The sequence below is a fragment of the Lacerta agilis genome, chromosome 13 (genome assembly GCF_009819535.1).
Source record: "Lacerta agilis isolate rLacAgi1 chromosome 13, rLacAgi1.pri, whole genome shotgun sequence".
Classification (NCBI taxonomy): Eukaryota; Metazoa; Chordata; class Lepidosauria; order Squamata; family Lacertidae; genus Lacerta; species Lacerta agilis.
Window position 1 is genome coordinate 44531270 of NC_046324.1, and position 144179 is coordinate 44675448.

General features: G+C 45.5%; 1 protein-coding gene across 2 annotated transcripts; it reads left to right on the forward strand.

Annotated features, from left to right (window-relative positions):
• The first annotated feature begins 9241 nt into the window (after window positions 1-9241).
• Window positions 9242-100919, forward strand: LOC117056892 (glutamate receptor ionotropic, NMDA 2A-like). 2 transcript variants are annotated; one of them, XM_033167587.1, is made up of 13 exons: window positions 9242-9285; window positions 22615-23207; window positions 50259-50373; window positions 54981-55186; window positions 57733-57901; window positions 58049-58202; window positions 60842-60967; window positions 62499-62728; window positions 65323-65483; window positions 86126-86313; window positions 92057-92295; window positions 97270-98719; window positions 100428-100919. In XM_033167587.1, exons 1-13 carry the CDS (start codon window positions 9262-9264, stop codon window positions 100496-100498), a joined length of 3726 nt encoding a protein of 1241 aa, XP_033023478.1. In that variant the 5' UTR covers window positions 9242-9261; the 3' UTR covers window positions 100499-100919. The 2 variants fall into 2 exon arrangements, with proteins under 2 accessions (XP_033023478.1, XP_033023477.1); XM_033167586.1 differs by lacking the exon at window positions 100428-100919 and having other exon boundaries at window positions 97270-99094.
• The last annotated feature ends 43260 nt before the right edge of the window (window positions 100920-144179 follow it).

Genomic DNA, 144179 nt, shown 5'->3' on the forward strand with positions numbered 1-144179 from the left:
GTTTTAAATGTTTGATGTTTTATCGTGTTTTTAATATTCTGTTGGGAGCCGCCCAGAGTGGCTGGGGAAACCCAGGCAGATTGGTGGGGTATAAATTATTATTATTATTATTATTATTATTATTATTATTATTATTATCATTATTATCATCATCATTATTATTCTGGACTGCATGGGCTTCCGGGTCTGCCAATATAGAGCAGGCCCCTCTATATTGTTATGAGAGTCCTAAATTGAGGGGACTGGAGGGTTGCTTTCGGTCTGTAGGCATGAGATTCTGCACCCTTGGAAAATTGCCTAACCCAGACCAACTCCAGCCAGTGTGGTGTAGTGGTTAAGAGTGGTAGACTCGTAATCTGGTGAACCGGGTTCGTGTCTCCGCTCCTCCACATGCAGCTGCTGGGTGACCTTGGGCTAGTCACACTTCTCTGAAGTCTCTCAGCCCCACTCACCTCACAGAGTGTTTGTTGTGGGGGAGGAAGGGAAAGGAGAATGTGAGCCGCTTTGAGACTCCTTCGGGTAGTGATAAAGCAGGATATCAAATCCACACTCTTCTTCTTCTTCTTCTTCTTCTTCTTCTTCTTCTTCTTCTTCTTCTTCTCTTCTTCCATTGGTTGCTGTAGATCTTCAGGTTGACAGCAGAGGAGCGATCCATCTCCTGAAGAGTTCCATTGGCCTCTTTCCTTTCTCTTGACAAGATCCAAGGGGATTGCTTGTTTGCCTCTCTATGCTGTATTTATGAGTAAAACTTGGGGGCGGCCATCTGGCTGCTTCTGCGAGCGCTAAATCAACTTTTGAACAAAATGCAGGCATCTGGGCAGGGAGCGGGGTGGGGTGGGGGAATGCTGTGGGATGTAATCTAAATCCCCAGCATTTACATTCCCGATTCCCCCAGTGCCATTGGGATACTCTGCGGAATGCGGATCAGCCATTCGTTTAGCATAATTCAGTTGGGGCTATTGAGATAATGAATGTACATATTGCCACTGCTCATCGTAGCATCTGTCTCTGAGGAATAATGCTCTGCCCACAGCTGTTTCTGTGTTGGGTGCGAGGGACTTGGGAATAATGTGGGGCAGGACATGCATTTTTCAGATGGTGGTAACAGTGGCGGCGGCGGTGGCAGCAGCAACAACAACAATAGGAGAAGGAGAAGGGGCAGTGCAGCACACTGGTTAGAGCAGAGCTGGGGGACTCTTGTATATATTTTTATATTGACGAAAACAACATAAACACCCATTATATCTAGTTCAGCATTGCCTACGCCAAAGGTTCCCCAGTTTCTGACCACGCCCGTGATCTTCATTCATGTGACCAATGCTGTGTCTGCAAAAATATACCGTATATACCGACGTATAAGACAACTGGGCGTATAAGACGACCCCCAACTTTTCCAGTTAAAATATAGAGTTTGAGATATACTCGACCACAGATTCTCCACCCAGCGTATAAGACGACCCCCAACTTTTGAGATGACTTTCCTGGATTAAAAAGTAGTCTTATACGCCAGAATATACTGTAATTAAAACCCATATAGCATCAAGCACAATATGTAACAATTGCTATGGCAGTGATAGAAACCACCTAAGTGGTCCACCAAGACCCTCAGCAATTTTTGATTGGTCCATGAGGGAAGAAATAACTTTGGGAACCACTGGTCTATACTGACTGACGGAGGTTCTCCAGGTCTCAGACAGTAGTCAGTCCTAGACATAGGAGTCAACTCTTAGGAGCTGAGGTCGCTTCAGCCCCCCCCCCCGCCCAATATTTGAGGGGGCCATCTCCCAAAGTTGATGGGCACTGGCAACGGATTTACGTATAAGCTAAACAAGCTATAGCTTAGGGCCCCAATCTCTTGGGGGGCCCCCAAAAAATTAAAGGGAAAAAAAACCTGGATGTACATTTCCAAAATATAAGATGCCTGATTATCGTCTTCCAAAGCAACTACTCTATCCCCAACTTAAAAATGGAAAGCATAATGCTGGTGGTCAGCAAAAGAGGTTCAAAGACTCTCTCAAGGCAAATCTAAAAAAAAAATGTAGTATAAACACCAACAATTGGGAAACACTTGCCTGCGAGTGCTCCAATTGGAGAACAGCCTTTACCAAAGATGTCGTGGGCTTTGAAGACACTCGAACTCAGGACGCAAGGGAGAAACGTGCTAAGAGGAAGGCATGCTTGGCAAATCCACACCGTGATCAACTCCCGCCAGGAAACCCATGTCCCCACTGTGGAAGGACGTGTGGCTCCAGAATTGGCCTCCACAGTCACTTACAGCCAGTGTGGTGTAGTGGTTAAGAGTGGTAGACTCGTAATCTGGTGAACTGGGTTCGCGTCTCCGCTCCTCCACATGCAGCTGCTGGGTGACCTTGGGCTAGTCACACTTCTCTCAGCCCCACTCACCTCACAGAGTGTTTGTTGTGGGGGAGGAAGGGAAAGGAGAATGTTAGCCGCTTTGAGACTCCTTCGGATAGTGAAAAGCGGGATATCAAATCCAAACTCTTCTTCTTCTTCTTCTTCTTCTTCTTACAGACTCATTGTTAAAACTGTGTTTATAGAAGGCAATCTTACTTGGCTACGAGTGATCGCCAAAGAAGAAGAAAAGCCCTCACACCGAAATTTGTGGGTGCCTGGCTCCTTCACAGGGAGTTTTGCGGGTGCTCGGGCACCCAGGGCTCCAGGGAGTTGGCACCTATGATTGCAAACATAGTCCTTGCTCTCCCTGACAAAAACCCCACCCATTTACCATGGTGGGTGGTGGTACGTCTTATGAAGAGTTAGGGCTGGAGTCGGCTGGTAGTCTAGACAGTCGTGCCAAACAGGACGATTCCAGTGACAGAGTAATTGTGTAATAGCAACAAATAATACATCTTGGGCATGAGCCATTTCCGTGATCAATATCATCTAATCAGTGTCGTTTTCTCCTTAGTTGTGAAGAATAGGGAGCCCGAGGGCTCTTGTCTGCTAAGCAATTTGATTCGATTTGGCAATTTGATTCGCCTGGCCATTGATCTTTGTGACAAAATGGATGCCCTTTCGTCTCCCCATGGTTCCTTAATTAAACACCATCTCTTCCTGTCTTCACCCGGCGAGCAACAGGTTGGATTCAACCTAATCCAAATGGGAGGGGAAGAGGGCAGAACTGGAACCTGGGTCTTCCTTTTTGAGAGAGGCAAGTTGTTTAACCATGGGGGCAGCGAGTGGAGCTCGGTCGGCAGGAAAGAAGATTGACAGCCTCTGAATCACAGCCAGTATTTGCTGGTAGGGTGAAAGGCAGGGAGAAGAAGAAGAAGAAGAAGAGTTTGGATTTGATATCCCGCTTTATCACTACCTGAAGGAGTCTCAAAGCGGCTAACATTCTCCTTTCCCTTCCTCCCCCACAACAAACACTCTGTGAGGTGAGTGGGGCTGAGAGACTTCAGAGAAGTGTGACTAGCCCAAGGTCACCCAGCAGCTGCATGTGGAGGAGCGGAGACGCGAACCCGGTTCACCAGATAACGAGTCTACCGCTCTTAACCACTACACCACACTGGCCAACAGTAGGTGGCAGCAGAGTGAAGGATAGCCAGTGGGGGCTGTCTGAGAGCAGAATGAGGCCAGTGGGGCAGTGCCCCATTTGCCCATATGGACCAAACTCCGCTGCTTGCCATTTCAGAGGAGCAAAAACATGAAGCTTTCATTCCAGATTTAGAAGAGTCAGGATTAGGTGATGACCTGACAGGATGGGTGACACCTGGCTTGAGAGCAGTACATGTGAAAAGGATCTAGGAGTCTTGGTAGACCACAAACTTGACATGAGTCAACAGTGTGATGCAGCAGCTAAAAAAGCCAATGCAATTCTGGGCTGCATCAATAGGAGTATAGCGTCTAGATCAAGGGAAGTAATAGTACCACTGTATTCTGCTCTGGTCAGACCTCACCTGGAATACTGTGTCCAGTTCTGGGCACCACAGTTCAAGAAAGATACTGACAAGCTGGAATGTGTCCAGAAGAGGGCAACGAAAATGGTCAAAGGCCTGGAAACAATGCCTTATGAGGAACGGCTTAGGGAGCTGGGTATGTTTAGCCTGGAGAAGAGAAGGTTAAGGGGTGATATGATAGCCATGTTCAAATATATAAAAGGATGTCATATAGAGGAGGGTGAAAGGTTGTTTTCTGCTGCTCCAGAGAAGCGGACACGGGGCAATGGATTCAAAATACAAGAAAGAAGATTCCACCTAAACATTAGGAAGAACTTCCTGACAGTAAGAGCTGTTGGACAGTGGAATTTGCTGCCAAGGAGTGTGGTGGAGTCTCCTTCTTTGGAAGTCTTTAAGCGGAGGCTTGACAGCCATCTGTCAGGAATGCTTTGATGGTGTTTCCTGCTTGGCAGGGGGTTGGACTGGATGGCCCTTGTGGTCTCTTCCAACTCTAGCATTCTATGATTCTATGATTCTATGACTCTGTCCATTTTGGTTTCTCATTTTTCCCAGTCTTAAGATCACCTCTCCACACTTCCATATCAAATTTATCAATAAAAAAAAGATTATTGTGATAATTCAACAGGATTCTAGTGTGAATTGCTTCTCATATACCCAAATTTGTATGCCCTTTTGCTAACGGACATGTGTTTCCAAAGCAATCTCCCTTAATATAATGCACGCCTACATGTTGTCTTCACTGCCGCAAACATTTGTATGCCCACTTGACCCTAGTATATGCATTTGTGTACACGTGTCTTCGCTTGAGAACTGCACTGCAACATTTAAGGAAGTATGGATTCTGAAGGAGGGCTGTGATCCAGTCTTCATATTGTGCTGCAAAGGAGAATGAGGCAGTTTTGCTTTTAAATGTGAATTGAATAAAATTCCTTCCCTGGCCCTAGTCAGGGCACATGAGAAGTGCTCCTGCGTAAAAGCTAATTTTAATCTTGAGTAAAATTTAGCTCAATAAAACCTTATGGGGTTGTATCCAGTCCTGTGGCTTTTATCAAGTTATTTGTTCATTTCATACTGCTTGATTGTAAAAACAACAACAACTCAACATGGTTTAAGAAAAGAATAAACCAGTAAAAGACAATTAAAATACTAAAAAGTAATACCAGCAATAACGCCCCCCCAAACCCCCAGCATTCTAAAAAATCTGAGTAAACTCTGTTAAACTCAGAGGAGACCTATTGCAATTAAGTAACTCAAGTTAGTCGTGCCCATTCTTGGCAGTGGGTCTACTCTGAGCAGGGCTCTAACTCCTATTTTGTTTTTCGCATTCTTATCGTCATCTGCGAGGATATGCGAGTGTTTTGCATGTTTCTAACATCTCCATAACCTTTTAAAGGAGGTGATTTCTCCATTAACCCCCCCCTCCCCCCCGAACATATTCTGCACATTTGGTAAACTGAAAGTGGAGGAGCGAGGAGAGTTCAGAAAGAAGAAGTTTTATCCTTAATTGTTTGCTTCGTTAAAAGCCTTCCGATTTCAACCCAAATTCCATCTCCCAATACTGGTTTTTTTTTTCTTCTTCTTCTAAATTTATTGGGTTTAATGATAACCTTTCGGGAACAAAGAGCCTGGGGGATTTAATGTGCCACGTGACCTCGAATTACCTCTCCAATGCGGCAGGTAATTGAAAGAGGGGTCCGGGTGCAGCTTGCAACCATTAATAGCAAGGATTTCAGATGTTCCAACAACCGACACCGAGACTCTTTCAAAATGTCTTAGAGAGGTAATCACGCTTAGCCTTGCCACGGGGTGCCTTGCATCGATGTCCCCCAGGCATCAGCTACTGTCGCAAGCCCTCGCTTACAATGAGCGAGTTAGCAGTGCAGAAGGAATCCTTTAATGCTTCTGGGTTTATAAAATAACCATGGTTTCCATTCAAGAGTGGAAGGGTTGGACTCCCCCCCCCCCCCGCTTATCCTAAGCTGTACCCAGGGCCGGATTTAGGTTTGATGAGGCCCTAAGCTACTGAAGGTAATTTTGTTGTTGTTGTTCAGTCGTTCAGTCGTGTCCGACTCTTCGTGACCCCATGGACCAGAGCACGCCAGGCACACCTATCCTTCACTGCCTCTCGCAGTTTGGCCAAACTCATGTTAGTAGCTTCGAGAACACTGTCCAACCATCTCATCCTCTGTCATCCCCTTCCCCTTGTGCCCTCCATCTTTCCCAACATCAGGGTCTTTTCTAGGGAGTCTTCTCTTCTCATGAGGTGGCCAAAGTACTGGAGCCTCAACTTCAGGATCTGTCCTTCTAGTGAGCACTCAGGGCTGATTTCTTTAAGAATGGATAGGTTTGAGCTTCTTGCAGTCCATGGGACTCTTGAGAGTCTCCTCCAGCACCATAATTCAAAAGCATCAATTCTTCGGCGATCAGCCTTCTTTATGGTCCAGCTCTCGAGAACACTGTCCAACCATCTCATCCTCTGTCGTCCCCTTCTCCTTCAGCTGTCCTTTGCCAACAACAAATTGCCGCTGGTTTTTGTTGTTGTTGTTGTTGAATATATGCTATGTGGTAATTTATGGACCTAATAGGTACCTCAAGCCATTTGCACTTAACAAAATATGTATTTTATCAAAGTAATTGTTGAACTGAAATACAATTAAGAAGAAGTATATTAATAGTGAGATACAATTAAGAAGAAGTATATTGATAGTGAAATAATTATTAAGCTTTAACTTGAAATGATTTTTTATTCGTAACAAATTTAATAATGCAAACACATTGGCATCCGGCAATAACAAAAGTCCCTTTAGAAACACAATTTACAAAGACTCATTATTTTGGAGGGGCCCCCAAGAGAGTGGAGCCCTAAGCTATAGCTTGTTTCGCTTATACATAAATCCGGCACTGACTGCACCTGCAAGAACAGACGTTTGTGCGTAGTCAAGAGGTGGGGGGCATTTTTTTTTTCAAACCAAGGGCCACGTCCCCTTCCTGTGAAGCCTTCTGGGGGCCAAATGCTGGTGGCCGTTGTAGTGAGGCAAAAATGGGCAGAAGAGCAAATGTCAACTTCCAACTTTTTGTCTGGCTTCTTCCCTCTCACAAAGCCGACTCGGCCCTTGATTCAGGCTAGCAAGAGTTGAAAGGCACATTTCACCCAAGCAAACAGTACCCAAGGAAAACGCAAGGCAGGGTTGGTGAAGGGTGTCTGCTAATATTCTTCTTTTCTTTCCCCAAACTTCCATGTCAATTTCATTAGAGTTTTAGGCATGTGCTTAAAACCATCTCGTAGAGTTGCCTAGAAGAACACAACATTTGTGGTCCCAAAGCACACAAGCTGGTTTTTTAAAATTTATTAAAAAAATGGGGGCCAATCCCTTGTGTGTATTCTAAGTGTAAGGTTTTGCACTTAGGCAGGAAGAACCTGATGCACAGATGTAGGATGGGTGACACCTGGCTTGCCTGTACATGTGAAAAGGATCTAGGGCAGGGGTAGGCAACCTAAGGCCCATGGGCCAGATGCGGCCCAATCACCTTCTCAATCCGTCCCACACATGGTCCGGGAATCAGCATGTTTTACATGAGTAGAATGTGTGCTTTTATTTAAAATGCATTTCTGGGTTATTTGTGGGTCATGGGAATCTGTTCACCCCCCCCCCAAAAAAAATATATATATATATAGTCCAACCCACCACAGACGGAGGTTCTGGGCTCTCCTTCCTTGGAGGTTTTTAAGCAGAGGTTGGAGGGCCATCTGTCATGGATGCTCTGTCTGAGATTCCTGTATTGCAGGGAGTTGGAATGGATGACCCTTGGGGTCCCTTCAAACTCTACAATTCTGCGATTCCATGATTTGCAAAGCTATCACCTGTTATTTCTCTTTATTGAACTGTCTAAGGCTACAGTGGGGCAGGATTGTGATGCAACCCTATGCATGTGTCTTCAGAAGCACATTATCTGGAGTGCAACTGGGCTGACCCCCAGGCAAGTGTGTACAGGATTAGAGATGTGAAGGCCCGGAGAAAAACCCCTGGAAAAATTCAGAAAAAACCCGTTTTTTTCCTGAAGCCTTTTTTGTTTTTTCCCAAAAAATTGGAAAAATTGAAAAAATAATAGGTTATGGAATGTTTTATTTTAACATGATGAATAAAACATTTTAATATAAGGGGTTCAAATATTTTATAAATCATTTCTAAAAAAATATGTATGGTATATCAGATTATTATAATTTCTGTGAGATCAAGCAAGTCCTAGGTTACAAACTGAACTCTCCAATGCAAGAACAAGATACATTTCTTCCTTTAGGAGGTGCTGTTGTCGCCAGAAAACAAAAAAAGGTTTCAGTTTTGTTTTTGCATGCGTGTGGTATGCATTGGTTCTGTACAGGATTGCACCTTCGATGGATCTGATTTTGCTTCAAGGAGTCCCTTTGCTCCCTGTCTTTTTCTCTTTTAAAACATTAACCCGCCACCGTCGGATTTAGAGAGGGGAAATCTCTTTCTCCCTCACCTTGCCTCCAGTGCTGCTTGTCGAAAAGGATGAGGGCGAAAGCGGATTTTCTTCTTTTGTAGTGCGATGCTATTCTCAACGGGATTTTGCGCGGAAGGGAATGAAATTGGAGCGGAAGGGGGGCAATCGTGGTGAGGGGGGAGCCAAGGCAGAAAATGCTCATTTGTTAAATAAAAAGGTACAGGGACACATGAGTGAGTCAAATAGATGATGGGAGCTCATCTTTGTTCTGCCTCATTCTTTTTCCGTGTCTCTCCAGATTTTAATTATCTGGCCATCTGCATATTCCCTTTCTGTAACCTCAAAAAGCATTTGTCCTTAGCCTGGGAGAATCAGTGGCTTGGGGTTAGAATCATAGAATCATAGAGTTGGAAGAGACCACAAGGGCCATCCAGTCCAACCCCCTGCCAAGCAGGAAACAAGCAGGGTTGTTGGGAGCCTACTTGTGGAATTTCTGACTTGCTTCCCTGTGCTTCTGAAGACCCAGTAGCCAATGTTTGAAATGACATTGGTTGTTATTGTTGTTGTTGTTGTTGTTGTTGTTGTTGTTGTTGTTGTTGTTATTATTATTATTTTTAATACCCTGCCCATCTGACTGGGTTATTAAAAATACAATAAAACATCAAACATTAAAAACTTCCCTAAACAGGGCTGCCTTCAGATGTCTTCTAAAAGTCAGATAGTTGTTTATTTCTTTGACCTCTGATGGGAGGGCATTCCACAGGGCGGGCGCCACTACCAAGAAGGCCCTCTGCCTGGTTCCTTGTAACTTCACTTCTCGCAGGGAGGGAACTGCCAGAAGGCCCTCGGAGCTGGACCTCAGTGTCTGGGCTGAACAATGGGGGTGGAGACGCTCCTTCAGGTATACTGGGCCGAGGACTTTTAGGGCTTTCAAGGTCAGCACCAACACTTTGAATTGTGCTCGGAAACGTACTGGGAGCCAATGTAGGTCTTTCAAGATTGGTGTTATGTGGTCTCAGCGGCCACTCCCAGTCACCAGTCTAGCTGCTATTTGTAGTTTCAGATTGTATGTGCACGGTGATATATCAGGTGTCAAGAATGCTTCCGAGCCAAGGATTGCACACGGTAGATGGTTAACTCTTTTTGGTCAAAGATAACACAGTCACTTCTACAGGTCTGCATACCCACTCACACCAATTTAGCATCTAGGCAGCTATTTACAGGTCCATGTTGGAGCCACAGACTAGACTTCTGCAACCTTCCTGTTGCGTTGACTGGGAGCTCAGCTCCTTTCTGGAATTCAGAATCCTTGTACCCATTAACTGCCAGTTTGAGAGCCAGTGTGGTGTAGTGGTTAAGAGTGGTAGACTCGTTATCTGGGGAACCGGGTTCGAGTCTCCTCTCTTCCACATGCAGCTGCTGGGTGACCTTGGGCTAGTCACACTTCTCTGAAGTCTCTCGGCCCCACTCACCTCACAGAGTGTTTGTTGTGGGGGGAGGAAGGGAAAGGAGAATGTTAGCCGCTTTGAGACTCCTTAGGGTAGTGAAAAGCGGGATATCAAATCCAAACTCCTCTTCTTCTTCTTCTTCTTCTTCTTCTTCTTCTTCTTCTTCTTCTTCTTCTTCTTCTTCTCTCCCTTCCCTATGCACCTGGCTTCAGTAGGCACATCTTAGTGTTCAAGTAAATCTCCAAAATCTCCAAATCTCAAGTCTACGCTGCCCTGATGTAAAATGTGGTTTTCCTTTGGGTAAATCTACAAAACAAAAAAAATGAAACATATTTTCCAATGGGAAGTACTTTCTTTCCTTTCCTTTTAAAAGCGGTTCAAGTTAAGCCTCTCCTTATTCATTCACAGCTTGATCAGTTTAATTTGGAAAGAGCCGGTTTGCTAGAGAATGAGGAAGCTCTCTGCTATTTAAACCTATCAGGGAATAATTATCGCCCAAGTTGCACACTGATTTGCTATTTAGTGGGTGTGAAGAGCAGCCAACTTCACCACTGGCACAAAAGACGTAAACACACACACACACACACACACACACACACAGAGCGAAATGGTCCCGGCTAATTGTGCCTTCTTGCTTTTGCATCAAATCCCCCATTAAATGAGAAATATTGCGGAGAGTCCCTTTGCAAACACCCTTCCCAATTTGGCAATGACTCTCAGAGGCTGAAAAGTCCTAATGCACTTACTTAATCCCAGCCCGTTTCTTGCCTATTCAGTAATTATGTACACCATATTAATTCAAGGATGGGGAATTCTGGCCTTTTGTTCTTGCCTTATGGGCTCTCCTTAGCTGCGCCCCTCACTGGACCTGCTGCACACCTTCCTTGGTGGTTTTTGCCTGCTTAGAATGTCTCTCTGGATTCTGATAAGGCCTTTTGCTTTTCTGAATGCAGGGTACTGAATGGTCTGTTAGAGTAGGTAGAACCTACTAGCCGGCCAATAAATAAATACATTTCTTATTCTGCCCACTTTTGCCTCTGCTCATACCCACCACTAGCATGCGACCCCTGGAAGGTATCCCTAAAGGGTCGCAAAAGGTTCCCTACCCCTGCATTAAATGATATCTAAGAGGAGGTGTTGGTAGGGATGTGTTGTAATATGGTTGCATCAATGCTGTCCTATCTGTGGCTGGTCAATGGCAACTTGAATTCGTGTACGCCGGCTCCCTCGGCCAGTAAAGCGAGATGAGCGCCGCAACCCCAGAGTCGTCCGCGACTGGACCTATCAGTCAGGGGTACCTTTACCTTTACCTTATACCGCTTAACTACTCTTGTACAGTGTTCAAGAAATACAATACAGAAAAGGTCTGTGGGAATGTTCAGTGAGAGCCAGTGTGGTGTAGTGGTTAAGAACGTTAGACTCATAATCTGGTGAACCGGGTTCGCGTCCCCGCTCCTCCACATGCAGCTGCTGGGTGACCTTGGGCTAGTCACACTTCTTTAAAGTCTCTCAGCCCCACTCACCTCACAGAGTGTTTGTTGTGGGGGAGAAAAGGAAAGGAGATTGTTAGCCGCTTTGAGACTCCTTCGGGTAGTGATAAAGCGGGATATCAAATCCAAACTCTTCTTCTTCAGGGTGGCAGGAGAGGACATATTGTTTACTAATATCCTTCCTAACCTGTGCTAGCAAGTTCCTTTATGTAGCAGACTTACATTCCCCTTTTACATGCGCAGCAGATAGCTGGCTGCAGGCTTGGGCGAGCCTCTCACTATTATACAATTCAATCTGTCTCAGATTGAATTGTACATTCCTGGTAAGTTCCCTTGAATTCCTCTTAAAAAGAATAAAGACGTCAAAACCTTATTCAAAGTCAATAAAAGAAGTTTTTTTTTTTTATAAGAATTTATTGACATTTTTACTTATAACAACATACAACCTTAACCACACCTACATTTATACACATACAAAACAAATACAATTACACATCTAATACAAGAATTGCCATGATTTTTCTTCTTAATTAGACATCTCAAAAAAAAAATTTCTTTTTCCAATCTTGACAGTTGACTTCCCCTGCCTTTTCACCTTCGAGTTTATATCCATAATCTACTTTTTAACCTCTTCATTTAAAAAATTAAACTTAATTATATATATAAAGTAAAACATTCATCTTAATCTTCATCTTAATCTTAATCGTCTTAATCTATAAACTTAAACCACTTAAATTGACTTTATTTATACTACATCCTCATAAATCCTCACAAATCATCCTCATCAAATCTATCTCTTCTATCCTTTGAACTGCTGCTAATAACATACAAACTTGAAATATCTCTTTTCATGTTCAAACAAATAATAAAACAAACTATTGTTGACAGTGTTCACCCTCCGATTTCAAAATACCATAACAGATTGCTTTAAATTTTACTTAATACTTCACCCCACACCCCCTCTGTCCATTCTTCTTCTCCTGATGGCATCAGCACTGAACTTCCATGCAACTTCCCTCTCCAAACGTCCACAGATCCAGGCACAGTCCAAAGCTCTCCTTGCCACGAGCTCCGAGGTATCCATCTCTTCCTCTCTCAGCTTCTCCGGTTCTTTGTAACATTCCTTTTCTTCTTGTAAATACCTTAATTCTCTGTCCCTGGCCCCCGAGCTCACACCTCGGGGACTGGATATAGCAAATCTTGACATCGCCTTGGGGCTGCCACCCCCAAAAAGCGAATTTCTTCTCCGAAGTAGCTCACTCATTTCTTTCCATCTTTCCATCCACCCTCTCAGCTCTTTGACAAGATTTTCTTCCAAAGTGTCAAAAGTTTTGTAAGCCTCCTCTGTGGGCAGTTGGTTCCATTTCAGACCCCCACACAAGACTTTGACTTTTCTGCAAAGTAATTCCACATTCAAGGCAGTGAGCCTTTGTTCATCTGTTAGTCCAGAGTTCAATACCAGTTCAAGGACGAAACCCAACATACTGGCAGAGGAGGAGGAAGTGGGTATCATATTTCTTCTCCTGTCTCTTTGTTCGTCGCCATTTTCCTAAGCTGGAGCGCAAACACCGCAACTTTAAATGGAGATATTTTCCGCTAGTTAGCTTCCCAAGAAAAAAGTTTGCCAGTCTCATGTATCGATTTTAAATACTTTGTAACCAGTTCTGTGGCAGCAATCCCTCAAATTGGTTAATTTCTTAGGCTCGAAGGGAGGGAGGCAGGCTGCCTTTCTCCTTCCCCCCGGATCGCTCCAAAAACACGATTTCTGCCAAGATTATTTACTCACGACCACCGGGTTCCTTTAGCTCCATTCTTCACAGGTAGAACTTAGACGCTCACCGCGGGCTTTGCCGCCGCATTTGCATCCCGGTTGGGGCATATCCCCGTAAGCCCGGCTCCGTTGTCCCTTCACCCCCACTCCCCCTTTACAGGGGGGGCAGGGGAAGGGTTCGGAGCCTCCGCGGGCGCAGCCGGGGAGCCCAGGGTGCGGGACGCTCTTCCCGCACCCCAACCGGAGCCGCGCGCTGCGGTAGCGCGGCTCCTAACCCCCGGGATGGACAAGGCGCTTCGGACCCGAAGCAGCCTTCGACCACCCGGCGATGGCGTCGCCGCCGGAAGTCCCAAAGTCAATAAAAGAAGTTTACTCACATCAGTTCATAGTTGAATTCCTGATGGCAGACTGAGTTACAAATATGTACGTGTGGATCTACCCCCATTTAGGGGAATAATCCCAATGCTTCTGCTAGCTGAGAGCTAGCAGAGCACTCCTAGCTCAAAAGCTGGTCAAAGGAAGAAGGAAGTCAAAAAGAAGAAGTGTGCTGTGTGACTCGTCCTTTTGTTTACCTGGACAGGTTAGGTCACGCTCACCTTCTATCACATGCAAAAGGAAGGATGCTCCAGCCAGGAGGAACAGGAAGTTTTGACTGGCTGGACCAAACATTCCCTTGCATGTCTTCTCTAGCATTACAAGGAATGTTGTACTTGACTGCTTCTCATTAACCACATCCCACAAGGTCAACATTGGTTAAAAATATAAGCCAGTTGACCTATGTCTTGCTTGGGTTCTACAAGATGTGGACCCTTACATAACCCTACAGGTTGCTAGATTCCTAACAGCCATTATTTCGTATAAGAGACGAAATGGGATGTTAGCTGATTAATGAGATTATAAATATGTTTTCCAAAATGAAATTAGTCACTGATTTTAGTTTTATGCTTAAATTTTAACTTTAAAACTTCTCTGAGATTTGCTTTTATGGAAATGTTAATATTGGTCCTTGTGAGTTGTGTTTTTATTTGCGGCTTGTACGGTGCCGTTGTTTTATTTGATTCTCTTTTATTTGTTCTGTTTTGTATTGTAAGATGGGCGCAAATGCCGAATAAACATCTATCTATCTATCTATCTATCTATCTATCTATCTATCTATCTATCAGAGTTCAATTAAAACGCTGCTGACAGAGGCAGATTTAGGGCAACACGATTGGTTCCATTGCCCTGGGTGCCAAGCCTAGGGGGCACCACAACTATGACATAGTGAATGGAGCAGAGCAGAAGATGAGAGGCAGTGGGGGGGGGCATGCACCAAATTTGGGACTCACACAGGGCAGCGCTGAAATTTGAAAGAGCAAAGTCTGCCCTGCTGCTGGAATTTTTAAAAAGTATTCAGTAGGCACTATGAATTTAACAGGGTTGGGGGGTATCTCTGACCTCAACTGGAAGGGGAGCACATGAAATTTGGCCCACGTTATTCAATGCATAGCTCCTGGTGGATCCAAGCTGTGCATCTGAGACGTGGGAGACCACTGACAGTGACTTCCTCTAAGATCTCAGTGGTTGGACAGGAATATAAGGGATCTGGCAGTCACGGAGGCATCCTGGACCGAAGTTGTTAAGGACCTTGTAAATTAATACAACAAACGTGGCTGGTGCCGTATGAACAGCCAATGAAAGCTTTTGAGATCCAGAGTTACATGCTGGCAATAGTGTGCTCCCTTCAACAATGCAGCTGCTGTATTTTGCACCAGCTGGAGCCCAATTGTCTTCCACTGCTTGTTGAGAAAGTTCCTTCAGGCTGCCATGAGTCTCCAGGAGAAGACTCAGCTAAAGCATCTCAGGTGGCAGTATTAGGAAAGGCCTTTGTATCCTGGAGAGCTGCTTCGAGGCAAGGAACATGATACTGGGCTCCATAGACCTAGGAATAGGGAAGGCATTCAATCCAGTTTGCATTTAAAGGCAAAGGTACCCCATTCACACTTTCTGAAACAATACGAAAACAGAAGTGCCGCCAACCTCCAAAATGCACTCGTTTTTGAGTTTTGCAATGCAATGCTCCAGCCAAGTAATGTATACGAAAATACATATTATTGGTGTAAATTGTGCATCAAATTGAACGATGAATGAATGAATGAATGAATGATAGAATCCATAGTGTTGGAAGGGACCCTGGTAGCACCTGATTTCTCGCATCACCAGTGGATTGGACTAGATCAGTGATGGGAACCTTTTCCAGGCTGAAGATCACTTCCGGAGGCAGCAGGGCAGCGGTGGGTAGCGACAGAGGTAAAAGTGGGTGGAGCAACAAATGTGGCGTTTGTGGGATGTAATCCACTGGGAGCAGTCAAATACAACATTCCTTGTTTTCCTAGAGTGGACATGCAAGGGAGTGTTTGGTCCAGCCTGTCAAAACTTCCTGTTCCTCCTGGCCTGGAGCATCCTTCTTTGCATGTGACTAGTGTGTGGGCGTGACCTTTCCAGACCTGGTAAAAGGACAAGGCATGCTGCCTCTCTCCCTCTCTCTCTCCCTCTCTCTCTCTCTCTCTTTTCCATCTTCCTTTCGTCCTGCAAACTTTCCGGTCTGCTAACTGCCGTCACTAGGTGAACCCACATATGGGTAGACCTGTTTGTACATGCTTGTAACTTTAAGCCTTAAGCCTGCCTTCAGGTATCAAACTGTGCTCTGCCTGATTGTGTGTAAACTTTCTTTTTATCGCTTATGAATAGGACTGTGGCATCTTTATTCTTTTAGGAGGGATTCAAGGGGTCTTACCAGGAAAATATTAGAACACATTTCAATCTGGACAAGCCAGATTGAATTGCGTATCGTCTTAAGAAACTCACACGAGCTTGCAACTAGTTTTCTGCTGTGTAAAGGGGAATGCACTCTGCTAAGTAAAGAAACATGCTAACGCAAGTTAGGAGGGATATTAATAAACAATGTATCCTCTCCTTCCACCCTGAACATTTCCACAACGTTTACCTCTAGGAGGTGACATTCCAGCCATGCTGAAGTCACAAGGTTTCTACATGCACACTTCCATCCAAGGAAGCAAGAGGCATCATTTGAGGCTGAGGACACGTTCCAGTTAGGTGCAAACACTTAACAAGGGTGTGGAGGAAGACTAGTAAGGAATGTGGCCTGTGGAGAGTGCCAAGGGCCAGGTGAAGAAGCCCGGAGGGCCACATTCATTCCTTAGAGCAAGGTTTCTCAAACTTGGGTCTCCAGCTGTCATTGGACTGCAACTCCTGTCATGCCTAGCCAGCAAGACCTGAGATCAGGGATGGTGGGAATTGTAGTCCCAAAACAGCTGGAGACCCAAGTTTGGGAAACGCCATCTTAGAGCTACCCCATCCCTTGACTGGATGATTTTCCAACTCTGGGATTCCGTAAGGATGAAAGCTATCTCTCCAGTATGTTGGGCCCAGCTGGTTTCAGGCTTAGCTCATGAGAGAGAAGGAAAGAAAACTTTTTGGAAAAGTCCTAAGCATCTCGCCCCTCCTGGGATTGGTTAATTTTCTCGGCTCTCTCTGCAATTAGTCTGCCTAGCCTTTTTCTTCTCCCTTAAAAAAAGAGACAAGCACTGATTTGTGGTTTGGGGGAAATGATGCAGAAGGCAGTGGAATAATAATAAAAAAAGAAAACTCCGGTGGGAATTCGAAGTGCAATGCCATCTGCCTTCATTATGAGCAGTCAGAGGGAATTACACGCTATCTCCCAGTGGTGGAGAAATCTGATAAACAGATAAATTTCATGGTAAAGTTGGACCCTCTGGCAGATGTTAGTTGACCACTGAGAAGAAGGGAAAGGCAGAGATTGGAGCCACCTAGAAATGGCTTATTGGGTGAAGGAATATTGCATATTGGGGCCATGTTTTAGCAAGGGAGAGAATGCCTCAGGTTGACTCCCTCCAGCTTGTCAAGAGTTAAGATTCCTTTCCCCCCAACAACCACCATTTTTCATCCAATTATTACCGGGGCAGCAACCTTTAATCAATTGATTAACCAGCTCCGGTTGATTAATTGTTGGGGGCTAATAAGAGCAAATTTGAACCAATTGGGCTGCAAGCTTAAGGAGATGAGAAGTGATTTGGTCCCATTGTGCTACTGCCACAAGGAATTAGAGGAAAGAATGTGCTGAAATAAAGGTGGCCCAAGGGTGTTGAGTCTGATGGGGTAAACTAGCTAGCCGCTATTCTGGATGGGCTTTCTGATGGGTGATGGACAGGTCCTGTGTCTGCCTCCTGATGAGTGGGTGCTGGTGTTCCTACCAGTCAATCAGGAAAGAGAGAGAGGTATTTAAGTTAGATGCTAACGGTTAAAACCACATGTTTAATCATGGTGGCAGTCTCTGCTTGCATAATTGCAGGGGGTGGACTGGATGGCTCTTGAGATTCCTCCCAACTCAGGATTCCTTCCAACTGCCCCCACCTTTTGACAGCCCCAGATTGCTCCAGGGGAGATCTGGGGCTCCCTTGACTCACCTTGGAAAATCCTGAATCAGCTTGAATTGATGGATGATCTGGGATTTGCCCAGACTGGGTGCACAGCCGGTAAAGTTCTCAAATGAGTGGAGGGTTAGGACAGCGAAATTAGGGATGGAATTATTTTATTTCCAATAGCTGATGTTGTGAACCATCATGGTGAACCGTCATGGTGTTCGTCTTGCAGGTATTTCAGGTCAGCCTAGAAATGTCATAAACTTTACAAACTTGTGTTTCATGGCCCTATTGTCTGCCACCTTTTCTTCTATACCATTCTCCTGTGTGTATCTACCTTAGGTGCTGGGCTATTAATTTTCCTACCACAATAAATCTGCTCCTCCTTAAGACTCCTTTTTGCTTTTTGCTGTGAGAGATTCTGGCCCTTGCGTTGGGCTGGGGGTGGCCTATTCTTTCTCTTCTACTTTGTTGTCGAGCATGAAATTTGGGATTTTGCAGTTTCCGTCCTGTGAACAATCAGAACATTTTCAGAGCAGAAAACCCCGAAGGTGTGTGCCAATTAAAGCTAATGCACACCTGCTCAACGAGAGGAGAAAAAACCTAATTTATTTTTGGGTGAGCTGCTCTTACATTATGTTCCTTTGAGATGTCTGCTTTCATGAACTTCACACGCTAAAGCCAGAACGATTTGAGGCCTTGCGGGAACAAGTCCCAAAGAACTGCACAGCGCCTGTGCTCTTGTAAGCCTTGTAGTTAATGCAAATGATGGCAGTAGAGGGTGCATTTACACACCCAGTACTTGGGCTAATATATATCTGTGGTTGGCGATCAGCTATCCATGGGTTCTGCTTAAAAACATGCATAATCTCTGCTTGGGATCCTGCTTCTTTCCTCCCCTTTGGTTGATGTTCTGCATCTTGTAATGCTAGTCTTTTGTCAATAGGTGCCGCTAGAGTTCTGCACCTAGAATGCTGGCCTTAATACTTGTTCTTCATGATTGAGAAGGACCAACTGTTGTAGTTCTTAAGCAGGAGAGCAAATGTAATGAACCAACAATTTGGGAGGTGGGAAGGAGCCAGAAAAAAGAGTATTTGCATCAGCTGACCTTTCCACCAGAAAAGTAATGACAAAAAGTAGTAGGCTCTGTTACAATGAAAGACTCGTACGGAATGCAGATAATGGAAACGAAAACTTGTGAGGCTCTAGCCCGGGGTCAGCAAACTTTTTCAGCAGGGGGACAGTCCACTGTCCCTCAGACCTTGCAGAGAACCGGACTATATTTTGAAGAAAAAAATATGAACAAATTCCTATGCCCCACCAATAACGCAGAGATGCATTTTAAATAAAAGGACACATTCTATTCATGTAAAAGCATGCTGATTCCCGGACCATCTGTGGGCCGTGGGCCAGATTTAGAAGGCGATTGGGCCAGATCCGGCCCCCGGGTCTTAGTTTGCCTACCCATGTTCTAGCCATAGCTGGGCAATCAGAACCCGCATGTGGTTAAAACAGCATGAGGAGGACCACACTAGCTCTGCCCAAGTGTTCCTGTCCCCCCACTACAAGTTGGAGGGCTGGATATAAGCAGTGTGGAACTTTCTCTACTGGAGTGGGCTCCCTGCACAACCTTCGTCTTCCGCACGGAGAGAAGGCTTCCTGCAATAGAAGTCCTATCTTCTCAATATGCAGGAGGGGATGAAGCCATGAATGGGAATGTAGCCGAGAAGATGGTACCAATGGATTCCTTCCTTCCTCTCCCTTTCATAGAATGAGGCTCAAACAGCTGGGCTTGGGGCTGAATGATCAAAATATGGTTGACTTTAGCCATCTGGCAATGAGGTGGCAACAATTTCACTAGGGAGAACTGCCACCCGCTTGGTTGTGTTCTGGTTCGATGTTGGAGCCTACGAGGAAAGATGCAAAGTTGGAAGACCACAAAAAGCTCCAAGGGAGCTACATGATCCCAAAAAAGGTTGGGAGCAGGCCTTCTGTGCTGCTGTCTCTAGGCTCCACCCCCTTGAGAACCTAAAAGAGTCAACCCTCTGTCCTGAAGAGGGACACCCCTCATATATTCCTCATATGTACCACAGCCTCCCTCCTGGTGCACTCCTGAACTGGTGATGTGCAGAAGGAGGCATCTCCTTATTCAGATGAAGGGGGTCTTGTTTAGGTCTTGGTACTGGCCCTATGGGACGCGGGTGGCGCTGTGGGTTAAACCACAGAGCCTAGGGCTTGCCGATCAGAAGGTCAGCGGTTCGAATCCCCGTGACGGGGTGAGCTCCCGTTGCTCTGTTCCAGCTCCTGCCAACCTAGCAGTTCGAAAGCACATCAAAGCGCAAGTAGATAAATAGGTACCACTCTGGCGGGAAGGTAAACGGCGGTTCGCCAGAAGCGGCTTAGTCATGCTTGCCACATGACCCGGAAGCTGTACACCGGCTCCTTCGGCCAGTAAAGCGAGATGAGTGCTGCAACCCCAGAGTCATCCGTGACTGGACCTAATGGTCAGGGGTCCCTTTACCTTTACCTTTTACTGGCCCTATAGACCTTTGTGGCCTTGTAGACTGTATAGGGTCCTCTGGAGCTTCTTGTCCAACCACCTCAGGCCCACTGGTCTCCCTGCCTTCCACAGTCACCTCTGAGCCCCAGACCCAGCTCCTTATCTGGTGTCCCTGCATCCTCTGATTCAGTGTCCAGATCACTGACAGATAAATGGGTCGTGACACCTGTTCCCCACAAAAAAAGGACCCAACATCCCCTCACTGGTTTATATGAATCATCCTGTAAAACACTGCTTTCCCCCCAGCTGCCAAGCCTTTCACGATCTCGGATGAGTCACATAGGGGAGCCCACCCGATCAGAGATCACACAATATGTGGGAAGATGCCACGATGTCACACGGCCAATCAGACTGGGCTGCCTGATACCATCACCGAGTGCAAGCCTGGGAAATTGAGTGCAGGGACTCACATTCTCAAAGGGGAATGTGGTTTTTCATCGCTGCTGGATATTTTATGTGGGGGGCCAGGGGGGAAGGGAACTAGTTTTGACTCAAATGATGAATGAGAGAGTTTGGGTATGTTTAGCATGGATAAGAGGAGACTAAGAGGAGATTTGATAGCCAGCTTCAGATATCTTAAGGACCGTCACATGGAAGATGGAGCAAGCTTGTTTTCTCCTGCTCCAGAGGGGAGGGCCTGAACCAATGGCTTCAAGTTACAAGAAAGGCAGAAACTGCCTCAGCCCCTAGGAGTCGGCGGCTATGCCCAACACTCCTATACAGATCCTGTTTTTGCTGATAAAGAGTTAATTCCAACTCGCTCCGTGCAATTTACTGCTGGCTTGCTTCTGTCACATCCAGTATCATTTTAGTAGAGAGAGCCATGCTCATGGACAGAAATTCGTAAAGGAGTAAAACGGCTCAATCGGTGTGTAGTTTGACTCCGATTGATGTGTGTGTCATCAATGAAAGGCCTCCGTCCACCATCCGCTCCATGACATCGTTAGTTGTTATTCCTGCATTGCCGGAGGTGGGACTAGATGACCCTTTGAGTACCTTCTAGCTCTGCAGTTTTGTGAAGCCACTTAAAGGTAATGGCTGGTTTCTACAGAAGGTTCCAAATCTCTCAAGTCATCTTGCTTCCAAGAAAGCGAGAGCAAAAGCACGTAATGAGGCTATAGAACAAGGATCCGCAGTGCACACTGAAGGAAACCTTTACACCATGCAATATCCTTTCCCTCCCTTTGAGTAGTCAGATTTCAATTTGAGAGCGAACACGCAGGGCTAAACAGAGGGGCTGTGTTGTTCTGAGAAAGTTAATTGCGCTCAAGACTAAATTGGCACCTGGCGTCCGATAAACGATGAAGTGTTCATTTTATGGTGAATATTAGGGGGGGGGGACGTAGTCTGCGTTTGGAGAGCTGCTAATATAAACTTCTATTGTTGTGTTTGTGTGTGTGTGTATGTGAGAGTTACGCTTCCAAATGTCTGCATCTTCATAGAATCACAGAATTGTAGAGTTGAAAGACATCTCCAGAGTTATCTAATCCAAGCCCCTGAAGTGCAGGAATAACAGCTAATGTTAGGATATCACAGAACTTGGAAAAGCAAAGGAAAAACCCCAACTAAAATGATAAAAGCACAGAGAAACCACCCATGCAAGGAATATGTCTGGTTCTGGGGCCTTTTTAGTCCAGGAGAACAAGATTAAAAGGGGGTACAGTCAAACTTTGATTCTTGAACAACTCCGTTTTCGAACGTTTTGGTTCCTGAATGCTGAAAACCCGCACGTAAATGCTCCGGTTCTTCAACGCTTTTTGGAACCCGAATGTCTGACGCGGCTTCCGTTTTGAGTTTCCCTATTGACGCGGGTGGCGCTGTGGGTTAAACCACAGAGCCTAGGGCTTGCTGATCAGAAGGTTGGTGGTTTGAATCCCTGCAACGGGGTGAACTCCTGTTGCTCGATCCCAGTCCCTGCCCACCTAGCAGTTCGAAAGCACATCAAAGTGCAAGTAGATAAATAGGTACCGCTCTGGCGGGAAGGTAAACGGGGCTTCGGTGCACTTCTCTGGTTCGCCAGAAGCGGCTTAGTCATGCTGGCCACATGACCCAGAAGCTGTATGCCGGCTCCCTAGGCCAGTAAAGCGAGATGAGCGCCGCAACCCCAGAGTCAGACACAACTGGACCTAATGGTCAGGGGTCCCTTTATCTTTACCTATAGAATTGAGGCTTCTGCTTTCAGTTTTTGGTTTCCGAACGCTTTGGAAGTCGAACGGTCTTCTGGAATGGATTACGTTCGAAAACCTAGGTTCCACTGTACATGATATTCCGGCTAAACATTTAGAAGAACTTTCTGATGGTCAAATGGACTCCCTCGGAAGGTGGTGCACTCGCCTTCAATGGAGGCATTCAAACCCCTTTCACAGGTTCTTTAGTTACGATCCCTTTATTGCAAGGCTTTGGACTAGATGAACCTTGGGGGGGGGGGTCCCTTCAACCCTACAGTTCTGTGATTCTAAACCTTACCTACAGATCAGTCTAATATTAACAAACTTCTCCCTTCCTTCCCTCCTTTGTAGGATGTGATGTCCACGTTTTTCCAGTTTGGGGCTTCCATCCAACAGGAAGCCATCATCATGCTAAAATTCATGCAATACTACGACTGGCACGTCTTCTCCTTGGTAACCAGCACTTTCCCTGGCTACCGAGACTTCATCAGCTTTATCAAGTACACTGTGGAGAACAGTTTTGTGGGCTGGGACATGCAAAACATCATTACCCTCGACACGCCCATCGGTGATGCCAAGACAACAATTCAGCTAAAGAAGATCCACTCCTCTGTCATCTTGCTTTACTGCTCGAAGGACGAAGCTGTTTACATCCTGGAGGAGGCCCGTTCCTTAGGCTTGACCGGTTATGACTTCTTCTGGATTGTCCCCAGCTTGGTTAGTGGGAACATGGAAATTACTCCTAAAGAGTTCCCTGCGGGGCTGATTTCGGTGTCCTATGATGAGTGGGACTACCCGTTGGATGCCCGGGTACGCGATGGCCTTGGGGTTATTGCTACGGCTGCAGCAGCCATGTTGGAAAAGTATTCATTCATCCCCGAGACAAAGACGAGTTGCTACGGACAGCAGGAGAACAGCGACCGGCCATCTCACAGGCTGCACAAGTAAGGCTTCCTCTGCTCATTTGTTCTTTTAAAAATTGTAATACCTGCAGCTTTTGAGATCAGGGGGTGGGGGAGCTTATCGGTGTAGATCAAGGGTGAGGAATTGGTGGCCCTTCAGATGTTGTTGGACTGCAGCTGTCACCATTGGATTGTTGTAATGCGTTCTACGTGGGGCTGCCCTTGAAGAAAACTCAGAAACGTTCGTCGGTACAAAATGTGGCAGCCAGATTGCTGGCTGCGGTTCTCTTTGGATCTCATGTAACCCCTGTTTCAAAGTAATAATAATAATAATAATAATAATAATAATAATAATAATAATTTGTTATTTATACCCCGCCCATCCAGCTGGGTTTCCTGAGCTCCTCTGAGTGGCTCACAACAGATTAAAAACAGAATAGAACACCAAACATCGAAACCTTCCCTAAACAGGGCTGCCTTCAGAAGTCTTCTAAAAGTCATATTGTTGTTTATTTCCTTGACATCTGATGAGAGGCCGTTCCACAGGGAGGGCGCCACCACCAAGAAGGCCCTCTGCATGGTTCCCTGTAACCTCACTTCTCGCAGGGAGGGAACCGGCAGAAGGCCCTCGGAGGTGGACCTCAGTGTCCGGGCAGAATGATGGGGGTGGAGACGCTCCTTCAGGCCTATGCACTGGGCATAGGCCATTTAGGGCTTTAAAGGTCAACACCAACACTTTGAATTGTGCTCGGAAACACCTGCACTAGTTGCCATTTCACCTCAATTCAAGGTGCTCACATCAGTCTTTAAAGGCCTTTAAAGGCCTAAAGGACTTAGGCCCCAAATACCCAAAAGACCACCTCCTTCCCTACAGATCTTCTTGGATGTTAAGATTACCAAAGGTGGGGTGTCTCTTGGTAGTTCCTCTGCCCTCAGAACCTTTGAGTGGTGGCAGCCTGGGAGAGGGTCTTCTCTGTGGTGGCCCCTCATTTGCAGAACTCCCTCCCCACAGAGGTGTGCCTGGCACCCTCATTAGACAGCTTCCGGGGAATGCTGAAGACACCCCTCTTTACCTTGGCTCATGGCCCTCAAGGTGCATATTTTTAGGATCCACCTTATTTCTGTAATTTTTATGTTGCTTTAAACTGCTTTTAATATTGTGTTTTAATTGCTGTAGCCCAGCTTGAGACCTTAGGGTGAAGGGCGAGTAATAGATTGTATAATAATAATAATAATAATAATAATAATAATAATCCTTGACCATTGGCAGTGGAGGTTGGGGCTTATGGGAAGAAGAAGAAGAGTTTGGATTTGATATCCCGCTTTATCACTACCCAGAGGAGTCTCAAAGCGGCTAACATTCTCCTTTCCCTTCCTCCGCCACAACAAACACTCAAGTTTCGTTACCCAATGAGGCAGCTTGAGGAACGAGCTACCAACCCATTGTCTGTACAGCGCCACAACAGGAGATGGCCAAAGGGTGATATTGCAAGCCCTTGTTTGAAATGCTTGTAAACCTTTCTCTTGTGGAGCTGTGGGGATGCAGACTCTAACTTGGTTTGTCCTTCTCTTTGCATCATAGGAGACATAATTGAAATAAGTCTCTCACTTTATGAAATGTTGTTAGGGGAATTTAGAGTTTTTGGGTACAATTATTTTTAATGGCCAACTGCTCTGATAGTCAAGGATCTGTCGCTGCAGCTGAAGCACATAATGAGCACACTGAGAAAGGGAAACAGTGTATTCATGAAATGAGTAGCTGCTCGATGAGTCAAAGTTGCGTTAATTTAGGGCTGTTCCAAGTGACCTGTTTATGGAGCATTCATTGTGATTTGTTTGCGGTGAGATCAGAGGATGTTGGGTATTTATTGAGCATTCATTGTGATGTGTTTGGAGAGAACTTAAATGATGTGTCAAAGCAAGTGATATCATAGAATCATAGAATCCTAGAGTTGGAAGAGACCACAAGGGCCATCCAGTCCAACCCCCTGCCAAGCAGGAAACACCATCAAAGCATTCCTGACAGATGGCTGTCAAGCCTCTGCTTAAAGACCTCCAAAGAAGGAGACTCCACCACACTCCTTGGTAGCAAATTCCACTGCCAAACAGCTTTCACTGTCAGGAAGTTCTTCCTAATGTTTAGGTGGAATCTTCTTTCTTGTAGTTTCAATCCATTGCTCTGTGTCCGCTTCTCTGGAGCAGCAGAAAACAACCTTTCACCCCCCTGTATATGACATCCTTTTATATATTTGAACATATCCCGTGCTTTCCAGTGCATTTCCCCTTCACTTTCTTTACAGCAAAAAGTCCAGTCTTTTGGGAAGTAGATTTGTTGTGCAAGACTCTAATTGTGCAGCATTGACTGGGGTGTGATTGAATTCTACCCCCCAAATAACAATTGCCTAGAAATGCCCTTAGTCTCAGGTCACCACACCACATATTTAAAGCACATTTATACCACTTTAACAGTCATGACTCCACAACCCCAAGAATCATGGGAACTTTAGTTCACTCTCCAAAAAGTTATAATTCTCAGCACCCTTAATAAACTACATTTTCCAGGAAATCATGCAATTTAAATATATGATGTGGGTGTGACCTCTGCTAATGGTTGCGAGGTCCCCAAACCACCCCTCAAATAAAACACACTTCACACCAGAATATAAGTTTAAGGTTTTTGGCATTATTTTGGCCACAACTTTATTGAATACAAAATAAGTGAGTGGTTGCTTAGGCATTGGTTAACACTATCTGTCCCTCTGGGGACAGAACTGACATCCACCCGCCTGTGGAGTCAGTATAGGGGAAAACACTTTGGGGAGAGAATGAGCGCCCGTTCTCCCCTAATGCTCCCAGGGGCTCTTGCGTGGGCCCTGGCCCCCGACTGGGGGATACGGACAAGCATGGCAAGCCCCTGGATTCCTTTAACAGAATTCCCCTCGCAGCAGCAGCATTGAAGGGGCAACCACAGCCAACCTGCCCCTTCGCAGCATTGGAGGGGCAGCCACAGCCAACCCTGCCCCTCCACCAACCAATTCATAACCAATGCCTAACCGCCAACCGTACAAGTTGTGACTAATGGAGAGCCAGTTTGGTGTAGTGGTTAGGAGCGGCAGACTCGTAATCTGGGGAACCGGGTTCGTGTCTGCACTCCTCCACATGCAGCTGCTGGGTGACCTTGGGCTAGTCACACTTCTCTGAAGTCTCTCAGCCCCACTCACCTCACAGAGTGTTTGTTGTGGGGGAGGAAGGGAAAGGAGAATGTTAGCCGCTTTGAGACTCCTTCGGGTAGTAAAAAGCGGGATATCAAATCCAAACTCTTCTTCTTCTTCTTCTTCTAATTTGCTACGCAGTAGGCGAAAACCAGATGGCACCAGCCAATCAGCCAGTCATTTATAGGCTCTGGACTGTCCATCAACAAATTGCAACATATGAATCTCTCCAACAACACCCAGAGCCCCATAGTTGAGGCCATCCAGACTAACCTGCCCAACAACAGAGGGGTGGCTTGTTAGCCCCCACCGCAACACGTGCTCTCCATGAAGGAGAACACGCTATATCAAACCACTTAGATCCTTCCTCCCCCTCGCTTTTCCTGAATGGCACATATTTTTTTCATAAAGTTTCATTTCTTTTCAAACAAGAAGCCTTGCTTTCCTGCTCCTACTGAGAGTCAGATATCGATCATGCCCTTTTCCAGACTCTGTTATTATTTGCGTTGCTGAAAGGGAACAAGACCTTGAAAACAATTGTTCACATAAGTTGTGACAGTGTAAGGCAGGTCCACACAATTGTTGGGTTGACTGTTTGGAGAAGTTTGGCTTTTGCCTCAAAAACAGTGATTGCAGGGGGCGCCCCTGAAAAACCCCCACAATTGACCCTACCTCTTCTCGTGACTGCAAGGCGTGCTAAAATAAATAAATAAATAAATAAATAAATAAATAAATAAATAAATAATATATTTATACCCCACCCAGCTCTCACTGTCAGGAAGTTCTTCCTAATGTTTAGGTGGAATCTTCTTTCTTGTAGTTTGAATCCATTGCCCCGTGTCCGCTTCTCTGGGGCAGCAGAAAACAACCTTTCACCCTCCTCTATATGACATCCTTTTATATATTTGAACATGGCTATCATATCACCCCTTAACCTTCTCTTCTCCAGGCTAAACATACCCAGCTCCCTAAGCCGTTCCTCATAAGGCATTGTTTCCAGGCCTTTGGCCATTTGGGTTGCCTTCCTCTGGACACGTTCCAGCTTGTCAGTATCCTTCTTGAAGTGTGGTGCCCAGAACTGGACACAGTTTCCCCAGCCACTCTGGGCGATGCAATAGATTATTTAATAGTCTATTAAACATTAAAAGCTTCCCTAAACAGGGCTGCCTTCAGATGTCTTCTAAAAGTCTGGTAGTTGTTGTTCTCTTTGACATCTGGTGGGAGGGTGTTACAAAGGGCGGGTGCCACTACCAAGAAGGCCCTCTGCCTGGATCCCTGTAACCTCACTTCTCGCAGGGAGGGAACCGCCAGAAGGCCCTCAGAGCTGGACCTCAGTGTCCAGGCTGAACGATGGGGGTGGAGACGCTCCTTCAGGTATACTGTAAAATGGTATATTGGCTGTGATTCTCCCCTTGTTTGACTTCACCCCAGGAGGTCAACTCCATTGCATCTCAAGAGAGACAGAGGCCAACAGCAGCAACCAAATTTCTCCTGAGACCCCAGAGAAATAAATTATTAAAACCTGTATTCTCGTACATACACCACAACTTATAACAGTGCACATCTGTAAAACACATTATTTTTATGTGTCCCACAAGTTAAACCTTTGGAACGGGTCTTTGATATTCTGGAGAATTTGCAAATGAAATGAAGGTCCGCCATTCTCCCGCAAAGGTTTCTTTATGCTTTGTTCCTCTTGCCAGTCTTCATTTGTGAGTCAATTTCCCTCCACAAGGGCAATACATCATACTCTCTTGTACCAAGCATGCAAGTTCGCAATTTTTAAGTCCTTCTAGAATGTGGCCATCGCCGTACATGCAGCTATTAAGAGAAATCCAATTAGTAGTTTATCCACCAAGTCCTGATTCTCATTTAAATACAGATTCAGTTACACAAACTCTGGAGACTTTGTGAAATGCTGATGTGTAATTTTACTCATCTCATTAAACCCTTGTTCCCCAGAATTTACCACCTTGGGGCATGTCCACCACAAGTCCCTATAGCTGCCTCTGTCCCCACACCCTCGCCATCACATAAATGACATTGTGTTTATGCAAATATGAAAGCTGCCTATTCCAGAAGCTGCAGTGAGTGTAGAATCATATAATCATTGGAAGAGACCACAAGGGCCATCCAGTCCAACCCCCTGCCAAGCAGGAAACACCATCAAAGCATTCCTGACAGATGGCTGTCAAGCCTCCGCTTAAAGACCTCCAAAGAAGGAGAATCCACCACACTCCTTGGCATCAAATTCCACTGCCGAACAGCTCTCACTGTCAGGAAGTTCTTCCTAATGTTTAGGTGGAATCTTCTTTCTTGTCGTTTGAATCCATTGCCCTGTGTCCGCTTCTCTGGAGCAGCAGAAAACAACCTTTCCCCCTCCTCTACATGACATCCTTTTATATATTTGAACATGGCTATCATATCACACCTTAACCTTCTCTTCTCCAGGCTAAACATACCCAGCTCCCTAAGCCGTTCCTCATAAGGCATCGTTTCCAGGCCTTTGACCATTTTGGTTGCCCTCCTCTGGACACGTTCCAGCTTGTCAGTATCCTTCGTGGACTGTGGTGCCCAGAACTGGACACAGTATTCCAGGTGATGTCTGACCAGAGCGGAATACAGTGGTACTATTACTTCCCTTGATCTAGATGCTATACTCCTATTGATGCAGCCCATAGAATAGAAGGAAGCAGCTAAGATGCTCATGGGAAGAGGTTACTGGCAACATGTTGCTCTTTCGCTCAGAGAGCTCCTGATTTGTTGCCTGTCCGGGTTCAAAACTTATTTATTATTGTGTAAATTCTGTAAAATGTTATACCCAATTTCCCCCCCCCCACATTTATATCATAACGATAAATGCACTATATAACCACAGATAAGTTACATTTACATAGACTTTCAGCTCCTGTAGAAACATATCCATAAATATTCACCTAATCAAAAAAACCGCAATATCCTACTGCTCCCCAGTATAACATAGATCATCATATTGCTACAATACATTTTGTTCTTCCTATTATTAAACACCTTAATCTATGCTCCTGGATCATAACTTATTTTAAGATGTTCGGCTTCCCTCAAACAATGAATATCGGTTTGCTGAATCCTGTACTTTGCTGTTCTACAGGAGAAGAGCAAACTTAATTTCTCAATGCACTTGTTTTCTCATTGCCTATCCTGCTAGATGAGGGACGCAGGTGGCGCTGTGGTCTAAACCACAGAGCCTCGGGCTTGCCGATCAGAAAGTCGGCAGTTCGAATCCCCACGATGGGGTGAGCTCCCGTTGATCATTCCCAGCTACTGCCCACCTAGCAGTTTGAAAGCACGTCAAAGTGCAAGTAGATAAATAGGTACCACTCTGGCAGGAAGGTAAACGGAGTTTTCGTGCACTGCCCTGGTTCGCCAGAAGTGGCTTAGTCATGCTGGCCACATGACCCGGAAGCTGTCTTTGGACAAACGCCAGCTCCCTCGGCCTATAAAGCGAGATGAACACACAACCCCAGAGTCGTCCGCGACTGAACCTAACGGTCAGGGGTACCTTTACCTTTATCCTGCTAGATGAAGCCAGAGGGGCTGGCTTGTAAAAAAATTTATTTCCCTTTGAGAAATAAAATATTGCACTTTAAGATTTCATCACCACCTTCCCATCAGATAGGCTTCTCCTGTTGGATAAAGTTGGAATAAGGTGATTCCAGCTTGGAAGAAAAATGAATAACTCTCGCCATCTTTCCTAACGGCACTCATTCAAACACATCCAGTGGTTTCACAGGGGCCGAGTGAAGCTAGGAAACAGACTCTGCGGAGACCTCTCACCCTTTGCTAAAGCCATCTGGGTATGCTTCTGCTTCCACAGGCCTTGCATTACTGATCGCGCCCAAGATAGCTTTGATACGGACCACATTTCATTAATGACTCTAATCCCTTGCACCTTAAATAATTTGGTTGAGCAGGGACCGAGATCTTAATTAGAGCAACTCTCATTTCACGCATGGCTGCCTTTCGACGGGCTTACCTGCCGGAACCGGCTCGCAATGCCACTTGCAAATATTTGGCTTCCTGCTTTCTTAAAAAACAAACTATAATGCTTTAAAAGGTTGACGTTGCATATTCCGGAAACACCGGGACAGATCAGGGGGTCTGAGATGGGCACATGTGGAACCCTCCTGCCTCTCCCCCTCCCCCAATGCCAGTAGTTGGCAGAGCCAGAGGGAAAAGTAGGCATGGCCATTTCACACAGTAAAAGCCAGAGAGATCTATATATATGTGTGCGCACACATTTCTTTATCCAAGCAAGCAAGCAGCATTACAGAGCAGGGACGTGTTCCAGGCAAGCAAGAGCGCTCAGGAAAGGTGCGGAGGAGAGGGGAGACCCCTGAGGGCCATTTCGAGAGGTCTAGAGGGCCACATATACCCAGCCTCTGTTTTCAAGGCAATTCCATAAGGAGTAAACCAATAGTGACATTATGACACCCTGTTTGCATACATACTGGTGTTACACACAACTCAACCCAATCCCCAAGAGGTGAGAGACTCTGGGGATCTCAGCATCTACCGAGGGTTCGGTTCTTTGGAATGAAGGTGAGATATACTCGGAGTCAAGTGTGAATTTCATGCTTTTTATTCAGCTCATAGTAGCAAGGAATGAGTCTTTCCTCAAAATGTCTGCTATATATACATTATTTACACAATGGGCCCCACGTGATTGGCTAATTCTGGGCTACTCCTGTAGGCCAATCAGGTTGCGTATTCACTTCCTCCAGGAGCCTGATTGGCTGCTCTTGCAGGCCAATCAGGTCTCTGGTTCACTTCCACCTGGAGCTGGATTGGGTGGCTCCTGCGGGCCAATCAGACTGCTACATTCTGGATCCTATTGTTCTCGGACCAATCAGACTGCTGCATTCTGGATCCTATTGTTCTAGGATTCAGCTCAGTGCCTAACAGAAGGTGAGTGGCGATGTCTTCAGGATGTATGGTTTTATTGACACACATATATACAACCTGAGCATAGGGCAGAGGGGCTCACAGCATCAACCCCCGAACAGATCTTGCTTCTCCATTAGTCTCCCAGGAAGCCTTGAGCCCAGCCCAGGGCATGGCGTGGCCCTCTCTCCCCGGCTTCCAGCATCAGTCCATCTCTTTCTCACAACTCTCCTATTCAAAGGTCCCCTTAGCTTATTGTTCTACACCAGACTCTCCGTGCTCATGAAGCCCTGTCACCTCTCTAGCATCCAACACCTCCTCTTCCAAGTCTTTCCTCTCTTTTCCCTCTGACCACTCATCGTCGTCTCACCACCACTCCCTGGGCTCTGAGCCTTCTTCCCTTGGTCGTTCCCCAGCTGGTTCCTTCCACCATTCCTCTGTGTCCAACCAGACTATGATATTGGCTTCCTCCAGGTCTAAACAATCCCATGGAGAGACCAATCAGTAGCCAGACAGCAGGAGCAGACCAGAATGTGCAGGCCTAGTTTTGAGCACATCCAGAGCTGGGCCCCAAATCTTCTGCCCTTGGGTGTCATCTGGGGCAGCATGCAGAGTTTACAGTTACTAGGTAAAGGTAAAGGGACCCCTTACCATTAGGTCCAGATGTGTCCAACTCTGGGGTTGCTGTGCTCATCTCGCGTTACTGGCCGAGGGAGCCGACATACAGGTTCCGGGTCATGTGGCCAGCATGACAAAGCCACTTCTGACGAACCAGAGCAGCGCATGGAAATGCTGTTTACCTTCCCGCTGGAGTGGTACCTATTTATCTACTTGCATTTTGATATGATTTCGAACTGCTAGGTTGGCAGGAGCTGGGACTGAGCAATGGGAGCTCACCCCGTTGCGGGGATTCGAACCGCCGACCTTTTGATCAGCAAGCCCTAGGTTCTGTGGTTTAACCCACAGCGCCACCCACGTCCCTAGCAGTTACTAGAGGTGGCGGCTATTACAAGGTGGCTGTTGCTGATTATCTGTTAATGGAGATCTCCGATTACACTTAAAACAACAGCAGCAGCAAGAGCAGCAACAGTTCATCCATCAAAATGCTTGCATGCACTGCCATCGCAGGAAGCAGACTTAATTGCGTGTGGCTTCATTCCCCAGCATTGTGTTTTCAAGGCTGCCTTGCAAGTTATTATTATTATTATTTTGCACTGCAGACGTCAATACATATGTCAGGGACAAGGGGGGAATGGCATAATGAGAGATGGCATGCCAAAGGCTCCATTTGTGACTTTTTTTTTCAATATCTGGATGCACGTGAGTTAAAGGAGCAGTTCGTGTTACAGATTCATTTTCTCAGTGGCTAATAACCCCGATCGCTGTGTTCTACCTTCACTGTCGGAGGCAGTGCACTTGTGAATACTGGTTGCAGAAAACCTAGGGGAGGGGAGAGCAGCCGTGAGCATCCCCCTCTAGGGAGGAAGGCTGCAGCTCTGAGGTTTCTTATTTTAGAAAAAAAGGGCGAGTAAGAGGAAGCACAATAGGAGTTTACAAAAGTATACCTGGCATGGAGGGAATGGATAGAGGAATGTTTGCCTCCCAATCATAGAATCATAGAGTTGGAAGAGACCACAAGGGCCATTCAGTCCAACCCCCTGCCAAGCAGGAAACACCATCAAAGCATTCTTGACAGATGGCTGTCAAGCCTCCGCTTAAAGACCTCCAAAGAAGGAGACTCCACCACACTCCTTGGCAGCAAATTCCACTGTCAAACAGCTCTCACTGTCAGGAAGTTCTTCCTAATGTTTAGGTGGAATCTTCTTTCTTGTAGTTTGAATCCATTGCCCCGTGTCCGCTTCTCTGGAGCAGCAGAAAAAACCTTTCTCCCTCCTCTATATGACATCCTTTTATATATTTGAACATGGCTATCATATCACCCCTTAACCTTCTCTTCTCCAGGCTAAACATGCCCAGCTCCCTAAGCCGTTCCTCATAAGGCATCGTTTCCAGGCCTTTGACCATTTTGGTTGCCCTCCTCTGGACACGTTCCAGCTTGTCAGTATCCTTCTTGAACTGTGGTGCCCAGAACTGGACACAGTATTCCAGGTGAGGTCTGACCAGAGCGGAATACAGTGGTACTATTACTTCCCTTGATCTGGATGCTATACTCCTATTGATGCAGCCCAGAATTGCATTGGCTTTTTTAGCTGCTGCATCACACTGTTGACTCATGTCAAGTTTATGGTCTCCCAAGACTCCTAGATCCTTTTCACATGTACTGCTCACAAGCTAGGTGTCAGCCATCCTGTATTTGTGCCTTTCATTTTCATTCCTCCTTGTAGGTTTTCCACAGGCATGTGGTTGGCCACTGTGAGAACAGGATGCCGGATTAGATGGGCCACCGGCCTGATCCAGTAGCCTTCTCTTATGTTCTAAATTATATAGTTAAAGCTATGGTTTTCCCAGTAGTAATGTATGGAAGTGAGAGCTGGACCATAAATAAGACTGACCAAAGAAGAATGGATGCTTTTGAATTATGGTGCTGGAGGAGATTCTTGAGAGTCCCATGGACTGCAAAAAGATCAAACTTATCCATCCTTAAAGAAATCAGCCCTGAGTGCTCACTGGAAGGACAGATCCTGAAGTTGAGTCTCCAGTACTTTGGCCACCTCATGAGAAGAGAAGACTCCCTGGAAAAGACCCTGATGTTGGGAAAGATGGGGGGGCACAAGGAGAAGGGGACGACAGAGGATGAGATGGTTGGAAAGTGTTCTCGAAGCTACCAACATGAGTTTGGCCAAACTGCGGGAGGCAGTGGAGGATAGGGGTGCCTGGCGTGCTCTGGTCCATGGGGTCACGAAGAGTCAGACACAACTGAATGACTGAACAACATAAATGTTCTAAATTACTCTCTCTCTATTCCCCCCCCCCAATGCACAGGCCTATGTGCATGATAGGAAGGTCATAGCTCTGCGGTGGAGCATCTGCAGAAGGTCTGAAGTTCAGTCCCTGGCATCTCCAGTGTTGCTGGTTTTGTGGCCACTCAGAGTAGACAATATGGAGCAGAACGAAATGGAGCATAAAACGATGCGTTGTTTTTTCGTTTGTTCATTTATTTAATTTCTACGTTGCCCTTCATCTGAGGATCACAGCGTGGTTTGCAATATAAAACCACAAGAATGCATACCATAGTAACATGGTGTGGAGAAAGCAGACAGTTTTTCTCTAATAATACTAAAGCCCAGAGTCATTCAATGAAGCTGAATTTTGCATGATTCAGTTCATCCAAAAAGGGCATCATTCTTCTATGTGATTTAGCAGACAGCTCATATAAAAACTGCGGACAGTAGGAGCTATCTTAGGCCATGTTCACACCATATATTGAAAGTGCTATGGTACCACTTTAAACAGCCACAGCTTCCCTTAAAGAACTGTGGGAGCTGTAGTTTGTTAAGGGTACTGAGAGTTGTGAGGAATCCCCCTATTCCTCTCACAGAGTTGCAGTTCCAAGAGCACCATGCAAAGAGGGGTTGGCTGTGAAACTGCTCAGCCTCCTTATTCAGCTCTGATTTCATTTCATGTCTCCTGACCACACCACTGCCCAGTCATGACCAGTGCCCATGGGGACTGGTTGGGCGGAAGGCAGGGAGCCCCACAGTAGGTGGCGCCAGAGAGCCAACAGCAGGCAGAGCCAACTCAGTCTAGTTCTGTCTCCTCCCTCCTCCCTGCTGATTTCTACAAGGGCAACACTGAGGTTGAGGAAGTGGAGGAAGAAGCTGACAGCGAGGGCCCCCCCTTGGACTGGGTGTAAGTAAGATGGCAGACAAGCAGGGAAAGACTGAGGGCAAACTGTGGTTGGTGGAGCAGTGCCCCATTTGCCCGAATAGAGACGCCTCCACTGTTCCTCTCCAGCCCTGCACCACTTCCAGTGTGGTGTAGTGGTTAAAAGCGGTAGACTCGTAATCTGGGGAACCGGGTTCGTGTCTCCACTCCTCCACATGCAGCTGCTGGGTGACCTTGGGCTAGTCACACTTCTCTGAAGTCTCTCAGCCCCACTCACCTCACAGAGTGTTTGTTGTGGGGAAGGAAGGGAAAGGAGAATGTTAGCCGCTTGGAGACTCCTTCGGGTAGTGAAAAGCGGGATATCAAATCCAAACTCTTCTTCTTCTTCCTTCTTGACTGCTTTTACCGGGCTGGCATGTTTCTTGTCTCCTGGTTGCTTGATTGCCTGGGAGTCATTTTGGATTCACAGCTGTCCATGGAGGCGCAGGTTAATTCTGTGTCCAGGGCAGCTGTCTACCAGCTCCATCTGGTATGCAGGCTGAGACCCTACCTGCCTGCCGACTGTCTCACCAGAGCCGTGCATGCTCTAGTTATCTTCCGTTTGGACTACTGCAATGCGCTCTATGTGGGGCTACCTTTGAAGGTGACCCGGAAGCTACAACTAATCCAGAATGCAGCAGCTAGACTGGTGACTGGGAGCGGCCGCCGAGACCACATAACACCGGTCCTGAAAGAACTACATTGGCTCCCAGTACGTTTCTGAGCACAATTCAAAGTGCTGGTGCTGACCTTTAAAGCCCTAAACGGCCTTGACCCAGTATACCTGAAGGAGCGTCTCCACACACCCCTGCCTTGACACGACTCATTTTTTTTTCAAAACAAAGCAAGCCCAATTCTCTCTGTTCAAGTTCTTTCTCAACAGCCTGTTTCAACCTAAGTTGTGTTAGGGACAGACAGATGTGTTCAGGTGGATTCTCGGCCCAGTATCCCTGAAGGATCATCTCCACCTACATTGTTCGGCCCGGACACTGAGGTCCAGCTCCGAGGGCCTTCTGGCGGTTCCCTCGCTGCGAGAAGTGAAGTTACAGGGAACCAGGCAGAGGGCCTTCTCGGTAGTGGCGCCTGTCCTGTGGAACACCCTCCTACCAGATGTCAAGGAAATAAACAACTATCTGACTTTTAGAAGACATCTGAAGGCAGCCCTGTTTAGGGAAGTTTTTTTAATGTTTGATGTTTTATTGTGCTTTTAATATTTTGTTGGGAGCTGCCCAGAGTGGCTGGGGAAACACAGCCAGTTGGGCGGGGTATAAATTATGAGGATTATGATGATGATTATTATTAGGTGTATATGTGTAGAAAACACTCTGGAATATAGGAAGTTAAAAGTCACGTATTTGGGTCCTTCCACTTTTGCCTCTGTTCCCACCAGACCCCAGAAGGTTCTCCCTGAACCAGAACCAGAAAATATCTCCAACCCTTGTTTTAGCTCATCATAAGATGTAACTTGCAAACTGGGTCGAAAGTCTCAGACCATTTCTGGTCTCCCTGCTTCGGAGGAAAGTTTACACGTTGACGTGCACAGAGTGGGCTGTTTTGTTTGCTTTCAACATAGGCTCTTGATGGTCTGCGAACAGCCACTTTGCTTTCGATTCAGCGTTCCTGCTAATCATTTTTATTGTATTACCGTAACAGGCCACAAGGTGACTCCGTTGCTTTTCTGAATCACTGTTGAAATCGCATGCGCTTTTAATAATCCCATTCAGAGTTTATATGGAAAAGTTTCTTTTCAATGATTGGACCTGGTTCTCCGACATCCCTCTCCAGGGCAGGCTCCGGATCGTCTGGTGTCAAATCCAAATGTTAACACGGGGAACAAAGCAATAGGAAGTTCAGAGGGTTGTAGGAAGCTGCCTTTTATCGAGTCCGTTCAGCTAGATCAGTATTGTCAACTCTAAGCAGGGGGGAAATACCAGATGTTGCTACATTACATCTCCCACAATCCCTGACTGTTGGGCCATTCTGGCTGGGGCTGATGGGAGCTGGACTCCAACAACATCTGGAGGGCCGCACATTCTATGTCCCTGGCCTACACAGCGGGAATTCCTGGTTGCAGATGGCAGACAAGCAAAGTCTTACCTGGAGATGCCAAGGATTATATCTGGGGTTTTTTCTATAACAGGGAATGCTCTGCCACTGAGCTATGGCCCCAAACGCAGAGGCTGAAGCCGGGAGCTGCTGCAATTGAGGCAGTTCATTTTAGGGGTTGAATTTTTTTTTTTTTTTTTTGCAAATTTCTTCATTGAGGGGGTCTTATAAATATGTTTTTGGGTGTGTGGAATTCAAATCTGCTATTGTTTTTGTGATTGGACAGCATTTAGCTTGGTAAGTCTTAGACCCCCCTAGCGTCCCTATTTTCCAAGGACAGTCCCGGATTTACAGAAGCTATCCCAGTTTCTGATCTGATTCCAGAATGTCCCTATTTCCATCGGATAAATGTTGGAGGGTACGGTAGGATGTCCCTGTTTTCTTCGGAAAAAAATGTTGCAGGCTATGGAGTTATGCGACCCCTGAGCTAAGGAGGATGGATGGCGGCTAACAGATTGAGGTTGAATCCTGACAAGACAGAAGTACTGTTCTTGGGGGACAGGCGGTGGGCTGGTATGAAGGACTCCCTGGTCCTGAATGGGGTAACTGTGCCCCTGAAGGACCAGGTGCGCAGCCTGGGAGTCATTTTGGAATCACAGCTGTCCATGGAGGCACAGGTCAATTCTGTGTCCAGGGCGGCTGTCTACCAGCTCCATCTGGTATGCAGGCTGAGACCCTACCTGCCCGCAGACTGTCTCGGCAGAGTGGTGCATGCTCTAGTTATCTCCTGCTTGGACTACTGCAATGGGCTCTACGTGGGGCTACCCTTGAAGGTGACCCGGAAACTGCAGTTAATCCAGAATGCGGCAGCTAGACTGGTGACTGGGAGCAGCTACCGAGACCATATAACACCGGTCCTGAGAGAGCTACATTGGCTCCCAGTACGTTTCTGAGCACAATTCAAAGTGTTGGTGCTGACCTTTAAAGCCCTAAACGGCCTCGGTCCTGTATACCTGAAGGAGCGTCTCCACCCCCATCGTTCAGCCCAGACACTGAGATCCAACGCCAAGGGCCTTCTGGCGGTTCCCTCACTGCAAGAAGCAAAGCTACAGGGAACCAGGCAGAGGGCCTTCTCGGTAGTGGCGCCCACCCTGTGGAACGCCCTCCCTTCAGATTTCAAAGAGATAGACAACTATCTGACATTCAGAAAATACCTGAAGGCAGCCCTCTTTAGGGAAGTTTTTAACCTGTGATATTTTAATGTATTTTAATATCTGTTGGAGGCCGCCCAGAGTGGCTGGGGGGACCTAGCCAGATGGGCGGGGTACAAATAATAATAATAATAATAATAATAATAATAATAATAATAATAATATAGACGTTTCTATTTTCATTGGAGAAATGTTGGAGGGTATGAAGTCTACAGTTGACGAAGAAGCCCATAAACTGCGTTTGGGGAACAAAACATTCTGAAAAGGTCTGAGAATGCTAAATTATAAAAATAGAAATTGTAGAGTTCGAAGGGACCCTGAGGATCATCTAGTCCAACCCTGTGCAATGCAGGAATATGCAGTTGCCCCATGCAGGGATCGAACCTGCAACCTTGCCGTACTATCACCACTCTCTAATCAACTGAGCTATCCAGGTTATAAACAATCAAAATAGTATTAATATATAATACATAATATAACTGCAAGTACTTGGCAATCATTTCCATGCAATTTTACACACATTTTGCTTACCGAGCAAAACTAAATTACATTAATTTAACCAAAATATATTTATAATTCCCAATTTGTTTTACAACTTTATAGCACCCCTCATTTTGCGGACCTGAAAGTTGAAAAATTCAACATGTCCTACTACTACTACTACATACAAAGCTGATGCTTTACCATTGAGCTATGGCCCTTCCCTCCTTAAGCCATAGCACCATTTATAGCATCCGTCTGTCATGGAATGGTGGGGCGCAGTGGGATGGTGGGAGGAACCAGGTGGGGAACCTCCAAGGGAAGAAAGCTCAGAGCCAGGGGAGGGGTGGTGGGACAATGATGAGTCCTCAGAGGGAGAAGAGGAAACAGATTGGGAGTCGGAGATGTCGGAAACTGAAGAGGGAACAGGGCTTAGTGAGCGGGGGGAGTCTGTGGCAGAGAATCAGAGGCAGAAGCTGGAGGAGGAAAGGAAGGAGGCCAAGAGGCAGAGATGAGTCAGGCTGGTGAAGAATCATGGGTGTCTCCCCCTCCTGCTGTGACAAGCTTCCCTCCCCCCTTGTATCGCAGAACCAGAAGAGGCATGAAAAGGGCAGAGAGGAGGTTGGCTGCGTGCAGGCTCTGTCTCTGATTGCTTGGGGAAAGCCCTGGAGAGGAGGGGACTTAAATGGCTGTGGGGAGGCAAGACTTTCAGTCTCAACAGCTGATTTCATGGAGTAAGACCTGCAGGGAATGAGCTGCTCTGCTCATTAGGCCTGACACTCAGCCAAGTGAAGATTGTGTTTTTGCTAATAAAGAGTTAAACTCCAACTTTGAACAGTCTCATTGACTGCCAGCTCACTCTTTGACACTATCTAACAGTCTCACCCATCAGTCCAACTTGTCATCCCTCGTGGCATCTTGATTTCTACTCCACTGTTACATGTTTCCCACCGAGCTCTTTAAACCAGTCCATAATAATTTTGGCTGCCCGCCTCTCTCTGCTTCTTCAAATATCTGTTCAGACATTGGCCTGGTTCGTACATAAGGCTAAACCATGGTTCACTCTTATGTGCAAAGCACCATGCCTAGCACCTTAACTATGGTTTGTTTCCATCCAGCACAAAAATATGTGGAGTCATAGATGGTTGTTGGTTTATAAACCTTGGTTTGTTTAAATTATGGCAGGGCTTTATGTGTGAACTCAGAACTGTTCCTTAACCATGGTTTGTTGGACCACCTTGGACACCCACCAGAAGGCATGAGGCAAGAGCAGGAAGGAAACAAACCATGCTTTGGAAAAACAAGCACATATTATTTTGATCGTCTGTAGACAGCCATGGCTTAGCATTATGTGCAAATCAGGCCACAATGGATAAGCCAGGTTTTCATTGATGGACAAGAGAGCCCTCGCCTTCAAGCCCTGCTTACAACCTTCCAGAGTCATATTGCTAAGGCTGTCAGTGGCTACTATTAGCCACGATCTTCCTTCAAGACCAGAGGCAGGATGTCTTTGAGTACCAGTTGCTGAGATCATGAGCGAAAGAGTGCTGTTGTGCTTACATCCTCCTTGCTGGTTTCTTGGAAGCATCCGGCTGGCAGTTGTGAGAAGAGGATGCTGGATTAGATGGGAAGATGGAATGGTTGCTGGATTAAGAGAAGGACCGAGGCTCACCGGTAGAGCGTCTGCTTTGCATGCAGAAGGTCCCAGTTTCAATTCCCAGCATTTCCCAGGTAGGACTGGGAGAGACATTTATTTATTTATTTATTTGTTTAAAAATATTTTATTATTTTTGCATTAAACAACAAAAACACCATACACACACAAATACACAATAGAAAAACATGATAAACACATCAAATAAAAACAACAAAGAATAAAAGAAAAAACTTATACATACCTACATAAACCAAAACAATAAACAATCATTATTTAATTCTAGTTTCTATCTTCTTTGAGGGGGGACTTCCCCCGCTCCCTCAACTGCGTTCAATATCAATATACTTTAGTAACTTTGTGTCTTTTTTCTTAACATTAACCACTCTTCTTAATAGTCTTTAAGACATTAATTAATCAAATATAGTTCATTACTTAAACTACATATCCTAAAACATTCTTAAACATTTAGATCATTCATAACAATACTTCTTGTATACAGTTTTATCTAACATCAACTAGCTAAAGCCAATTCACCATGCTAATTCTGCTCAGATATCCAATTTTACACGATTTTTTAAATAGTCCTTAAATTTCTTCCAGTCCTGTTGCACCTTCTCCTCCCTCTGGTCTCGGAGTCTCGCGGTCAGTTCAGCGAGTTCCATAAAGTCCATTAGCTTCATCTGCCATTCTTCCACTGTCGGGATCTCTTCGCCTTTCCAGTTTCTTGCAAGTAGAATTCTAGCAGCTGTTGTGGCATACATAAAAAACACTCTATCCTGACTGGGTATCTCATGATTGGTCATGCTCAAAAGGCAGGCCTCTGGTTTCTTATTAAAACTAATTTTCATTACCTTCTTGAGTTCGTTATAAATCTTCTCCCAGAAAGCCTTAACCTTTGGGCATGTCCACCACATATGATAAAAGGTACCTTCCACAGTTTTACACTTCCAACACACATTACTTGTAACATGATATATCTTAGCTATCTTCACTGGTGTCAAATACCACCTATATATCATTTTCATAATATTTTCTCTTAATGCATTACAAGCAGTGAATTTGATACCTTCCTTCCACAACCACTCAGGACTGGGAGAGACATTTAACTGAAATCCTGGCGAGCCACTGCCAGTCAGTGCAGGCAGTACTGAGCTAGATGACCTAATAGTCTGACCCACCAAAGCATCTTTCAGTGTTCCTTTGGTTTTGATTTGATCTGGGAAAGCAATTCTTTCATTAAAATAAAATAAAATAAAATGCATAATCAATTATAGACTTATTCCTGGTGCCACTGAGGCTGCTACTCGTACAGCTGCGAAATAAAGTTACAGGGATATAGACCTTTCGTTAACTAGATGTTATATTCAAACTTTTTTTGCAGTTCTCGCCGTTTTATTATTCTGTTACATCTGATTATGGTCTTCCAGTCTATTTTATCTTTAAATCTATTGACAGAAAGAGGAACACAGTGACTGCTTTGAGATTTCAGCCTGTGACCATAGCATATTTAGAGGTGAGATTTGCTAGAATTCCTGCAAATTGTCATTGATGCATTTGTGGGCAGAGAGAGGGTTGGAATATATTGTTCCCTACGTATTGTAGCGTTGCCTGTATCATTCCTCTAGGGATAGGGCTCCCCCCCCCCCACCGCCTTTAAGAGGTTCTTGAGACAGTTTCTTTCTTTCTTTTCACAGTAGGGAGGGAATCTGTTACTTCTCGGTTGATAGAGATAAATATATCCCAGCTACGCTTTCTGTGCTTGCCTTAGCAGCTCACAAATCAAGCAAAACCGTTTCACACAGAATGGGGTGCAACACTCTGGAAATCCTCTGCGCTAAAATGTATCTTTCTGCTTGACTAGGGGGAAAACCCTAGGGCGAAATCCAGCTGGAGCCGAGCCATAGGCACCAACTCCTAGGGGGCTGAGGCGGTTTGGGGCCCCCGATGCTTTTTCTTTCTTTCTTTTTCAAAATTTTGTTTATTTGGTTTTTCATAATGTTAATGCATAACATATATAAACATTAAAAGATTTTTTTTTATAAAAAAACCCATAAAAAATACAACAAAAGGTTCCTCAAACCTTCGGACCTCTCTCCCTACCTCCCTGGGTTCCAATTCAGTCTTTCATTTCTGCATCTTTTGCCGTAATCTATCTAATAAGCATCCATAGTTTAAAAAATAAAATAAAAAATCCTTCCAGTAGCACTTAGAGACCAACTAAGTTTGTTCTTGGTATGAGCTTTCGTCTGCATGCACACTTCTTCAGATAGTTTCCAAAGTTTGTGTTACTTTACAAGTGTCATTGTATTCCTGCTAACGATTTCATCCGTTTACAGTGGTCTCTCAAATATGTTATGAAGTTATTCCATTCTTTCACAAAGAATTTTTCTGATTTCTGATCTTTCCTGTCATTCTTGCCATTTCGGCATAATCCATCAACTTGGTCTGCCGTTCTTCTCCGGTTGGTACTTTATCTTCTTTCCATCCATGGGCTATGTCAGGGAACTGTCCCCGGCTCAGTGCAGGGTGGTGGAAGGGCTCTCGGGATGCTACAGAGAGCCTCAGCCCCACCTGACCAGTAGTCCCAGCGGAGGAAGGAGCGAGGTATCCAGTGGGGAGGGGCTGGCAGCTCCGGATCTGGAGAGCAGAGGCTCTGGGGATGTTGGAGACACCTTGCAATCTCCTCGCCCTGTGGGCCAGGGGGGAGACACGCCATTTCCGGCGCCCCAAGTGCACAGAGGTGTGAAACGTAAGGAGGGGAGGCGGAGATTTCGGATACCGAAACTCTTATGTTGGGGTCACAGCCGTAAGGGGCCACTCCCGGATTCTGCAAGTGACTGATACAGACATGTACTTGTTGCTCTGCACTGTAAATAGTATGCACAATAAACCTGTAAAAAGACAGGTCGGAATCTTGCCTTGTTACTTGCGAGCAACCACCCCATGGACCTTACAGGCTAAGAGCATCCGTGCTGCTGTCGTAGCATACGTAAACAGTCTTTTCTTTTCTTTTGGTAGTTCTGCACCTATGATTCCTAACAAAAAAGCTTCTGGTTTTGTTGTTTTTTTAAAACAAAAGTTATCTTAAACTTTTTTTTCCAATTCATTATATATGATTTCCCAATGCTTTTTAAAAATAATTATCTTTATTGCATTTTTTAACATAATAATAATAATACAAAAAACCCATAAATTGAACATTGCATCCAGATACCCCAAAAGACAAAGAAAAAATACAAAGAAAAAGAAAGAAGAAAAATATAAAAAGAAAATAAAGAGGAAAGGGGGGGCACTCAGAAAAGAATTTGTCAAGTACACAAAATTGTTCAAAGGATACAAACACAATATTCCATACACCAGGTTCTCAGGAAGAAATGCATCTTCATTTCTTCTTTTCTTTCTTTCTTTACAGTCACTTTCTTTCTGCTCCGGAAAACTAGTTTGAACCCCTGCTATATTAGTTTGACTTCCCTCTATCTCTTTGTGGCTTCGACACTTCTCTTAAGTAACAAGTCTTTGGTATTCGTTTATTTAAATCCACCCACCCCCCCCAATTATATCTGTAACAGATATAATGTCTAATGATATCATTTCCCCAATGCTTTTTCTTAGAGGGACAGGTCCTCCCAATGCTCAGAGGGTGGGGCAGGGGAAACGTGGAGCTGGGCGTGAAATGGCTTTGGTACCTGGTGGCTCCTCCTCCTCCTCCTCCTCCTCCTCCTACCACATGGGGGAGGGATGGGGAACCAGCCCCCAGCCAGTGGTCCAACAGGAGGAGGAAGAAGATGCCATTACTGGAGCCAAGTGCAGTGTGGCTAAGTACCGGTAGTCAGAAACCCCTCCTGCTGCTGCCACCACTGGCTGGGGGGGGGGTGGCAGTTTCCCCAGTCTTTCCTTTCCACTGGATGGGAAGGGGTAGGATTGGGACCACCAGCCCCTGGGGCTGTGCTGCCACCAGGGGCGTAGCAAGGTAAATTGGTACCGGTTTTGATATGTGTGCATTTATGAATATTTATGCTATATTTGAGAATTTTTATAGCACTGCTGAAAATGCAACAGTGTAAGTTGCTCATCTTGGCTCAGTTGCGCCTCATGGCTGAGCCAAGGGCCAGAGTAAGTTCCTCCCAAGGGGCACACCGGGTGTGGGGTAGGGATGGGTGTGTGTGCCCATGCTAAATCCCAAACCATTCATCTCTTCCACGTGACCTGGCAACCTGGCACAGACCACTATTTTAAAGGCTTGTTTCCCTCCCCTGCCAGGCTTAGGCAGCGTGGAAATAGCAGAACGAGGTCTAGATCCATTTTAACTTTACACAGGCTTGGTTTATGTCAGCTTCTCGTGCATAGGATTGCTCCTTAAGCCTGCATTTTCATGATAACTAATGGCTCTCTCACCGTCTGACTGATCGCTTTGTGCTTCAGCAGTTTTGTTCTAAAGCGCCTCTGCCAACGACTAATTTCAATAAATAAATAAATATTGCGATCTCTCGTGGGCTGGTTGAAGCTCTCCGGGAAGAGAGAAACAATGTGCGTTTTCGAGGTGTGCTGAGAAAGCAGCTGGAAAGGGAGAGGTGTGTGGAGGCCAGGGAAAGAATTGTGTGTGGAAGGATGTGCTATCCGCCATCTTTTAAATCAGCCAGAAAACCCACCAGACTGAACCTGGTGCAGTGAGGAACAGTGTGTGGCGAGTATAGCTGTCAATAAGACCTAGGCTTTTCCCTCTAATCCCGCCCACTATCGCCAGGGACATTGACCGCATGAAATAATTACTGGCGGATGCCAACCCCTTGATTTCACGTGGAGTGGCCATCTATACATTACAGGCCCTGAAACTCAGGACCACTTTTTTGGCTAACGTGCCTTAGCCCTATGTATCTTCCTGACATGGACTCTGTCGTCATGCCCTGCTATTTCTCTCGATTTTATTTGTATTATCCAGCACGATTTTACCTCCAATGTTTTAACTGTATCTGTAGCATTCTTTGTATATTCGCACCAGGGCACTGCCTGGTCTATTACTATGTGCTATGGCCATATGGCTAATGCAATAAATAAATTGATTGATTGATTGAGTATAGCTGAATGCCAGTTGTTGGAGACTGCAGGAGGGGAGAGCAGACCCTCAAAGTTTCCCTATTTTCCAGGGACAGCCGCAAATTTACAGAAGCTGTCCCAGAATATCCCACTTTTCCTTAGGACATCCTGATTTTCACCAGAGAAATGTTGAAGGATATGGAGTTATGCGACTCCCGAACCAAGGAGATGAGTAACTGTACAATCTTTAAAAGGCATCTCAAGGCAGCCCTGTATAGGGAATTCTTAAATGTTTACTGTCTTGTTACGTTTTTATATATGTTGGAAGCCTCCCAGAGTGACTGGGACAATCCAGTCAGTTGGCTGGGGTATAAATAATAGAATTATTATGATGGAATAGGACATCCCTATTTTCATCCAATACTTTGGCCACCTCATGAGAAGAGAAGACTCCCTGGGAAAAGACCCTGATGTTGGGAAAGATTGAGAGCAGAAGGAGAAGGGGACAACAGAGGACGAGATGGTTGGACAGTGTTCTCGAAGCGACTGGCATGAGTTTGGCCAAACTGCGGGAGGCAGTGGAGGATAGGCGTGCCTGGCGTGCTCTGGTCCATGGGGTCACGAAGAGTCGGACACGACTAAACGACTAAACGACAACAACAAATTTTCATCAGATAAATGTTGGGAGAGTGCTCTCATGCTTGGGTCCTGTTCGTGGGTTTCCAGCAGATTCACAGGATCATAGAATTGTAGAGTTGGAAGGGACCCTAGGGGGTTGGCTGCTGTGAAATGTAAGGGTAAAAGGTAAAGGACTCTTGGGTGGTTAAGTCCAGTCAAAGGCGACTATGAGGTAGTGGCGCTAATCTCGCTTTTCAGGCCGTGGGAGCCGGTGTTTGTCCATAGACAGCTTTCCGAGTCATGTGGCCATCATGACTAAACCGCTTCTGGCTCAGCAGGATACCGTGACAGAAGCCAGAGCGCATGAAAACTTCATTTACCTTCCCGCTGCAGCTGTACCTATTTATCTACTTGCACTGTCATGCTTTCGAACTGCTAGGTTGGCAGGAGCTGGGACAGAGCAACGGGAGCTCACCCCGTCACGAGGATTCGAACCGCCAACCTTCTGATCAGCAAGCCCAAGCGGCTCAGTGGTTTAGACCACAGCGCCACCTGCTCCCCTGCTGCTGTGATAACAGGATGCTAGACTAGATGGGCCACTGGTCTGATCCAGCAGAGCTCTCCTTATGATGGATAGATTGAGTGCTGAATGAGAAGGTTGAGGAAGCTCCATCCAGCTGGGTGCCTACACATAAAAGCAGTCAGAGACTAGGATGATGTCAGCAGGTTCCAGGAGCCCACTTCATTGTGAGATTTTGGGGGGTGATGTGTGAGTTTTGTAGGGCACCTGGGTGAGAGCTGAGATGAAGAGCCAAGAGGCTGAGAGGGGACGTGCTCCTGCTTGCAGACTTCCCATAGAGGAATCTGGTGGACCAGTGTGAGAACAGGATGCTGGACTAGATGGGCCCTTGGCCTGATCCAGCAGGGATCTTCTTGGGTTCTCATAATCAAGAAGGCCTGGTGGGCCGAGGGGGAAAAAATCTGTTTGGTTTAAATGTTCAGAAACAGTATTCTTGAAATCTCCCACCAGTGTCGAAGACTTAGAACCAACACTACATTATTTGATAACATCTGTAAAGATTTATCCTGGGTACATTGTGCTGTTTCTGCCGATCAAAACCCAGCAAATCCATTTTCCCAGTTGCTACAGACCTAGGCAAAACATGATTGGAACAATCTATTACTAGCATAAAACCGAACATGGACTTAATAGCTTTCCAGGCTTGAGAAATTGCTCTCCTGCTCTTTGGTAATGGGCCAGGTTTTTTGTTTGTTTGTTTGTTTTCGCTGGCCTCATTCATACGTGCAAGTTGATGCTCCTGAGAACCAACGACTTATGCATATGCCTGAGCCAGCCCATAATGATAAAGGGATGCGCGTTATTTTAATGTCGCTGCATTTTGCCTGTTAGCAACTTCCAGCACCATTAACAAATGACACTTCCCAGGATTCCATTTTTGTGGTCGTGGGGGGAGCCATGATAATTTAAAGTAGCTTTCTTCCAAGCTAGCCCTGCCATAGCCTGCAAACAGGCTGTCCGGTGGGGGATTTGGTTGATATCTCAGCTCAGCCTGTGCTTGAACACATTTCCGATCTGCTGTGTAGTTGAACCAAAGCTTTGTTCACAGGAGGAAGCAGCTTTCCTGTGTCATATACCTTGCAGCATATTTCAATGTTATGAATGAGACCTCAAGAAATAATGAAATTAAAGATTGCCTTTAAAAAATATTAGAATAAACTAAAATTAACAGCCCTTTTTTCTTGCTGGTCCAGATCTGTGATCCATGAAACTAATTCCATGAGCCCTGGAAGGGAACTGGGGGAGAACTGCAGGGACGGCTGGTGTTCATTGGGACTGGACTTGTGTGGAAGGCTGGGAGGCCAACAGTAGGTGGCAGCAGAGCCGATCGCAGGCAGAGCTAACTTAGTTCTAGTTTCGGCCCCATCTTCCTGCCTCCCTGAGTTGTGCAAGGGCAACACTGAGACCCCAGAGGATGAAGCTGTCGGGCAGTGCTGCCTCCTGGAGGCTGTAAGGAAGAAGGCAAGCAGGTGGGGTCTGGCTAAGTGAAGTTGGTGGGGCCTTGCCTCATTGGCTAATGGGCCAGCCTCTCACTGTTTCCATATTATCTGAGAAATGTTGGAGGGTGTGCATTAGCCACCTGTACAACTTTCATAATTGTTCCTCCACCCGCTTTTGCCTCTGTCCATTCCCACCACTGACATTTGACACCCACACCCAGAACAGCACATGTAAAGACCTCCCGGAGCAGCAAAAAGATTTTCCAATCTTGTTGTCAAGAGACCTATGTGGAGCTGTAGTTAAAGGCAGTTCGGAAACAGCAACTGGTCCAAAATGCACACACTGGAAGAATGAAGGACAACATCAGAAAGGGAACCGAAGATATTGAATAGGGCTGTGGAAGGCAACGGGAATTGGACATTAAGACTCCTGATAGTCTGAAGCATGGGAAGTCATATAAAAAAATTAATAATTTGGCAGTGTATTTGGATTTATATGGATTATTTGGATCATATTTATATGTAAAATTGGAATATTTGATGTGATGATTATAATTGGAAATTTAATAAAAATGATTTGGCAAACAAACAAACAAACAAACTGGAGCATTGAGTGGAGCCACACAACTGGATCGAGCCATGTGGATCTTTAGGCATCTCCATTCATTGCGTATTCCTTTGCAAGTGTGATACAAGTCCCAGTGCTATTGGCCTGAACAATCAAGGATGAGGATGTGTTATGAATCACCACCTTCCCTATGAACCAGCCCTGGGCTCCATAGTCACGTTCAGAAGCCTGTCTCCGCATCCCATCACCAGTAGAGATATATTGTTTGGGTACCAGAGGCAGAGGCTTTTTGGTGGTGGGACGAAATTGTGCAAGAATCCATCTAGCATGCCCTCTCTCTTTCTCCCTCTGCTTGGCATTTGAAACTTCCTTGTCCAATGTTTAGTGGCCTGAAGCCTTCTGAAATTGTTTCTACTCTGCTGCGGTTACATTTATAGGTGTTGAATTGTTTTCTTTCGTATTTTGCTTCAAAATCTTTGAATGAGCGATGTCCTTGACATTTGTAAGCTGTGCTGGGGCTTATGGAAAAGCCAGCTAAAGATCTAAACAGGTAATAAATTCTCATCAGATCCCACTGGGTAAACAAGCGCAACTGCAGCATAAGCTAACGGATGCTTGGCTCAAATGAATAAAGCCCGTCTTTTTACTGTCACAACCATTTCTTCCTTTCTGCATCCCGGTATCACACTCCCGGTGGCACTTATCTGCAAAATCACAGATGCGGTTTTTTTAATCAGAATCATTATTGTGTGCTTTAGGTGCATTATTATCTGCAACAGGCTTCGTTTCCTATCACGGCCCCTTTTCGAAAGCACAGGCATCTCACTCTGTGGGACAGAATGCAGATTGAAATCCCGGATGTGCGCCGCATGGACTGTTAAATTAATTGTGCATCGTCTTACACATCTGCTCACTGCTGTACTTTCCTTGCAGGTCCAGCGATAAATGATATTTTCAATCTGGCCACAATTTGGCCCACTCCTTTTCTGAAGGTCCCACAGATATTGTGAAAGGGCGGGGGGACAGACGATCTTCTCTCTGTCCGAAACACTCCTCTGCCCTGGCAAACGCAGGGACTTTGCAGCAGCCCAGCAGAAGCGGTGGATGCTCTCCAGACCATTCAGACTTGCTCATCTCTCACAGTCTAACTTATTTCGTGGAGGGATAAGAAATGGCCCGCGTTTTGCAGAACTGGACACATCTGCATAATGGTTTGGCTGCCACTTCAAAGGAAAAGCCTCTTGGTCCCTTTAGCCCTGCGGGCTTTGGCTGCAAAACCACACTTAACAGAGGAATTAAGCGCCGCCGACCTTAATGGGACTAATTCCCAAGCGCCTACATGGCGGATTTGGCTTCAGACCCCCAAAAAGAGGGGCTTTAGAGCAAAGAGGGGATTTATGGTGCATGTTCCGTCGGAGCTAATCCAATGACTGAATTAGCTTGCTCATTAACCGTTGGGCAGCTCATTAATTTCCCTTTGAACGTTTCCTTTCTCTCTAGGTTTATGATGAATGTGACCTGGGAAGGCAAGGATTTATCCTTCACCGAAGATGGCTACCAGGCGCACCCCAGACTGGTGGTCATTGTGCTAAATCAAACCCGGGCGTGGGAGAAGGTAAGGCCGTGGGGCTCGCGAAAGAGAAGCAGAAACAATTCCACGGTTCCGTTTCTTAAAAATAGCTTTTGAATTTCATGCACGGAGCACAGAGCATGCACTATATTCGCTTTGCGCCTTGCCGTTGCCTTCTGCGAATTGGCGTCTTTCCCCGCCCTTGATATTATCCAATGCATAGGAATGTCAGAGAAGCCCTGATGGACCAGGCCAATGGCCCACCCGACAGTCGAGGGTAGAACATAGCCTTCGTGGCTCGCGTATTCATAAAACTACAGAAAGAAGGTATTTCTTGGTGCAACCGGCTACGTGGCTAGGGAGGGAATCCTGGCGGACCATAACCCCCCACCTCCAGTTAAAAATGGACCATGTAATAATAATAATAATAATTTTTTATTTATTCCCCGCCCTTCCCCGCCAAACCGGGCTCAGGGCAGCTAAAACCAATAAAATCACAATGAAAACATAAAACAATTCATTAAAATACAATTTAAAATTTAATTTAGACTGTAGCCTCATTTTTAAGTAGCCCACCAATCACACCAAAAGAATGAAGCATCAGGGTTAAACTGAAACCAACCCAAAGGCCAGCTGGAACAGCTCTATCTTGCAGACCCTGCAGAAAGATGCCAAATCCCTGGTCTCTTGTGACAGACTTTTCCACCAAGTCGGGGCCAGTACTGAGAAGGCCCTGGCCCTAGTTGAAGCCAACCTAGCATACTTGTGGCTCGGGACCTCCAAAAAGTTATTATTTGAGGACCTTAAGGTCCTACCTGGGACATACCAGGAGAGGCGGTCCCTTAGGTAGCAGGGAGGAAAGACCCCTGTCTGACACCCTGGAGGTACAAAGCTGAGCCTACCGTTAGGCAGATGCTAAGAGGGAGGCACGGAGAAGACAGAAAACATCTGAAGGCAGCCCTGTATTGGGAAGTTTTTAATGTTTGATGTTTCAGTATATGCTGTAATCTGCCCAGAGTGGCTGGGGAAACCCAGCCAGATGGGTGGGGGTGGGGAATAATAATAATAATAATAATAATAATAATAATAATAATAATAATAATAATAATAGGGTTTGCAGTGGAGAATTGTCCATTTGGGTCAATGGAGCACCACAGTGATCAGCCAGCACTCACCTCATTGCCTTCTTATTTACAACCAGTTCAATGGGTGGCAGATAGGGCTGGAGACAGCAGAAGAACAATTGCACATGTTACCTTTGTAATGTCAGCTGTGTTTCTGCACACATTTGCATGCCGTCCAGACAAGCAAGAGGCATTTTCAGAGTTACAACATACACTCCATGCAAACTGCAGAATGTGACGACAACCTACATTTCTATGCATATAGGAGGACATGTTAACATGTAGCTGGTCCCTTAGTCTTTCTCTCTCTCAAAAAAGAGAGAGAGAGAGAGAAGAAAGGGAGCACTGGGATTTGATTTGAGGATGGCTCCAAATGACACGGAAAGGCTTGGATTTTAACTCAATTTAGCTCTCAATTAATTCACTGTTGCAGCGCGGCAGTCCCATCTGTAAAAAGCTGGCGTCCTTATTAATCTCATCTGTAACTAAACGTGGAGAGAGAGAAAGAGAGAGATGAAACAGTGTTGCTGGTCACATTCAATCATTTCTGTATACCATTTACTGTATAATTCTTTGCCTGAGTCACATGCTCTCAAAAACCTTTTACCGTGCTGCTCAAGGGCCATTTTAACTTTGAGAGAATGGCAAGATTCTCCATATGGCCAGCAATTAAAGCCGGCGTGCATTAATTCATGGTAATCATGATTCTTGGTGCATAATAGCAGTTATGTTTAAGAATGCTGGAGAGAGAGAAAGGAAAGAAACGGATGATCGTCAAGGGCACACAGTTGCTTACAATGCCCATTAGACGAGCACAGGGAAATGTGCAGCTAGTTGAACAAAGATTGCACCAAAGTAACAAGAGGAAGCAAAGGATCTGGACTGATTTGTTGGGCCGGCCCTGACAATAGGCATCAGGGGGGCTGGGGCTGATACCCCCTGCAGTCAGCTCGGCAGCTAGAAAAGGTGAAGAAAATGGCAAATGGATTGAGAGCTCGAAGAATGAACTTCCTTGAAAGGCAAGCCGAAATTGGGAGTAGCTTTCAGATGTTGTTGGACTACATATCCCATCACCCCCTGATCACTAGCCATGCTGATGGGAGCTGGAGTTCAATAACATCTGGAGAGCACTGTGTCGTCTACCCTGGGGCCAAACGTTTGGGCATGTCTTAGTTTGGGCATGGGGTGGTGGTAGAGACAAGATAGGGGTTTATAAATATTAGGCATGGTGGAGAAGTGGTCTGAGACCATTTCTTTGTTAGGTTAGATCTCCAGTGAGAATGCATAAGGGAATGGGGCAAAACACCATCTTCCCCTCAAGGCACTACAGTTCCCAGAGTTCCCTGGGAAGAGCGATTGATAGTTAAACAGTTCTGGGAATTAAAGCTCCTTGAGGGGAACAGAGAGTCTCCTACCAACTCTCAGCACCCCTAACAAACTTCAGCTCCCAGAATTCTTCAGGGGAAGCCACGACTTGTTTAAAGTGGTATCATTGCGTTTTAAGTGTATTGTGTGAATCGCTACCATCTATGGCAGTGTAGAATTGGTTACTTGTGGTGGCTATTGTCCTTATAGAATCATAGAATCATAGAGTTGGAAGAGACCACAAGGGCCATCCAGTCCAACCCCCTGCCAAGCAGGAAACATCATCAAAGCATTCCTGACAGATGGCTGTCAAGCCTCCGCTTAAAGACCTCCAAAGAAGGAGACTCCACCACACTCCTTGGCAGCAAATTCCACTGTCAAACAGCTCTCACTGTCAGGAAGTTCTTCCTAATGTTTAGGTGGAATCTTCTTTCTTGTAGTTTGAATCCATTGCCCCGTGTCTGCTTCTCTGGAGCAGCAGAAAACAACCTTTCTCCCTCCTCTAGATGACATCCTTTTATATATTTGAACATGGCTATCATATCACCCCTTAACCTTCTCTTCTCCAGGCTAAACATACCCAGCTCCCTAAGCTGTTCCTCATAAGGCATTGTTTCCAGGCCTTTGACCATTTTGGTTGCCCTCTTCTTGCCTTGTCTTCCATGAACTGTGTTGGCGCTACTTGAGAGAATCAGCAACTAGACCAGGGTAACCCAGTGAGATTTGAACCCTTGTCTCCCAGGTCCTAGTCCAACACTTTAACCACAGCACTACCACTGGTTCTGCACCCTCCCCCCAATATAACAGAGTACCTCCTTTAAGATCACTCAGTTGGTCCCTGAAGCCAACTATCAGGTTTCCCCTCATACATGGCCACTGGCCTGCCTCATCCCCAGCCCGTTGTGTTAACCTGATTAACAATATACTGTTGCCTTCCTCAAAACTGTTCTGCTTCTGGTAATTGTTCCTTGCATTTCAAAATAGCAGGGGAAATGGACACCCCCTCAAAAAAGCATCCATCATCTTTCTCAGCCAAGACTTTAAATGCTCTTTTGAGAATTAGTGCCCACGCTCCCAGAGTGGAAGGATCTATGAATATCTTTTATTGTGCAATAAAGGACAATATTCATTCCCAAGGACTGATTAGCAGCTTTGCATTGTGTGGCATCCTTGAGGAGTCTCATTCCTTTTTAGTTTTATATCCAGCCTCCCTCTGTTCCTTCAGATGACCGGCCAGCAAAAACCTGCTTTAATAGGTTGCCTTTTTTCCTCTTTCCTGCAATTAATTCTGGTGGTTCAGTGGGGATTTTGTGGGGCAGCCTGGGCAAAGAGGGGACAGGGAGCCTTTGACAGCCCTCTGTATCTCATCAGGAGTATATATGAGGCCTTCCATTACAGAGTATTTAGCCCAGTATTGTCTGCTTTGACCGCTGGGAATTCTCCAGGGTCTCAGGATATTTCTCATCCCCCCTGCTACCCAATTCTTTTAAAACTGGGATTCTGGGAATAGAATCTTTGGCCTTCTGCGTTCAAAGCAGCTGACCTACCACCCAGCTTCAGGTGTTCTTGGAGAAGATATGAGGCAGTTGCACAGTAGGGACAAGGGCCGTAGCTCAGGGGTAGAACATCTGCTTTGCATGCAGAAGGTCCTAGGTTTGATCCTCAGCATCTCCAGGTAAGGCTGGCTAAATTTCAAGAATCAAATTGCCATTTTATGTTATATTATATTATTTTATGTTATTTTAAACCATTCATTCCAGTACAAGGGAAACACAATGCAAACGTGGGCAGAGAGAGGTAATTGATTACGTGTTGTTTGCAGAACGAAAGCAACAGTGGGTATGCATTGAGTCTCCTTCTTTGGAGGTCTTTAAGCAGAGGCTTGACAGCCATCTGTCAGGAATGCTTTGATGCTGTTTCCTGCTTGGCAGGGGGTTGGACTGGATGGCCCTTGTGGTCTCTTCCAACTCTAGGATTCTATGATTCAATGCAGGCTGCTTAAAATAAAAATAAAAAATCTGCAGACCGTCGAGGAAACAGGGCAAGCTGTCCTCAAGAATGGGGGGAGGGGAGAAATGAGGAACCGATATAAGCTGAAATGGGCAGCTTTGCTCATGCTGAGATCAACCGCCTCTGAGCTGTGTTGACGTCTCCCCATTGCAGGTGGGGAAATGGGAGAACAAAACGCTTCTGCATAAGCATTCAGTGTGGCCCAGGTTCAATTCCTTCAACGACAGCGAGCCGGACAACAACCACCTGAGCATTGTCACCCTGGAGGAAGCCCCCTTTGTCATCGTGGAGGACATGGACCCTTTGACGGAGACGTGCGTGAAGAACACGGTGCCCTGCCGGAAGTTTGTCATCATTAAGTAAGTCCGTGATTTCCCCACCCCCGATCGTCAAAGTGCTTTCCCCAGAGAAGTCCTTTTGCCAAAAGACCTGAGACATTCCTTTTAAGTATGATAGATAAAGAGATACCAATTAAGTTAAAGGAGGTCTTGTACAGAATAGCGGCGGCCCGATTAGTAGTGGCAAAAAGATGGAAGGACCAGGAAGTACCCAAAGTTATTGATTGGCAAGTTAAATTACAAGAATTAGCTGAGTTGGCTCTACTAACAAATAACCTAAGAGGAGGTACAAAGCAGAAATTTGCTGGGAAGTGGGAGATCTATAAAAGATATGTGTTAAAATATAATAAAAGCTTTGTCACCATGCCAGCATTTGAGGGATAAAGGGAACGGTAATAAGCTGTAGAAAAGAATGAGGAGTAAAGAATTACTTAAGAATGTATTGGAAAGTGTGTATTCAAGACTATGCTGTGTTGTAAACATTCAAATAAATCGAAGTTGAAGCAAAGGGATTCGGCAGGGAATCGGATCTGAGGAATCAGAAATAGAATATATATATATATATATATATATATATATATATATATATATATATATATATATATATATATATATTCTTTTTTTCTTTTTCTTTTTCTCTTTTGTTTTTCCTTCCCCCCCCCCCTTTTTTCTGGCTTATAGTTGAGGTATAGAGGAACCGGTCTTGAAAGATCAAAACATGATACAAATGATTCAAAGAATTTGATAAGTAACTTTATTTGAGCCTGTAAGGGCTTTGGTGTACGGTTGGATAAGTTGTGTATTTCTATTTGGAATTTGTTAATTTACCTTTTTACTTGTATTTGTTGTTATATTGTGTATCGAAATAACGCAATAAAAAAGGGAAAACAAAGAAAAGAGAAGTCTCTCCCCCCCCCCCGGACCTGTGTTGAAAAGCCAAAGGGTGAAGGGTTTAATTGCGAAGGATCTTAGCTTTCTGATGTCCAATTCCACAGCCAAGCTGCGTCTGGCCTCCAGTGGCCGCTGAATCCAAGCCCTGCCCCCCCTCGAAAGTCACCTGTTTTCAGAGGCGGCACCACATAAGTGGAATATCCTTCCTAGGAAGGTGTGGGAGACACTGAACGCTGAGTATTTTAGGAGAGGCCAAACCAGATGGGTCGCAGCAATGCTGTTGCTGCCATGTTGGGTTCTAGCTTAGCCTGACCAGATGAAAGGAGCGTTCCACAGGTGTCTGGACTAAGATGCATTCTTCCGATGGAGGTGCTCATTCCCTTTTTTTAAAATAAAAATTTATTGGATTTTCCAAATTAAACCAATTACAAATGCACACATCCCATACAAAACAACACAATACACCAACACACAAAAACAACACAATTACTTAAAAATCCTTCACTTCTTCCAAATCTTACTTGGGACCTCCTCTCGCCCTCCCTTGTGCGTTCATTTCGAATCTTCTTTAGTAACTTTGTAACATTGTAAAATCTAAATCCTTATAACTAATCTTAATCTTACAATTATAATCAACAAATCTTATATCATGAAACTTCTTCTTATCAAATAGTACATTGGAGGTGCTCATTCCATCCATTTCCACGAGTGTTGCAATGTGGCTGGAGAAAGCCATGTGATATGTTAAAACAAGGCGTATGTGTCTGGCCAACCACATGCCCCACCTTCCTATATCTGTGCCTCTGTTGAGAGAGCTCTGAATGGAGCAAGGACACTTTGTTCACTTCCTAGTTTATTCCTAGATTTCTCCCATATTGCAAAAAGCACAGCTTTTCAATAGCTTCCCAGCCTTTCAGTGTAATAGCCACTGCTTTTCATTTCGTAGTAACACCAAAGTATACTGCTCTGTGAATTGCCATTTTGGGATTCATAATGTGCATTATTAAGTTTAAATCAAATGGGTTCTATGTGGTGAGTTGTGAGTCAGAGGTAGGTCTTGGATCTGGGCCAGCTGAAGACCACTGTTTTAGGAAACTCAGGAAGGTATCTGTTTATAATACCCATATAATAATATCATATATTGATACATAGAGGGTTGTATTCAGTTATTAAGTTTAATCAAATGGGTTCTATGTGGTGAGTTGTGAGTCAGAGGTAGGTCTTTGATCTGGGCCAGCTGAAGACCACTGTTTTAGGAAACTCAGGAACGTATCTGTTTATAATACCCATATAATAATACATAGAGGGTAGTATTCAGTTAGGTTTTGCTCAGAATAATTAATGGACATGACTAGTTATTGTGTTATTTGGTTATCGTGACAGAAAATGTAAGAAGAGCTTTGCTGGATCAAATTGCAGGTGTTTCTAGTCCAGCATCCTCTTCCACACCCAGGTGATGACTTCCTGAACGCCCAAAGCAGCACATGGCGTCAACAGGCATTTCCTGTTATTTCCCTGTGCAATTAATATTGAGATACACTGCCCCTCAACGTGGAGTTTTTGCACAGACATCCTGACTAGAAATACTCATGGACAGACCTGCCCTCCTAACCCAAATATTTGCCTGCCCCTTTGGGTTTCTAAGTCAGCTAGCTTTTGTTTGCTTGCCTCATCAGCAACATCACCAAGGAAGGAAAGAACGTGAAGAAATGTTGCAAGGGCTTCTGCATCGACATCTTGAAGAAGCTCTCCAAAGCCATCAAGTTCACCTATGACCTCTACCTGGTGACCAATGGCAAGCACGGGAAGAAGATCAACAACGAGTGGAACGGAATGATTGGGGAAGTAAGTTATGTTAGGTAAAAGAGCTCTTAAGTCAAAAGTTGGCCACACACAAAGATTCTGATTCTCCCTTGGATGGGACGGACCTCCCTTGGTGGACTGACTTTGTCCGTCTTTTCTCTTTCTCTATTTCTTCTCTTTGGGCACCAGGTGGTCAAAAAGCAAGCCGTGATGGCCGTGGGATCCCTCACCATCAACGGCGAGCGTTCGGAGGTGGTCGATTTTTCTGTGCCCTTTGTGGAAACGGGAATCAGCGTCATGGTGTCTCGGAGTAACGGCACGGTGTCTCCATCTGCTTTTTTAGGTAAGCCCACCTCCCGTTTCCCCGTTTCTACAGACTGATCCAGCTTTATCTCCCCCCCACCCTTCCCATATACTTTGACAGCTTTCATTCTCTCCCCCCCCATAAAAACCACCCCCCAAAACCTACACGGTACGCCTAGCAGTTCCATGACACATTTCTGTCACTCTTTTAAAAATTGCACATTTAAAAGTTTGGAGAACAGACTGGTCTGCTTAATATAGTGCTGAAGACGGGGACCTACTTTCAGCCAGGGAGCTAGAGAGTTCTTCTGCCACATTTGACGTGCTCTCGGTGCAGTTCTTTGGATGAGAGGTGGTCACAAGCACCAGCGCCATCCTGCTCTGCGAAATCCCCCAGGGGCAGCGTGAAGATTGAGAGATTAAATGGTGAGGACGGCAGATCTGCAGTCCTGAATGGAATACGGATGTGTCTTCAGATGCTGCAGCAGAAGCACTGGACTTGCTATTAGAGCATGTTTATTTCTTTTGTTCATTTCTTTATTTTTTATCATGCTCACACCCCACCTTCTTTCCTCCAAGGAGTTCAAGGTGGTGCAAGCCGTTCTCCCCCTTTTGCTGCAGGTTCCTCTGCCTCCCTCTCTGCATTGCACTTGCCTTGGTTTCCACGAAGTCAGATTTTTGTTAGCTTTTACCTTAGCATATTTGGTGCTATCGCGTTATGGTTTGCTAGGGTTGTTGCCCTTTTTAAGTTTCAGTAATACGAAGCATTAAAATAAAACCATAAAAGCCGGAGGTACGCACATCTTGGAAACCAGGCCTTATGAGGAACGGTTGAAGGAGCTGGGTATGTTTAGCCTGGAAAAGAGGAGACTGAGAGGGGATATGATGGATGTCAGGGATCGCCCGGTTCCTCGCGAGGAGAGGGCGAGGGGAGGTCCTACTCGGGAGGAGAGCCGGGGCAAAGGTATTCCTTGTGAGGAGCGAAGGGAAAGAGATCCTCCTCTCGAGGAGGAGGGGGACAGGAGGACTACTCGAGAGGAAGGGCTGGTTGGAGGTCTTGCTCAGGAGGAGGGCAGGGAAAGAAGTCCTCCTCAGGAGGAGGACTGGGAGAGCAGCTCTTCGCAAGTGGAGGGCTCTCTACGTTACAGGGAACCCCAGCTGCTTCTGTCGATGGTCTCCTCCTCCTCCTCTAGCCAAGGGAGGAGGAGCTGCAGAGGCTTGGAGACTCTGGGCAAAGACCCAGCCCTGCCAGCCAGAGAGGATCTGTGGGAGAACTGCTGCTTCCGGCGCCAGCACAGCATTGGGGGGTTCAGGAGGCACTGCAGACGTCGTTTTAGGGTGCCAAGACTTTGGTGTTGGGCGGGAAACCGGAGAGGGGCACTTCCGGATTCTGCAAGTGACTGAGCGGTCATGTTTTGAACTAGCTCTACAATGTAAAATAGTAATGCACAATAAATAGTCCTAGCAACTGAAGGCTCTGTCGTTACTCATGAGCAACACAGGAAAACCCTGACAATAGCCACCTTCAAATATCTGAAGGGGTGTCATATGGAAGGTGGAGCCCAGATCTCCTGTCCCTTCCCTTCTGTTGTTGTTTTAACTTTGAAAACTTTTTTTAAATTTTTTTTTACACTTTGCTTGCAGTCTGGCTCTCCTTCTGAAAACTGGCATGCATTGGCATCTACAGATATACATTAGCTCAGTGGTTCCCAAAATGGGTGGCACCACCCACAGGAGGAGGTGGGGTTAACTAGCAGGGTGCTAAGAGGCAAGGGGGTGTTGGAAACGTAAATGACTATTAGCTTTTGAAAATCTGATATCACCGGATCAAGTTAATCAGTTCTGTTGAATCAATTACACTAAATAGTTTTAAATGGCTTTTGAATAAATGTGCAATTGATTGCTATTTCATCGTGTTATTATCTTCCTTAGTGGCTTGTGTAAATCACTATTCTGATTAATGCTTTTTTTTTTAGGGTAGGGGACACAGGGGATGAATTTATGGAACTAAGGGGGGCCCCCAAAAGTTTGGGATCTGCATTAGCTCATACAAATTTTCTGCAAATCTGCCTCACCACGGTGCACTTGCCCTCCAAGTCTTTCGATGGCACCGGATGCTTGCAAACTTTCACTCCCCTGCAAAGAGTTGCTAAACCTTTGCTGCCCACCCCTAACTGAAATAGAACCTTGATCTGGACGTGTCCTAATTACGGAGGCAAAATCCCAGGAGAGAAATGGCACGGGAAGCGAGATTGTCATCTCCCCCCGCCCTCCCTCTCTAATCAAGTTAACCTAGCCCGACATCTCTCCATGTGCTAGCATGCGTCGAACTGCAGCACAGATCATGGTGACCCTGAGCAAAGTTGCAGGGGGGGGGCAGGACTTTGTTTCTATTATACCTCTCCTCCGCCCCCTCGGGCTTTCTTCCCAGGCCAGATCGCTGCATGGGACTCGCCTCCCGACACTCGCAGCTCGAGATGCATTGCGAGGGGGGTCTCTCTCTCTCTCCAGCCTGCATTGCGACTCCGGAGAGGCGTAGCAGCGTTGTCAGATTACCTGCTGCTATTTTGGTTCTTAAAACACACACAAAACCTCCGGCGAGCAACCGCGTCAACGCTTCCTCTCCTCTCTCCCCGCAGAAGGCTGCTTGTTGCAACTCACGCTCTCCTCTTTCCGCAGAGCCCTTCAGCGCTTCGGTCTGGGTGATGATGTTTGTGATGTTGCTTATTGTGTCGGCCATCGCCGTCTTTGTGTTTGAGTACTTCAGCCCCGTGGGCTACAACCGGAACTTGGCACAAGGGAAAGGTACGACTCCGTGTTCAGGGGGACGACTCGCCAGAAGCTTCCTTCTGTCTCCTCTCTTGCCTCTTTCACCCCCTTTGCACCTCCTTAACCCCGTTTTGGCTTCCCGGGAAACAATTAGACAGCACACAGTGGGAGTGGTCAGAGAGTCTCTTTTAATATGTGGCCTACAATGGACTAGTTCTTTGTGGGTGACTCTCGCAGTCCTTGGCTGAGATGGGCACCTTATTTCGCACAGACAGGGGCATAGGAAGGGGGACAGAGGGGGCGCTCCGCCCCGTGTTCCACTCTGGGAGGGGGTGACAAAATTGCCCTGCCTCCCCCCAGCTGTAAAGCGGCCGAGGGCGCATGCTCATGCAGTGTCCACACATGATCCCAGTTGGACTACTGCAATGTGCTCTATGTGGGGCTACCTTTGAAGGTGACCCGGAAACTGTAATTAATCCAGTTGGTGACTGGGAGTGGCCGTCGGGACCACATAACACCGGTCCTGAGAGCTCTACATTGGCTCCCAGTACGTTTCCGAGCACAATTCAAAGTGTTGGTGCTGACCTTTAAAGCCCTAAATGGCCTCGGTCCTGTATACCTGAAGGAGCGTCTCCACCCCCATCGTTCTGCCCGGACACTGAGATCCAGCGCCGAGGGCCTTCTGTTGGTTCCCTCACTGCGAGAAACAAAGTTACAGGGAACCAGGCAGAGGGCCTTCTCGGTAGTGGCGCCCGCCCTGTGGAACGCCCTCCCATCAGAAGTCAAGGGAATAAACAACTACCTGACATTCAGAAAATACCTGAAGGCAGCCCTGTTTAGGGAAGTTTTTAAACTGTGATATTTTAAATGTATTTTAATGTTTGGTGGAAGCCGCCCAGTGTGGCTGGGGAGACCCAGCCAGATGGGCGGGGTACAAATAATAAATTATTATTATTATTATTATTATTATTATTATTATTATTATTATTATTATGTGGCAGCCTGTAGGATCGCCATGCGTGAGTGGCATCCCATAGGGATGCAGCACATGTGCAGTCCATATGGGATGCCGCTCGCGTGGCAGCCCGTATGGATGCCGTGCAATCGGCAGCCCATACAGCCACCGTGGACGAGCGGAAGCCCGTACAGAGTGTGCATGTGCAGCATTCCGTACGGACTGCGCTTGTGTGGCTTTCCGTACAGAGTGTGCACGCACGGGTTGCGCCACCCCAGGTGCCGGAAAGGGGTTCCTCCGCCACTGTGCACAGAGAGGGGGGCCCTGAGATCAGCCAGCACAGTCTATTCCCTGAAAGTTCTGAAAATAGGGACACTTGGAGGGTCTGGTTTGGTGAGAATGTGGCCTAAATCATACTCAGAACAGACCCAGTGAAGCCAGTTGACTAAAAATAGTTGTAACTATACTGAATCCCTTCGATTTTTTTGACTCTGAGTAGGACTTGGTCAGCTGCAACTTGCCACAACAACAGCAGCATTATGGTGATGACCTCAGTAACCCTTTCCTTGCAATGGATGCTTTATCCTAACGTCGGGTCTTTGTGACTTGCAGATCCGCACGGACCATCCTTCACAATCGGGAAAGCCGTGTGGCTGCTGTGGGGCCTGGTGTTTAACAACTCCGTGCCGGTTCAGAATCCAAAAGGGACCACCAGCAAGATCATGGTGTCCGTCTGGGCTTTCTTTGCTGTCATATTCCTGGCAAGCTACACAGCCAACTTGGCTGCATTCATGATCCAGGAGGAATTTGTGGACCAGGTGACCGGCCTCAGTGATAAGAAGGTGAATTTCATCTCTTGTTTCTCTCCCCAGTCCCCAGGCTTGTTGCATTAGCGGCGAGAAATGGGATGGATAGGAGAGGGAAGAAATTGGGTTCAGTTCTCATTTAAAGGCATACCTACCTAATCCACGCGTTATGAAACAATATGCAAACAGAATTGCAGCCATCCTTTGAAATTTTGCATTTCCCTGGATTTTGCAAAGCTGTTCTGTTCTGCAGCCCAAATCATGCGGTTTTTAAAAAGTGTGTGTAAAAACGCATGTGTTAGTGAAAACAGGAAACGAAAATTATTAGTGGGAATTGCTTTGCAGGGATATGTATGCTGAGCAAAATTTCAGGCAAAAATGTGTGAATTAGGAGAAAGCCACCCTAAAATGCTGGTGAATTTTCATGAAACATTTTTATTTTTTTTAATGCACACTGGTGTGGAAATACTGCTTTGTTCTTTTGCAATCTGAATTTTAATACATATGTTTTAATTCTTTTACACTATAATTACTTTTTAATGATTATCTTTTACAAGTTTTTAGCCTTCTATATTTTATCTGTGCTGGTTTTAATTGGTGTAAGACACCTTGAGTCCCAGTCTGCGGAAGGTGCAGGCTATGAATGTGGAGAACTGAATTTAGGATTGAGAAACTGAGAATCTGACAGATTTAACATGGAGTACATGATTAGAGATCTGATTCTCACACTGAATCTGCCCCAACCGCATTGGCTCCCAATTTATTTTCTGGAGTCATTTCAAAGTACTTGTTTTGACCTATAAAGCCTTACTTGTCTCAGGACCTCAGAGACTGCCTCTCCTCACACGAGCCAAACCAGCCTCTGCTGTCTTCATTAGAGGCTCTCTCCATGGACGGTGTGAAGGATGGAGACTCAAGAACACACCTTTTCAGGGGTGGCCCACTGTTTGTGGAAAGCTGTTCCCAACACCAACACTGTCAGTTTTCGGGTGTTCCAGACCTTTGGTAGCCAAGTCTGTCTCTAATGTGATACACCACTTTTAGTGGGGTAGGACAGGACTGTGTGGTTAGATAAACATTTTAGGAATCTTGTGCATTGCTCCTATTTGGGGACTCCCCTGGCTTTCTTTCCTGGCCCACGTGGCACCAGTCTGGATAGTTGGCCTTGGTGAAGATTTGACACTTTTTAAATTTGAGTTTCTACTGAAATGAGGCTGCACTTTAATATTGTATTTTAATATTGTTTTTAATTTGTATTTTAATCAATTGTTTTTATACCTGGTGTTTGTCGCTCTGAGCCCGGTCTTGGCTGGGGAGGGCGAGGTATAAATAAAATTTATTTTATTTTATTTTATTTTATTTTATTTTATTTTATTTTAATTATATTTTGCCTTTCAATTGATTCCATCCATTTGGATTTTTTCTGCTTAAGTTGCTTTGAGACTTTGTATGAAAGTGATTGACGCATGTATTAAAACCACCATCCTCTCCAGAATTGTAGTCAATACACTGTCTGGGAGCAAGTGTTGAGGACACCGCCCTCCCTCCCTCTGCCTGAGGGAAAGTTGTTCCCATTCAAAAGTTGTCAACATGCCAAGCTAGATGGAGCAGTCCTTTGACATATGCATTTTCCCATTTCCTTCTGCAAATGAGTTTCTGAGCACAAACAATCCCCAAAGTGTTAGGTGGACCAGTGGTCTGATTCTGTAGAAGGCAGCTTCTACTGAGGAGGCCACAGCTCACTGAGAGAACATGTGCTTAACATGTAGAAGATTCCAGGTCAATTCCCTGGCATCTGTAGCTGGGCTGTGAAATGGCATTCTTCACCAGAGATCCTAGACTGGAGTAGTCTTTAGCTCAGTCATCATGCATGCAGAAGGCACCAGGTTCAACCACTGAGCCTCTTGGGCTTGCCGATCAGAAGGTCGGCTGTTCGAATCCCTGTGATGGGGTGAGCTGCCCAGCTCCTGCCAACCTAGCAGTTCGAAAGCATGCCAGTGCAAGTAGATAAATAGGTACCGCTGTGGTGGGAAGGTAAACAGCGTTTCTGTGCGCTGCGAATCAGTACAGATCAAGAGTAGTCAATGTGGTGCCTTTCAGATGTTGTTGAACTCGAACTCCCATCGTCCCCAGCCAGTGTGGCCAGTGCTCAGGGAAAGTGGGACTCGCAGTCCAGCAATGTACGGAGAGCACCATGTCCCAGCTTCAGTAATCAGTGGCATCTCCAGACAGGACTGGGAAAGACCTCTGCTTCTGAGAGCTGTTGCCATTCAGTGTAGACCAATGTTCTTCCAGGTTGGGTCCCCAGATGTGGATGGACTCCAACTCCTGTAATCCTTAGACCTTTCGGCTAAGCTGGCTGTGGATGTTGGGAACTGGAGTCCATCCACATATTGGGACTTAATAACACTGGTTTAGACAATACTGAGCTAAATGGACCAATGACCTCACTTGACCTAAGGCAAACGTACTGTGCACCTATGAGAGGGGCTCATACGTGGGCTAAATGGGCCAATGGCCTTTGTTAACTTCATTAATTCATCAAGTCCATGGTGAGACAAAAACCCCTTCTTCCATGTGTTCGAAGACGGCTTTCTTAGTTTGTCTTTCTCCTTCCTCCTCCTTTCCAGTTTCAACAACCATACGCCTATTCACCTCCTTTTCGGTTCGGGACTGTCCCAAATGGGAGCACGGAGAGAAATATCAGGAACAACTATAAGGAGATGCACGCTTACATGGTGAAATACAACCAGAAAGGAGTGGAGGATGCCTTGGTCAGTTTGAAAACTGGGTAAGTGTCGTTTTATTTTGATTTAGAACCATGCATGCTCCACTTTTCTGATGTCCAAAATGGTCAACCCGAAAGAGTGAAAAATGGACAGGTATTCGTTTTATTGAATGTCCCGGGTCTGCTTCAAACATTCCCAGATTCAGGATATTGGGTAGCAGGATTGGGGAATGCTTGATGGGAGAGTAGCTTGATGTTCGGACCCCAGGTATTTGCTCTGTATCTGGCCCACACGTTTCTCCTCATGCCACACAGCCCTTCCTCACATTACACCTCTACTGGGCCTGCTTCTCTCCTTCCTTGAATGTTTCTGCCTGCCTGGAAATGTGTCCTTGAAATCTGATTGTGCCTCTTGCTTTCCTGACTGGAGAATAGGGAAGGTTGTGTTTGACAGCGTACAACTAGCCTACTACACAAAGGCAAGATTTCAAGCAAGATTGTATTTTAGTATTGTGTTGGAAGCCGCCCAGAGTGGCTGGGGAGGCCCAGCCAGATGGGCGGGGTATAAATAAATTATTATTGTTGTTATTATTATTATTATTATTATTATTATTATTATTCATCGAATCATAGAGTTGGAAGGGATCCCAAGGGTCATCTAGTCCAACTCCCTTCAATGCAGGAAGATTTACATTCATTACTTCTCCCACTTTAGCCTCTGGTCACGCCCGCCACTGGCACGGCCCTTGGAGGGTTGCCCAGAAGGGAATTTCGCCCTCAAGGTCCTTATCTCCGAGTTAAGCCATCCTGATGATTCTCCTCAGCAAATGTTCCACTTCCTTTCTTAGATCTGCTTTGACGGAGATACATCTGAAATGAGCATATGGAAATACAATGAAATCTCTATTGCTGCGGCTTTCGGCTACACACTGGCATTTGGCCTTTCTGCCCAGTGCTTAGCATTCTGACATAACTGATTAAATTCTTTTAGGTCCAGGCCACTTTTCTGATGTCGAGGAGGTTCACAAGGACTGTGACCAGCATAAGAGATAGATCTGGCAAAAGAGGGGGCAGAAATTCAGTCCCAGCCAGGTTGACGGGAGGGGACTTGTGGTCTCAACTCTTCCTCTGATGCAGCCAGTCAAGGCTGTGGATGGAGTCAGTTCTGGGGGAAGAAGAGCCCAGTGGTCTCAACTCTTCCTCTGATGCAGCCAGTCAAGCCTGTGGATGGAGTCAGTTCTGGGGGAAGAGGAGCCCAGTGGTCTTAGCAAGGCTGACAGAAGGGGCCTTGCTCTCTCACCTCTCCCTCTGTTGCAGTCAGGTGAAATCTAACAGTAGAACAGCACCACTATACCCTCCAATGGCCCTGAAAGCCCCAGGATCATCATGAAAACTCTTAAGCCATCACGGCTTCTCCCTTTTCCACGCAGAGTCCCGAATTCCTGGGGGGCCTTCCCTTCCATTCAGTGTTTCAACGTGTTACTGGAAATTCAGACCCGTGCATCCCTCCAACAGATCTATGCCTCCTGGTCCCTTTTCCCGCTCCACTCAATATGGCGCCACTTCCTGTTTTTACGGAAACGGGGCCTGGGTCGCTTGAATGCCCCTAAAATGGTTTTCCACCGTTTCCCCACTTCTAGGTCGGTTGGTCTCCCATAAAGAAAGCAGTGAGTGGGGGAGTGAAAGGGCGCAGGGCCTGTCCGCAAAGCCGTGGCCATGACTGCGAGGGGTGCTTGAGGGGTCATGGGTGCTGAAGAGCAGCCATTACAGTTTCTTGGCTCTGGCTTGCTTTGTTTGGGTGCTGAGTCTGTGTCGCTGCCGCAGCCTCTGAGGAGGCGGCACATGGGTGTGGGTGTGTGGTAGTGGTGGACACAACACAGATGTAGAAGATGTCCCTATTTTCATCTGAGGAATGATGTGTTGATTAGTTCAGATATCAAGGTTCATTATTATTCCACAAAATGTATACCTCTTTAAAGGTTACTGTAAATCTCATGACTTAGTTTTGCACATGTGAGGGAGTACAACAGGTGTTGTTAATTGAGCTGTAAATGTAGTATATAAGGAGTGTTGTGTACTCCTCTCTGTGTTAGAAAACGTCCCGCCTAGGGCAAGTTGTGAGACTGACCCCCCCAGGTAGGGACGAAGCCTGGGTGCACTCCTGGCTACTCAAGTCCAGTGGCACATTGATATGCGATTGTTCCCCAGTCTGAAGAACAACACACACAAGCCATTAAGGCTAAACTATTTTATTGTAGATAAGATGCAGAGTGTGTCTCTGCTTGCCAGCTCCGTAAGTCAGAGCTGTGCATAACGCATCTAGCATCTCTTGAGCCAGAACTGAAAGTGAAAGTAAAGATATACAGTAACATCACATGGTTGAGAAAGCAGACAAAACACCTGTCTTTCTCATGGGAAAATCACAAGTCATACCGGCCTCGCTGCTGCTTTTGCAGCTCGGTCTGTACCAATATCCTAACACTCTGTACCCTGGTGGGTGGGTCACTGGTTAGGTCATGGTTTGTGGGATTTTGCAATCTTAGTGTAACTTCTTTTTTCTATAATTAAAAACCATTTTAAATACGTGTAGTTCCCTCAGCATATCTTCTGCGCAGCAGTTGCTCCGCTGAATTTTCATAACATGGTGGAGAGCATGTGACACTCAGGATCAGGCTAGAAAGAGGTTCTAGTGAACCTTCAGTGTGACGTTCCAGGGCAACCAGGACCACTTTTTGGAAAATCCACTTGGTTCCAGCTGTGGCAGCTGCTTTTACCTCCCATCCTCTTGACAGCGCGAGCCATTCATTGCCGTTGACGGATCTCCTCGGCTGCGGCTTCCTTTTCTTAAGTGATTTCTCAACGTGGACATCCCAAGGTGTCTGTGTCGGTTTCCTTGACAGACACCTTCTGCAGCAGATGGTGCAAATCGCCTGTCATGTACGGTCTTTTCATGATCAATACACAACAACTGCTACATACTCCTAAGGGGATGAGCTTTGGTCTCAGGGAACTTAAGGAAGGATTGTGAGGTGAGAGAAAAGCTCTCCATCAGGGCCTTTAGCGTTCGGGCACAGCTGCCTGGCATTCATCAGAACTTCTGCTGTTTTTAGTTTTGTTTTTTAAAAGCCAATTCTACAGTTCTTAGTATTGGACAAATGCCTCCATTGTAGAGTTTTCAACTCTTGTCCCATGCTTATTTTTTTAGGCAAGCCTGTTCAGATGTTGTTGTTGTTGTTGTTGTTCAGTCATTTAGTCGTGTCCGACTCTTCGTGACCCCATGGACCAGAGCACGCCTGTTCAGATATATAGCTTTATTGGGTTGACCCCAACTAAGTCCTACACACAGTAGATCCATTACAGTTAACGGAGCCAAGTTAGTCAGGTCTCTTAATTTTTGTTGGGTCTACTTAGAGTAGGACTGACAATGGATCTTACCCACTATGCATATTTAAAGAATCGTAGAATGGTAGAGTTGGAAGGGAATCCGAGGTTCCGACCCCCTGCAATGCAGGATTCATTTTTAAAATGGATTGTTTTTAAATCTTTATTTTGTTAATTTCAGTGTGTCTGTTTTTTTAAGTCTGTTTTCATTTTTTGGGGTAATATTTTATGTAAAACGCTCAGATTTTTTTTTTTAAATGGCATGTCTAGAACTTGCTAAATAAAAATAAATAAACAGAAATAGAATTTGTAAGTACCACAGCACTATAACAAACAAACAAACAAACAAACAAACAAACATGGGACCATAAGTAGAGTCCCACTAGGAAAGGTTGAGAGATTCACCTGATCTGCACCATTGCAGACCAGTGCACAGATCTGATGCTGGTCCATTTTCGAATCCACTAATAGGGAGGAACACAATAAGACAAACGATCTTGGCTGCTGGATCAAACCAAAGGCCCATCTAGTCCAGCCAGCCAGATGCCTACAGAAATCATCTTTTTCACAGTTCACTTTTTATTATTATAATTCCTTAAAGGAGATTAATGTTGACATTTCTTCTTTTCTTGCGTCGACTATTACCATATCAAAGAATTGCCTCACGATGACTGGTCCATGATAAAAACAATGTCAGACCTTTATTAGGCGTATGTGGTCTTTGTCGACTTTCTATTCATTGCTCACAATAGTTTGGGATTCAGCCCAATCCCTGGTGCTGAATAACGTATCGGGGCATTGAGCCAATGAGCAGGAAGAAATATTATGAGTTTGGCAAGATAATCCATGACCCATCGATGTTGTGGGCTTCCGTGGGTCAATGCCATTTTTGGTCCCGGCATTTTGAATTACTGGGCTAGGCTTGAGGATGACAAAACACGCCAATACTAAGAAGAGCCCCGCAGGTTTAGGCCAAAGGCCCACCTGGTCCTGCAGAACGTTCTCATAGTGGCTGTCAAGATGCCCATGAGAAGACCACAAGCAGAACCTGAGAACCACAGCACACTTTCCACCTGTGATTCCCAGCTAAAAGCTAAACGTAAAGGGACTCCTGACCGTTATGTCCAGTCGTGGACAACTCTGGGGTTGCGGTGCTCATTTCGCTTTACTGGCCGAGGGAGCCGGCATATAGCTTCCAGGTCATGTGGCCAGCATGACTAAGCCGCTTCTGGCGAAACCAGAGCAGCACACGGAAACACTGTTTACCTTCCCAATGGAGTGGTACCTATTTATCTACTTGCACTTTGACGTGCTTTTGAACTGCTAGGTTGGCAGGAGAAGGGACTGAGCAACGGGAGCTCACCCCGTCACGGGGATTCGAACCGCCAACCTTCTGATCAGCAAGTCCTAGGATCTGTGGTTTAGACCACAGCGCCACCCGCGTCCGATTCCAGCTACCAGTATATAAAAGCCATACTACCTCCCACAATGTAGGTTGGATGTAGCAATCCTGGCTAGTAGCCATTGATAGCCTAATCCTCCATCAAGTTGTCTAATCCACTTTGGTTTCTTTATATATATATATATGTATAATTTTTATTTTCTATTTAATTATATACAATGTTGGACTTTCGGAGGAAGAGAGGGGAACTAGCCCCGTTGTATATCGGGGAGAGTTGTGTGGAGAGAGTCTCTTCCTTTGAATTCCTGGGAGTTTACCTCACTTGGAAAAACAATATAACTCAGGTTGTTAGGAAGGCCCAACAGAGACTCCATTTCCTCAGGGTCTTGTGAAAGAACAATGTTAAACAACAACTGATGCCCTCCTTCTACCGGTCCACAATAGAAAGTGTCCTCTCATATTGTATCACAGTGTGGTACATTGGCTTGACAGCCACGGACAGAAAGTCTTTATAGAGGGTGGTGAACACAGTAAATGATATCATGGGCTGTCCCCTGAGCCCGCTAGATGACATCGCAAGGGATCGTTGCCTTAGGAGAGCGAGAAAATTTTCAGGGACGATTCACACCCCGGGCAGCACCTCTTTAATCTTCTACCCTCAGGCAGGAGATATAGAAGTCTAATCAGTTGTACCAACAGGCTAAAAAACAGTTTCTATCCGTGGGCTGTTAGGCTGCTGAACGTAAAATAATATAGCGCAACTGACTTTTGGGGTTGGTGTGTTGTGCGACAAGCACACAGAGTGCAATGAGATTGAGTGTTTGGGGAGGAGGGAGGCTTGGTTAATTTCATTGTACACAGGTTGTACATTGACAATAAAGGTATTATTATTATAATTATTTATCACATCATCATTATTTACTTTATGCCTATCGATTTCCTTCCCTCCCTCCTCATGGCTTTCAAAATTAACCTTTATATCATTGCATTATGTACGTTTTCCAATTCTAATTGCACTCATTATAAAATGACTCAGAATTTAAATAAACGTAGAAAGGTAGAAAAATTTCTCTTTGCAAGTCTTCAGACAACCCTGCTGGTGATGTTAATTGCTTACAATAATCTTTCAGATATCGTATAAATTTACTCCAGTCCTTTTGGAATACTTGTTCTCGCTGGTTTCGGATTTTCCCTGTCTCCTTCGCCAGTTCTGCAAAGTCCATCATCTTCATCTGCCACTCTTCTTCCATCGGTACTTCTTGTTGTTTCCATTTTTGGGCTAAAATAATCATGGATCACTGCCTTGTCGTGGCGAAGGGGCTTGAATTACTCGGGGAAGCTATGGACAGGTCAAGAAGGACAGGTCATAGTGGAGAGTTTGGACCAAACGTGATCCACCTGGAGAAGGAACTGGCAAGCCACTCCAGTATCCCTGCCAAGAAAACTCCATGGACAAAGACAACAGGCATATAAAAGATATGACGCTGGAAGATGAGCCCCTCAGGTCGGAAGGCGTCCAACATGCTACTGGGGAAGAGCGGAGGACAAGTACAAGTAGATCCAGAGCTGATGAAGCGGCTGGGCCAAAGCCGAAAGGACGTTCAGTTGCTGATATGCCTGGAAGTGAAAGGAAAGTCCAATGCTGTAAAGAAAAGTATTGCATAGGAACCTGGAATGTAAGAACCATGAACCTTGGTAAGCTGGATGTGGTCAAAAATGAGATGGCAAGAATAAACATTGACATCCTAGGCATCAGTGAACTAAAATGGACGGGAATGGGCGAATTCAGTTCAGATAACTATCATATCTACTACTGCGGGCAGGAATCCCGTAAAAGAAATGGAGTGGCCCTCATAGTCAACAAAAGAGTGGCGAAAGCTGTACTGGGATGCAATTTCAAAAATGATAGAATGATCTCGATACGAATCCAAGGCAGACCTTTTAACATCACAGTAATCCAAGTTTATGCACCAACTACCAGTGCTGAAGAAACTGAAATTGATCAGTTCTATGAAGACTTACAACACCTTATAGAAATGACACCAAAGAAGGATGTTCTTCTCATTATAGGGGATTGGAATGCTAAAGTAGGGAGTCAAGAGATAAAAGGAACAACTGGCAAGTTTGGCCTTGGAGTTCAAAATGAAGCAGGGCAAAGGCTAATAGAGTTCTGTCAAGAGAACAAGCTGGTCATCACAAACACTCTTTTCCAACAACACAAGAGACGACTCTACACATGGACATCACCAGATGGGCAACATCGAAATCAGATTGATTATATTCTCTGCAGCCAAAGATGGAGAAGCTCTATACACTCAGCAAAAACAAGACCTGGAGCTGACTGTGGCTCAGATCACCAGCTTCTTATAGCAAAATTCCAGCTTAAACTGAAGAAAGTAGGAAAAACCACTGGGCCAGTAAGACTCAATCTAAATCAAATCCCTTATGAATACACAGTTGAAGTGAAGAACAGGTTTAAGGATTTAGATTTGGTGGATAGAGTGCCTGAAGAACTGTGGATGGAGGCTCGTAACATTATACAGGAGACAGCAACGAAAACCATCCCAATGAAAAAGAAATGCAAGAAAGCAAAGTGGCTGTCCAATGAGGCCTTACAAATAGCGGGGGAGAGAAGGCAAGCAAAATGCGAGGGAGATCGTGAAAGACACAGAAAATTGAATGCAGATTTCCAAAGAATAGCAAGGAGAGACAAAAGGGCCTTTCTAAACGAGCAATGCAAAGAAATAGAGGAAAATAACAGAATGGGGAAAACCAGAGATTTGTTCAAGAAAATTGGAGATATGAAAGGAACATTTCGTACAAAGATTACCACAATTAAGGACAAAAGTGGAAAGGACCTAACAGAAGCAGAAGACATCAAGAAGAGGTGGCAAGAATACACAGAGGAATTATACCAGAAAGATATGGAGGTCTCATACACCCCAGGTAATGTGGTTGCTGACCTTGAGCCAGACATCCTGGAGAGTGAAGTCAAATGGGCCTTAGAAAGCCTGGCTAACAACAAGGCCAGTGGAAGTGATGATATTCCAGCTGAACTATTTAAAATTTTAAAAGATGATGCTGTTAAGGTGCTACACTCAATATGCCAGCAAGTTTGGAAAACTCAGCAGTGGCCAGAGGATTGGAGAAGATCAGTCTACATCCCAATCCCAAAGAAGGGCAGTGCCAAAGAATGCTCCAACTACCGCACAATTGCACTCATTTCACACGCTAGCAAGGTTATGCTTAAAATTCTACAAGGCAGGCTTAAGCAGTATGTGGACCGAGAACTCCCAGAAGTGCAAGCTGGATTTCGAAGGGGCAGAGGAACCAGAGACCAAATTGCAAACATGCGCTGGATTATGGAGAAAGCTAGAGAGTTCCAGAAAAACATCTACTTCTGCTTCATTGACTACACAAAAGCATTTGACTGTGTCGACCACAACAAGCTATGGCAAGTTCTTAAAGAAATGGGAGTGCCGGATCACCTCATTTGTCTCCTGAGAAATCTCTATGTGGGACAAGAAGCTACAGTTAGAACTGGATATGGAACAACTGATTGGTTCAAAATTGGGAAAGGAGTACGACAAGGCTGTATATTGTCTCCCTGCTTATTTAACTTATATGCAGAATTCATCATGCGAAAGGCTGGACTGGATGAATCCCAAACCGGAATTAAGATTGCCGGAAAAAATATCAACAACCTCAGATATGCTGATGACACTACCTTGATGGCAGAAAGTGAGGAGGAATTAAAGAACCTTTTAATGAGGGTGAAAGAGGAGAGCGCAAAATATGGTCTGAAGCTCAACATCAAAAAAACTAAGATCATGGCCACTGGTCCCATCACCTCCTGGCAAATAGAAGGGGAAGAAATGGAGGCAGTGAGAGATTTCACTTTTTTGGGTTCCACGATCACTGCAGATGGTGACAGCAGTCACGAAATTAGAAGACGCCTGCTTCTTGGGAGAAAAGCAATGACAAACCTAGACAGCATCTTAAAAAGCAAAGACATCACCTTGCCGACAAAGGTCCGTATAGTTAAAGCTATGGTTTTCCCAGTAGTAATGTACGGAAGTGAGAGCTGGACCATAAAGAAGGCTGATCGCCGAAGAATTGATGCTTTTGAATTATGGTGCTGGAGGAGACTCTTAAGAGTCCCATGGACTGCAAGAAGATCAAACCTATCCATTCTCAAAGAAATCAGCCCCGAGTGCTCACTAGAAGGACAGATCCTGAAGTTGAGGCTCCAGTACTTTGGCCACCTCATGAGAAGAGAAGACTCCCTGGAAAAGACCCTGATGTTGGGAAAGATGGAGGGCACAAGGAGAAGGGGACGACAGAGGATGAGATGGTTGGACAGTGTTCTTGAAGCTACTAACATGAGTTTGGCCAAACTGCGAGAGGCAGTGAAGGATAGGCGTGCCTGGCGTGCTCTGGTCCATGGGGTCACGAAGAGTCGGACACGACTGAACGACTGAACAACAACAACAACAATCCTTGCCGCAGTTGCTCCATACACAAACAGTCTTTGATCTTCCCTTGGTATCTCTTAACCCACTATGCCCAATAAAATGGCTTCTGGTTTTTTTTTTAACAAAGTTATTTTTAAACATTTTCTTTAACTCATTATATATCATTTCCCAGAAAGCCTTTACCTCTTTCTGGTAGAAGATACCTTCCCTTTCTTTACATTTCAAACACTCATTGCTTCTTGTCTTGCACATTTTAGCCAACAGGTTTTCCACACCTATCAGCTGATCACCCATTCCCACCACCCTTCTGAGTAATACCCCTCCCCACTCCCTCACGATATTTAAGGATCTGGTGACTTCTGTTTCAGTGTATCTGAAGAAGTGTGCATGCACACGAAAGCTCATACCAAGAACAAACACAGTTGGTCTCTAAGGTGCTACTGAAAAGAATTTTCTATTTTGTTTCGACTATGGCAGACCAACACGGCTACCCACCTGTAACTGGAACATTTTAGCCAGTTTAGCTGGTGTTAAATACCATCTATACATCATTTTCATAACATTTGCTTTAAGTGAACTGCATGCAGTAAAATTAATACCTTCCTTCCACAACCTTTCTCAGGATTCTAACTGAATATTGTAAGCCATCCAAGCTGGTGGCCATCACTACCTCTCCAGCAGCAAATTTCATAGTTCAACGACGAGCTCTGCGAAAAATTGTTTCCTTTTTGTCTGTCCCGAATCTTCCAATATTCAGCATCGTTAGGTGGTCCTGGGTGTTGCCCTTCCCAAAATTGCCACATTCCCTTAAGAAGATGAAAAAGCGTGTGTGTTTCAGCTGATGCTCCCAGATGCCCTGCAAGGCGAGTTAAATATGGACACGGTGTTTAATAGATTAGATTATTATAGCAAATTTCTTCAGGGGTTGCAAGGATCAGGCATCTCAGAGCCTGCGGACACAGATCCAATCTATACTCAATCAGATTTGCTGCCTGTGGAAAGAATAATGCAATGAAGGCTATTGCAAGGTGTCACTCTGAACTTCGCCCTGACTGATGTTTCTTATCAATGTCATAATGAGCCCCTGGAAAGGAAGGGAGGGAGGGATGAAGATGCCTCCCCTCCCTGAAGACTGAACCAATTTCTCCTTCATCCCCAGGTACCTCTAACGGGGAGACAGTACCGGGTACCACTGGGAGAGTGCCAGAAGGTCACATTTGGTTCCTGTTTCTGAGGTTCCTCACCCCTATGATAAAAGAATGGAATAGGGGCTGGAAGGAATCCTCCCTCCCTTAAATCAAAGAATCGTAGAGTTGGAAGTGACCCCAAGGCTTCATCCAGCCCAAACCCCTGCAATCCAGCCTTCACTAGTATCCTGACAGGTCTCTATCCAATCTCTATTTTTGAACCTTAAGTTGCAGTTAACTCTTTATTAGTAAGAACATGATCTGCACAGACTTAGTGGAGTGTCAGGCCTAATGACCACAGTAGGTCTTGTCCCATGGATCAGTTGACGAGACTGAAAGTCCCTGCCTCCCCACAGCTAGCCCTCCTCTCCAGGGCTTTCCCCAGCACTTGGAGACTGGGCATGCATGAAGCCAATCACTCCTCCACCCTCTTCATACCTCTTCTGGTTCTAGAAAACTCTTCACCAGCCGGACTCACCTCTGCCTCTCTTGACCTCCCTCCTTTCCTGCTTCAGCTTCTGCCTCTGATTCTGGGCTTCTCTCTGCCACAGACTCTCCCTGCTCACTAAGCCTGGTTACCTCTTCAGCTTCCGACACCTCTTTCTCCCATTCATCTTCTTCTCCCTCTGAGCACCCCCTTTGACCCACCACCACTCCCTGGGCTCTGATCTTTCTTTCCACATGGGTTCTTTCAGTGAACTGTCTCAGGGTCAGCGCAGGGTGGTGGAAGGGCTCTCGGGATGCTACAGAGAGCCTCAGCCCCTCCTGACCAGTAGCACCTCCTCTTTCAGCAGAGGCAGCAGCGATGTCTCCATTGGGGAGGGGCAGGCCACCCAGGGGCTGGAGAGACGAGGCTCTGGAGATGCTGGAGAGACCCTGCACTCCCCTCGCTCAGGGGCCGAGGAGGGAGACATGCTATTTCCGTCGCCCCAAGTGCGCAGAAGGGTGAAACTAAAAGAGGGGAGGCGGGGATTTCGTATACCAAAACTCTTTTTGGGGGGTCAGAACAGGAAAGGGCCACTCCCAGATTCTGCAGACTTTTGATACAGACATGAACTTTTTAGCTCTGCACTGTACATAGTATGCACAATAAAACTACTAAAGGAACGGTCGGAGTTTTGCCTGGTTTCTCATGAGCAACTACCCAAGGACCTTACAGGTTCCTTCCGCCATTCCTCTGCATCCAACCTGTCCAGGACACATCCCTGGTTCTTTGCTGGCCACTTTTCAATTCGGCAAAGGTGCCATTTAACCTGAAGACAGGTTCTCCCGTCACAGCGAGGCATAGAATAGGGAGCTGTGCGTAGAGAAATGAGGGGATGTGTTTTGCCAAATGAATTGCAACGGGAAAGCGTCCCTTTTCTTGGCTTCTTGATGAAAAGGGAGGGGGAGGAAGGCGAATCCCACTAAGAGATAACAAATCACTCTTCCAAACATCCGCAGTTCAGGCTCCTGCTATGTAAGTTCGGCTCCCAACTGCTTTCTTCTCTGGCAAATGAGGAAGGAAAGCGTCTTTGCCAGGCAGAAAGGAGGCACGAGGCAGCGGCTGAAAGCCTTTGCAGAGTCTGTGGGATCTGGCAATTGCAGTGGGGAGCTTTTGATGGTGCTTGTAGCCTTTTCTCTCTCTCTCCCCCCACGCTCTGTTGTTGCCTCGCATGTCGCTGCGCGAGAATGTGAAGTTTTGACAGATGAGGCTGGCGAGGGGAGATTAGAAACAGTGTGGGAATGCTTTGTCTCCCCTGAAGTTTGGATTCCCCCACCCTGCACTGTTCCCTCCTTCTTAAGCATGTGAGGAGAAGGTGCTCTCGTACTGATGGTGATTTCAGTCTGAGGCTGTTAATTTGAGGAGGAGGAAGAAAGAATGGCAAACTATGTGGGGTGTCAGACTAGGATCTGGAAGAGACCAGGGTTCAAATCACCAGTGAAGAAACTCACTAGGTGACCTTGGGAGCCACTCACTGCCTCTTGGCCTAGCCTACCTCAAAGGCTTGTTGTAGGTTTTAGTTGAGAAGGACGGAAACCATGTAAGTCACCTTCAGCTCCATGCCTATGCCAGTTGGGACCTTGGATTTACTCTGTGGGCAACGGGGAATGATGGGAAGTTTATACAAGATTTGACCGGAAAGTTTGATGAATGGTCACAGAAATCGCACAGCGAGAAATATTCGAACATAGTCAGCATCGGAAACCCACGAAATGCTCACAATTGTGTATGGAGATGAAGCTGTAACTCAAAAGACAGTGTATGAGTGGCTTAAGGCGTTTCTGTGAAGGGTGGCAAACCATTGAAGGTGACCCTTGTTCTGGCAGACTGTCGATGAGAAGAGGAGGAGGAGGAGGAGGAGGAGGAGGAGGAGGAGGAGGAGGAGGAAGAGGAATTTGGATTTGATATCCTGCTTTATCACTACCCGAAGGAGTCTCAAACATTCTCCTTTCCCTTCCTCCCCCACAACAAATACTCTGTGAGGTGAGTGGGGCTGAGAGACTTCAGAGAAGTGTGACTAGCCCAAGGACACCCAGCAGCTGCATGTGGAGGAGCGGGGACGCAAACCCGGTTCACCAGATTATGAGTCTATCGCTCTTAACCACTACACCACACTGGCTCTCAGAACCAGAATGGCGGCAAATGTCAACAGAATTCATGAGTTATTGATGTGGGATTGGCCTCCGTCCGTCCAAATGATGGTGGAAGAATTGCATACTCCACATGAAATCATTACTGAGTTGTCCAACCCTCCATATTTTCCTGATCTGGCCCCATCAGATTTCTTTCTTTTTCCAAAACATCTGGACTGAAAGGGGACAGATTCTCCAACATTTCACACCTCCAAGCTGCTGTGACAAGGGAACTGAAAGCAGTACGAAAAGAAGTTTCCAACAGTTCTACAAACATTGTCAATGGTGCATTATATCAGAGGGGGCCTACTTTGAAGGCCTGTAAGGTTGTATGTTCAAATATTTCTTGCTGTCCGATTTCTGTCACCATTCACTGAACTTTCCAGTCACACCTTGTAAAAAAAAAAAAAAAACTGGTGGTGTGGAAGGAAACAAGTCCCCCCTCCCTTTCATAATTTTAGAATTTTGCAATGCAGTTTTGGTTTAAGAAGGCAAGAGAGAGATAGAGAAAGGAAGGAAGGAAGGAAGGAAGGAAGGAAGGAAGGAAGGAAGGAAGGTAGGTTGGTTGGTTTCATGGAGGAAATGCGTATGGAGATACATATTTTTGAAGAAAATGCAGTTGAAGGTAAACAAAAATATTACATATTTTGGGGAAGAATACATATAAAATGCTTATAAAGTATGCACAGTTTAAATGCAAAATTTTCAATTTTTCAAAAAAATCCACAAAAAAAGATTATGGAATGGATGTACAATTGAGTCTGTGCAGAACTGATGTGAAAATGAAGCTGCCTGACTCCTCCATTGCTAGACTGATCTCGATGGGTGGTTCTTATGGAGAAGAGGTACTGGTTGCTCCATTTTTTTACTGCACCAACAGAAAAGTGCTAACAGCTGCTATTTAGATTAGGACTGGTGGGAAGAGCAAAATTTGGCAACCATTTGTCAGTGGTAATAACGGGATGCAATCTTCAGGGGACAATGTTGCTGTCGGGGAGATTCTGTCCGTGCTGCAGTGCTGTGTACGCTCAGAGGATTTTGGTGAGGGGTCATGGAGAGGCTCCGGGTGGAGCCAGTGGACTCTGCAGCTCAGGAAGATAATGTTTGCTTTGCATGATGAAAGGCCCAAACTCAATACCTGGCATCTCCAGGTAGAGCCAGAAGAAACTCCCTTTCTGAAAAACCAGGGAGCTGCTGCCAGTCAGTGTTGGAAGTATTTAGCTGGGTGGACCAATGGCCCACGGGCCTTAGTTTGCCTACCCATGTGCTATGCTCTCCATCTGATGAAAAACCAGGTCACTTCTGTCCTTCATCATTCATGACAGATCCTGAAAGCAACTCTTTCTCCTGCCTATGTGCTTCGAATGCATTTGAGGAATCGTACTAGCTTCTCATTTGTATTCGTTATGCAAACTAAGCATAGGTGTGCGATCGTGCATGCTTCATTTACATAGTAGATAGAAGATATAAATAGATAGATAGATGATAGATACTTTATTGTCATTGTACATAGTATAACGAAATTGAATGCCACCCCGCATTTACAGCCATATATACGCATTTATACATTCACAGCCACACATACACATACAAAGCATCCATCACGACTCCCCAAGATCATATCATTTGGCTACAGCATTTAAAATAGTTATAGCTCTTGGATAAAAACTGCTTTTTAGTCTATTCGTTCTTGAATTAATTGTTCTGTATCTCTTGCCCGAAGGCAACCGTGCAAACAGACTATATCCAGGATGAGATGAATCCTGTAAAATGTTGTTTGCTTTTTTGAGACAACGGGAGCTATATAGTTCGTCCAAAGATGGGAGAGGATGACCGATAATCTTTCGGGCTGTGGTTATGACTTTCTGGAGCATTTTCCTGTCGGTGCCTGTGCAACTGGCAAACCAAGCACAGATACAGTATGTAAGAATGCTCTCTGTGCTGCCTCGACAGAAGGACACCGGCAGTCTCTCACTGAGATCGTTCTTCTTTAAAAGCCTGAGGAAATAAAGTCTCTGCTGGGCCTTCTTTACCAGAGCATTGGTATTAGCGCTCCAGGTCATACCCTGCTCGATAGTAGAATCATAGAATTGTAGAGTTGGAAGTGACCCTGAGGATCATCTAGTCCAACCCCCTGCAATGCAGGAATATGCAGCTGTCCCATTTGGGGATCGAACCTGCAACCTTGGCATTATCAGCACCATGCTCTAACCAACTGAGCTAACACCTAGAAACTTGAATACAGCCACCCTCTCCACCCGATTCCCACCAATATACAAGGGCTAAATGTCCGCCTCCCCCCGACCCCCCCGCCAGTCCACTGCCAGTTCCTTGGTCTTAGCGATATTAAGGACCAGATTATTTTCTCCGCACCAACCACAGAGCCGCTCCACCTCGGAAGGAAGGAAGCTGCCTTCTGATGATTCACACCAATGATCCATGCAGCTCAGTATTGTCTACAATGACGGACAACAGCTCAGGATTTTTAACTGGGCTCCTTCCCTGCCTCCAGCCGTCCGTGCCAGCAATTGAAAGTGTGACCCCTCCGACTGTGCTGCAACCCCCCCTGCACTTCCTGCAGGTTGCAGAATTCTTGGTGCAGAACTTTGGGTTGCTCTTATAGCAACAGCAGCAGCAACACACAACAGCTGTTGTCGTCCCTGCTGATTTTATCAAGCAAGGCTATTCCCATAGTGTGTGTGCACGCGCAGAAGCAGTTGCTTTATTTGGAATAAACGGGAAAGGGGCTGTAGATCAATGGTAGAGCATCTGTCTTGCAGGTCCCAGGTTCAATACTGAGCTAGATGCACCAGCGATCTGACTCTGTATAGGGCAGTTTCCCATGTGTTGTCCACAGCTATGAGGCACCACCTATGTATTTAGGGTAGCTCAGCGGAAGAACGCATACTTTGCATGCAGAAGATGCCAGGTTCAATCCCTGGCATCTCCAAGTAGGGCTGAGATAGACCCTTGCCTGGAATCCTAGTGAGCCCTTGCCAGACAGTGCAGACATTACTGAACAGTATTGGCCACGTTTCTGACTCTGTATAAAGCAGCGACCTACTGTCCCAGGGGCGTAGCAAGGGGGGGGCAAGGGGGCGGGCGCCCCGGTTTCCATAATGGAGGGGGTGACAAATTACCAAGGAACATTTTTTTTGAAAAAAAAAATCGATTTTTTTTTTTTAAATACCTGCTCCGAAGGTCTTATCTTACTATACTAGGGATTATATAGCTATATATGAAATTTCATGCATATCGGTTAATATCTTGACCCTGAAATAAAGGCTGAAATTTCAGTTCAGAGAACACTTTACTGTTCCCAACCCTAACCCTGTGGAAAGCCATCTAATTAGACTTTAATTTGATTTTGAGATGTTTTTAGGAGGTAATTTAATTATTGTTTGATTTTATACCAATGTTATAAAATCTTTGGCTGGGGAGGATGGGATATGAGTTATAAAAGACTTTGGCTGGGGAGGATGGGATATGAATAAAAGTTTTTTTTAATTATTACTTGTTATTATTCCTTTGTAAGAAAATATGAAATAATGTAAAACCATTTTTGTGGGGGGGGCAATGGGGGGGTTGACAAGAAATTTCCCACACCAGGTACCACCTGACCTTTCCATGCCTTGGGGGGGGGACATTTTTTTTTTTACCCCCGGGTACCAATTTACCTTGTTACGCCCCTGTACTGTCCTATGTAGCAATTGTCTTTTCACTGCCTTCTTTTTGTAAAGTGGAACTGCCCTGACTAATTTTTTTTATTTTATTTTAAATGCTCCACAGCATGTTAACTCCCCACCCCCCCTTGCTTCTCTTGAAAAGTAGAAATAATGAGGGCAAGGACTGTGAACCTTGAAAGAAGATTTCCGTGTCTATTTTAAAAACAGATCCTTTACACGGTTACATCTGATAGCCTCGGAAAGGCCTTCCACTGTCTCAAAGAGGATTGAATTTCTACCATCTTTTTCTATAATCCACCTGGCGCTTTATTTCATTTTATTATTTTGGGCTGATAATATTATTATGATGACCATTACACGACAAGGTTGTGTGAGAAAGATGGATTTAATCATAGAATGGCATACTTGAAATAATTTCTGATTGACTACAATATATTGGATACGATCTTCCTTCCTTCCTTCCTTCCTTCCTTCCTTCCTTCCTTCCTTCCTTCCTTCTTTCCCCCCCTTCAAGTAAAGTTATGTTCATCTTAGTGGCTTAACATGTTGAGAGTTCATTTCCTGTTGCTGTGTTTCAAGCTTTGTACACATCGGACAGTGCGCGTGAATGTCCTGCACATGACCTTTTGGCAAAAAACATGTGGGGTGTGAAGCAGGGCCAGAGAAACGTGCGGCCTGGGGATAGCTTCAAGGGCCAGATAGTGTCATGGGCGCACCCTAGCCAAAGGAATGCGCCTGGCAGATAGTCAAAAGCAGACATCGACAGCCATTTCTTTGACTCTGAATACCCACGCACACCAGTCTAGTGTCTAGGCAGCTATTCCCCAGTCTGGGCTGTATGAGGTAGTTGCAGCAACAGGGGACCACTGCCCTTTCACCAGTTTATGTGCCTTCTTCCCCTGATGGACTGCACGCACGCATCCAGAGACTGTCCCTGCAGGGAAGCAGCCTCTGCTCTTCCCTCTTCAGTCCCCTCCTGGTAATAGGAGACAGCAGTGCAGGAGAGGGTGGGGAAGCACGCGGCCCTTCCACTTGCCCAACCTGCCTCTTCCTTCTCTTCTTCAGACCCATCCTGTGCTCCACCCTCCAGCTCTGAAGCTCCCCCTGCTTCCAACCCTTGCCCCCTGGCTGATACAGGTCCCCACGAATCACTGCCCCCCCTCTTCTGAGTCAGACTCCAGTCCCGCTTCCCCCGGTGCACATTCGTCAGCGTCCTGCCGGCCCCTGATAGATAGAGAGGCCCAGAGGGCCACATTTGGCCCCTGGGCCTGACTCTCCCCACCCCTGCACTTGGTGGTCCACTAAAATTGCCCAGCAATTCCCCAGTCCACTGTGACCCATCATCTCAGCGCACCATTGCTTTGTCATGGAAGTACATGAGGAGAGCCCTGCCAAAATATAGCCTAGTCCAGTATCCTGTGTCAAATGATGGCCAGTCAAATGACTAAGCTGGGCATGAAGTCAACAGCCCTCCTATGGCTTCTCTCCAGCAATTTCTCTCCTCCTTTTAGCTGTCATTGCTAACAGCAGTTGAGAGACCTCTCCATCTCAATGGAGGCACAGTGACCAGCATTAAGAGACGGTTGGGCAAATCCATGGAGGAGAAAGATATCAATGGCTACTAGCGATGCTGGCTCTTGTGGGAATGTTCAGGGTGGCAGGAGAGGATATATTGTTTATTAATATCCTTCCTAACTTGCGTTAGCATGTTTCTTTACTTAGCAGAGTGCATTCCCCTTTAAACAGGAGGAAACTAGTTGCAAACTCGTGTGAGTTTCTTGAGACAATACGCAATTCAATCTGGCTTGTCCAGATTGAAATATGTTCTAATATTTTCCTGGTAAGACCCCTTGAATCCCTCCTAAAAGAATAAAGACACGGCAGTCCTATTTATCAGCGATAAAAAGAAAGTTTACCCACGACCAGGCAGAGCACAGTGTGATCCCTGAAGGCAGGCTTAAGGCTTAAAGTTACAAGCATGTACAAACAGGTCTACCCATATGTGGGTTCACCTAGTGACGGCAGTTAGCAATCCGGGAAGTTCGCAGGACGAAAGGAAGATGGAAGAGAGAGAGAGAGAGAGGCAGCATGCCTTGTCCTTTTACCAGGTCTGGAAAGGTCACGCTCACCCACTAGTCACATGCAAAGAAGGATGCTCCAGGCCAGGAGGAACAGGAAGTTTTGACAGGCTGGACCAAACACTCCCTTGCATGTCCACTCTAGGAAAACAAGGAATGTTGTATTTGACTGCTCCCAGTGGATTACATCCCACAGCTCGGCTCTGCATCCATGGTCAGGTATAGCGATGCGTCTGATATCCAGTTGCTGGAAACTGCAGGGAGAGTGCCTTTGTGTTCGAATTCTGCTTGTGGGCTTCCCACTGGGGATTCTGGTTGGCCGCTGTGAGAACAGGATGCTAGACTAGTTGAGTCAATGGCCTGATCCAGCAAGCTTTTCCTATGTTCACCTCTGTCCAGCAAGCTTTTCCTATGTTCACCTCTGTCCTATCCCTTTTTAGCACTGAGATAAATGGCCCTTAGTGTGACCTAGGGTTGCCACCTGTCCTGTATAATACAGGATTGCCCCGTATTTCAATGTAAAATGCTACGTCCCGTGTTGGTACAGTTTTGTCCTTTCTTTCAGGTCTTCTCTCTCTCTCTCTCTCTCTCTCTCTCTCTCTCTCTCTCTCTCTCTCTCTCTCTCTCTCTCTAGGGATCCTCTCCAAATGCATGTGTTTGAAAGAGTGTGTGATATGAGGGAACATTTTTTTTCATATGTGGTGGACTTGTAAAAGAGTATTGGGAAATGATCCATAATGAATTGGAAAAAAAATGTTTAAAAGTACTCCCCCCCCCCCCCCAAACCAGAGTCCTTTCCTTTGGGAATAATTCAGATGGAAATTCCCAGGTGTCAAAAAAGGTTATTTATGTATGCCACTACTGCAGCCTGTGTTTCGTTAGCCCAAAAGTAGAAAACGAGTGAGGTCCCAACTAGAGAAGAATGGCAACTTAAGTTGACAGAATATGCGCAGCTTGAAGACTTAACATATAGAATAAGAGAACAAGAAGAACATACGTTTAGAGAAGATTGGAAAATGTTTATTGCAGGTATAGGCAAACTCGGCCCTCCAGATATTTTGGGACTACAATTCCTATCATCCCTAGCTAACAGGACCAGTGGTCAGGGATGATGGGAGTTGTAATCCCAAAACATCTGGAGGGCCGAGTTTGCCTGTGCCTGGTTTATGGAGTATATGGGAAATAACTGTGTACAGCTGAAAACTCTGGCAGTATCATGATAAATTCAACAGAGTAAATAATTTATAATGGTTGTAATAATGGAAGACTGAATGGTATAGTTTCTGTAAAATATGCAGGGATTTATGATTTGTAAAATGAACCATGGAAAGAGAAGAAGGGAAGTCACTGATATCTTAAGGATGCATAAATGAGTACTTGAAATTGCAAAACAGAAAATTTAATAGATATATATATAGAGAGAAGAAAGAGTGTGTGAAATGATGTGTATTTAAGCTCTGGATAGCCAGGCACAGGGAGATTTATAAATGCATGTGTGTGTGTGTGTGTGTGTGTGAGAGAGAGAGAGAGAGAGAGAGAGAGAGACAGACAGACAGACAGACAGACAGACAGACAAATTCTAGAGGGGCCATCCTGTTAGACAGCAATAGATTGCAGTAGATTGCTTTGAAGTCACTTCAGCCCTTCCCTGTCCTGTATTTTGTATTTTGCCAGAACAAAGGTGGCAGCCCTACTGTAACCCATGGCAGTTAACTCCTTAAATTTGTAAGATTGTTCTTTTCTCTCCTTGTCATTGTCTCTTAAACTTGCTGGAGAATCCTTCTGAGTGCCGCTGGGCCACCAACGCCAAGGAGAACAACCGTGAGCTCACTTGCCTGCTGTCTTTACTGTGTCTTGTAAAACACCACTTTTTATTTCAGGAAGTTGGATGCTTTCATCTATGATGCAGCGGTGCTGAACTACAAGGCCGGGCGGGATGAGGGGTGCAAGCTGGTGACGATCGGCAGTGGGTACATCTTTGCCACGACGGGCTATGGGATCGCTCTCCAGAAGGGGTCGCCGTGGAAGAGGGCCATCGATCTTGCATTGCTGCAATTTGTTGGCGATGGTAAGTCAGAAGGACTTTTTCTTCCTGCTTGCGGTGTTCTTGCAAGAGGGGCAATTTCATTCATTCATTCATTTATTTATTCATTCATTTCATTTATGCATTGCCTCCCATCAAACAACCCAGAGCGACCAGAAATTAAAGCATCAGTACAAATATTCGCAATAAAAACAATTAAGGAAACCATTTCAGATCTGATAACAGAAACGGACTAGCGTAAGCAATCTCCATGCAAGAGGATTCGTGAAAAAGGAACGTCCTCAGTAGGTGCTGAAAAAAACAGCAGGGAGTTCCAAAGGATACCACCACTACTAATGTGTTAAGAATTAAGCATTTATGTTATTAAATTATTAACATTAATTGTTATTAGTTGATATTAACCATTACCTACCTTCTTCTTCTTCTTCTTCTTCTTCTTCTTCTTCTTCTTCTTATTATTATTATTATTATTATTATTATTATTAACCAAATTATTAGGCCACCCCATAACAAAGTTCCCTGGGCCACCTAAAATATAATTAATTTGTAAAGTTCTGCTTTTCATTTCAGGATGATGAGCCTAGCTCAGCTTCCTCTTTTCATAATTTTATTCTTCATGTTTTGCATGTATGTCAGGGTGATTTCTAAACACCATAAAAGGACCTTAAAATATCTTTCAAAACAGTCCAGAATAAATGAGAAAGGAAGGTAGATTGAAGAACAACACAAAATGAACACCTAAGACGGAGATCTTTTCATCCAGGTGGAAAAGCTTGTCAAAACAATCTTGCCCTTGTAGTATTTAGCAGGAGGAGAAAACCAGGAGGAGTTGGCAGCGCCTTTCATTGGCTCTGGCGCCACCTGCTGTTGGCCTCCCTGCCTTCTACCCAATGGTGCCTCAGCTCCTACTGGCAACAGCACCTTCTGAGCACCAAGCTCCTGTCTTCCTAAACTGGAGAAATTGACAGAAGGCTTATATATTGCATCATGGAACCCTGAGGAGCACAGCACATCCACCGGTTCTGCTGAGATACTGTCCTGTCAACAAAAGCCGGGCCGCCGGGCATCAGATGGGAGATTCCGATGCTGCCCTCTTTGTAACAAGTGCCCCATCAAACTGCCCATTCATTCCTATGGGAGAAATGTCATTTATGGTAATGTTGGAGGCTGGGCCTGCTTCCTACCTGGTGGGCGAACTGTGGTACTGAGGACTGCAGCCATCGGCATCGTAAATCATCCATTCCTTCCTTTTTTCTTTCTTTTTTTCAACCAGTCTGAACTTTTTTTTCTGCAAAGCATTCCCAGTGCAGTGTTCCCACTGTTTCCTTTGGAGTAGAGAGGGGATGTAGTTGGGGGAATGGGAAATGGTGGAAATATGGGGGAAATTCATAGCTGTCAAGTTTCGGATTTGAAAATAAGGGATCAGCACCCTCACCTGTCCTGGGGACAGTCTACAGTTCTCAGGGACAGTCCACGCGGTGGTAATCCCCCCCCCCCCAGGCTACAAATTAATTTACACCAGGAAAGAGCTCCCAGGAAAGAGAAATCAGGGCAGAGAAAAGAAAGCACTTATTCACGCAGCACATGGTTAACCTCTGGAACTCCCTGCCACAGGGAGCAGCAATGGCCACCAACTTGGATGGCTTTAGAAAAGGATTAGGCAAATTCATGCAGGAGGAGAGGACCACTGGTGGCTTCTGGCCAGGTTGGCTCTGCTCGGCCTCCAGTTAGGGGCAGCAATGCTTAATCTGAGCCCCTGTTGCCAAGAAGCATTCGTCTATTTTATCTTCTTCTTTATATATATATCTGTCTGTCTGTCTGTTTTTTATTAGGTATTTATATTCCACTTTTTTCTCCAAGGAGCTCCCTGGTCCTAGTCCTCATTTAATCCCCACAACAGTCCTGTGAGGTAGGCAGGGAGGCAGGCAGGGCTGAGAAAGGCAGGGACCCATGTAGTCCCCGGACTCCAACTCTCCTTCCCGGAAATAAGGGAAATTCAAGGGATATTAACAATAAGGGATAGCTGCGGGAAACGGCTTGGAATAAGGGAGTTTCCCGCAAAAAAAGGGAGACTTGACAGCTATGGGGGAAATTATGCTTTGCCTGGCATGATAGGAGAGAGAGAGAGAGAGAGAGAGAGAGAGAGAGATCAGACATCCTGCTTAACAATCCAAAGCCTACTGAGCGTTGAAGAACAGGGTCAAGGCAGACTATAGATAGGTATTAGCTGGCAAATAGCCTTGATAGCTATTACTCAGTCATCTCTGTTCCAAGGAGAGGTTGCTTGTTGTTTTGAAGCCGGTCAACTTCTTAATCCTCAAATGGCCTCTCAGCGCAGGGTGATTGCATTATTTGGAACAGTGATGGATACCACTACTATCAATCTTCAATTTTTTAGCTGTTTTGGAAAGCTCTTGTGTGCATCATCCTGCGGTTCCTTTGACTCTAGGGTGACAGTGTGGATGTGGGAATGTTGAGGGCGGCAGAAGAGGATATATTGATTCTTAATATCCTTCCTAACTCTCGCTAGCAGAGTGCATCCCCCCTTTTTATGCAGCAGAAAGCTGGTTGCAAACACGCGTGAGTCTCTTAAGACAACAGACAATTCAATCTGGCTTGCCCAGATTGAGATATGTCCTATTATTCCTGGTAAGACCCCTTTGACCCCTCCTAAAAGAATAAAGACACAACAGTCTTATTCATAAGTAACAAAAAGTAGTTTTTACTCATGATCAGGCAGAGCACAGTGTTATCCCTGAAGGCAGGTGTCAGATCTGTGTGGCGGTTGCTCACAAGTAACCACACATGAGTCCCAACTGTCTTTAAACAGTTTATTGGTGCAGACTATTTACAGTGCAGAGAACGAGAAAACATGACTGTCCTAGTCACTTGCAGAATCTGGGAGTGCATCAAACAATAATTAAATTACCTCCTAAAAACATCTCAAAATCAAATTAAAGTCTAATTAGATGGCTTTCCACAGGGTTAGGGTTGGGAACAGTAAAGTGTGCTCTGAACTGAAATTTCAGCCTTTATGACAAAGGAAAACAGCCAAGTGAACAGCTATTTTGGTGGAGGAGGGTCAAGATATTAACCGATATGCATGAAATTTCATTTATAGCTATACAATCCCTAGTATAGTAAGATAAGACCTTCGGAGCAGGCATTTTAAAAAAAAATCCTTCATAATTTGTCACCCCCTCCATTGTGGAACCTGGGGCAGCCTGCCCCCCCGCCCCCCTTTGCTACGCCCCTGGCTGCGAGACATTTCTCTCTCCCTCCACCCCCACTTTGCTTTCATTCAGGACGTCTCCTCTTCTTAACTTTAGTCCTCACTGCCTTAGATGGGAAGCCCTCCGGCATTCACCAAAGCTGAAAGCATTTAGGTGGGAGTGAGTGCAATGCATCAGTCTGGTGCAATTGCAGTGACTTATTCAACCATTTCTTTTAAAGTTCTCCTGGATCGTGATTTTCTCTCTCCACAAGCCTCCCCCCCCCAACAACCCCACAAGCCACGAGAGATTTACTCTTTGTCGTGCCTTGAATAGCCACTTTCCCTTCTCTAATTACATCAGCTTTGTAACAAAAGGAGACGTCGTCTTATCTCAGCAGTTCTTAACAGCTATACAGAAACAGCAACAAAAAGCCATCGGGGTTTTTTGGGGGGGGGGATGGATGGATGGGGGAACCGAGAATACTGGCTATGGTATATGCACAATGTTGCTTTATTGCATAATTATTCCTCACTCTTATTAGCATTGCAAACTGGCTGAAAGAAGTTCCATTCTGTCCCGCTCCCCACCAGTACAAATCAATAGGGACAAGGCAGATACCAGTGAAATGAGTTATGTTCTCAGTTGTCTCTCAGAAGTGCTGGGCAGGAATCACCAATATTGTGCAGAAATAGGGCTGAATAAATTTCTCTGTTTCAATTTCTCATTTCCCCCAATCTTAAGTGTGTGATTTGGGTGGGTTTCTTTTCTTTTTTTTAATCAAATCAAATCTTTATTATTAATGATCAAAGACCAGCATTGAAAAACTGTGATTAGAAGCACATAGGACAGTGTTTTTCAACCTTTTTGGGGCAAAGGCACACTTGTTTCATGAAAAAAATCACGAGGCACACCACCATTAGAAAATGTTAAAAAAATTAACTCTGTGCCTATATTGACTATATATAAAGTAATTCTCTTGAATAGGAATCAAATAAACAAATTTTCCCCACGGCACACCAGGCAACATCTCGCGGCACACTAGTGGTTGAAAAACACTGACATAGGATATATTATACTGGTGTGAATAAGAATAAGAATAAAGATAATAATTTAAAAAAGGAATATTAAGAAGGAACAAAGTAAGTGAAAGTAGCATAAAATAAGTGGAACAGGCATTAACATTTATGAAAACCAGAGCCATAGCACAACCTTCAAAGAAGAAAGTTACAGAATGTCCGAAGTCAGTTCTTGGTGACTTCCCGTGTGACGCTCCCGTGTGTCTTGTTGTCTACTCTGCCCCTGTGGCCTTGACGGAGATTGTGGGGAGGGAATCTGAGAACCAGGGGCGTAGCAAGGGGGGGCGGGAGGCGGGCCGCCCCTAGTTCCAGGGGAGAGGGGGTGACACTTTGGCCAGCCCACCTCCCCCCCGCCCTGCCGGGAGGGCCCCAAACGGGGGCATGTCGCCTTTTCCCTCTTCCAGCGGCTATTTTTTGGCGGGGGGTGGGCCAGCAAGGAGGGGGTGTCATGCTGGCATGACACCCCCTCCCCGCTGGCCCACCCCCACCGAAAAAACCGCTGGGGGGTGGGAGGAAGCAGAGCAGGCACATTCAAGCGCCTGCTCTGATTCACTTTTTCCCCTTTCTGCCACTTTTTTCAGTGGGGGGGGGGGCGGGCTAGCGAGGGGGGGTGTCACGCTTGTCACTGGCATGACACCCCCTCCTCGCTGGCCCACCCCCCGCCGAAAAAAAGCCGTGGAAAGGGGGAAATTCCCCCTTTCTGCACCCACATGCGTCGTGACGTCATGATGATGCCACGGCACACGCGTCGTGCCCCTCCCCCAGGGGGGTGCCTCTGCGCCGCCGCTGCCCCCAGCACCGCAGAGGCTTGCTACGCCACTTCTGAGAACCAGCCAGTAACCCAGGCAGCTGGCATGAGAACCTCAATCCTGGGACAGGGATATCCATCTCCAATGCCTCTTCAGGGGCATTGGCATTGTGGAGAGCTGGTGGTGGCGGTGGTGGCCTTGCTCCTTCTCTGAGACCTCTGAATCTAGGTCTGGGCAGGGCTGAGCCCTGACGCCCATGCAGCATAGAATCATCTCAATGGTTTTCACCCCGAGATCTTCTTGGATTTCAATACCCTAACCGTTAAAGTCAAAGGTAAAGGGACACCTGACCATCAGGTCCAGTCGTGTCTAACTCTGGGGTTGCGGCGCTCATCTCGCGTTACTTTCTGAGGGAGCCGGCGTACAGCTTCCGGGTCATGTGGCCAGCATGAATAAGCCGCTTCTGGTGAACCAGAGCGGCGCACAGAAATGTCGTTTACCTTCCCGCCGGAGCGGTACCTATTTATCTACTTGCACTTTTGACGTGCTTTCAAACTGCCAGGTGGACAGGAGCTGGGACCGAGCAACGGGACCTCACCCCGTCGCAGGGATTCAAACCGCCGTCCTTCTGGTCTGCAAGCCCTAGGCTCTGGGGTTTAACCCACAGCGCCACCCACATCCTATAACCATTAGGACCTCATTATTATTTTCTTCTCCTGTTTTCCAGGTGAAATGGAGGAACTGGAAACTCTGTGGCTGACGGGCATTTGCCACAACGAGAAGAACGAGGTCATGAGCAGCCAGCTGGACATTGACAACATGGCAGGCGTCTTCTACATGCTCGCTGCTGCCATGGCCCTCAGCCTCATCACATTCATCTGGGAGCACCTGTTTTATTGGAAGCTGAGGTTCTGCTTCACTGGAGTTTGCTCTGACAGGCCAGGACTGCTTTTCTCCATCAGCAGGGTAAGCTTCTCTGTGTGTTTCAATTAGTATCATGCTCACCTGTAAGGCCTCCAACATCTGAGACCAGGAAGAGCATGAGAAAGGAAGGAACGTCTCCCATGACTCATGGAAGGAGAATAGGGAGGTGGTCTAGTGGGTCTTCCTGGCAAAAGGTGTTCCAAAGAGTAGGTTTTGTCAAAGAAGGAATCCTTCCTCTGTCATAGTTCATAGAACTGTAGAGTTGGAAGTGACCATGAGGGTCATCTAATACAACTTCCTGCAATGCAGGACTCTTTTTGCCCAATTTGGGGCTCGAACTTACAACCCTGGGATTAAGAGTCCCTACCAACTGAGCCATCAAGAAGGCGTCATCTGAATTATTCTCAGCATGCCCATGATGGCTGTGTTCTATCTCAACCATCAGCGGCAGTGTGCTTTGGAGGGCCGGCTGCTAGGAATCTCAGATGGGGAGAAGGTTGTTGCGCTCAGGTCCTGCTTTTGGCCTTCTCATAAGCATCTGTGAGAATACAGTCCTGTCTAGATGAACCACTGGTCTTATCCAGCAAGCTCTTCTTTGTTTTTTTATGTTCAGTGAAAGAAGGGCGATGGAGCTAGAGCTATCAGGTATTCAGCCGATGGGGAAGTGTAGACGAGAAGAGATTGTTCTGCTTTCCAAGGGACGGAGCCAAAGCTCAGTGGTAGAACTTCTGCCTGAAATGCAGAAGATCCCATGTTCAATCTCCAGCATCTTCAGGCAGGACTGGGAGAAGCTCTTGTCTGAAACCCTGCTCTGACAGCCAGTGTAGGCAATACTGATGTACATGGACCAACAATCGGACTTGGTATAAGGCAACTTCCTGTTTTCATGGAAGGAGCAAAGCCTGAACCATTTCAGGATGGAAAGGGAACTAGAAACACATTCGGGGAAAAGATACACCAGCATATAGAAGACGTAATGCAAAAGTTTCGCACACACATGGTTCAGGGTTGTGTGTGGTCTCTCCCTCTCCATTTACTTTCATAACTCAAAACATTAAATCCACCTGAGCTTAGATTTTGCAGCATTAAATGGCAAAGCATCTCAGGCACAATGTCCCCCGTTAATTGCTCTCCTTGAATAAGTGCAATTAGCCTTTTGCATGAAGTAATTTGTCTACAAGAGATGAAGCCATTAAAAAAAATAGTAGTAGTAGTAGTAGTACAGTCATACCTTGTGTTGTGTTAGGTTCATGTTGCATCTTTTGGGGTTGCGAACATGGCAAACCAGGAAGTGTATACTTCCAGGTTTCACTGTGCATGCGCAGAAACATTCTGCATGCTTTGTGCATGTGCACAAGCACTCTATTGTGCTCCACGCTTGCACAGAAGCGCCGCTCTAGTTGCGGACTCTTTGGGGTGTGAATGGCACCCCGGGACGGATCGTGTCTGCAACTAGAGGTACCACTGTAGTAGTAGTAAAGGTAAAGTTACACCTGGCCGTTAGGTCCAGGTGCGGACGACTCTGGGGTTGCTGCGCTCATCTCACTTTACTGACCGAGGGAGCCGGCGTTTGTCCGCAGACAGTTGTTCCGGCTTATGTTGGCAGCATGACTAAACCGCTTCTGGCAAACCAGAGCAGCTCACAGAAACACCATTTACCTTCCCGCCAGAGGAAGCACTTTGATGTGCTTTTGAACTGCTAGGCTGGCAGGAGCTGGGACCGAGCAATGGGAGCTCACCACATCGCAGGGATTCAAACCGCCGACCTTCTGATCGGCAAGCCCTAGGCTCAGTGATTTAGACCACAGCACCACCCTACGTAGTAGTAGTAGTAGTAGTAGTAGTAATGCAACTAGTAGCAAAAGTGAAATTTTAATTTCCAAATAAGTTATTTGTTTAAACAACCAGCTGTAAATGTGCTTAGCCTTAATCTCTGGAAATTTACAGTGGTAATTAGTTAATTGACTGATTCTGCCAAAAATGTTCAGGAATAGTTGGATGGAACCACTGAGCTAATATCTAATTCTCTCTCTCTCTCTCTCTCTCTCTGTGTGTGTGTGTGTGTGAGAGAGAGAGAGAGAGAGAGAGAGAGAGAGAGAGCGCATTTGAGAGCTAGGGAGGGTGTAACTGCACTCGGTTTTTTTTTTTTTTTTTTTTTTTAAAGACTCTATCCTGGCTCAAACGCACAAATCTCCCTGCACACTTTCTGGCTTGCAGGACCTGTTAGTATGCAGCCTACATTGGCATACCCAAATTGCTTTGCTGTCCATAAAAATGGTTTGCTGGATCCAGCCAATATCCATCCAGTCCAGCAATCTGTTTATAGCTTCAGCCAGATGTTCACAAGCTGGTGGACAGGAAGGTTGATTGGTTTCTCCTCTGCATCTCCTCTACTCAGAATCCTCTGGAACATGAACACTCCATTTGGCTGTTCTGCTAACAGCTGTTGACATGTCCATCTTCCATTAATTCCCCCCAGTTTGGGGCAAGGAAGCAGCCGAGGTGGTTGCCCTCCAGATGTTGTTGGGCTCCATTTCCCATTAGATCAGAGGGAGCCAACGTGGTTGGCCTTCAGATGTCATTGGGAGTCCAGTTCCCACTGAGTCAGAGATAGCCAACGTGGCTGCCATCCAGCTCTTGTTGTGCTCCATTTCCCACTACTTCAGGCTTGTGTAGTGCAGATGTGGGGAAGCCTTTTTCACCCCTCTGGTCCAAATTCCTTTCTGGACAACGTACTAGGGGCCACATGCCAACGCTGGCAGGGCCAGAGGCAGAATTGGGCAAAGCAGTGAATGGGCATATTCCTTTGGGAGAGTTGGCTGGTTTCTGCACATTGACTCTCCCACCCTTCTCTGTCCTCCATCCCGGCATGGAAGAGAGGATAATGATATCGGAGTTCAAGGACACAGGCCATCCAAGCGAAAATACTCAAGGGGGATTAGGACAGGAACAGTGGGGTGTGTGGATTGGGGAGAGTCCTGAGGGCTACATAGAGAGGTTTGGAGGGCCACATCCACCCCTCAGGTCTTAGGTTCCCTACCTCTGGCTTATTGTTTCAGGAAGTGAAAATACGCAAGCGCGCATGAAAATGTGGACTGAATTGAATCTCAGTCCCTTAGCTGATGCCCATTTAAAAGGCTCAGGTGGATGGGATTCTTGCACTAACCTGTTCTGGATATGGCATTATAATTATTGCCAGCTGTAAGAACAATCCTCTCCTTGGTTCCCAGTTAGGTACTAAGGTTGAAATACTCCGGGGACATTGCAGCAGGTTTCAGGAGCTGTGGAGATTGAGCGCAGGCCATGCAGTGGGCTTCCTGCAGTTCCCTGGTTGGCCTCTGTGGGGAACAGGATGCTGGACTAGGTGGGTCATAGGTTCTGATCGAGCAAGGCTCCTCTTCTGTTCCATTTTGGTAGGAGAGAGAGCGAGAGTGAGATAGTGACAAATACAGGATGGGTGACACCTGGCTTGAGAGCAGTACATGTGAAAAGGATCTAGGAGTCTTGGTAGACCATAAACTTGACATGAGTCAACAGTGTGATGCAGCAGCTAAAAAAGCCAATGCAATTCTGGGCTGCATCAATAGGAGTATAGCATCTAGATCAAGGGAAGTAATAGTACCACTGTATTCCACTCTGGTCAGACCTCACCTGGAATACTGTGTCCAGTTCTGGGCACCACAGTTCAAGAAGGACACTGACAAGCTGGAACGTGTCCAGAAGAGGGCAACCAAAATGGTCAAAGGCCTGGAAACGATGCCTTATGAGGAACGGCTTAGGGAGCTGGGTATGTTTAGCCTGCAGAAGAGAAGGTTAAGGGGTGATATGATAGCCATGTTCAAATATATAAAAGGATGTCATATAGAGGAGGGTGAGAGGTTGTTTTCTGCTGCTCCAGAGAAGCGGACACGGGGCAATGGATTCAAACTACAAGAAAGAAGATTCTACCTAAACATTAGGAAGAACTTCCTGACAGTAAGAGCTGTTTGACAGTGGAATTTGCTGCCAAGGAGTGTGGTGGAGTCTCCTTCTTTGGAGGTCTTTAAGCAGAGGCTTGACAGCCATCTGTCAGGAATGCTTTGATGGTGTTTCCTGCTTGGTAGGGGGTTGGACTGGATGGCCCGTGTGGTCTCTTCCAACTCTATGATTCTATGACAGCGAGCACCGAGTTGCACCGTGGAGCAGGAAGGGGCATGCGATTGCTTTCTGAGGATTCCAAACCCTAGTTTGTGATGCAAACAGCATCTTTGCTGATGCAGGAAAACTGCTACTGAATCCCACAGGGCTGCTGCTTCAATCCCCATGATATCCAACGGTTTGCTGCTGTATTGCATGAAGGTGCAGGCTGTCCAGGCTGTGCAACTGAAATGATAAGGGTATCAATACCTACTTGTGTAGAATGTCTGTACCTATGCATCAAGGAACATAGGATGCTGTCTTAGACTGAGCCAAACCAGTGGTCCATCTAGCTCACTATTGCTTATATTGACTGGCAATAGCTCCCTCCAGAGTTTCAGGTAGGGAGTCTCTCCCAGCCCTAGCAGCAAACACCAGGATTTGAACTGGGAACCTTTTGCATGTAAAGCAGGTGCTCTGTTATTAAGCTATGGCCCTTCCCCTCAAAGAAAGGGTGGGGAACCTTTTCAAGCCCAAGGGTGGGGCAGCCTTCCAGGGGATTCATCGTGGGGTTAGAAGCAAAAGTGGTCAGAGCAGCAGGCGTGATTCTGGACTTTTGCATAGAAGGCTACATTCCAGCCATGCAAAAACCAGAGGTGTCTCTACACACGGAGAAAGAGAATACACTTGCACATATCTCCATCTCAGTCATCTATGAAGGCAAGCATGGACACATTCTAGCCAGTCAAAAATACTCAAGGAGGACTTTGCATGAGGATAGTCCTGAGGGAGGGACAGAGAGTCCGGGGGGGGGGCATATTTGACCTACAGGCTGGAACCTCCCTACCCCCTGATTAAAAGATTTGAAACTTTATCCATTTTGTGTTGCTTCTCGTTTAGGGTATTTACAGCTGCATTCATGGGGTCCACATAGAAGAGAAGAAGAAGTCTCCCGACTTCACACTGACGAGTTCTCAAACGAATATGTTGAAACTCCTGCGGTCGGCAAAGAACATGACCAACATCAACCCCTCCCGGATAAACTCCCCCAAAAGAACAGCCGATTTTATCCACAGGGGGTCCTTGATAATGGACATGATGATGGACAAGGGGAACCTGATCTTCTCCGACAACAACAGGCCCTTTCCGCCGAAGGAGAACATTTTCAGCGACAACATAGGCGACCTACAGACTTTCATGGCCAACCGCCACAAGGACAGCCTCAACAACTACGTTTTCCAAGGGCAGCACCCACTCACGCTGAACGAATCCAACCCGAACACGGTGGAAGTCGCCGTTGCGGCAGAAGCCAAAGGGAATTCCCGCCCGAGACAGCTGTGGAGGAAATCGGTGGAGTCTTTGCGGCAAGAATCTCTGCGGCAGGGCTCTCTCCAGCGAGAAAATGATTCCGACGAGAACAGGCAGCATTCGTTGAAGGGCCCAAGGTACCTCCCCGAAGAGATCATCCGCTCGGACGTTTCAGATACCTCGAGCCGGGCCACCTGCCACATGGAGTCCGAAAACAACAACAAACACCACAAGTCAAAAGACAACGTTAAAAAGCGGCCTGTAGCGAAATACCCGAAGGACTGTAGCGATGTCGAGCTCACATATCTAAAAAACAAGTCTCTGCCTCGGGATAAAATTTACATTATAGATGCAGATAAAGAGCGTGGCTTTCACCTGGATACGCCCCAGTATATCGAGAACATTATCCTTCCGGAGACAATGGACTTCTCCGACGTCTATCAGGATCACAACGACAACTACCGGAAGTCGGAGCAGAGTAACAGGACTCCTTTGCCGAATGAGGAAAGTCTTCCAAGCGACGACCAGTACAAGCTTTACCCAAAGCACTATGGCTCGAAAGATAAAAACGCGACCTTCGGCGAAGCCAATGACCGCTACAGGCAGAACGCTACCCACTGCAGGAGCTGCCTTTCCAGCCTGCCCAGCTACGCCGGACACCATTTGAGCCGCTCGCCCTACAAATGCGACGCCTGCGTGCGGATGGGGAACCTGTACGACATCGACGAAGACCAAATGTTGCAGGACGCCGGCAACTCGGCCCAGCGGGAGGAAGAGGTGTACCGGCACGACTGGGTCCAGAACAACAAGACCCAGCCTCCGAAGAAAAGCAGGCTGAGGATCAGCCGGCAACACTCTTTCGACAACCTCCTGGACAACAAGCCCAGGGAAGTGGACGTCGGGAGGCCGTCCCGGAGCATCAGCCTGAAAGACAAAGAGAAGTTTCTGGAAGGCAGCAGCCCTTATGCAAACCTGTTTAACGCCCCCCAAAGCAAACTCTTGAGCAGCAAGGCCCCGCTTTTCACACGCACCTTGGACGACGGTAAGAGGATCAAGTCCCTGTATTCCGACCGTTCCGCGGAGAACCCTTTTCTACACTCTTATTACGACGACCAGCACTTGGTTCTGGGGCAGGGCCCCGCGGGCCTTTATAAACACTCCTTGCCCACAAAAGCGAGAAATGATAGTTACTCAAGGTCGTCGATAAAATCGACCGCCTCGTACTGTTCCAGAGACGGCCGGGTCCTCAACGACATGTACATTTCGGAGCATGGGATGCCTTATGTTGCAAATAAGAATAGCGTGTACTCAGCTCCAAGAGTTTTAAATTCCTGCAGCAATAGACGCGTGTATAAGAAGATGCCGAGCATTGAATCAGATGTTTAGCTTTTTTCCATTCACATTTTTATCTAGAGGGGGGAAAAAACATAGTTGCCAGCATCCGAGAGCCAAACGGGGTGTTCCTTAGCAGTCCTCCGGCAACTGAGGGTCTGTGATGCCTTCCATTGATCGAACCAAAAACAAAAAGAAAGAAAGAAGAGGGAGAAGGAGTAGGAAGAACGATAAGGAAAACAACAACAACAACCCATCCCTCCAAGGGCATATCTATATCACAAACATATATTGTTTTATTCGATTGCAGTGTCTTTCCCCAGAGCATCCTGGGAATCGCAGTTTGGTGATAGTGCCTCAGATCCCATGGTCACACCCGCACCAGACATTTAAAGCACTGCTTTACCACTTTGAACAGTCATAGCTCCCCCAAAAGAATCCTGGGAACTGTAGTCTGTTAAGGGTGCTGGGGGTTGTTAAGAGACCCCCCCCTCTAACCCCCTGGCAGAGCTACGATTGTTCCCTGGGAAGAGGGATCGACTGTTAAACCACTCTGGCGATCGTAGCTCTCTGAAGGGGCGAGGGGCCTCCTAACAACTCAGGGCGCCCATAACAAACTACAGTTCCCAGGATCCTTAAGGGGTGACCGTTTGACTGTTCAAATGGTATTGCGATTTATTTACCTATATAGTGGGCATGTGGCCCATTTTAGCAACCCTCAGCTTTGTTTGGAAGGCTACCATCCCCTAGGAAGAGGGAGCAACAATCAAGCCACTTTCAGCCTTGAAGTGTAAATACACCCTTATAGGGATCAGTTCAAGCCAGGGCAGAAATGGGCACCATTTCTGGTCTGTTCGTTTTGGAATCCTGCTGGGATATGTTGGCAACTATGTTACTTTTATATATATATATATATATATATATATATATATATATATATATATATTAGGGCGGTTCTTTCCCCCCTTATCCATCAGACTTGAGTCCTTCTCGCACTTTCCACCTGGCGTATGTATGTCCAAACCAGACGTTTATTTTTTAGTAGAGAATAAGCAATATGGTATGCATGTACTTTGACACAGAACAAAGAAAAAAAAATGTTAAGAATGCATTTGTACACTGACAAAGGTAAGACTTGTCAAAGAGATTAGAGTTAGTCTTTTTTTAAAAAAAGAAACGAACAAAATGAAAAACTATATATAATATATATATATAGCTATATCTATACGATTTAGTTTCATCTTTGTTTTTAAACACAGTCGAACAAAAGCAAAAAAATATATAATATATGTCTATATCTGTATATATCTATATATCTATTTATATATACATATATATAAATATATGTATATATATATACACATCCTCAGGGCCTGTGAATGGAAACAATATTGTGTTCATCTTTGTCTGTCTTACAGAGACCAAGGCTGCAATCCACCGAGGACTTCTCCTCCGCCAAGTCCCATTGAAAGGAATGGAAGTTTCATAGTTGCTAATAGAGGTCCCACACGTTCAGATAGCAGCTCCAAGCTGGGCGATGTGGTGGTGCAACCAGGAAGGGGTGGGAACCTCTCCCAGGAAAGGCAGGGAGCTTCTTTCCCATTCTCCCCATCTAAGACTGAACAGACAGACCACGCTAGTCCCTGTCGAGGCCAGGCTGGGCTGTGGTGGGTGACCTTACCCGGGACGAAGTGTCTGGGGAGAGCTGGGAGGCTGGACGAGGAACAGAAAGACAAGACCACACAGTCTCCTGGCATTTCTATGGCTTAACCAAACCTGGAGACTTCTTAACTTCCAACCTCCGAGCTATCCAAGGGGCTGACCTTAGGGTGACTTTGATTCTCTGCCAGTCCGAAGAGGGGCACTGAGGTCTATGCTCACAAGAGTTCCAGCTAATCCACCTGCCTGGGGAACCAGGTGTCCTCACTTGCTGAGCTGTCTTGTCTGCCCTAACAGTCCCGGTGGGCGTACCAGTGGGGGTGAAGGGGCGCCAATACATGTCAGATGTTTGAGCTCCTGAACTTTCCCAAGGTAGGGTCGCTTGGCTGCTCCCTACACTGAACAAGCACAAAAGTACAATGTCCTTGGACAACTCCCATTCTTTTTAATGGTCCTTGGGGTCAGTTTCACATAGAATCATAGAACCGCCAAGTTTGAAGGGGCCCTAGGATGTTATAGCCCCCATTCTCAACACAGGGTTGCCACCTTTTCTTACAGCCCTGCACCCGCCTACCTTTCCCAGATGTTTAGCAGGTGCTCCATGCTTTTCCTGGTGTAGAGATGAGTGCTAGGGAAAGGTTCAACTGTGACATTTCTCTGAGCCTAGAACAGGGTTTCCCCAAACTTGGGTCTTCAGCTGTTTTTGGACTACAGTTCCCATCATTCCTGAGCACTGGTCCTGCTAGCTGGGGATGATGGGAGTTGTAGTCCAAAAACAGCCAGAGACCCGAGTGGGGAAACCCTGGCCTAGACAGTAGGGCTGGTAAGCCTGTTTTGAGGACGTTTCAAAACCGTTCCATGGCAACATGTGGAGATGTGGGCAAAAGATGTCCCCACCTGAGGTTGGCGAGCCTCTGCACACAATTAACTTGCCACCAGGAGACAGCCACCACATGGAGAGATTTTAAATGGCCTCTTTCTGGTCACTGTAATGTGCCTGGTGGCCCCAGACACAGGAGGAGAAGTTCCTGGGAGATTGTGCCCATCTAGTTAACAACCCACACAATTCTGCTCCAGCGTAAATTCTATGAAAATATTGATATTGCTGCATAAGGAAAGCAGACCTCAAAGGATAGCACTTTACTGTTGACATTTGTAAAAAAACAAAAAACAAAAAACACTTTAGTCTTGAAGGAGTCTCATTGCTTATGGGACAGCTTAGGGTGGATTCGGACATTATGAACGAAGCACAGGCAGTTTGTGGGAAACATACACACAATCATATTCTTGAGTTGGGCACCATCTTATATCCATCAGATGATATCCAACTGCCATGCTCAAAGCTGACCTATGGAAATTTGAGTTGGGTATTATTTTTTATCCATTGGAGGTTATCCAGCTAAGTCATGCTTGAAGTAGAGCTAATGATCTTGAGTCCATTGATTTAAATAAGTCTATTCTTAAGTATGACTAATGACTATCACCCATCGTGTTTGTAAGAAACAACCATGAAGATCAGATGAAAAACACACATCCTAGCGGTGCTTTTCCTATCATGGGAGCATGGCACATATGCATCAAAAGTGGTTTGTTGAAGTTTCAGCTGCAGCAAGGGTGCATCTGTATCTGTGTGTTTTTCAAGAACAGCCTTGCATCGTCTAAATCCACCTTAAGGTCCAGGGAGGAGATTCTGGAGAGACCAATTTGGGGAGTGAAGCCAAATATATATATATAAGAATAATAATAATAATGAGGGGAAGGGGTAGAATAAAACATAGGCCCAACTCATTGCACTTGTAAGACGATGGTTTCTGTTGGTGTCCAAATGCTTTCATTCCCTTTCATAGACACTCGTTTTGTAATGAAATTGGTTTGTAGAAAACTCCACAGTCCAACTTCGCAGCTGGAAGATCTCCGCAGCTGGAAACATAGATATTTCTAAGTCTTGGTGTATGGAGCTTACATCTGTCAAGCTGTAGACCTCATAATCTAACTTGAAAACCTAAATGTGCACACAAGTATGTCTCTTCCTTGTTGGTGATGATAACTCAGGGCTGTATAGTATCTCTCTTCGCCTTGTTCCTTCACAATGTTCAAAAAAAGAAAAAGGTTAAAAAAAAAAAGAGAACCCAACAACACTGGCACCAATATAACCGTTGCTCATTTGTTTACAACCCAGTAGTGGTCCCATTCTGATTAACCGTATGTTAATGTTAAACTGCAGTTGTTAATGTACGACACCAACAGCCATATATGTCGAATGGACTCAACCTGGAATGCCGTACCAAATTGTTTGACAGTAGTCTGGAAGTGTAGCATTTCTCAGCTGTGACTTGCTTTCCTTCTAGAACTCTCATGTACGTATGTATGTTTGTATGTATGTTGGAACATTCTTATTATTATTATTTTACTTCTTTAATCAGATCCATCTTAAATACTCAATATATGCACATGACATGTGTAAATTAGGTAGCTGCAGAACACGCTATGGAGGTAACGATCTCATGTCAAATAACACTGGAGTAGGGAGGAGGAAAGTATTTCCTGAAATAGGGACACACTCCAGGTTTGGTTTCTGAGTTACTTCACACAGACACACACACACACAAACATATATATATATATATAGATATATATACACACACAATGCCATGATTTTAAAAAATGTGCACTATGTGGATACATGTCACTTTAAGGAAAAAACAAAACCAAGGAGAGAAGGGAATTGAAATGTTTTAGCATCTGTTTAATGATCCTTCCGCGACATGGGGTGGAGATGGATGGTGGTTAAAATTGAATGGCCCTGCTGAGTGCCAAATGTAATATTTAGACCAGCTTTGCCCAATGTGGCAACCTCCACTTGTTTGGGACCACGAGTCTCATCAACTGATGGGAGTTGTAGTCCAAACCATCTAGGGGGCACCAGGTGGAGAAAGCTTGATGTAGACAATGCTGCTCTCCAACCTGGGAAGAAAAGAAAGTTGGACTCCCTTGATTATGGAATGTGCTGGGAAGTCCTTCATAAGTTCTTTCGTTAGAACAGGGCTGAGTTACCTGTGTTCCTGGACTAAAACTCCCATCAGCCACAGCCAGCATAGCCATAGTCAAGGATGAAGGAAGTTGTAGCCTAGCAACAGCTGGAGAGCCTCTGCTTCCCCATTGCTGTTCTCAAATGTTGCAAAGCTTCAGTTTAAAAGTGTAGAAAATGAGGACAAGTGTGGTCTAATTCCATCTGTGCTAACTGGGACGTAAGCATGACTTAGTTCTGTAGGTTTCTTCCCAAGTAAGCATGGATAAAATGTTGCTTTAGAAGAATACCTATTATTCTGCGGCAGTGGAGTTCTCATATCCTGCCCACCATGGACCACTTGAAAATTGCAGAGGGTTGTCATGATTTTTCTGCTTGTTGTAGCAATTGCAGTGGGCTGTGCTCAACGCCATGTTAACGATATATTTTTTATTCCTTTTATTTCTCGTGGTGTTGGATTGTGTTGCAATCTGCATTCCACAGAGTGCAACTAGCAATGCAATTAAAATACGAAATAAAAGAAGCAATAAAAAAACAGGAATATTTAATGTGGGCATGCCATGGACCACTGGTGATCTATGGACCTTAGTTTAGGAACTTCTTTCCTCAGGAACCCTGCTTTTCAAGGAGAAAATTGGACACTTTTCTCCCACTCCAAATGCTATCTGGCAATTCCCATATTTCCAAGGCAGTGACTGTCAAGGCATTTATTCTGAAATCACCCCAACCCCACAATATGCACATACCACCTACAATAGCTTTCTCCAACCCTGATGCTCTCCAGATCCTTGAGACTACAAATCCCATCAGCCCCAGCCAGCATGGCTGATGGTCAGTGATGATGCAGTTGAGCAGCGTCTGGGAAAGCTGGTCTGCAATTCAATTAAACTGCGATACTTGGCTGTGTGCAAGTCAAAGCACATTTGAACCCTAGAAGCAATTCAAAAGCAGGTTACGATGTTGCTTGAGAGCAGAGGAGACCCATTGCTTGAAAATATCACCCCTCCATTGAGATCCTTGCTTCTTGTACTGGAGCTGACTTCACATTTTAAATCGGAGTCGCTTTTGGCCAAAAGCATAGGAGGTGATGGTTCATGTGCTCTTTCTGATACATGGATCGGGACCCTCAGGTGCTGGTAGTCAGAGTTGCACCCACCACTGTTCAGAATGGTCTCTTCTTTGGGAGGTGAGAAAAGTGGACCAACCATTGCTGGTCACTGCCGTGCATCTACCCACCGCCCTCAACTGTTGAGGTTTCCTTCTTGAAATAAGCCGTTTCTCATTTGTTTCACCATTGGCTGGTCTTGCTTGCCTAGGCAAAAGCAGCAGGTAATAGACATGCAGGCATCTTCTCCAAAGTGGGGTGGCCAACTAGAGTTGATCAACTCTAATGGAAACTTGGCCTTCTGTAGGTTGTAACAAACCACACCCATGGCTTCATAAGAAAACCAGGCCTCCAGAAGGCAACTGTGCTGCTACTTATTATATGTATGCAGCTGAAATAAGGAAATTGCACTATGCGAAACTGTAGATTTTGATATGGAACCTTACTGCAGTTTTAAATACGAGTGTTTACAGCTTTTTTAAAATATATATATAGAAAAATGGGTATCCAGATGAGATTTTAAAAGTGTGATTCTTAGTCTGCATTTTGCACTGGAAAAGCCAGCCTGATTTTTAAATAGCAGTCTGGCCCATGTGGATGTTTGGTGCTCTAAACAAAAACCATTCAATGTGGACAGCCAAACCTAATGGTGGGGATGGGGGAGATATCAAATATGGTGCAGGAGTTTTGGGTTGTGCTTACAACTGTTGGCCACGATTCCTAAAATCTCCCACATGGATGAACAGGTAGTCTGCTTAGATGCTGTGGGTGGTGAGGATCTGGTGGAAGTGAGTGGATCACCTCCAACTAGAAGTCTAGCTTCACAAGTTACTATCCTACTCTCCCCAATGCTTCTTGTTGGTGAGATGCCATTGTCTTGAAACGAATACGCACATCCCAGAAACCAGTTCTTCTCTAATGTACAAAACCTGAATAGGTGTGTTCACACATTACACCATACACAGGTGTTTGCATGGAAAAAGTGCTCACTTGTGGATTTGGGATGCACAACTGTTATGTATGCTTGCTGAACATTACATGTGAATAATGGCATGAGTGTATAGCTCAATTCTTTGAATACACAGGTACAAGGTTCCGATGTAATGTGTGAACACCCCTAATGTGGTTCCCCCCGGTCAGATGGTGACCAGTCAAGAGATTATTCCCAAACCAATGACGATGACGTTGGGTGTCATGTTTTGCCAGGATGTTGTACCAGTTTGTGCCTGTTTCGATCCCAGAAGCTCACATGCTTTAGCAATTTGATGCAGAACTTATATCCCTGTAAGCCAAAGAATTCATTCAGTAGTTAGATCCAGATAAATCAACCATGCTTTACTCTTGACTGTTCCATGGGCAAAGCGAAATTGCTAATAGTGCCCACCTTTTATACTATCCAACGGGCACAAAGCCCACTGATTTGATCTCCTGCAGAAACCCCAACAAAAATGGGAGGCAAAATTGCACCTCCAGCTCAGCTATTGTGGTTGTGGCCAGGATTGGCTATAGCTTGATGATAGTTGGGACGGGAGAGATTTGACTCAGTTTTCATCTGAAAGATGAAAGGAGGGAGATCAGGGCAGGGCATAGAGCTGAAAGCATGCAAGTATGCCTAGATCCAGTCTCTAGAACCTCCAGGATGGTCAATATTGCTTTGGACACAATCTACCATGGGGTTCTTTGGCATTAACGCCACAGAAGTGAGCAGCATTTACTGGTGGATTTCCCCCAGTAAATCAGGATCCCCCTAAAGATTACTGGGGTGGGCAGGAACCTTTTAGGCATGCCAAATCACACATAGGAGGAGAAATGTGCACTAAAAATGCAGATGGGTTATTTTAAAATGGAGTGAACTGAATTTAAGATAGGAAAGAAGAGAAACTGAAGTTGACTGTTTCATCCAGATCTAGTGCAGACACCTGTAGATTGCACTGTAAATATGGACACACAAAATGGAAAAATGGGGGGACACCTCCCCAGATAAGATTAACACAAATCCATTTGCATACAAGGTCTTCCAATATAAATGCATTGCTTCTCAGACATGCGCAAATGCGTTAAAAGCTTGATTTTATTTCAGTAAAAAAAGAGATGAAAATACAAGACATCATGACTGTACACAGACTGTACAAGATGGTGCTTGCCATATTGCAAATGCAAGTTGCACAGTGCAATGAGGAAATCAAATCACGAGGAGCTGCCAGTCAGCTCCCCCATTTTGTACTTCCTTGTGAGTTATACATTCAGACGTCAACTTGTCATACCATATGAGATTACAATTTATACTCTTAATGCACAGAGCATTGACATCAGGTGATCTCCTTGTGGCTCTAAACGGGTCTTCCAGGATGTGTTCTGCTGAATTTACGCATTTATTGCTTCCTCCAACATGCATAGTAGGACCCACTGGGTTTGCAGTGGTTTAAGCTTTCTTACAATACCTGCTGCACTGAGGGCTTATCTCAGTTAGCTTCCCCCCACTCTTTCCAGAGGTCTTCATTTTAGAGCTCCATGCCCAAACACTCTTTCCCTGCAAAGACTTATCCAAGCGCACTTTCCCCATGAAGACATACTCTTTAGTGCTCAATTGGAGCAAACAGCAATTTGGGTTTTCCACCGAGTGCTGTTTGCTCCGATTGAACTTTAAAGAGCAGGTTTTCATGGGGAAAACTCCAGAGCAAATAAAGGGTGTTCACTCATGGAGCTTGAAAGCATGGCCCATGCCTGGAAAGTGCAGATGAGAGGCACGTGTGGCTAAGCCCCAACTGTGATGTATACATACAGTGTTGGGTGCAGTTATGATGCATTGTATTTTCAACAGTGGTTGCGTTTTTTGTTTTGGAGATAAGAAAAGAGGACATCAATAGCTGTCAGCTTTGTGTACAGATATGGGGCTTTGGTGGGGGGAGGTTATACAGCAGCAGCTTCTGCAAATCTTTTTCTCCCCTTGAGTATTCCTGCATGAGATCCAACTCTCCAAGCACCTGTTTGCTTCATTCACATCATAATTCCTCCCACCCCGTGGAGCTGCAACTTTTAAAACAGAGCTTAGCTTTCACTGTTCTTCTGTCGTGGTGCAGATCTGAAGGTGGGTTAATCACCATACCCAAAGTCCCCCACCCCCGACTTTCATTGGCAGGGCAAAAGTGAGGTCAGAGAAGTGCTTTTGTGCTCCTATGGTTTTTCTCTGCACCCCTCATTTTTCCTCCTGTGGGATCCCCCCTGGAGGGGTGTTGAGAAGGTTGTGGATCTCTCAGATCTGTAGATTTGGTCTCCTTTCTAGGCACTGTCAATGCCCCAATATCTTATAGCCACAGTAGCAAGGAGAAGGGAATCTGACATGGTTTATCCTAGACCCCTTTGGATTCCCTCCCTGTGGTGATAGGATTGCAGCCATGGGTGTATAAAAACCTATATATATATATATATATATATATATATATATATATATATATATATATATATATATATATATATATATATATATATATATATATCTTTATGCATGAAGAGGCCCTTAATAGATCTCTGTTGAGCAGAGCAAGTTGATATGGAGGTTCTGAATCTGAACGCAGCTGTCCATTTGTGATGGGGGTTCACCAATGAAAGAATGAAAGTCAAAAGCTAGCGCTGACTTTGTTGAGTAACCAAACCTGCCTTGAGTGAATGCACCATCAGAATTGGAGCACTGGGATGTTCATCGAGAACACTCGAGGTTTTGAATCATTGAAAAACCAAGCTCAACCATTTTAAGACGTGCACATACACACTCAGGAGTCACCAAATACACCAAGTTACGTCCGTACACACACTTAGAGACTTCTTTAAAACTGGTAGTTGGATATGATGTCCTAATAACACAGTGGGATGCAACTAATTTGTGATCCAGGAATCTTTTTTCCCATTTGTTTGTTTGTTTCTCTGTTGACCTGTTCTGTCTAAACAGTCGTTTACCCCCTCCAGCATATTTAAATCCAAATGCATGACTTAAGTGCTAATACTGTATAAATAATATTTTTCAGACATATCTACAAAACAAAAAAAGAAACAAAAACCCACAAATGTTTGCTTCAAACTTTTGATGATAGAAAAGGGGGGTGGGGAGAGTACATAATGAACATGGTTGTCTTCAAGGTGTGTTGTATTTTTCATTTTTGTTAAATATGTAGGAGGGAGAAAAGAAAAAGAGAAAGAGAGAGAGAGAGAAAGAGAAAGAGAAAGAGAGAGAGAGATGGAAGATAGGAAGAGAGCAGGGGGGAATGTGAATGTTTGCGTATATTGAAATGTTTATACCTGTGAGAGAAAACACATGTGCCAAGTATAACAAGATGTACAAAATGTAAATACATGAAAATTTCATTTTTCTAATAAAGATAATTTCTGCCAATTGATATGAAAACGGGAAAAAAGAAAACCTCTGTCATTTTGCTTCCCTCTGTTCATTAGTATAGTGATTTTCAAATTGTGTTGTTTGGGTGCAACCAGATGTGGGGAATATTGCCTTAATTTTTCCTATTATAATGCTGGAGCCTGTGTCTCGTATTCTAATGTTCCTTTCACACCCCAGTAGCTTGCATCACAGAACTGTGGCTTTTTGACTGATAGACACCATGTTGTGCTTAATTTCATTCGTACTAGTGGGTGTGATGTGGCACAACAGCCAATGTCAATGGACAACATCGCTATGCCCTCAACATTTCCTCACTTTTTGTCATTTTTGCATGGTAATACAGTCATACCTTGGTTCTCGAACGCCTTGTGACTCGAACGTTTTGGCTCCCGAATGCCGCAAACCTGGAAGTGAGTGTTCCGGTTTGCGAACGTTTTTGGGAGGCCAAACGTCCGGCGCGGCTTCTGCAGCTTCCGATTGGCTGCAGGAAGTTCTTGCAGCCAATCGGAAGCTATGCCTTGGTTTTCAGAAGTCGAACGGACTTCTGGATAGGATTCCATTCAAGAACCAAGGTACGACTGTAACATAAATTTTATGGTCTGTTTTAGCGCTGTGGTTTTTCAATGTATTTGCCAAAATCGGCCGATAACACCGCTGGTCTGCATTGCCTTCTCTCATTCTGAGGGAAAACAGGGCAGCCGCTAGTGAGGCACTTCCTTCCTCTCATGCTGACAGAGAACAGGGCAACTGATCGCCCTCACTTCAAGGCACTATGGCACTAAGGTAAAAGGTAAAGGACCACTTGATGGTTAAATCCAGTCAAAGGCGACTATGGGTTTGCGGCGCTCATCTCACTTTCAGGCTGAGGGAGCCGGTGTTTGTCCACAGAAGCTTTCCAGGTCATGTGGCCAGCATGACTAAAACGCTTCTGGTGCAAAGGGACACTGTGACAGAAACCAAATCACACAGAAACGCCGTTTACCTTCCCGCCACAAAGGTACCCATTTATCTACTTGCGCTGGTGTGCTTTCAAACTGCTAGGTTGGTAGGAGCTGGGACAGAGCAAAGGGAGCTCACCTCGTTGCAGGGATTCGAACCTCCGACCTTCCAATCGGCAGGCCCAAGAGGCTCAGTGGTTTAGACCACAGTGCCACCTGTGTCCCTTTCCCTACCTACCTCTGGCACTGAGGCAGAGCAGCTTTTGTCAGCCAGCAGGAAAGCAGCAGCAGTCATGGTGGACTGCATCTTTGCTGGCTGCCACCAGAGACGGTGACTTGAAGTACCCCCCCATCCCCACCCACCCGATCTCCATTGCTGCTCCTTCCCTCACCCCCACACATGATATCCAATTTCAGACATTGTGATATATCAGAATATCATGGTGTTTATCTGCTGATATATCACAATATTGAAAACCAGATATCGCTCAGCCCTAGTCTGTTTTTTTTAGTATACCTAAAATCCTTTGCTTAGTCGGGTCTGTGCCACATAGCTACCATAGAGTTATTAAAATTCTCAAAAGTAGGCGGTCCATAGCTTGGATTTTGAAAAACAAGGGGTCCTCAGTAATTAGCTAATTGGGAACCACTGGAACAAACTTTTGTGTAAATACAGCCATTGACACAATCATGGTGCATTTGTGGCAGATTAGTGCTTGACTGTCTACACATCACTCTGGTTTATTACTTGCCATGCCATGCCATGCCATGCCACAATACTGCCCAAATTTTATCACTTTGCGCCCACAATTTTCTGGGTTAAGGGGGCTGCAATTACACACAGACACACACACCCTCCAAAAAAATCAAATAAAACAGAAACCAGAGCTAAACATGCACTATATTCCATTCATTTTCTGGAAGCGGCTTTTACGTTGTGTGAAAGCTCAAATATAATGTGGAAGTGGAAATGAAATATACTCGGAGTCAAGTGTGAATTTCATGCTTTTTATTCAGCTCATAGTAGCAAGGAATGTGTCTTTCCCCAAAACGTCTGCTATATATACATTATTTACACAATGGGCCCCACGTGATTGGCTAATTCCGGGCTACTCCGGTGGGCCAATCAGGTTGCGGATTCACTTCCTCCAGGAGCCTGATAGGCTGCTCTTGCATGCCAATCAGGTCGCTGATTCACTTCCACCTGGAGCTGGATTGGGTGGCTCCTGCGGACCAATCAGACTGCTGCATTCTGGGTCCTATTGTTCTAGGATTCAGCTCAGTACATAACAGGAAACATCAGGGAAATGGAATAAACTGCCACATGAGCGCAGCCTTCATTAGATCAGAAATGGGGAATTGACCATTCTGTGTTGCTTTGTCTCAGGCATTCTGTGGGGAGCTCAGAACCCCCCACTATGGCAAATAGTACTCTCAGGAGTTCCTCATCTGATGAGGAGTACCATTTCTGAGCAGCAATATATGGGGTGAGGCAGTACCTTCGGGAGACTGAACCAGGGACCTTTTGCATGCAAAGCAGATGTTCTCCCACTGGGATATAGCGTGTTCTTTCTGTACTCCCAGGGGTGGGGTACTGGGTGGGCTAGGAAAAGCTATGTGCACCTCACTTCCTTTCATGCCACGACGACCAGAGTGGAGAGAAGCATTGTGCAATCTTGGCCAAGCATTTTGAAAGATGTAAAACCCTAACTGTGGATACAAGACAGCAAAGCTCCAGAATCCTTTTTGTACGGCCCTCATTGTAGCAGACATAAGAGGGAACGATCTGTGGAGAGAGAGAGAACTTTCATTTTCTGAGGGCTTCCTTTCCCTCCACCTCCGGATATTCTCCACGAATCCTAAATGAAAGGTTCTCTGCCAAGTGTATTGGAAGAGGGAAGAAATATCTGTATCTCAAGGTGGCTTGTAAAAAATGTAATAGTTATATTTCGGAGGATGAAACGATAAAATGAATGGTTACGTGATCAGGAATTGGCAGCATATACATCCAGCCACTGAATGGTTTTGATAGTTGAAGTTTAGGATTGCCCGTCCTCCAAGTCTGATTTGAAGTCTCCAGGTCTGCTTGGCCCCCTCCAGGTGGCAGGTGGAGGGCTTGAATCACCAGGTGATTGATTTTTTTTTTAATGAAAAAGAATGAAGAAGACTGCACATGCAGCTTGCAAACTTTAGCCTGGCAGGAGCTGGCTGCAAATTATGGTATAGACACTCTGGGGCATCTGCTTTCTTCAGTTCCCCTTTCCCAATTAACCTCCATCTCCAGGGCCCATCTGATGACATCACCATACTATGGTTTCAGGTCTGGTCCCTGAAATCTCAGGTTCCAGTATGCTCCTCATCTGGCAAACCTATTAAAACTCAAATTTTAAAATTTGAGGTCTTTGTAAGGGAAATGTGTTGTTGTTGTTGTTTCTGTTTTAAAGTTACTTGCTGTGTGATATTCTACACATCTATGCTGCTTTTGATTTTATAGTTTCATGTCTCATTTTGTACTTAAATTGACTTTATCCTTATTTATTGTAAGCTACCCAGGTAACTTGATGTTCTCTGGCTGGCTCGATAAATGTCATAAGCAAGCAAAAACATCAATCAAATGTTTGCTCGGAAGAGAAGTCCCATCATGAGCAACGGAACTCACTCCCAAGATTTCTAAATCATTGTCTTTGTTAAGAGAATGCAAAAGTCTCCACTGTAAACTACTAATTCAGGAGGGTAGAATAGATGAGAAGGGAAGAAAATTAGCAGAGATACGTAAACTATCACCATATTCTGCCCCCTCTCCAGAAGAATTGTTTTAGACATTGCAAGCTGTTAAACATTTGTTACCAAATAAATAACCACAAAAGTTGGAGGATGTATATAAAAAACGGCTTGGAGTCATGCTGTAAAAAGGAAGAATAAAGAAAAACACAATGGGTTTCATTAGTTCTCCATCCAAACAAGTGTTATATCCTGTAATCCTCTGGCCCCTGGGAAGGAATTCCATTCGGTTGCCATGGGAAACATTGGGTTTCCCTCTGCAAAGGCAATGAGTGAGTGATCTCCACTCTTGGAGAGAGAGAGATCTGGCGCTCGATTCCTCACCCACTTCAAGGTGGCATATTCCACAATTCTTGACAACTGACATCAGAGAAGAAGAAGAGGAAGAAGAGTTTGGATTTGATACCCCGCTTTTCACTACCCGAAGGAGTCTCAAAGCGGCTAACATTCTCCTTTCCCTTCCTTCCCCACAACAAACACTCTGTGAAGTGAGTGGGGCTGAGAGATTTCAAAGAAGTGTGACTAGCCCAAGGTCACCCAGCAGCTGCATGTGGAGGAGCGGAGATGCGAACCCGGTTCCCCAGATTACGAGTCTACCGCTCTTAACCACTACACCACACTGGCTCTAATGTTGGTAGTGCGGTGGATGGGGAAAGAGGAAATTCTGGAGCAGACTGTGGAGATACTATGGGAAGAGCCCGGTCCCCCGACACAACCTCAAACTGGAGAATAAACCACTCCAGCCCTTTGTTATGGAGGGCAAATGTAAAGAAAATAAAACAAGAGGTAGATGGGAAAATGGAAGAGTGGGTTAAAAGGTAGAGGGACCAACTGTAGATGGCACCAAAACCAATGACAGGCAGAGCTTTGACCCCATCCTCCTCCCTGCTAAGTTCTACAAGGGACAACCCCCCCCCCCCAGGCTGGTGGTAAACAAGAAGGCAGGTAGGTGAGGGCTGGCTGAGGGGAGACCGACACTTGTGGGGCAGTGACCCACTCACGAAAATGGACCAGCATCCATTGCTTGTTAAGACTCATGGGTGGGGAGAGTGTTGTGTTCAGCTCCTTCTTGCAAACTTCCCATAGGCATCGGTTTGGCCACAGTGAGAACAAGATGCTGGAATAGATGAGCCATTGGCCTGAATAGTAGCTGGGCTCTTCTCAGCTACTTACGTTAACCCTCCCCTTGTTGTTCAGTCGTGTCCAACTCTTCATGACCCCATGGACCAGAGCACGCCAGGCACCCCTATCCTCCACTGCCTCCCGCAGTTTGGCCAAACTCATGCAAGTCGCTTCGAGAACACTGTCCAACCATCTCATCCTCTGTCCCCTTCTCGTTGTGCCCTCCATCTTTCCCAACATCAGGGTCTTTTCCAGGGAGTCTTCTCTTCTCATGAGGTGGCCAAAGTACTGGAGCCTCAACTTCAGGATCTGTCCTTCCAGTGAGCACTCAGGGCTGATTTCTTTAAGGATGGATAAGTTTGATCTTTTTGCAGTCCATGGGACTCTCAAGAGTCTCCTCCAGCAGCATAATTCAAAAGCATCAATTCTTCGGCGATCAGTCTACTTCAACCCTCCCCTACAGAAACATAACTGAGTCCAATATTGTTCACGGAATCTGGCATGTTTCACCTAGAATTATTTGTATTGGGATAGTTTAAAAGAAAAGAAAAGAAAAAGGATGTCAACATGGTAGATCATTGTGCAGTTGCTGCCCTGGGCCCCTTTGGGAACAAGAGCAGGATATAAATTGAATAAATGAAAAGAATTTAAAAAAAAATGACGAACGCAGAGACGCATCAGTCAAAGAAAGGACTTGCCTTCATCTCCTGGTTGTGAACTTCCCATTTGGGCATCTGGGTTGGTCACTGGAAAACAGGGCATTGGACTAGATGGACCAACCTAGCAGTTCGAAATCATGCCAGTGCAAGTAGATAAATAGGTACCACTGCGGCGGGAAGATAAACGGCATATCCGTGCGCTCTGGTTTCTGTCACGGTGTTCTGTTGCGCCAGAAGTGTTTTAGCCATGCTGGCCACATGACCCAGAAAGCTGTCTGTGGACAAACGCCGGCTCCCTCGGCCTGAAAGCGAGATGAGCGCCGCAACCCCATAGTCGCCTTTGACTGGACATAACCGCTCATGGTCCTTTATCTTTTACCTTTACTTCAGCTAAGCAAACGATGTTGGATGCAGAAAGGCAAAGGCTAGTGGATACAGATAAACAAGTAGAACGGCAAAGATTCATTTTTATTCAGCAACATTCTGTGGGGTGTGTTAGTTAGGGGAGAGTCCACCCCCACCCACCCCCAAGCCTCTATCTTGAGACTGCCCCCTTGGGCATGAGTCTCGATGAGATCTCCTGTCTCTCTTTGCTCAGTGGCTCAGAGCAGATGCTTCCAATGGGGGAAAGGAACAAGTGCAGCGTGAATTCTGGAGGCCGACGTCCCCTGTCATTTGCTCTCAGCTCCCGGCAATACAAGCTGCTGCTGCAGAGCACATTTTATTTAGAGCATGTTACATAAAAACAAAGAAAGACAAAACAAAGACGGGGGGGGATGTGTGTGTTGGGAGGGCTGCGCCATGCACCGCTTCGGAACCCTGTGCAACTTGCCATAAGGAAATGCAGCATGATCAGAAACTACTTGGGGCAGACGTAATTTTCAAGAGCTGCCGGTTTTTCATGCTTTTGCAGTTTTGTTCCAAATGCAGAACAACACACACACACACGGGAGTAAGTCATGATGCAACAGCAAAACCCAGCCTGCTGGATGCTTTATAACCCCTTTCCCCCATTATGCAGCTTAGGCTGTGGAAAATCAAGGCTGCCTTTTAGCAAATAATATGCATGTGTGTGTGTGTTTGTGCGTGCCGTGGAAGCAAGTCAAAATATGTGAACCCGAATGGGATGGTTGCCTCATTGAGCCCCTGGAAGTACGTCCTGCTAGCATCAGACACACAGGCCGTTATTCTGCACCTGGGACATAAAGCCATAAAGGCCTCCTCCCGGTGGACTTCCTGTTATTTCCCTTAGGTTGCTTTCTATATTGCAATGCCCTAGGGGCAGGGGCCTGTGCATTTTCTTAAAATCTCCAATATTTATAAACTGCTCTTCACCATATATGACCGCAAAGCAGTTTACGCACCAATCAAGAAAGCAATCCATGAATCAGAAAATAATAATAATAATAATAATAATAATAATAATAATAATAATAATAATAATAATAATTTATTTGTACCCCGCCCATCTGGCTGGGTCTCCCCAGCTACCCTGGGCGGCTTCCAACAAATATTAAAATACGATAAAATATCACAGATTTAAAAATTCCCTACTGTTATGACTATTTTTTAGGGGGGAGGGGCAGTCTGCTTGATGCACCGAGTCACTTCCAGTTCTTGGGATCCTGCATCTATGTGGGTAGAACTATGAGATGATGGGAAGGGGCCCAACAGGGCCTGCCACAGCCCTGAGATGGCACAAAGGGGCCCATTGCAGCTCTGGGAACACCGATGGGGCCCACCTGGCTGCATAATATTGAGGGGGTCCAGCCCCCCCCCCTAGATGGCACCCCTGTCTCTGGCCTTGCCCACCATTGGCATGTTGCACAGAAGGGAATGTGGCCCTCAGAGCGAAGAAGTTTCTTCATTCTGTATCTGAGAGTCGTCAATGGATATTTGCCAGTAGATCAACTTGCAGGTGTGGAAACCCTCCGCGAGATCCTCTCTGCATTGGGCCCGCACCCTCCTGACGAATAAGGTACAAGGACATCAGAAGGCACAGTATTTGTTGAAGTTGTCGCCTCTCGCTGCATTTGACAGTGCCGAAGCAATCTTCTTGCGCTGATTGTCTCAGCTGTCAAGCATCTACAGGCACCGTTCATATTTTTCCCCGTATGCAAAGAAACGCTCACAGCTGCGAGAGTCTTTGCAAAACAGCCATTTCCTTTTCGTAACCTCGAATTTAACAACCCAGCGAAAGAAAGGAAGAAAGAAGCGTCGGGACATTATATTTTTGCACGTGTGCCTTTGAAAAACTTGATCATAAACTCTGAGGCGCAGCCAAACACTCAGGAACGATTGAAAGTCTTCCCCGAACCCACTTTCTCTTTGAATGTCTGGAACTCAATTGAACCTGATAAGATCAAGTCGGTACAGTTTTCAGCTGGCATTTAATCAGTTCCAGAGCAATTTTCCATTACAGTTCTGTACGTCTCACATTCTCCCTCCATCTCCTCCCCCCCCCCAAAAAAAATCCACCATTGTTCTTTGTGGTTGTGTAATTGTCGTGCTTTCAAATACACGCTTTCTCTTATTCATCTGTTTCCTCTGGAGGACTCCACAATAGGCTTTTGACAAATTTTTTTTCATACATTACCAAAAAGGGAGTCAGCTGCTCGATTATTTTGGATGGGCATAAATCCATTTAACACAAACGTAGCTAACAGAAATGCCTGCTCCCATGACTTGCTGGCTGGCTGGCTGTGTCTCTGCTTGAACATAAATCCAATTTGCAACCTAAAGATGGATCCGTGCTGTGGGCAGTCATATGTACCCTCAGTCTAGACCTTGAGGGTATTCTCTAATTGAGGCTCATCTGCATGTGTGCTGGCCCCGGGGGTTTGTTCGCGAAGCAAGGTCCAAGTCCAGTCCTGGGTCTAGGGGTCCAAAGGAGGTCAGTCCGGCAGGGAGTGAGGCAGGGAGCAGGTCAAGGTCCAAGGCAGGTGCAGGTACAAGGTTGCAGGTCAACATACGTTTGCAGCTAAGTTGCTCAGGCAACTTGGGCTGGGTCTGGCTGGCTTTTATCTGGCCCTATGCTTAGGGCAGCCCCGATCCTCTGGAGACTCACCTCTCCTCCGGGCCTGGAGGCGAGCACTCCTCCTGTAAGCACTTAGCTCTCTTCGCCTCTCCGCCCTGAGCCTCTGCAGCTCAGGAGAGGCTGGTGGGTTACTGGACCCAGGGGCCACCTCAGCTTCCTCTGATGAGGCTGGGAGTGGAGCACCTGCAGGCAATGGGTCCTCCCTCCCATCAGGAGCCACAGCAGACTCCGCTGATGCCTGCATCTGGGGATCCAGCACAGGTGGGGATCCTTCAGGCTCAAGCCCTGGCCCTGGCTCAGCTGGTTCTGGAGGCGGGGAATCCTGTGCAGGCTGGGATCCCTCAGGTTCAGCATCTGAGTCTGACTCCCAGGCCATCACAGCATGTCTGCCTCAGGAGCTGGTGGGATTGCCAGGGCCTGGCATGCAGCTTGCAGGATAGCCTTCCCTCAGCCTTGGGACCGACAATAAATGACAATGGGAGTTGTAGTCTAACAGCATTTTCTTGGATGCCCAAGGTTGACCCAACAAGAGCAGAAGACCTGGCATTTACAACCAGGCTTGGCCAAGTCCAAAGACTTCATACTACTCATGAAATAAAGTGGCCTATTTTGCATGGTAGAGGTAAAGGACCCCTGGACGGTTAAGTCTAGTCAAAGGCGACTATGGGGTTGCGGTGCTCATCTCGCTTTCAGGCCAAGGGAGCAGGAGTTTGTCTGCAGACAGCTTTCCAGGTCATGTGGCCAGCAGGATTAAACCACTTCTGGCACAATGGAACACCATGACGGAAACCAGAGCGCATGGAAACGCCGTTTATCTTCCCACCACTGCGGTACATATTTGTCTACTTCCACACTGGCATGCTTTTGAACTGCTAGGTTGGCAAGAGAGGGGCACAGTAACAGGAGCTCACCCTGTCGTGGGGATTCGAACCGCCAACCTTGTGATCGGCAAGGCCAAGAGGCTCAGTGGTTTAGACCACAGCACCACCCGTGTCCCTGGTTGTTTTGCATGACCCCATTCTGATCTGGAATGGAAATGTAAGAGGGGTCTAAGGTCTCAGCATAGACCACCCCAAGTAGCTCACTTGGCTAGGCTTTGTGGGATAACCAGTCTCACATAACCAACAAGCTTAAGTCTAATTAATGTGTGAAGGGGTTAAGACCATAGAGTAAGTAAGCTGTCCTGCAAGGCTTAGCTCACATTGCAAGGGAGTAGGTAACTAAGCCTTTGTTCCTCCCCAATATGTGTGAGGTGGTCTGAGGTGTGTGTGGCTCCAAGTTTAGACTGAATGGCTCTCACAAGTCATTCTTGTGTTCCTATACCAATAATTTAGGAACTTCCACCACTGTAACAAAGCCAAATTTTACTGCCTGTACAACTTTTCCTGAATGTTGTATGGAAAAGTGCATGAATCAGACATTTGCAGTTTTTGTAAGTAAGCCAATTTTTAACTTACCAAACACCTGGTCTTCTCCTGTGCTGGGGGAAGAGAGAAGTTCCAGACATTCAAAGAGAAAGTGGGTTCGGGGAAGACTTTCAATCATTCTTGAGTGTTTGGCTGCGCCTCAGAGTTTATGATCAACCTTCTGGGGGCCACTGACCAGTGATGGTCTGGACAGACCACAATCCAAGTCAATAAACAATCTGAACCTTTGTTAAACCTTTGTGTCCAGTTCTGGGCACCACAGTTCAAGAAGGATACTGACAAGCTGGAGCGTGTCCAGAGGAGGGCAACCAAAATGGTCAAAGGCCTGAAAATGATGCCTTATGAGGAACGGCTTAGGGAGCTGGGTATGTTTAGCCTGGAGAAGAGAAGGTTAAGGGGTGATATGATAGCCATGTTCAAATATATAAAAGGATGTCATGTAGAGGAGGGAGAAAGGTTGTTTTCTGTTGCTCCAGGGAAGCGGACACGGAGCAATGGATTCAAAATACAAGAAAGAAGATTCCACCTAAACATTAGGAAGAACTTCCTGACAGTAAGAGCTGTTCCACAGTGGGATTTGCTGCCAAGGAGTGTGGTGGAGTCTCCTTCTTTGGAGGTCTTTAAGCGGAGGCTTGGCAGCCATCTGTCAGGAATGCTTTGATGGTGTTTCCTGCTTGGCAGGGGGTTGGACTGGATGGCCCTTGTGGTCTCTTCCAACTCTATGATTCTATGATTTTATAGATCTGGTTCAAGTCCTGGAGTCACCCAACTATCAAGGCTACCATAGCTTTTGATACAGCCTTAATACCACAAAGACCATTTTGCATGGTGACCGTTAAGTGAAAAAATGCTTGTACTGCTTATTAGGACATCGGCAGAGCCCTGCTGGTTCAGACCAAAAGTCCATAAGTCCAGCATCCTATTCCTCACAGTGACCAATCACTTGCCTCCAGGAAGTCCACATGTTGGGAAAAGAAGAAACAGACTTTTGCCGCTGTTGTTGGTATTCAGCCCTTAAAATGATGCAATGCAGTTGGAAAGCAAAACGTCGATTTGCAGAAACCAAACGAGCAGAGTCTGTAACTGAAGAAAGAAATTGCTAATTTATAAGTATGATGGCATGACCGCAGCTGGCTGAACTTCAAAACGCAGACTGATTTTACACGGAGATTCATTGTGCCGGGCTAAGAAAAATGGAATCCAGTATATACAGTGCCTCTTGGAAGCTTCACAAATCCCTTGTAGGTATTGCCAGCCTACTCCTTAGTGCTATCTGGCTGCAAATGTGTATCCTGAGATGTCTTACATGCCTTCTGGCCCTGCAGTTCTGCAAGCCAAGCTACACAAACATCAGAACCATGTGATGGAGCTGGATTTTACCACTTTGGAACAGATTGTAGGGATGGAATGCTCTTGTGCTTCCTATATAAAGGATGTTACACCCATAGGAAATTAACATGCCATAGAGAAGGATTTCAGCCTTCCTTTCTGTTATGTATTGAAGTTCTCACCCTAGGCCACTAGGGGTGTGTGCATATAGTTCATTCCGCTGCAGTTCTCACTCAGGTCCACACATGCAAATGAGGGATTGAAAGTGACGTTCTTGGATTGGGTAACTACAGAAAGTTGTTACTGTTGCTTGTAGCAGAGTTCTATATAAGCAGGCTGCTGAGCCCTTCAGTTCAGTTCTGTTCTAGCCTGAGAATAAAGAGAGCTGCTTGGAGAATCACTGTGTCATCTGCTATGTCCTACCCACTATTTAATACTTTCCTACACAAAGGGAGGGATTTTTGATCTGGGGGAGCACAGCAGAGAAAAAATCCAATCTCTCTCCCTCTTCCCTCTCACCTGTAGTATGAATTGGTGCAGTCCAGTTATGGCTGCACCATGTGATGGCCGAAGAGACAGGTTCTTGAACGATAGTAAGCTACCTGCATCAGCAAGAATGTCTCATTGCCATTGCCAGCTCCTGATCTGAGCCAGATCTGAGCCTATACTCCAGTGTTTTTCAACCTTTTTTGGGCAAAGGCACACTTGTTTCATGAAAAAAATCACGAGGCACACCACCATTAGAAAATGTTAAAAAATTTAACTCTGTGCCTATATTGACTATATATAAAGCAATTCTCTTGAATTTTTCAATTTTTCCCACGGCACACCAGGCAACATCTCGCGGCACACTAGTGTGCCGCAGAACAGTGGTTGAAAAACACTGCTATACTCTATTCTTTCCTGCAGGGCAGTTAACTGACAATGCTGTTGAAAGGGTGAAAGTTCCCTAACACATACTAGGATTCCTGCAGCTTCATTCTTGCTTCCTTCTGTTGTGTCACTGTGTATCTTAACAAGAGCTGTCAAAAGATGCACCCTGTTCTTATTTAATCTTGGATAAATATTTTACCTTTGGAATATGTTACACTGCAAACCTCTCGTCTTGGCCGGCTGCATTATGCAATTGTCTTCTGTCTATTGTAATTAAATAAAAATAAAAATCTTCAGGCAAGTCCATATATTCGCTGCGCTTCCTCATTAGGAAACTCATACCAGATAGCAACCCCTTGATCAAATCGGACAGATCCTTCGTTTGCAGAGGCGGGGGGGGGGGGGGAATCACCACTAGGGACTCTGTGGTTTTAGTCGAGTTCAGCTTATATATGTAAAAAGTAAGCTGGGAAAACACTGCCAGGACTTTTCTGCCAGTTCAGCAACTTTGACTCAAGCTTGAACTGTACTAACCTTCATATAATTGTCCCGGTTTCCGGAAAGGTTTTGTGACTCTTCTAAGGTTCACCTTCACAACTAAGAAACTGTAGACCTGGCAGCTGGGTGGCAGAGTGCTTGCCTTGCATGCGGAATGTCCCAGGCTCCGTCCCCATCACCTCCAGTTAGAAGGACCAGGAAACAAGGACTAGGTAAGGTGAAAAGGTAAAGGACCTCTGGATGGTTAAGTCCAGTCAAGGGCAACTCTGGGGTTGCAGTGCTCATCTCGCTTTCAGGTTGAGGGAGCCAGCGTTTGTCCACAGAAACATTTATCCCAGTTTTCTGGGTCACGTGGCCAGCATGACTAAACCGCTTCTGGCACACTGCAACGCCGTGATGGAAACCAGAGCGCACGGAAATGCCGTGTACCTTCCTGCCACAGTGGTACCCATTTATTTACTTGCACTGGTGTGCTTTCGAACTGCTAGGTTGGCAGGAGCTGGGATAGAGCAATGGGAGCTCACCCCATTGTGTGGATTCGAACCGCCGACCTTCCCATCGGCAAGCCCAAGAGGCTCAGTAGTTTAGACCATAGCACCACCCGCATCCCCTATACAAGGTCTATAGGAGAACGGTCCTACAGGAAGTCCACCCAAGAGCTGATTCCCACTTGCCAATATAGGAAAACACAATGGAAAGGCAGATAAACACTAGATACACAAGGAACTTGTTTCACAGATGATAACAAGGGGTGTGGGTCTTATGACCACTGGTTCATATTTTTCACCTTCCCTGCTGCTTTGCTGATAATCATTTGTCTTTATTTTGCTTCCACCAACTATTTCCCAGGAAAGTAATCAAGAAAGGAGAAAGCTAGGAGCAACATTTCGCTTCATCCAAAGCTTTGCAATTTCCAAGGCTGTTAACAAAGGCTAACACAACGGATTTGTCCGGAGGGAGCAATGACATCTGGTCTTTGTTATTGCAACAGAGCAAACAAAGGAGAAAGACAGGTGAAGCATGTCTAATTTTCTACCTTTGGTGCAACGTTCATTTTGTGGAAGTAGTGCACGAGGGAGACATCCTCCTACGTTGTCAGTTTCTATGGTCGGAGCCGTGGTCTTATATTAACGGTCTGGCAAAACGTCCAGCGAAATCACAAAAAGGGGTACGGTGAAGGCAGGGGTGTTGTGGGAACACCTGGTTGTGGGGGGGGAGGCAAGTTCTTGCTCTTTCTCTTTCCCTCTGCACAGAGCAGGGGTGGGGACCCTCTGGCCCTGCTGTTGGACTCTCAACTCCCATCAGTTCCAGCTAGCATAGCAAATGAGCTGGGATGGTGGGAGTTAGAGTCCAATGTCACCTGGAGGATCATAGATGTTCCCCATCCCAGATTTATGGGTCCATTTGGGAAGATGGAGCCAGATAAGGTTGGGGTCAACTGCAACAGGAGGACGTCAGAGAGTGACACATTATTGGTTGCTATCAAGGTTGGATGGGCTGAGACCTCACCAGTGAATTTTCTAGTTTTGCCATTGTGTAACACGTGTGAACTTGTTTTTCCCCCCCATTACTGTTGGTCTCCCCTTTAAATTTAATACTGAACACTTTTGAGTTCTCTCTCAGTCCCACTTAAAAGCAGGGATGCTAGAAGAATTTGAGAGTTGCAAGTTCTCATGTGACATGACCTGATTGGAATTCAGTTCTTAGTCTAGTATTATGCTTCTGAAAGTTCTGGTGTGGTTTTTTTACCTGAAAAATACAATACAATAGAAATTTTATTACATGGCCTCAGGCTCAGTAATTTGGGGGCAGGGGGGGCAGGGAGGATGAGGATACGCAAACAAATATAACTATATAATAAAATTGTAAGGCTGTTGTCATGCTACAGTTTGCAACTCCTGAACAGCAGGCAGGCTTGTGAGCAAGTAAAGTGTGGGTGTGAGATTTGGCAAACCGTTTTCTGACGTAGTTCCCACCTTCCATTTAAATATCACTAGAGCGGTGTTTCAAGGAGGGGGGAGGCTCTTCAGAGAGTGGCTTGGTCTCTCCCAGTCCTGCTTTATGATTCCAGAAACTGAACCTGGAACCTCCTGTATGTAAAGCATATGCTCTATCACTTCCCTAGGTAGCTGGTGAGCAGGAAGTCCTGTCTTTCTCTGAGAACCAAGAGAGCTGCTGCCAGTCAGAGCTGATAGCACTAGGTTAGATGGACCAGTAGTCTGGCCCAATATGAGGCAGCTTCCTATGCCCACACAGGCAACAAAGAGGGAGCATAAAGCCAACATGTGGTTGGGAAAAGAATTTGGTGACAAACTCAATGGAGATACAGTGGTACCTTTGTTCCCAAACTTAATCCATTCCAAACAAACAATAAAACTTTATTACGGTCATAGAAGTCTGTTCCAAAACCAAAGCATTCCAAAACCAAGGTGTGCTTTCCCATAGAAAGTACTGTAATGCAAAACGAATTAATCCGTTCCAGACTTTTAAAAACAACCCCTGAAACAAGAATTTAACATGAATTTTACTAACGAGACCATTGATCCATAAAATAAAAGCAATAATCAATGTTCTGTACTATAAAATAAATAAGACAGTATTGTAGATCAGTGTTTTTCAACCACTGTTCCGCGGCACACTAGTGTGCCGCGAGATGTTGCCTGGTGTGCCGTGGGAAAAATTGAAAAATTCAAGAGAATTACTTTGTATATAGTCAATATAGGCACAGAGTTAATTTTTTTAACATTTTCTAATGGTGGTGTGCCTCGTGATTTTTTTCATGAAACAAGTGTGCCTTTGCCCAAAAAAGGTTGAAAAACACTGTTGTAGATGATAAAAATTAAAATTATTTTTTTTTCTTACGTGCACTGATGATAGTCATTGTTTGGATGGGGTACTTTTATCCATTTCTGCAGTCACACAATCAATCAATCAATCAATCAATCAGTAGCTGATCTGGGTTCCACACAGTCACAAAACAAGTCACAAAAATGAAGTCACAAGCCACAGTCACAAGTCAGTCCCATAAAATGAAGGACAAGTCACAGTAAAACAAAACAAAAACGAAAAATAGCAAAAAACAAAAAGCTCCAAATATCACCTCTGTGTTGCGTGGGTGCTTGGGACAGACAAAACTGGAAACCTCTGGTTAGCGGCGTGGGACTCAATTTACAAACGGAACACACTTGACAGAAAGCGGAACATGTTCTGCTTCCAAGGCAAAGTTCACAAACCGGAACACCTACTTTCGGGTTTGCAGCGTTCAATTTCCAAGTTGTTCATAAACTAAGCTGTTCTAAAACCAAGGTAGCATTGTACTGGCAGAGAGGCAAATAGACTGTCAGGGCTGTATCATTGGTGGTAGTCTGGGGTATGTCAGGAACTAGAAGCCATGAGACCAGCCAGTAGTTAGGACCACAGAGAAAACCAGGAGGCATGGTTGAGACTAGAGGCAAGAAAAAGACAATCCCCTGAGCTTTGATCAGATGGCTATGGGGTTCAGAAACACCCCAGATCTCAAGAAGACCTCCAGGCTTGACGAAGGCTCAACTGCAACAGGAAGACTTTCTATATTCCTTCCCACCAAGGAGGACACTGCAGCCAGCCTTGGTGGGTGGAATCTCACTGGAGCCAGGTTGTCAGCTGCGTTTCAGTAATTCACCACACGGGGCAGCCATGCACAGATTTCAGCAGCTCCTAACAGAGACTGAGCAGGGAACCAGCAAAATTCCAGTTCAGGTCTTGCCATGAATGAATGAATCTACCATGTGGCCTTGGCAAGTCTCTCTCTCTCTCTCTCTCTCTCTCTCTCTCTCTCTCTTTCTGCCAGTTCTGCAACACTGGGATGATAACAGTGCCCTATTCTTCAGGGCTGTTGTAAGGGGGGAAATCAAGACTGTATCTATGGTCAGATGGAAAGTGAGAAAGCATTAAGATAAATTCAACAGTGTAAATAAGTTTTGATGGATGCAATGATGGCAAACGGATGGGTATAATTTTTGTAAAATATGCAGGGATGTAAGATATGTAAAATGAACCATGGAAAGAGAAGAAGGGAAGTCATTGATATCTTAAGGATGTCAAAATGTGTATTTGAAATTATAAAACAGAAAATTTAATTTAAAAAAATATTTTTTTAAAAGCGGGAAGGCATATGGGAAGGCTGGAGAACATAAATTCAGGGTTGAGGGAGAGGTCAGAAGTGCATTTCGATCTTACTGACATTGCTTTGGGGTAGGGTGAGGTGGGAGTTTGTCCTACAGCACAACTCATTAGAATATCTCCCATGCATTCACTGTTTGAAAATCGCAGACAAACGACCTCAAATCTTCCATGTATTGCTACTCTACAAACAAAAAAGAAGGAAAGTAAAGCAAAGCTATAGCTATTTAATTCTAACCTTTCTTTACCTTGGTTTTTAAAAAAGAGCTGACTGCCTTTCCACATTGTTGTCTATTTTTACTTAGCCAGTTCAACTAGAGCGTTAAGTAAGAGCGTGTAATTAATCACTGCAATCCCAGTCTTGGCCCTCTGCAAAACTGCCATTAATTAAGATAACAAATCAGCGAAAGAAAGCCAGAACGAGTGCATATTGAAAAGCAGGAGGAGCAGAGGAGAGATGGGAGCAGTTTCAATATACAGTAGGCTCTGGAATCTTTGGGAAACAGCTAGCAGGCTATTTTCCTTTAAAGCAGGGATAGGGAGCTGGGATGCTCCAAATTCTGTGGGGCTGCAATTCCCTTCGCCCCTGGCTTTTGGCCAGCTGGTGATGGCTGACGGAGGATGGGACCCACCCCAACTTGGAGGGCCACATGTCCCTCCTCCTTGATTTGTAGGGTTTACACGATGGGCGGGCAGGGGAACTATATAAGGCAAATGTTATTTTTACATTTATTTATCTATTTTCTAATTTCGACATCACGGAACCACAATTTTGGGGCATGTATTTTTATGCTGTGAACCACCCTGAGATCTACGGATGAAAGGTGGTACACAAGTTTAATAAATATAATGATAATTAAAATACAATACACACGGTTCTGGGACACCATTGTCTCACATACTGGGCAAATGATAACTTGCTGAACCACAAATGACACTTCTAAAATGATACACCAAATGTATCTTACCTTACCTTACTGTGTGCTTGTGAAACATGGGCCACTTACAAATGCCATCTCCAAGTCCTTGAAAGATTTCATCAACGGTATCTTGGGAAATTTTTACACATCACTTGGGAAGACGGGAGAACTAATGCCAGTGTACTGGACGTGGGTGGTGCTGTGGGTTAAACCACAGAGCCTAGGGCTTGCCAATCAGAAGGTCAGCGGTTCGAATCCCCACGACGGGGTGAGCTCCCATTGCTCGGTCCCTGCTCCTGCCAACCTAGCAGTTCGAAAGCACGTCAAAGTACAAGTAGATAAATAGGTACCACTCCAGCAGGAAGGTAATGGTGTTTCCGTGTGTTGCTCTGGTTCACTAGAATCGACTTCGTTATGCTAGCCACATGACCTGGAAGCTGTACGCCGCCTCCCTCGGCCAGTAAAGCAAGATGAGCGCCACAACCCCAGAGTCGTCCATGACTGAACCTAATGGTCAGGGATCCCTTTACCTTTACCTTTACTGGAAGAAGCAAAGACCACCAGTGTCAAAGCAATGATTCTTCAACATCAACTTCATTGGACTGGTCATGTTGTGCGGATGCCTGATTGCCGTATTCCAAAGCAACTACTCCATTTTCAAACTTAAAATAGAAAGCTGGTCAACAAAAGAGGTTTAAAGACTCTCTCAAGGCAAATCTAAAAAAATGTAGTATAAACACCGACAACTGGGAAACACTGGCCTGTGAGCGCTCCAACTGGAGAACAGCCTTTACCAAAGGTGTCATGGGCTCTGAAGACACTTGAACTCAGGACGCAAGGGAGAAACATGCTAAGAGGAAGGCGTGCTTGGCAAATCCCCACCGTGATCAACTCACGCCCGGAAACCAATGTCCCCACTGTGGAAGGACGTGTGGATCCAGAATTGGCCTCTGCAGTCACTTACAGACTCACTGTTAAAACCATGTTTATGGAAGACAATCTTACTCCTCTATGAGTGATCGCCAAAGAAGACACTAAATGAAATATTGATTTGTCTTTTAGGAGAAGAGCCTCCTGGATCAGGCCAATGGCTCATCCAGTTTAGTAGCCATTGATGCCCTGATCCTTCATTGAGTTTGGAAAGAGCCACTCTGGTTCAGAGAGTTCAGAGGAAACAGAAGGCTTGTTGCGTTTACTGTCAATCTGCTTTCATGCCTTCCATTACCCTTCTCCAATTTGCGTCCTTCCCCAAGATGCTTGGGGCTGCAACTCCTATCAGCCCCACCAGCTTGGATGTTCTAACTGTGGATGGTGGGAGCTGCTGTCCAGAACATCTGGAGAGCACCAGTTTGGGGAAGGGCGGCTTAGGTCTTTTGGTCTTTTGATTCTATTAAGCATCTAAGGATAGTAATGAGTACCAAGCATTATGTTCCCTGTTTTTTTAAAAAGAATCCTCTGACTCAGACACGCAGGCTCATATCCTCTTATCAAACTTCTCATCAGAAACAGACAGGATTACTCTAATACGCTCACTGAAAGTCACAGTTTCTGGGGGCAGGGGGTGAGTGACAGAGGTTGGCACTGTGGGTCTCTCTCCCCTCCCCCCCCAATAAATGAAATCTTTTGCAAATCACAGCATTGGCAGATGGCAACTCTTGCCGTAATGGGAACAAAATGCTGAGCTCACAACTTGGTATTTGTTTGTTGAGGGCGAATTTATCCAGCATTTTAAGCCTTGTTGAAGAAGGGAACAAGCTGTCTAAAGTGTGTACGTCTGTGATTTCTCTTTTATATAATAAAGAAACAGTGAGTTATGAGCAGAGAAAGAATAATGCAAAATTATTGATCCAATATCATGAGGAGGAAAGCCTAACTCCCAGCCTTAAATGAAAAGAAGTAATGAATATGGTCTAACATCTCAGTTTAATTTCTCCTTCCAGAAGGAAATAAAAATTGCTCCTGTTTCTACAACTTCCTTTACAATGGTTGCTTCAGAGTTCCCAATAGAGGGAAGACAACATCTCCTGCCCCCAGCATGCACTAAGAACTAGGGGGAGGCTATCCTTTGTCTTTGAAAGAGATCCTGTCTAGCTCAGCCTCTAATGCTGTTTTGACTCTTCTGTTCTATTTACAAATATACAAGCAGAGGCTGTTGGAAGCAAGTGGCAGCAAAACCACGCTGTCCTGCATCAACTACTCTCTCAGTAGTTGTTGCAGACCCTGCAAGGCTGCAACTCAGATTAGCTAAGTGAAGGGCCGTGGCTCATGGGCTTTCTGCAGAAGGCCCCAGGTTCAATCCCTGGCACATCTGATATATTGGAGAGATACTGCCAGTCAGTGTAGACAATACTGAGCTACATAGACCAAAGCTCTGACCCAGGGTGGATCTACAAACAGGAAAAAAATGCTACAAATAAGTCAGAAGTTAGATCGTTATAACAAAAGAAAAAAAAACCCTGTGGAATATCACATATAAAATTTTCCTGCTCTCTGGTGCCATCTGGTGGTGCTTGTTTATAATGCATTCAAATCACTGTTTTTTGACTAATGTAGCTGCGTCCTCGAAATCACGAAATCACGAAAATCAGCAGTCACGAAATCAGAAGACGCCTGCTTCTTGGGAGAAAAGCAATGACAAACCTAGACAGCATCTTAAAAAGCAAAGACATCACCTTGCCGACAAAAGTCCGTATAGTTAAAGCTATGGTTTTCCCAGTAGTAATGTACGGAAGTGAGAGCTGGACCATAAAGAAGGCTGATCGCCGTAGAATTGATGCTTTTGAATTATGGTGCTGGAGGAGACTCTTGAGAGTCCCGTGGACTGCAAGAAGATCAAACCTATCCATTCTCAAAGAAATCAGCCCTGAGTACTCACTAGAAGGACAGATCCTGAAGTTGAGGCTCCAGTACTTTGGCCACCTCATGAGAAGAGAAGAATCCCTAGAAAAGACCCTGATGTTGGGAAAGATGGAGGGCACAAGGAGAAGGGGACGACAGAGGATGAGATGGTTGGACAGTGTTCTTGAAGCTACTAACATGAGTTTGGCCAAACTGCGAGAGGCAGTGAAGGATAGGCGTGCCTGGCGTGCTCTGGTCCATGGGGTCACGAAGAGTCGGACACGACTGAACGACTGAACAACAACAAGCTGCGTCCTCAGTATAAGGCAGCTTCCCATGTTCCTAACTCTTCTGCTCTCTTTTCTCCCTTTACAACTCTGACAGCAAACTTCTCTCTCTGTTTCTCTCTCTCTCGGTGTGCTTCTGCAGCTAGCTCTCAGCAGTGTCACCTTTCCAAACATTGATGTACATTTCATTTCAAAAGCTGGGAAGAGATCTCCAGCTATCAAAGGATAAAACTCCAGGTCTTTAAGGACCATTATTTCTCAATCGCTAAAATCTTTAGCCTCTCATTCAGGGCACTCCAGATGGCCAAGCTCATGGCGACACAGAATCAATTGTTTCAGGTGCTAGATGTTTTAATTGGAAAATGCAGATGTTTCCCTCTTTGGTGGAGCTCAAAGAATAGAATACATTTTGAGTGGAATTCCCCAAAGGACAGCTGTGTCAGTCTCTTGCAGAATAACCTAAGAATTTTACTGCATGGAGACAGAAAGAAAATCATAATTTTTTCCTTGAGGCAGAAGCATACTGGAAGCGAGGAAACACAGATTCTTCCTTGTTGGCCAAATTCTATTAGTGCTAAAGTCTTGTGCCAGCCAGCTGCTTCTCTTTAAAGGCTATCACCGCAACTCAAATCCCCCTTAATCTGGACAGAGATTCAACTAAGTCTTCTTGATGCTCTAAATAGCAGATAACTAATAGTGGAGAAAAGCTGTTTCTTGCCATATGGGAGCATGATAAAATGGAGTCGCTGTATAATTCTCCCCATTGTGGCTCAATTGTCCTGAATGTAGGCTTTTTCTTCTTCTTCTCTTCCTTTTAATTTGCATATTTTAATCAAGTCTACTGGTCAGACTTAAGGTCAGGAGAAAATGGGCCCACATTTTCATTAGTAGGGTTTTATGTACACCAGATTCGTTGTCATTTGCTTGTTGTTGTTCAGTCGTTCAGTCGTGTCCGACTCTTCGTGACCCCATGGACCAGAGCACGCCAGGCACGCCTGTCCTTCACTGCCTCTCGCAGTTTGGCCAAACTCATGTTAGTAGCTTCGAGAACACTGTCCAACCATCTCATCCTCTGTCGTCCCCTTCTCCTTGTGCCCTCCATCTTTGCCAACGTCAGGGTCTTTTCCAGGGAGTCTTCTCTTCTCATGAGGTGGCCAAAGTACTGGAGCCTCAACTTCAGGATCTGTCCTTCTAGTGAGCACTCAGGGCTGATTTCTTTGAGAATGGATAGGTTTGATCTTCTTGCAGTCCATGGGACTCTCAAGAGTCTCCTCCAGCACCATAATTCAAAAGCATCAATTCTTCGGCGATCAGCCTTCTTTATGGTCCAGCTCATTTGCTAGCCACACATCAAATCATTGCCCAGGCAGGGTGTCTCCCTGTGGCTCATGAGTGCAGTGCAAATAAATCAAGCTGGGCACCAGTGTTGGGTGAAATCAGACCACAACTAAACAGCAGGTAAGAGGGCGTTTGGCATGGCACTAGGGCAAGGAGCAATTCCTTAATAGCATTCTGTTCAGGGTTGGGGTGCATCCAAAACCCCACCATGGGAGTCAACCAGCTTGGAGCCCCAGCATGGTGCAAAACGTTTCCACTGGGCAACTGGGGGAAGAGATTCCAGCTAGGAAGAGGTCTTACCTGGGCTCAGAGCATGCCTTGAGTCAATGTTCTCCCAAGGGCACCTATAGGGAGACCTTTTACCCTGCCCAATGTCATTCCTGCCCAAAATTGTGCCAAAATGTTTAATGCCTTCCTGACATGACTAAACGACTAAACAACAACAAAAACATAATGAAGCAAGGCAGGGGAAAACCCAGCCAAGGGTCAACTGGTGTTGGGAGGGGGAAAGGGTTGGGCTGCACCCGCTAACAATGCCTAGACTACCCACAATGGCTTTGCTGTGCCTCCACTGATTTTCCTTGGTGTGCTTGGAGAGCCAGTGTGGTGTAGTGGTTAAGAGCGGTAGACTTGTAATCTGGGGAATCGGGTTCGCATCTCCGCTCCTCCACATGCAGCTGCTGGGTGACCTTGGGCTAGTCACACTTCTTTGAAGTCTCTCAGCTCCACTCACCTCACAGAGTGTTTTTTGTGGGGGGAGGAAGGGAAAGGAGAATGTTAGCCACTTTGAGACTCCTTCGGGTAGTGATAAAGCGGGATATTAAATCCAAACTCCTCCTCCTCCTCCTCCTCCTCCTCCTCCTCCTCCTCCTCCTCTTCTTCTTCTTCTTCTTCTTCTTCTTCTTCTTCTTCTTCTTCTTCTTCTTCTTCTTCTTCTTCTTCTTCTTCTTCTTCTTCTTCCTTGGTTGCATTTGCCTGGCTGAAGCATGGAATGCCAACATGGCTCCACCCACTTGTGTCTTTGGCCCCGCCTGCCAGGAGCATGCGGCCCCTGGAAAGTTCCCCTCAATCGAAGGTGGCTTTCCACAGTATAAAATGTCCCCCCTCCCCCGCAGGCAAGTTTCCCAGAACTCCATGATTCCTTATTCAAAAAGTGTGCTGCAAAAGTGTGCTGATCTCGTGAGGTGGGTGCCCAAGCTTACCTGTCTAGAACAAAACCGCTGTTGTTGTGATCAATTGTTGGAAGGGTGGGGGGAAGAGGAGCAGTGAATTTGAATAATGTTAATGTACTTTACAGGTAATTTATTTCGTTTCGCCCCAGAGATTGCAGATGGCCAGCAGTGGTAATGAATATATAATATCTTCATTGCTGGCTGTAAAAGCTTTATAGGTTATTGGGAATATGGGTCATAGAATCTTTTTCAGAAAATCTTGGTCATGGTAGTTTGGAGTCATTATAATTAAGATTAAGTTAATGCTGTATTGGTTCCCAGGAGGAAGTTTTTGGAAATGATTGTGCTGGGGTTCTGAGGAACGTGCCCACAAATGGGAGCCCAGGTGATGAGTGAAAAAGAGACTGCTAAGTGGGTCAACTCTTTTGGACAAGCCTAGTTGCATTTTGCTGTGTGGATTGTCATTGACGGGTTTGGATGGCTATCCTTTGAGGAGCTAAAGAAATGGTTAGAGATATCTTCTGGAAGCAGGACATCTCTCTCTCCCCCCCTCCACAATACCTCTCCCCCAACCTTGCAGGGAGTGATGCCATCAATCTGTTCCCTCTCCCATACCCAAGGACAAAGCAAAATTGCTACGCAAAATTCTGTACTCCAAATAACGCATTCAAAGAAAGATACAATACTGATTTTGCAAGTCGGTGATATTTGCTCTTACCGTATATGATTGAAATTGAATTTTTGTATCCCCCTCCTAATAATAACCTCAATAAACCCCTTCCCCAAGCCCCCTAACTCATTAATCTGTGATTGCTTCCCACGTACCTCTGTCCTGATATGGTTAGCCTCTATCCATAATGTTTTAATGGGTTCTATAGTCAATTTAATATTGTGTGCATTTCCTAATTAGTGGAATGTACAACTGAAGATTACTCCTCAAATTTAATGCTGCTGGCACCTATGGAACTAATTTATATCACTTTTCTCCCCCCCCCCAGCCCCCCACCCCTGTAACATTCTACAGTCCACCACTGATTTAATATTCCTTTTAATATGCCAAGCTCACGAACTAAAATCACGGGCATCCTGTTTAGGAAGAACAGCCCCAATTTTCTGATAAACTTCTCCAAGAAAATCACTGCCCCTATTCTGCCATTTTGGGGTGTATATAATTATGCAATGTGTGAAAAAAGCAAATAGGGAGATGTTTTCACCTGTAGCTCTGCGGTATTTTTATTACTATTATTCATTTCATTCTATACCACTTTATATTTTAAAGGGGGGGTGGGACTCAAAACGGTTGTTTTGCCTGCAGGTATCTCAGGTTTAATCCATGGCATCCCCAGATAGGAATGGGAATGTCCTCTGCTTGGAACACTGGATAGCTGCTGCCAGTCAGTGTAGGCAATATTCAGGTAGAATGACCTGAGGTCTGACTCAGTATAAGGCAGCTTCCCATATTCCTCATAATATTCGAACCTGGAGTCATCCAGTGAAGTTGAACGTAGTAGTGAAGGTGCAACGATGGCCACCAACTTGGACGTCGTTCAAGAGGGCATTAGGGAAAATCATGGAGGATAAGCCTATCAAAGCCTATCATGGTGGCTATAAACTACCTCCAGAGGTTTCCTGCCTTTGATCCTGAATCCTGATTGCTGTGGGTCATGTGCAGAGAGGGCTATTGTGCTCATATCCTGCTGCATATGGACTTTCTGGAAACATCTGGTTAACCACTGTATGAATGGAATGTTGAACTAGATAGTCCTTTGGTTGGATCCAACAGGGCTCATCTTATGTGCTTATCAACTTTCTAACTATTCCCTGCTCAACTAATGAGAAAATTGGTTTGGAAATTATCAGACAAGAGATCAGCGAATAGTGAAACTACCATGGGTGGAGGTGCAAGGATTGGCTGAGGGGTTTGGTGGGGGGTCCTCTCGTTCTGCAAATCATCTCACCAACGGGCTCCATTCTACATTCTTCCCACATGCCCATGCTTCCTGGAAACTGCGTCCCGTGTGCTTGAGAGCCAATCATTCCCACCCTGTGGAACGCCCTCCTATCGAAGATAGAATTGTGATTTTTTTCATTTTTTTGTATTTCTGTTAAGAATAAGGTGATAAATATAAGATGATAGATAAGGATTAAGATTAGTTGTAGAAGTAGAGTCAAAGTAGTTATAAAGTTACTACAGTATATTTGAAATGAACGCAGAAGAGAGGACGTGAGGAAGTCCCCCAAGTAAGATTTTAAATAAGATTAAAATAGTTAAATAGGTGTTTTGTTTTTTTAGGTGTGCTTTATGTATTGTATAAGTCTTTTTTGTTTTGTATTTTGTAGTCTGTAATGTGTATGTACTTTTTCTTTTTCTTTTTCTGTACTTTCTTTAAATACCAATAAATTTCTTATATATATATATATATATATATATATATATATATATATATATATATATAAAGGAACACCCTCCTATCAGATGTCAAGGAAATAAACAACTATCTGACTTTTAGAAAGACATCTGAAGGCAGCCCCGTTTAGGGAAGTTTTTAATGTCTGATGTTTTATTGTATTTTTAATATTTTGTTGCAAGCTGCCCAGAGTGGCTGGGGAAACCCAGCCAGATGGGCAGGGTATAAATAATAAATCATGATGATGATGATGATGGTGTTGTTGTTTTATGTTCAGGTTTTTTATATAAATTAAAATTAGTATATTTAATTATATAAATTGCTCAGTAGCAAATACGGCTGTACAAGGGCCTGCCTTATCCAATTTGGGGGCTGATTCAATGATTTGGATGAGACTTTGATGGATCTGGACATGAAACAATCCTATCGGGACCCCAAATCCATATTGTGAACAGGAAATGTAGATCTTTGGTACTCCAACACACTTGCATTTGGAAACCAAATCAGCCATAGCCTTCAACATCCCACACATAGGTGAATAGAATTTGGAAACCTGGTAGCCCCTCCAGAGGTGATTAACTGGCTAATTTCAGACATGTCACTCTAGTTTGCATTTTTTATAAAAGTAAGGCATCCATAACTTTCTTGTTGTGCTATGTAAGTGCACAGAGTACGCCCTCAAGAGGAGGTTAGTCTCACCAAACTTCAGACAGGTAGGACCAGGTTTTCTTATGCCAGCCACCTTAAAATTTGCTTTTTTCTTGCACTATGTTTGAAAAGTGTTTGGTAAGATTCTAGCCCTGAACAGCTGGTGAGAAAAATCCAGCTTCCCTCCTCCCACAGCACTTTGTAGACTGGCTGTCTGGCTCTGAAAGAGTTTTCTATTGTGGATCACTCTGTGTGGACCTGGCTCAACCCAATCAGAAGGGGTCCTGATTTGGCCAAAATTGGGTTGGTTCATTTTGCGATTTGGTTGGATTGCTTGTACATTCCTAAGCAGATAGTATCCTTAGCTTTCTGTGTTTCAATTAAAGCTCAGGGGAAGACATAATGAAGCAATTACTCTTGAAGGCCTTCTTCTTCTTCTTCTTCTTCTTCTTCTTCTTCTTCTTCTTCTAGCAATGGGCAGCTGGGGAGGCTGCAAAGCACTGGAAAAATGTTTAGTGGAAAGAAAGACATGCACACAACAACAAGGAAAGCTCAACCCCACACCCACTCCAATTCTGAAGGAAGCACTGTGTTAACGAGACAGAAGGATGGAAACAGGTAATAACACCTTGGAAATTGGAGGACAGGTTTCAGCACAGCAGCAGTATGATCAGAGGAGAGCAATCCTTGGCATGAGGATACAGTGTCCCTATTTTCATTTGTGAAAAGTTGGAGGGTATGTAAATTTAGAATATGAGCAGAAAGGAATGAGAGACTCATGAATCATTCCCTGACAGGTCTTAGCTAATTAACGTCCTTTCGGTAGCAGGCAATATCTCTGCCTGACGGTGCTTAATTGGAAATTATCATGAGAGTATCAAGTGCTGTATGTTAATCCGATTAGGGAGCTTTTTGTGCTGTTGAACTGGGTATAGAACTTCCTTGGAGTTGAAACTGAACTTATTTGACTTGGTGGACCACTGAGTTGATATTTGATGAGGAGATGTGGAAAGGAAGGGTAAGGGATGAAATGGCTGGATGGGCCATATGGTCAGAGATGAAAGAGGTACCCTTATCCCATTGCTTTATTGTTTCAGACATTGAAGTTCCACCAGTAATGTAGGGCCTCCACAGAACTTTGGTTCTATCCTGGTCTGGCCTTATGGAGGAACCCACTGCACAAAATAAAAAAGGTGGGTTGGTTATTTCAGCACAATGGAGAGCTCCTAGTGAGCAACGTGTAGCAACAAGAGTTGGAAATGAAATGAAGTTTTTTGAGCCTCTGCCTCCACTCCACCATTTCTAGACTCTGACCCTTTGGTGGACAACTGCAGACTCTTAAAGAGCTAACCCTCTGGCATATCTGGCTAGGATACACCTTAGGGCAGGGAGGAAAGGTAGGATATACATTTACTACATGGAGAAAGTGGAAAGAGAAAAGTCTTTCTCCTTCTCCCATAACATTCAACCTTGTGGACATCCAATGGCACATTCAGGACAGAAAAAAATGGTGTCCTTTTGGATGCAGTGCAGAGTTAAACTATGGAACTCACTCCCACAGGAGGCAATGGTGGCCACCAACTTAGATGGCTTTGAAAGAGGATTAGACAAATTCATGGCGGAGGGGGCTATTGAAGGCGACTAGCCATGATGGCTGTGCTCTGACTCCACAGTTGAAGGAAGCAATGCTTCTGGAAGCCAGTTGCTGGACAAAACACAGAAGGGAAGAGTGCTCTTATGCCCAGAACCTGCTGGTGGGTTTCCCACGGGGATCTGGTTGGTCACTGTGAGAACAGGATGGTGGACTAGATGAGTCCATTGGCCTGATCCTGCTGTCTCTTCTTATGTCCTTACCACTACTGATCAGTAAATCCCCACCAGTAATGAAACACGCGAAATGCACTGGCGTTGTGCAGTATTCTTACTGAGAGAGATGTGCCAGCTGTTTTGTCCCCACCTGCAGATAATGTCAAATAAAACAGAAGATTCATTTTTTAAAAATATGAATTTATTGGTTTTGAAAAATAAGAAATACAAGATACAAAATACAAAATACAAATCACAAAATAAACAAAACAATACAACAAAACTACAAGACTACAAAACATAAAAACATAACAAATAAACACTTAATCACCTATTCTTATCTTATTCATAACATTATTTTGGGACCTCCTCACATCCTCTCTTCTGCGTTCATTTCAAATTTACTATAGTAACTTTATAACATTTTAAAGTTCTATTTTCTCAACTAATCTTAATCTTTATATATCATCATATATCTATAATCTTATTCCTAATAAAAATAAACATAACACAATTCTAACTTCTTATATCCTATTTTAACCTAACCTCTTATTACTGTTGCCTTAAATGTCCTCTGATTTCAATTTCAAATATCTATCTTTTCATGTCGTTTCAAATATTCTTTAAATTTCTTCCGAAGATTCAATGTGTGTTGTTCCTCGGCATTTTGTTCTTGTTGGCAAATATATATCCATCTCACATACGTGCTGAAATCCAAGTCTGAATCCCGATGGGAAGTGTGGAGAGCTCTCCAGCTAATAGGTCTTGTCGAACCTACATGCTCTTTAAATGGATCGCTGCAGCAAGTGGAGACGAAGCCATGTGGGGAAATACAATCGAGCTGTTACTAATGGCAGAAAAGCCTCGTCCTTCTCAATGTCATTGTGATGTTGCCAGAGAAGACCCCCCACTTCCCTACACACGCTCCACTCAAGAGAAGCACCAGCTGACGGCTGTCATAATTTCCCCCCCTGCCAAGCCAGAATCTAGCAGGCGTCTTGAGGGGTTACTGCCATGTAGGTCAAATTAACAAAGCTTGTTAGAGGCTCCAGGTGGGACCTTTGTATGGTGTGGTGGTTAGGGTGCTGGACAAGGACCTAGAATCATAGAATTGTAGAGTTAGGAGGGACTCAAGGGTCATCTAGTCCAACCCCCTGCAATGCAGGATTCTCAACTAAAGAATCTATGGCAGATGGCCATCCAACCTCTGCTTTAAAACTTCCAATGAAGGAGAGTGCACAACCTCCCACTGTCGAACAGCTCTTACTGTCAGAAGGTTCTTCCTGATGCTTAGTCGGTATCTCCTTTCTTGAGTCTGTTGGTTCATGTCCTGCCCTCTGGAGCAGGAGAAAGCAAGCTTGCTCCATCTTCCATGGATCTGGGAGAGAGGTGTGTCTGGCACCTTTATTATACAGTCTTTGGGGAATTGCCAAAGATACACCTTTTTTTAACCCTGGCTTTTGACACCTGAGATGGATATTTTCTGGGCCCATCCTGTTTTATTTGTGACTGTGTTTTTTTTTAATTGCATGTTTCAGAACTGTTTGAAACTGTATTTTAAATTATTGTGACCTGCCCCGAGACCTTAGGGTGAAGGGTGGGCAATGTCAGAATAGCAACATCCACTGCCTTCACTGAAAGACTGAAGCTTTGGATTGGCTAGGCCTAGCATAAGTGGGCATCTGCCCTTGTCTAATCAGCAGAGTAGACTTTTATTTTTATTTTATTTTAATAAGAATTTATTGGTATTTCAAGAAATTTAACAAACAAATAAAAACAATACAAACCTACAAATTACACAAAAATATACATACATACTACAAAAAATAAACAAAAAAGAGAAAAAGAAAACTCATACAAAACATAAAAATTTCATGAAACACTTATTTAACTATCTTGATCTTATTTTGTATCTTAATTAGGGGGACCTCCTCTCGCCCTCTCTTCTGCCTTCATTACAAATATACTTTAGTAACTTCATAACTACTTTAAATCTTCTTTACAACTTTTCTTAAACCTTATCTAACAACTTGTATTTAATACCTTAATCTTACCAAAATACAGAAAAAATTCAAATAAATCACTAACTTAACTTCTTATGCACTCTTTTATACAAACATTGTAATGCTATCGCCTATAATGTCCTCTGATTTCAATTTCAGATATCTAACTTTTCACGTTGTTTCAAATATTCTTTGAATTTCTTCCAATCTTCTTGCACCTTCTCCTCCCTCTGATCTCGGAGTTTCACGGTCAGTTCAGCGAGTTCCATATAGTCAATCAACTTCATCTGCCATTCTTCCACTGTAGGTAACTCTTATGTTTTCCGGTTTTTAGCTATTAAAATTCTAGCAGCTGTTGTGGCATACATAAAAAACTGTTCTGTCTTTGTTGGGGATGTGATTGGTCATGCAGAGTAGACTTTAACTGATCTCAGGGTCCCAATCTGGAGAATGTACATTCCCTCAGGCTGGGTTTAGGTACATCAAACCACCTATGGCCCCACCTGGTCCAGACACCACCAGCATTTATGGATTTGTGTCTACAGATGTTGTGAAAATTGCTATTTGGACTCCCCCCCCCCATTGATTCAGACTCACCACCCTCCTTTTTTGCAGGTGGGGGGCGTTAATCATTAATGGAAGGCAGGATCTGTTGCACGCTCAAGTTTCTTGAAGACAGAGACCGGTATATTGGATGCCACATGGAGGTGCCCAGGTCGAGAGAAGATGTTTGGAGGGTGCCAGAGACATTGCCATGTTTGAAAGCTGAGAAGAAGCAAGCAGAGGAGAAGTGTGAGGTTGATGATGTACAACAGGCAGATGAGGCAACCCCAGGAATAAATATTTGAAGATGACAGAGGTTAGGTCAGGGGGGCTATCAGAAAGATGGATGGGGTGGGATGAAGAAGGAGATTATGGAGAAGGGAAGTAAGGGATGACCCCTTGCCAGAAATCCATCTGCTCCTGTTCCAAATAGAAGTAGCTCAGAAATGAGCAGCACACGTTTCTGAATGCTGTCAACTTGAAGTGTGTTTGTGGCTGGCCTTTCCAGCCCAGGAGAAGGAGCTGAGCAACAGCTGTTATGAGAGTGCAAAACTGCTTTCCAACTAGCACTTTTCATCCCGAGCATTACATCAGTCAGGCAGGAATGGCTTAAACAGAAAAGAAAAAAACCAGGAGAAGGCCTCTCCCCTGGGTGCTGAGCAGATGCCTCTGGGATGGATGGATGGCTGCAGTTCTGAATGCATGGCTGACATCAATCCACCAAGTTGAAAGCAGAATGGGTCAAAGGGAGGACAACACTGTGTCTAAGTCATTCCTGACACAAAGTAGAGGGATCTCCAGCTTTTAATGGAGTTAAAGATGAAATTACAAACCTCTGCAAGAGGCGTCTGAAACCGCTCTCCATCCAACACTGCATGGAGGAATTTTGGCTACGGCAACAGTTTGGAATGCTCATATAAGAATGGAAGTCTGAGAGCCTTTTTGGCTAAAGGATGGTGTATAAATTCCTTAAATAAATCTGAAACATGCTTTAGAGATGCCAGGTTGAGACTTGGTTATTCCATCTAAAAAACCTATACTGAATTTAAGCGAACCAGCTGCATTTCATGTTTTCCATATCGATTGGTCTATTCCTGTGGTTCCCAATGTGGGGCACACACCCCACGGGGGGGGGGGAATTTGATTTTTAACGCGGGCAATTCGAGAATGAGTTATTAACAGCGAATGGCCTTTTAGGCTTCCTCCACGTGAATAGAAGAGAAGAGAAGGTTAAGGGGTGATATGATAGCCATGTTCAAATATATAAAAGGATGTCATATAGAGGAGGGTGAAAGGTTGTTTTCTGCTGCTCCAGAGAAGCGGACACGGGGCAATGGATTCAAACTACAAGAAAGAAGATTCCACCTAAACATTAGGAAGAACTTCCTGACAGTAAGAGCTGTTCGGCAGTGGAATTTGCTACCAAGGAGTGTGGTGGAGTCTCCTTCTTTGGAGGTCTTTAAGCAGAGGCTTGACAGCCATCTGTCAGGAATGCTTTGATGGTGTTTCCTGCTTGGCAGGGGGTTGGACTGGATGGCCCTTGTGGTCTCTTCCAACTCTAGGATTCTAGGATTCTATGAATAGAAGTTCACTTTTGAATAATAAGAATTATATGTCATGGGGGAGGCATCAGGATTTTAGAGATGCTTAGGTGGGGCATGGCCAAAAGAAAAAAAAAAGGTTGGGGACCACTGGTCTATTTTTTAATACTATATATATGGGTTTGGCACTGGATCCATCCGAGGCTTGAACTAGATTGTGGGGATGGACAGTGTTCTCGAAGCTAGCAACATGAGTCTGACCAAACTATGGGAGGCAGTGGAAGACAGGAGTGCCTGCCGTGCTCTGATCCATGGGGTCACGAAGAGTCGGACACGACTAAACAACTAAACAACAATAACTACAATAACAATAACAAAAGAGTGGCCAAAATCCACATAATGCAATCAGATGACATGCCAGACAGGAGATAAACAACACACTCAGATTTCTGTTGTAGACCGCCTTTTCTGTGATATAGTTATGATGTATCTGGGGGGTGGTCTTGGGCTACACCCCTTCTGTGATGTATGTATGATGTTTCTTGGGGTGGTCTTGGACTCCAGGGTGGGCAATTTAAAATGTCTATATAAGAGTGGGCACACCTTTGTTCTGGTTCCTCCTCCTCTCTCCTGTGTGTTGGGGAGCACCTTGTTGCAACAGTTAATAAAGATCAGGCTTACTAGCTGCTTTGCTTCTCAGTATTCTCTGGTTGGTCTCTGTTTTGTAGAGAACCTACAAAAGGACTCTATATGGGCTCTTGGGTACCCCATAAGGGGAAAGGAGCAGTTTTATTACATATAACAACCCCATTTGCCCTAATAGACCAGCCTGCATTGTCCCCCTCCCCTGTGCTAAATAAACTGGGGGTGGATGGGAAATGAATTCAAGTGTCCCTAATTTCACTGAACCTACAGTTCTTTTTTTGTGTAGAGGTTGCTGCTGGGTGTGTCGTGAGGAAAGAGGAATGTAATGGAAGGTGACCTATGAAGGTTCTGTTGAAGACCACTCAGAGATGAAGCATAGTGTCCAGATAAAGGGAAATAAGAGTAGTACCGGTACTCTATTCTGTCTTTGTCAAGACCCCACCTGGAGTTCTGTTTCCACCTCTGGAAACCCCAGTTTGAGAAGGGTATTGATAAGCTGGAAGGTGTACAGAGGAGGGCAACCAAGATGATCGAGGATGTGGAAACCAAGCCTTATGTCAGAGACTAGGCTGCGGAGTAATGCTCTGATGAGGAATGGTGGGAGCCTCCCCCCCCCCCTGCTTCTGACCAGGATCCCGAAGCTGCCCAGGAGCACTGGAGCAGTATAGATTTGGAACAGTGGTTTGCAGAGGGGCATAGTTCTGAAGACAAAAGTTGGGAAGAACTAGGGGGTGAACAGCAAAGTGAAGAAGAACAGGAAGAGAGAGAGCTAACAGACAGACTCTCTCTCGCTGGAAAGTGCCCAGCCTATCAGTCCAAGGTAACATAGAGCAGATAAGGTGGCTTCAAAAGTGACTAGGGTAGAATCCTTAACTGGGAACACCTTCCTCCCGAGAATGGATGCTTTGTTTTGTTTGTTTGTTTTTCTGTGATCATTAAATACTCTTTAAATGGTAAGAAACTAGTTTTGCTTTGTCCTGCTTATGTACAGCCAAAGGAGGGTGGGGGCGGGGAGGAAGCTGAGTCCCCGAAGCCTGACACCATATGAGGAATGGTTGAGGGACTTAGGTATGTTTAGTCCGGAATAGAGGAGAGTGAAAGGAGGTAGACAAATACCTTCAAATATCTAAGGGACCGTCACATGGAAGATGGAGCAAGCTTGTTTTCTCCTGCTGTGGTGGGCAGGACCCAAACCAATGGATTCAAATGGTAAGAAAGAAGATTCCAGGTAGACATTTGGAAGAAATTTCTGACAGTGAGAGCTGTTTGACAGTGGAACAGACTCTGTCAGAAGGTGGTGGACTCTCCTTCATTGGAGGCTGGATGACCATCTGTCAGGGAACCTTTGGCTATCATTCCTGCATTTCAGGTCTTTGGAATAAATGCCCCATGGGTCCTTTCCAACTCTACAATTTTATGATGTGCACGAGCTCTCTAAATGCTGCCAGGAAGGCCTGTTTTACTCCCCAGGGTCCCCAATCAGATAGAAAGGGAGAGCTGTGCATACACTGGCTCTGGTTTGATCTTCAGTAGAATCTGCGTGGGTTGCCTTGTGCCAAAATACCGCCCCCACCCCCCCCACCCCATGCTGCTTGCTCTACACGTTTTGAAGGTTTGAGTGTGGCTAATGAATACCTTGATTCCACAGTTAGGCTGGCAGTGAGCAAACAGCAGTAAGCTGCTAATGTAATTGGGAGGCATGTGTTAAGCAGAAATCTGGTAATTGCTACATTTCACAGTTCTCCAAGCAGCTTCCTTGTTATCTGGTGTGTGTGGGGGGTGTTATGGTCCCAGATCACAACAGTGTAAGTGATCATTTGGGGGCGTCAACAGGAAAAGCAGGACCTCTCCTTATTCAGGTGTCACAGAGGAACCTATCACAGAACATAGGGCCATCAGACAATTGGGGCATATTTCCTACATTGAGTGGCATCAGTTCTCCATTTTCCCAGGAAGGGAGTCTTTCCCAGCACTACCTGGAGGTCAAGGAGCTGTCAAGCGTGCCCAGGTCAAC

Bases quoted from the DNA above. Each gene is read 5' to 3' on its own strand.
- LOC117056892 (XM_033167586.1), top strand. From the start codon at position 9,262: ATGGGGGTGGAGACGCTCCTTCAG. The intron at 58,203-60,841 runs GTAAGCCCACCT...CTCTTTCCGCAG, and splicing joins GTCTCCATCTGCTTTTTTAG to AGCCCTTCAGCGCTTCGGTC. The intron at 92,296-97,269 runs GTAAGCTTCTCT...CTTCTCGTTTAG, and splicing joins TGCTTTTCTCCATCAGCAGG to GGTATTTACAGCTGCATTCA.